Source organism: Budorcas taxicolor, chromosome 22 (assembly GCF_023091745.1).
Source record: "Budorcas taxicolor isolate Tak-1 chromosome 22, Takin1.1, whole genome shotgun sequence".
Lineage (NCBI taxonomy): Eukaryota > Metazoa > Chordata > Mammalia > Artiodactyla > Bovidae > Budorcas > Budorcas taxicolor.
The window spans coordinates 1,085,601-1,212,904 of record NC_068931.1 but is presented as its reverse complement, the minus strand read 5'-3'; the positions used below and the strand labels follow the sequence as shown (position 1 = coordinate 1,212,904).

General features: G+C 58.3%; 1 protein-coding gene across 3 annotated transcripts; it reads left to right on the top strand.

The window, feature by feature from the left end:
• Nucleotides 1-6,624: 6,624 nt before the first annotated feature.
• Nucleotides 6,625-96,433, top strand: NFATC1 (nuclear factor of activated T cells 1). 3 transcript variants are annotated; one of them, XM_052660248.1, is made up of 10 exons: nucleotides 6,625-7,078; nucleotides 19,886-20,957; nucleotides 31,566-31,725; nucleotides 42,026-42,228; nucleotides 44,133-44,305; nucleotides 45,201-45,341; nucleotides 51,565-51,620; nucleotides 58,544-58,676; nucleotides 68,929-69,594; nucleotides 94,623-96,433. In XM_052660248.1, the coding sequence occupies exons 1-10, from the start codon at nucleotides 6,952-6,954 to the stop codon at nucleotides 94,670-94,672; spliced, it is 2,781 nt and encodes a 926-aa protein (XP_052516208.1). In that variant the 5' UTR covers nucleotides 6,625-6,951; the 3' UTR covers nucleotides 94,673-96,433. The 3 variants fall into 3 exon arrangements, with proteins under 3 accessions (XP_052516208.1, XP_052516210.1, XP_052516209.1); XM_052660250.1 differs by having other exon boundaries at nucleotides 6,627-7,078; nucleotides 68,929-69,287; XM_052660249.1 differs by lacking the exon at nucleotides 6,625-7,078 and adding an exon at nucleotides 11,270-11,620.
• The last annotated feature ends 30,871 nt before the right edge of the window (nucleotides 96,434-127,304 follow it).

The following is a 127,304-nucleotide window of genomic DNA, read 5'->3' as shown; positions in this document are numbered from 1 at the left end:
TGTGCTTCGTGTGTTGACAGTGCCCTGTGTTGTGTGTGTTGTGTGTGTTGCGTGTGTCCACACGAGTTGTAAGCAGACAAGTACAGCACAGGGTCTCTTGCTGTCTGGGCACCAGAGGCCCAAGTGCAGGGGAGCCTGGGGGTGTGCGGAGGCGTCAGGCCCATGGCCTCTGCCTGGAACACCCTCCTCCCGCCCCCCTCCGCCCCGCAGCCAGCTCCTGGGATCCCACAGCCTAGCCCTGCCACAGCCCCAGGCTCTAGGGTGTGGGCTTGAAACAGCATCTTCCCTTAGGGTTCCCATCCATTTACACATTGGCAAGATGCCACTTCCTGTTTCCAAGAAGGAAAAAAGGCCAAGCGGGCTTGTAAAAAGCCGCCTTCTGCTTCAACATCAAACAGTTCAACGCAGCATCTCCATGAGTTAAGTGTAAATGAATCAGAAGCACATGGATTAAATTTCCCTTGAAATTCACTCTATTTTAAAAATTAATGGAAAAAGTGCCTGGCAAAACTTGTTTAGAGCTTTATTGAACCAAAAACACTTTAAAAATAGTTTGGGAAGCTCGGCAGACCCAAGCCATGGGCGGATTCCATCTCCTCCCACGCTGGGCTGGAGCCCTGGGCCAGGGAGGGGGCGCTGGCCTGTGCCCAGGGTCCTGTGCCCACCCCTCCTGAAAACTCACTGTGTGCAAAAGCGAAGCAAATTAGAGCAAGAAAGGGACCCAACCACCCCCCACCCTGCCAACCTCGGCCCAAGACTGGGATGGAAAACTGCTCACCTTGGGCTGCTGCTGAATTTAAGAGTTACGATCAGAAGACTGTTCCTGTTACCATTCTGCAAAACGAAGGCATAGTGAGCTCACAGGTGCAAACCCTGAAGCTCTCCAGAAACCAGAGGAGGACCCTAGTTCCCTCCGGCCAGGTCAGTGGCCAGAGCAGATGCCCAGACAGCCAGACATGGGGGGTGTGGAGTGCCCGCCGCCTCTGCACGCCCTCAGCTCTCAGAAACACAGGCCTGGCCTGAGGCTGCCAGGAGGGGCCCAGGGCAGCAGGAGCCTGCGCGGGATCCCTCAAGAGGATGGAGGGGAACCGCAAGAACTCTGCTCCACGAGGCATCCTCAACACTCCTGCGTCCACCTCGGAGGCCGCCAGGCCCTTGTGGGCCTCACACAGCAGGACAGACCCCGGGGCCAGCTGGGGTTCTGGTGCGGCCTGGGGTCCCGGCTGAGGCTGAGTCCACAGCAAAGGGACGAGCGGCAGAGGGAAGGCAGCTCCTCCCAGGGGAAGAGCCCACAGGCGGGGTCTCAGGGGGGCCCAGAAATCTGCCTCTGGCCTCCCCTTCAACAGAGAGGACTTCGGCCTGCATCACTGTGAAAACGCTGAGGATCGCAGACACGGCAAAAACCCCAGGGTCACTTCCCCTGCCCCAGGGGACTGAGCCCAAAGGAGACTTCCGCAGGCTGGAAGGCAGTGGGCAACATACCAGCGTGCTCAGAGGAAAACACTGCAAACCAAGAATCCGACACTCAGCAAAACTACCTTTCAAAAGCGAGGGTGAAATGAAGGCTTTCCCAGATAAACGAACACTGAGAACTTGCTGCCAGCAGACCCACCTTACAAGAAATAAAGGAAGTTCTTCAGGTGGAAAGCGCGTGACCCCAGGCAGACACTGAAGCCACATGAATAAACAGTGCTGTTAAAGGTAAGTACGTCATTTTATGAAGCAGTACAAATGTATATTTTCCTCCTTTATTCCAATAACTGGTTTAAAAAGCAATTGTATAAAATAATACAGATATAATGTAATGTGAGGCCTATAATTAGTGGAAATGTAAGACAAGTGTAATATTTTCACCAGAACCGAGGAAGTGGGTGAAACAAAGCTGAGGGGGGGGACGCAGGCAGGTGGTGAAGGAGCACCAGAGCCCCGCCGGGCCTGCAGCGTCACCATTTGTTACCACGTTACCGTGAAAAGAGGAGAAAGGAATGAGCCCACATAGGATGCATGGTTATGTCTGTCATTGAAATCAAGCTCCTAGGCATCTGAAGCTGACTGTGATGTTAATATGTCTCTGGTAAATCCACTAAAGAAATAACTTTCAAAGGGGTAAAAAGCACTAAAGAATTCATTTTGCTACTTTAGAAAACATTCACTTCACGTAAAGCAATAAAGGAGGAACCGAAGAACAAACCAACGGGAGGAAAACAGAAAACAAGAAAAATGAAACGGCACATATAAATCCAATGGTATCAACACTAACATCGAATGTGGATGGATTTAACAAGCTGATCGGAAGAAAGCGTGATCCAACCTGAACCCAGCTACAGCAGGTGCGCTTTAGACTCACGAATGGACTAAAGTGGAAAAACATATATTACGCAAAGAACAAGTTCGGGAAGCTGGAACGGCTGTATGAATGTCAGATAAAATAGATTTTAACACACAGAAAAATGTCATTAAACAAAGAGGCATGTTTCATAACGATTACAGGGCCCATCCATCAGGAAAACGTAAAATTTATAAATATATGCCCATCTAGACACGGAGGCCCAGGACGTGCGCCGCAGAAGCTGACGGGAGAGAAAGGCAGCGCGGCGGCCATAGTGGGAGGTGTCAGGAAGGGCCCCGCCTTCAACCATGGGTGTGGCAACCAGGCAGAAGGCCAATCAGGAAACAGAAGACCTGAGCCCAGGGCGGCACACCCGCGAGGCCCACCGGACGTGCGTAGGACACGCCCCCCAGGCGCGGCGGAACACACATTCCCCTCAGAGTCACCGGCGACACTGCCCAGGGAGAATGTTCTCCACTGTCCCAGAGGGGCCGCTGCTGAGGCTCGGGGCGGACCACGTGGAGGGCGAAGGGCGGGAGGCGCCGTGCAGAGTCTTCGCCGGGGTGCTGACCAGCCTTGGCCGTGCTGACACGGACTGGCTGAGGACTGCAGTTTTAGCCCAGTGGTGGGACACCTGGAGTGGGTGGTCCGGGGATGAAGAAGCCCCTGCACTGTCTCAGGGACGAGGGGAGGATTAAAGAGCGACTTCACAGGGAAAATCTCAGAGCAGAACCTCCAAACCGGAAATGCACGGACCTCTAAGGACACCCCTAAGAGAAAAGGGAACTCACAGGTGTGCAGACCCATCTTTTTCAACTTCAGGCACAACTGGCAGGTTTAATGTCAATGGCTTTTTAAAAGAACCTCAGCTAAGTTTACTTAGAAGCAAACAAACTCTTCCTAATTCTGATTTTTGGGCTTCCCAGGTGGCGCTACTGGTAAAGAACCTGCCTGCCAATGTAGGTAGACATAGGAGATGTGGGTTTGATTCCTGGCTCGGAAAGATCCCCTAGAGGAGGGCACAGCAACTCTCTCCAGCATTCTTGCCTGGAGAATCCTCATGGACAGAGGAGCCTGACGGGTGGCAGTCCACAGGGTTGCAGAGTTGGACACAACTAAGGCATCTCAACATGCACGCAATTCTGATTTTTACCTTAATGCCTTTCCCTACCCTCTGCCTCAATGCCCATGTAGCCAGGCATGTGTGCTGACACTTGGTTCAGTCTATGAGCCTCTTGCAGTCTGTTCAGAGGTGCTGCAAGAGGAATGCACACCTGCCCTTTAGAGAAGCCGCACGCTCAGAGTGGTTCCAAACGGGAGAACTTTGAAATGGCGCTGCCAGGGCTCGGATGTGGACCTGGCGAGAACAAAAGCATTTACATCAACTCACAGATGTATGAGGTGAACAAAAGCATTTACATCAACTCACAGATGTCTGAGGTGATTTTCATGAGCAAGAAGTGGCACCTGGGTGTGTGAGAAGGGAACAGGAAGAAAGGGTGGACGGCAACGCACCTGCCCAGGAGGCCCTGCCAGCTGGGGGTGCAGAAGCTGGAAAGTGGGACCAAGGGGTCCCCAGCCGGGCTCCCAGGGCAGGGACACAGCAGCCCCTTCAGGGCAGCTCCGGCCAGACCAGCGCCTCCCAGGTCCTCCGGAGCTGTCCCCAGGCCGAGGGCACTGAGGGTGGCATCTCCATAGCACTTGTGCTTGAACGCAAAACCGGGAGCAACAGCGACTGCAAAGTCTCTAGAAAATATTGAGCGGGGAGGATGAATACCCAAGTGCGCACCAGGAGAAAGGATTTGGCACTAAAGGGACTTTGAAAATGGTAAGCTTCTTTGGGTGTATTTGCCCCAATAATCCACAGAAACAACAGTAATCTAAAAATAGTCTTGTTTTCTGTCCTAAGCTCCTTTTAACTTCGTTAGTCATCACCAATTCTTAAAATAAAACCCGTGTAACGTCTCTCCTAGTAGCAGCTATAAACACACCTCGAGAGGGGCCGGAGGACGCAGAAAGGCGGAAGGGGCGCCGGGGGGCCTCGGGCGCGGGGACGAGGCCGGTGGCCCCGCGGTGGCCGCAGGGCCGGCCCGAGGTGGACACGGGGGCGCGCTGGCCGCGGAGCTGCGCCGCCGCCTCCGGGACTCCCTGCGCCCTGGCGCGCGGCCACCGTGGTCTGGGCAACGGCATTAAACAGAGGGAAACAGACGGGACACCGTCACCCGGGCGGGGGAATGAGGGGCGCGTTGAGAGCAGACAGGAAAAGAGCTTTTCTGGATGGAGTGAAAATTATTTATTGGAGGAAGAGGAGGAGGCGGCGGCCAACGGCCCCCAGCTCGGCCCTCCGCACCGAGTGGCACTCCCGGCCCGAGGGGTCCCGCGGGCTCCGGGGCCGCAGGACAGCCCCACGCCCCTGAAAGCCCGAGAGGGGCGGGCGGAGGGGGCGAGAGTCAGCCTTCCTTTTGACACAACTCTCCAAACCTCCCTTCTCTCTGCGCCACGACTCGGCCTCTCCTCCCGGCCCGTTCCTCTAGTGGGGCGGGCACTCGCGCCGACAAACTCTCCAGGCAAAACCCATAGCCTGGGGGGCCGGGGACTCACCAGCTCGTCTTTGCTGAGGGGGGCGGGGGCGGGGACGGGGGCGGGGGCAGGGGAAAGGGGGAGGGGGGAGGGGAAAGGGGGAGGGGGGAGGGGAAAGGGGGAGGGGGGAAGGGGGAGGGGCGGGGCGCCCCCTGGTGGCTGCCAGCTCCGGACGCACGTCCCGCCCCCCAGTCCCCGCCCCTCCAGTCTCCGCTTCCCTCCCCGCTTTCTCCCCCCCGCCCCGCCCCGCCTCCCTCCGTCCCGCGTCCTCGAAACCCTCCCCCCTCGGCAAGCTCGAGGGGTTCCCCCTTTTGGGCCTCCAGCGTCCTCGCGGGGTCTCCCAGCCCCAGCCACTGCGTCCCCGCGGGGTCCCCCCCGCCCTTTGCCTGGGGCTCGAGGCGCCTGGCGGGTCGGCTCCCAGGACGGGCGCTGACCCACAGGTCGTGGCACCAGGAGTCGGCCTGACCCCCTCCAGACCCCCAAGGGAGACACCCAGGGGAGACCCCCAGGGGAGGCCTGCGCCCAGTCGGGCCGACTCCACTGGGATGAACCGACAACCGCGGTGGTGACGTGGGCATGCCTCTGCCGGGCGCCTTCCTGTTGTTTAATGTCGCACCGAGGGCAGGGCAACCCCCCCCCCCGTTGGGTCAAGCGTGGAACCCCCCCTTTCCCCGACTGCCGGGCGTGGAGTCCTTTGGGAGCACCCCCCCCCCCCCCCCCCCGCGAGCCGCAGGCCTCCTGGTCCCCGCGGCAGACACGTCTTCTGCTTTGGGTTTATTTTAACCCACATAGGGTGTCGTGCAATAGATTTATAATTCTTATACACCAGACATTTTAACTGCCCCAACACTCCGTCCCTTCCATCCAAGGCCAACACGAAAATACTGTCCCGTTTTGGCCGCCAAGCTGCACCGAGAAGCAGGAGGGCTTGAAAGAGGAAAGAGTGAAGTGAAGCAGCCGCTTGGAGAGGCCTCCCCCGCGAGGCGAGCGGACCAGCCCCCGTCGGCTGGAAACCCCAGTCGCGCCGGTAAACCGCCCTGGCCCTCGGGGCCGGCCGGGGGCGACGGCTGGGAGCCCGGGGAGGGGCTCGCGGTTCTCCACGGCCCCCCCGCCGCCCCGCGCCAGCCAGCCGTGCAACAGGCAATCTGGGTCGCTCAGATATTTACAGGAGAAAAATGACAGTGACTCCACGTCCCGGGACTGCCGTGCAATCTGTTAGTAATTTAGCGGGATGGGAATTTCCTTTCTCGGGCCTGCCAGTGGAAGCGCTTTTCCAAATTTCCACAGCGGGGGAAGCCTGCGATTTTACATAATGACTTCAGCATGCAGGGCTCTCTCGGCACCCCCGTCGGCCCCCTCCCCGCCCCGCCCCGCCCCCCTCATTAAAGCTCAGTGCGGTTCTCTCAGGACACCCGCGTGGACCCAGGCGTCCGGGCCGGGCCGCGCGCCGGGTGCGCCCCGGCCTCTCCGCGTGCGCCCCTGTCCGCCCCACTTGCGCCCCACGGGACGGGCGAGCGGCGGCCCGGCGCGGGGAGGGGCGGCCTCTCGGCGGCTGGTCCCCCGGGCCCAGCGCCGGCTCGGGCGGGCGGGCGGGGGCGTGATGTCACGGCAGGGAGGGGGCGCGGGAGCGGCCGGGCCGGCGGGGAGGCGGGGGAGGTATTTTCCAGCTTTAAAAAGGCAGGAGGCAGAGCGCGGCCCTGCGTCAGAGCGAGACTCAGAGACTCCGAACTCGCCGGCACAGTCACCGCGCCGGGGAGGGCGGCCGGGCGCGGGGACCGGGGCACGGGCGCACACCTCCGAGCCCCGGCCACCGCCACCCTGCGGGGCTCCCGGGGCCGCAGCCCGGCTCCGCCACGCGCGAACACACCCTCCCACCACATTTCTCTGGGGCGCGCGGGCTGAGCTGAGACCGGGCCGGAGCGCGTCGGCCGGGGTAGAGGGGGCCTTTCGCGGGAGACCCGACCCCGGGCGGCAGCGCGAGGCGCCCACTTCTCCCGCTCCTCCTCCTGCTTGCCGCCGCCGCCGCCGCCGCCGCCGCGTGGATGCCAAGTACCAGTTTTCCAGTCCCTTCCAAGTTTCCACTCGGCCCTCCGGTTGCAGTCGGCGGGAGCGGAGAAACTTTGGGGCCCTCGGCGCCCGCCGGCGGCACCATGAAGTCGGCAGAGGAAGGTAAGCGGGCGCAGCCGCAGTCCCCCACCGCGGCCCCCGAGGCGTGGGGGCGGCCCAGCACCCTGAGCCCCGCGCCGATCCCGCCTGCGCCCGGCGGGGTCCCGGCCTGGGGAGGGGCGAGCAGGCCGCTCTGGTGTCCGCGCGCGGGGAGGGGCGTGGGCAGCCAGGCGCGCAGCGGGCGCGCTGCAAAGATTGGGAAGCGGTGTCCCCCTGGTGTTTCCCCAGAGCGGCCCTGATTTCGAACGCGCCTTCTTGCCAATAGGTGTCTCCTCTTCTCTAGCGCTGAGTTCGCGCACTTGGCCTTCGCTGGTGCAGCCGCTCGGCAGATCCCGCTGTAGAAACTCGGTTCATATGCAGGCGGCTTGGGGACCAGCGAGGTTAGGGCCGACAGAGCCACAAAAGAAGGACATTTTGGAGAGAAGCGAGGCTTCTTTAGGAAAGAGGGATGGCCCGGTTTCTTCCCCAGTGGGGCAGGGCCACCCTGTAGCCTCGAAGACCAGCCGTACAGTGAGGTGGGGATCTCTGCTCCCCTCTCCGAACTTAGCCGGGGCCGGATTCTCTCCAGGCACCGGGCCACGGGAACCGCTCCGTGAGGCGCCGCCACGCCGATGGCTCGACCCGCAGAACTAAAAGCGATGAAAGGCGCGGTGGGGCGCAGCCCCTAATTCAAAACCAGTTTGCAATCTTGTGGATTTGAGAGTTCCAACCGTAGATGTTTCAGGACAGTTTGGGAAGGGCCTGCCGAGTTTCAGGCTACTTTTTCATAGTTACAAGGATGGCATAAGCATCTGCCCTGAAGCCCGGGATGGCGAGGCCGCGACTGAGTCTGCTGGCGACCCTCCTGCGTGCAGCTTCGGGTCCACAGCCCCTCACACTCAGCTCTTAGAAACAGCCGCCACCACCGGGAACTCCCCCACCACCCTCATTAGCCGGGAGCTAAGGGGTGACCAGGGCCAGGGCTCTGGTGGAAGCTGGAGACACCTTTCCAAACGCCTTATCAGCGCTGAAGTACTTTGTCTAAATTATTTTAAGAAAACTGCCAAGGCTGCCAATGTGTAATGAGTACTCATATTTTATAAGGGCAGACATCCTTCTGGGACGTGCTAGAAACTAAATGCTATTGCCTGCTGCACGATTCTGATAAATATGAGGGCCCCGCTTGCATCCCAGCTGCAGTTTTCAAAAACTGCCTGCTCTGGAGAACTTCCTTATCGTCAGCAAACATGCGCTCAGGACCCTAAACTCAATGTAAGAACGTCATATGAGGGTCAGGGCCTCAATGTCTTATGTTATTTCTATGTAGTTTTAATCAAGGGAAGATATATATTAACATACACCTTATGTTTCTTACCATTTCATGCCAATTTAGAAAATGTTTAAATGTAAGCAGTAGATAATGCTTACAGGATGAGCTGTTACTGTCAGAAAAGTTTTAAAAGTTGTCGAGATTTTGATTTTACATCTTTGGACACTTTACATCAAAGTTTCCCCCACATTATTTCTTACCACTGCTTTTTAAATATGTGGGCCTTTCAAAGTTTAGATTTCTTTACTTGAGCAGTCGGTGGTCTGTCGTCAATAAAGGGTCTTTTTTTTTTCTCTTACAAGAAGAAAAGACATCTATGAGGGGGTGATTATTTGTCCTGTTTCCTACTTAAGAATACATTCTAAGGCGCCAGGGCTGAGACAGCTAGCCGGGCGCGGTGATGCCCTTCGACTAAACGAATATCGGTGCATGTATCAGGACTGCAGAATTAGGCCAACCAGAAAGCATGATCTAATCCTTCATACAGACAGGAGCGGGGTGTGAGAGGCAGAGCCCGTTTGCAGGTCCACGCCTGCCTTGCTCAGGGCTGGCGGAAGGATCTGGCCTTCCCCGCAGGCCGGACTGGGCTTTGGTTGCCCATCTGAGAATCTGAGGGAATCCCCAGCCTTCCCCTCCAGTTTAATGAGCATCTGGTCAAAGCTCATTAGGCCTGTTGTTCGGGAAGGCCCTGTGCTTGTTTTTCCGCGTGGGGAAGGCAGAGAAATGCGGGCCTTGTAGGTACGCCCACCACCCATTCAGAAGTTGCACCATACGGAATGCCTGGGGCGCTCCAGGACGGAACAAAGCCCGCCCTGTTCTCCCGCCGCCTCGCTCCGCGTCGTCTCCTAATCCAGATTAGAAAGGCCCCGTGGCCGCATCGCTCGAAAGGCTGGAGGCCTGGGCCCCGAGCACACCCGCCGCCGCTGGGAGGAAGCGCCAAGCTAAACATTTCCATCAAGACAGGAGTGTCTGCTGAATTGGCAAATAGCTCCAAACCATTTACAAGACGCAAGGCACTGGGGGTGCTGGTGAGGGGACCAGTTAGAAAAGCTGGTGAGGGGTCAGCTCCTCCTTGGGACAAAGCAGACCTAAATCCTGACCCTGGGGGACTCGGCCCACCGGGAAGGATAAACCCACTTTCTCCAGAACAGAACAGTCGAGAGAGACGTTTTGGTATAAACAGTGGGTAGAGGCTGTTAGTTTGTGTGTAAGTTTTTGGCGAGGGTGAGAAAGTGGCTGAACTTAAAAAAAAAAAAAAACAAAAAAACAAAAAAAAAAACAACGAAAAGAGAGAAAAATGAAATGCTGTGGCTTCTGAACGGAAAACAGAACTTCCATTTGCCTGAAGGTCAGCAAAAAAAGCAAACTAAAACAAAACAGCCCTCCAACATACATCTCAAAGTTAGGACTATTATTAGAAACTAAATCAGGCCAAAGTGAGCTATAGTTTATCACGGGAGAAAACCAGCCGTTTGAAAAGGTCCTGAGAGAGAGAAGAGGTTTGGGGGGTGTCGGGTGACTCCCAGGTTCTCTGCTTCCGGAAAAAATTGGTCCCCAGAGGCCGAGGGCCTGCAGGGCAGAGGGGAGGACGCGACAGGCAGGATTAGCAGCCGAATCGCAGAAACGGACCATTGAGCACCGCCTCCTTCCCCCGTGGGCGATCCTCTGCCTCTCCGCGCCACCCCCCTCACCCCGCCCCGCCGTCCTGATCACCTTTCTCGGGCTTTTCCAGATGTTGCTTTCACGGGGCGCCAAGACCCTGGGGAAGTCAGAACGGCTGGGAGAAAGTCCAGTTGGGCCGGGGGCGGGCTGGTCTCAGGCGGGCCTAGCTCTACACGGACTTTGTGCGCACACGCTGCTCTGCGCCCCGGCCTTGGGTGTCACCCCCCGCGGGCTCCCCCTCTTCTCGCTCGGCCTGGGGGAGCCCTGGGGTCATTCAGGGATGGTTGGCAGTCTACTCGTGGGCCCACAGGCGTTTGCACGCGTGTTTCAGGAATTTGAGGGACTAAAGTGAGCGGGGTTACAAAAAGGAAAGGTAGCCAGTTGGGCATCAACCTGCCGGTAGCAGGCCGCGCGGGAAGGCGGCAGCGCGGCCCGGGCGTCCCCACGACCTCCCACCTCCTGACTCTCGGGGAAGGGGTGGGGGGGGGTGGATCTGAGCTGCACGGGCCGAAGCGCAGTGTCGTGCGTGTGGGTTGGGAAGAAGCTGCTCCTCTGAAAGCCGGCCCTGCCATCCAGGGTGTTCTGAGCCGGCCGGGCCTGCGGGGCTTCGTCAGGACGAAGTGGGGGCTCCCTGTCCTAGGGGCGGGTGGCCGCCCGGAGGTCCCTTCGGCCGCTCAGCGGAGCCGCTGTGGTCAGGCCCGCGCGTCCCGGGCTCTGCGCCCCTCCCTTCAGCCCCCTCCCCGGTAGAGCCGCCGATGCCGCTCGCTGCGCCCGCCTCCCCGAGCGAGGCTGCGGGCGGGCGGGGGTCGACCGCCAGGTCCTGTCCGCACCCCCAGCTTCTGCCCACCCGGCTCCCGCCGCAGGGGTTCTCGGGCCGCCGGGCGGACGGAGGTGGCCGGAGACCCCGTGTGCCCCTCTCCGGCACCAGTGCACCCCCCGAGCGCAGACCCGGGAGGCACTCGGGGATCTCCCTCGCGCTGGGGGGCCGACCCCGAGAGCTTCCTGGGGGGCCCCGGGCGCGGGGAGCCGGGACGCCAGTGAAAGGCGTGCGCCCCGGATCGCGGGCAGAGTTTATTTAAAACTCGGAAGCCGGCGGCCGGCGAGCCGCTTGTTTATGTAAACCCGGAAACAGCGGGGGGAGGGGCGCGGCGGGGGAGGGCCGGGGGGAGGGGCGCGGGAGTCACGTTACCGAGGACGCGCGACCGAGCCCGGGCGCAGCCGAGTCCCGGCGGCGCGACCACAGGTGCGCGCGGCCCGCGCCCGGTCGCGGAACCCGGTCCGGGACCCCGACCCTAGGCCCCGACCCCGGAGCCCCTGAGACCCCGGAGCCCCTGAGACCCCGGAGCCCCTGAGACCCCGGACCCTGAATCTGATCCCGACCCTGACCTCGGACTCGGAACCCGAGCCCCGGCCCCCACCCTGGACCCCTGACCTCGAACCCCGACTCCGGCCCTGGCCCTCTGACCCCCGACCCCGACCCAACATGACGGGGCTGGAGGAAGACCAGGAGTTCGACTTTGACTTCCTCTTCGAGTTTAACCAGAGCGACGAGGGCGCCGTCGCGGCCCCCGCAGGTGGGTGCGCGGCCGGGCGCGGGGCGGGCGGCGGATCCGCGTCGGGAGGGGCCGGTCTGGAGGCGCGCCCGGCTCCCGCCCCTCTGCCCGGGGCGCCCCCCGGCCTCCGTCCCACCCTCCGCGGCGCCCGGGCAAAAAACAGGTCAAGCTGAGGGGCGAGCAGGTCGGCGGGGGAGGCCCTCTGGGGTCGTAGGGTCGCCTTGCCAAATGGGCTAGGCTCCGGGCACCGTCCCGCTGGAGGGGCCTCCTCTTTAGGGCGCGGTGGGTGCTGCTCCTGTCAGGGGACAGGGCGCCAGGCCTCCGCGGGGAGGGGGCCAGGGGCCCCTACGTCTGCCCTCCAGGCTCCTTGTGCCCTCAGCGCTAAAACCTCCCGCCCCACCAAGAAAAGTCCCAGCGGAAGCAGCCTTCAGGCCCAGCGACCACCGAGTTCGCCGGCCTTTTCTTTCTTTCATTTTCTCTTCTCTGTCAAAAATAAAGGTTCTACTTAAACAGGCAGCTGATGCAGGAACCCTCCAGCCCAGGGACGGGGTGTGTGCTCTCCAACAGGAATGAGACGTTGAGCAGTCACCCAGTTTTGCAGGAAGACTGGGCCTGAGCTGGAGGCCGCCCCAAGTGGATGGAGCCCGGAGCCCCTCCCTGCAGCCTGGCCCCCCACCTGTCTCTTGTGTCCCCTGTCAGCCTCCTTTTTTGTTTGTCTTCAGGACACTCTCTCTGGCCCTGCCCACGTGGCGGGGAAGTGGTGAAGCTGAGCCCAGCAGCTTGGCACCGTTGGGTGCCCAGCTCTGCAATGACTGTATAATATTTTCCGTATCATTCACCACCCCTCTTTTAAAACTGCAGCGTCCTGCTCGTTTTTTAAAAAAACAAATGTTCCAACCAGGCCAATGTGGCCTGAATCAGTGCTCCCTGGATGGCCTCCCTTTTCCTCTTCCTGGGCTGTGGGTCCCCAGGCCTTTGGGTGGGTGGCAGCCAAGGCAGGCGAGGGTGGGAGAGCGTGGCAGTTTTCTGAGCAGATGTGGGGCTCGAGGTGGAGCAGCGGGCCCCGCAGGCCTTCTGGACGAGCTTGGGTTTGGCTGTCTGGACGCAGGTCTTGGCTAGGCTGTCTGGGCTGTTTCCACCAGCATGCGTGCATTCTCCCTGGGTATCCAGCCCCCTTTCCAGTCTCCTTAGCAGATGTATCTGATGAGAGGCCTGATGTGTGAACCGCTCCCCTGGCCGCTCCAGGGGGTGAAAGCCGGGTGGGGACAGAGTGCCACGCGCATCCTGTGCCCTCAGGCTGTGCCGCCCCAGAAGGCTAACCTGGTCAGCGCAGAGGCCTGTGCTTGGGAGTCCCCTGGAGTCGGGGGAAGGCCTCGCAGCCCCCTCGCTCTCTGCGCATGTCTGCTCCCCTGACAGCAAGCTGAGCAACATTCTCAAGGTGCTCCTTCAGCATCGTTGCCAAGTGGATACCCCCACCCACCCCAGCCTCCAGGGACCACTGTCCCAGGAAAGCCTCCTGCAGGAATGCCTCCGGGATACCGGCACCTGGGGCCCAGCATTCACCGGGCCTTGGTGGAGGGGCATCAGGCAGCTGGAGAGAGCTCTGGGCAGAGGTGAGGTGGTGCCTTCACCTTGTCATGGCATTAGAAGAAAGCATCCCTTTTTATCTATCTATGTGAGAGACACTCATACTTTTTGTTACGACTATTTTAGAGCAGGTTTAGGTTTACAGCAGAATTGAGAGGAAGGTATGGAGATTTCCTGTGAACCCCCTGCACCCACAGGCACAGCCCCCCAACTATTGACATCTCCCCTAGATGGGACGTTTGTTACAGTCGATGAACCTACATGGACACATCATCACCCAAAGTCTGTAGTTTACATAATGTTCCCTCTGGGTGTTTAATCCTGTGGGTTTGGATGAATGTGTAACGACACGTGTCCACCATAGTGGGGTCATTCAGAGCGCTTTTGCTGCCCCGCCCCTGTTCATCCCGCCTCCCCGGCCCCCGACCACTGACCTGGTCACTGTGTCCCTAGTTTTCCCAGAGTGTCCTACAGTTGGGACGCTGGACGCAGAGGGTGCGGCCTTTTCAGATTGGCTCCTTTCACTCAGTGACACTCAACTTGCGTCTCCTCCAGGCCTCTTCCTGACTTGATGGCTCTAGTGCTGAATAATATCTCGTCTGGATTGGATCACAGTTTATCCATTCACTTACCCAAGGACATCTTGGTTGCTTCTAAGTTTCAGAAGCTATGAATAAAGTACAGTCTTCTTGTTCTTATTAAATACTAACATTAAACTGTAATTATTAAGTTAATGGTTACATTGTTATATTAAATTCTTCAGCTCTGAATGGGTGACAGAAATGACTTCACATTATTTCTGGGATGAACTTGGACAGAAATAAGTGAATGACTGACCAACTCTGAGGTTGATTGTGAAGTGAGGTGACAGAGCTTGGGAGGGGATTTATACTCAGCCCAAAATGGGCACTTTCTCAAAAGGACTCAGCCTTCCCTGACCACAGGGCCCCTCACGCTCACCATTCTGAGTGAGAGTGGCATCTTCTCACCTGTCACCTGTCGCTTATGCCACCTCTTGCTCCAGAGTGAGTGACACCCCCGCGTTCGAGGAGGCCTGGGTGCTGGGGTTCCTTATATGCAGCGAGCTTGGCAGGTGCCGATAGTCACCATTTGTTGGAAGAAAGCAAGCAGAGTTTTAAAAATAACCCGCCCTGGTCTGGGCAGGGTGTTGTTTGCCCAACAGGGGCTGCCCTGGCCCCACTGGGGAGGAGGCTGGCGGGGGGCTTCCCTCCCGGGGAGGCTTCCTGCTGCTGCTTCCCTCTGGGTCTCAGGAAATAGCTGCTCTGCTGCGGGCCGGGCGGGCGTGGCCCGGCTTCCCGCCCCGGGCTCCTGTTTTCTAAGTTATTTTGGCCGCCCAGCTGGGGCTGTCACCGTGGCAACGCAGGAGGAAATGGGCGGGGCCTCCTGGCCGCCGGGGGGCGGGTCCCTCGCCCGTGCCGGGTGGGGGCTCACGGTTGTTGCGAGAGCGGGGACCTTTCCTGAGGAAAGGAAGACTTGGGAGTTTTTATTCTCAGTGCCCTCTCAGTGCTGGTGGTGGCCTCGAGACCCCAGGGGCCCACGTGTCCTGCTCGCTCGCAGCCCTCCGGGCCTCGGGCCCGGAACCCAGCGTGCCGGCCAACCCGGGGCCACGCAGGCCGAGCGCCGCACCTGCGCCTCCGGCCGGCGGGCCCGCGCCCTCGGCTTGCTCAGACCTCCGGAGACACTCCGCCGGCGTCTCCGTCCAGAGGACGCGTCAGTCCTCCGTGGAGTTTGTCGGGGGAAGCGGCTGGGGCGAGTCGGCCTGGGGATGTCTTGGACCCTTAGACGAGGGGCCTGGACGGGGAGGACCTGAGGCGCGAGGCTGGGCTTCGGAGCCGCGGGCCTCGGGAGGCTGAGACGGCCGGCTGCTCTGCCTCTGGAGCGTCTGCCTTGCAGGTGGCTGACTGGCCCTGAGACGTGTCTGTCCGTCACCCGCGGGCCAGGCCGCCCCTGCTCAGTCAGCGGCTCTGCACAGAAAGGTCCTGGCGAGGAGTGGCTTTGTTGTGCTTTGTCTTGTCTCCACTGCCTTATAGCGAAGCTATAATCTAGCCCTGTGGGGCCGCGCCTGCCACGGGGAGAGGAGGCCTGGCGAGGCGTCGGGAGGCCTGGCCTGGCTGCCAGGCTGCTTCCAGTTCTATTTCTAGCTTCGTGTCCTGCGGTTCAACCCCAGCAAATGCTGAAGGGGATGTTCCTTAAAATGAAAAACAAAAGTCGCGTGTCGCGTTCCCTCTCAGGGTCTGTGACCGACGGGGAGCGAGGTGCTGTGACGATGCAGCCACGGTGGGTGTGGGGGAGCGCGTCCGGCAGTGCATCCGCGTCCCTGCCGCTCCCCGGGAAGGGCGAGGGGTCCTGACCTCACTGGCAGGGAGGGCCTGAGCAGTCAGGAGCCTGCCAGGACGCAGTTGGCCGTAGTGGAGGTACACCAGGCAACTTTTTTGTTGATCGTACAGTGAAGTGTTAGTTGCTCAAACGTGTCTGTTCTTTGCGACCGGGAGGATAGTAGCTGGCCAGGCTCCTCCGTCCATGGGATTCTCCGGGCAAGAATACTGGCGTGGGTTGCCGTTCTCTCTCCATGGGATGTTTCTGACCCAGGGATCGAACCAGGGTCTCCTGCACTGCAGGCAGGGTACCGGTTGTTCAGATCTAGCACAACTGAGTGATTCTGGAATCAGTGGTTTTTCAGAATGAGAGGAAACACTCCTGCCCATGCTGGCCTGTTGGACGTGCTAAGGGTGGAGCTCACCGTGGGCACTGGACGGGCCGGGAGCTACGCTTTGTCCCCTGGCTCCACGCTGGCATCCATCTGTGTCCACCAAGAGGTCGGGGTCGGCCCTGGAGGCAAGGCTGTGTCTGTCTTCAGAGATGAGGCACGGTTTTATGAACGTCCATTACATTAAGGCTTCTTGAATAGACTCTTCCTGGTATTTGCCTAGACTTCTGCGCTGTGAGTTAATGACCCTCCTTGGTGGGCAGCCAGGCTCCGGAGGCAGTGGCAGAGTCGTGGGTGCCGAGCCCTTTGGTGCTGCCTGACGTGACGTGAATCAGCCTGGGCATCTCAGGATTTTAAGAAAGTCGCTGAAAATATTTCCATCCCATGTAAATATAATCCCTTTGAATAGTTAAAGAACTCAGATTTGAATACGGTTCAGGTGGGAAATAAGCCCAAATTGGGTGGGAATGGGGCGGGGGGAGCAGGGAGATGCCCCCCAGGGCGGGCAGGCCCGGGCAGCTGGCAGCAACCTGTGGGCGTTTGGTCCTGCAAGGGAGGTCTTCGTCTCAGGCTCCGGCTGAGCTCAGAACAAAGTTCAGGCACTTAGGAGTTTCGCCTCATAGTTTATTAAAGGAAAACTCGTGCATAGGGGGTCCTGTTTGTGTTCTAATAAAGGCTCATGCCTTTCTTTTCCTCACTGAGCCGTCGTTCTCTACAGACCTGGGTTAAACAGTGGCCCTCCTGGGAGGCTCTGGGGGTCTGACCCTTGCGCCGGTTTCCCCATCGGGCCACAGGCCGTGGCGAGTCCTGTGGGCAGGCGGTGGTGGGGCCGAGGCTCGCTCTGCTAACTGCAGGATTGTTCTTCGAATTCTTGGAATTGCCTTCCTGCCAACAAATGGCAGTTCAGGGGTCGGATCAGCCGTAAGTCCTGAAATAAATGGCAGATTTGCATCATACTGTTTGGTGGAGCGGGCAGCATGGAATCTGTTTCCTAGACCCCGTCAAGGCCCCGCAGGCTCTGGGAGCTGGAAGTGGCCTGCCAGCCCTCTGCGCCTGGTTTGCGTGCTGTGTGCGCTTCCTGCTAGGGCTCCCCTCCTGGAGTTGGCAACTTGTCTTTAAAATGAAGTCCCTTCTTCGCTGAGTGCTGCAGTCTGTGAGCCACGGTGGCCCCAGAGCAAGGCATCCGGTTTGGGGCACGGTCACTCCTCCCGGGGCAGCCAGGCCTGGGGGCTGCGCCCCCCGGGGGGCCTGCATGGTGTCCTGGCCACCCGGGTGGGGCCACCTCCAGGACGGACGTCATGGAGGCGCTGGAGTGCGCTCGCCTAGCAGCTGCTGCCCCTGGGAAGGGGCCCCCGAGGTGCTGGGCCAGGCTGGCCTGTCCCTCTGCTTCAGGGCAACGTGTGACCAGCACGCTGGCAGAGGGGCCCGTGTGTGGGCGGGGGGCAGGGGCCAGGGTGGGTGACCCCACTCCCCGAGATGGAGCCAGGTGCTGCGCCAGTGGTCGAGAGGACCCGCCTGAGAGGAGGCCGGTCCTCACTGACCCCCGCGACGCCTTCATGGCTCACCCATGGTCTGGGGACACACTGAACACGGCACAGCCACGTGTTGAGAAATCCCTGCCATGTTCACGGGTAACACGATTTGTTGATATTCCGCTCTTCGATCGCAGTCCTCATCGCATCTCACTGTCCAGGTGGTACTGCTGGACACTCCAGCCTGGCTGGCCGGCCTGCTTTTAGTTGGACTGGTTGACAACTGACTTCTTGCCTGAAGCCTCACCAGCACTGGGAACAGCTGTTTGTTTTCTGAACGAGCAGCTCTGGTCCGAATGGTCTGGAGAGTTGGGCCATGGTGAAGGGCACCCTCCGAGTCGGAGGTCTGTGTACAAGGCTGGGACGTCCACGTGGTGTGCACCGCTCTGTGGCCAGAAGGGGCCCTTAGTCCTGCTGGGTGCGCCTGCCTTTGGGAAGAAGCACAGAGCCGTGCTTAGGCTCCCGTAGTAACGAGGATTCCAGCTGACGCCACTGTCCAGTTGGTCCTGCCCTGAGGGTCAGACCCTCAAAGGGGCCCCGGGGCCTCCTGTGGGAGGTGCCCCTACCTGCTGCCCCGGCCCCTCTGTGTCCAGGACCTCCGCCGGCCCAGGTTGAGGTGGGTGTGTCCACACCTGTCCTGAGGGCTCCCTGCAGGGTGGGTGGGTCTTCCAGGGCCTCAGCGGCCTGACCTGTAGCCCCCGGGCCACCTGCTTCTCAGAAGTCTTGACCACCTCTTCTGGACATGCCTTTGCAGGGTTAACTTCCTGGACTTTTTTACAAAGATGGTAATCTGATTCTCACCATGGTTTTTGTGTTGAAGTGTCGGTGAGACTGCGGGTGTTGGTGTGAGGAGGTTGAGGGCAGCTTTGCCTGGCAGCCCCAGGAGGGTCCCTCCATCCCCCTCGGGAGCGTGGGGGTGGGTGGGGGTGGGGACGGCGGGGCTGGTGGAGTGGAGGGGGTGTCTGCATATCCGCTTACCCCCCCCCCCGCCCCCGCCTCCTCCCCGCACCCTGGAGCTTCGATTCCCTCAGCTGCAGTTTCCCGCTCTAGTCCCGCTCAGCCTCGCTCCGGGGCCGTTTAGATTCCAGCAGCGACTCTGAGCATCTGGACGCCTTCTCCCCGAAAGATAGGCTGCCTGCGAGACCTGGGGGAAGGGCGGGCCTGCGTGCTCTCCCGGCCTGCCCTGTTAGGGGGCAGCTGAGAACAGTGTTTTATGGGACGGTACTTCAGAGTGTAAAAGCCAGAGCTCCTCACTAGCAAGGGTGGTAAGGGCCTGGGTTACCAGAGGGTGGTCGCAGGCTCCTTCTGAAATAAGCGAGAATGGAAATAGATCTCCCCTGATGTGGGAAGCTGGACCCGTTGTCGTTGGTAAATCCGTGGTGTTTGAGCCTGCGGTTCGAGGCCCCTGAGCTCTAGGGTCTGTCCAGGCAGGTTCAGAAGCCTGGAGGCTGGATGAAGCGTCTCCGGGCTGGTGCGCTGGGCCGGGGAGGTGGTGTAGGGTTTCCTCAAGTGGCTCCATTATTCAGAGACTTTGGGAGACTCGGCTCCAGGCTGCGGTCACGAGGAACCAGCAGTTTTGAACCGTCTGTTCAAATCGGAAATCCAGGCGTGTGGTTTGCTGCTAAAAATGACTAATTACGCTAGTAATGATTTCTTACACATATTTTACTGAGGGTATAATTAACATGTAAAGAGCTAAATTATGGCTGTACATCAATACCCTCGGCTTCGCTTTTCTGCTGAAAGGATTCCTGGGCCCCAAGTCACTGTCAGAGGTTGGGTGAGAGGCCCGGAAGACTGTGTGCTCACCTCAGCGCTTTCTTTGTCTCTGGTGATCAGTCTGTTACAACATCCTTAAACGTCCCGGTCCCAGGATCTGACACCCTGGGTCTAAACCCTGTCCATCTGTTCATTGAACAAATCAGCACCGTTTGGACTGGAAACAGGAGTGGACCACAGGGCGCACTGGGGTGGCTCTGACACCCCCACCCTGAAACCCGTGGTTTCCTCTGGTGGAAGACATGATGGATGATCAACGTTACGGGGGGAAAATAAAGTGGGAGAGGGTGACATGCGTGCCGGGCTGGGGGGTTGGGATTGGGATAGGGTGGTTGGGGGAGGCAGTGTTCGAGTGGAAGCAGAAAAATGGGGCCCCGCATGCGGCTCTTCAGGAAGGACGTGTGGGCAGACGGAAGCCCCAGTGGGCGCGTGACTGAGCGTGAGGCCACAGCTGGAGTGGAGAGAGGAGGGCCAGAGGGGCAGGGGCCCTGAGGGTGAGGCCAGGGCGGGCGAGCAGTGGGGTCATCTCAGTGGCCTGCGGGGTCGGGAGGTCGGGGTTGCGGGTGGGGGGCCCGTCTCAGTGGCCTGAGGGGTCGGGGTCAGAGGTGGGGGGCCCCACACCCCTGGTCCAGGCCCTCATCATCTCCCTCTTCCCTCCAGAGCACTACGGCTACGCCGCCCCCGGCCTGGGTGCAGGCCTGCCCCTCTCTGCGGCGCACCCCTCACTGCCTGCTCCATGCCACGACCTGCAGAGCTCGGCCACGGGCGTCTCCACTGTGGGGTACGGCGGGGCAGTGGACAGCGGGCCCTCTGGCTACTTCCTGTCATCGGGCGGCATCCGGCCCAACGGGGCACCGGCCTTGGAGAGCCCGCGCATCGAGATCACCTCCTACCTGGGGCTGCACCACAGCAGCAGCCAGTTCCTGCACGAGGTGGACGTGGAGGACGTCCTCCCCAAGCGGTCCCCGTCCACGGCCACGCTGAACCTGCCCAGCCTGGAGGCCTACCGTGACCCCTCCTGCCTGAGCCCCGCCAGCAGCCTGTCCTCCCGAAGCTGCAACTCTGAGGCCTCTTCCTACGAGTCCAGCTTCTCGTACCCGTATGCGTCCCCGCAGACATCCCCCTGGCAGTCCCCCTGCGTGTCTCCCAAGACCACAGACCCCGAGGAGGGCTTCCCCCGCGGCCTGGGGGCCTGCGGCCTGCTCGGGTCCCCGCGGCACTCGCCCTCCACCTCCCCCCGCACCAGCGTCACCGAGGAGAGCTGGCTGGGGGCCCGCACGTCCAGGCCCTCATCCCCCTGCAACAAGCGCAAATACGGGCTCAACGGCCGGCAGCTGTCCTGCTCCCCGCACCCCTCGCCCACGCCGTCCCCGCAGGGCTCGCCGCGGGTCAGCGTCACCGACGACACCTGGCTGGGCAACACCACACAGTACACCAGCTCGGCCATCGTGGCCGCCATCAACGCCCTGAGCACCGACAGCAGCCTGGACCTGGGCGACGGCGTCCCGGTCAAGGCCCGCAAGACCACGCTGGACCACTCGCCCGCGGTGGCGCTCAAGGTGGAGCCGGCGGGCGAGGACCTGGGGACCACGCCGCCCACGCCCGACTTCCAGCCGGAGGAGTTCGCGGCCTTCCAGCACATCCGCAAGGGCGCCTTCTGCGACCAGTACCTGTCGGTGCCGCAGCACCCGTACCCGTGGGCCCGGCCACGGTCCCCCACGTCCTACACCAGGTGAGTGATGGGCGGGCGGGGCCGCAGCCTCCTGGCATCCCTCTGCCTTCTCTAGCCTGTGTCTGTGTCTGAATCTCCCTTCCTCCGGACTTGGTCACGTTGGCTGAGGGCCAGAGATCTCGTCTTCACACGTTCTGTCCTTCCTAAAGGCCGGTGCCCAGACGAGGCTGTGTTCTCCGGTGCTGGAGGGACTTTCGGGCACATTCTCTGCTGTCTTGGGGCTTACGAACACGTGGGCTGGGTTTTTGTCTTGCTCCCTATAAAGCCAGGCGCGGCTCCTGTCTGTGTTTTCGCCTCCCCTGCTCACACCTAATTGCTGTCACTGCACAGTCGGCGCAGATGGGGCCCTGCTCACAATTCCCCGGAGCAGCCCGCCCGCCTGCACCAGCCCTGCCAGCTTGGGAGTGACTCGGTGCCCCTCCCTGGAGACCGCCGCCTGGCGGGAGCCCCAGCTCCTCCGAGCTGCAAGCTGCCTCTTGGGCTGTTGATTTTTCTTTTTAACGGTGTTGGGGCTGCTGCTGCTGCTCCATTGGGTCCCCTCACCCAGCCTGGGGTTTTTATTTTTAACTAAACAGCTTTCCCAGCAGGTGGACCACTAATGACCCCTAGCAGAGTGCTTTCTGCCCCAGGACTCCAGTCAGGTGTCGGCCATGCGCACAGGCCCTCCCTGGAGGCCCATGCTCTACCACGGGCTGTGGCTGCCTCCCAGGAAGAGGCTCCTGCCTGTGGTTTCAGTGTTCGAGGCTTGTTGCTGCTCCTGTTTGCTTCTGGAGGCAGGACTGCGCGTCGGCCTCGTGGCTTCCAGCCGTCCTGTCCAGACCTTGAGGAGAGCGAATCAGGGTGTCATTTGTCACAGAGCTTGCTGTGTTCTCTTCAGAAGCCCCCTTCTTTCTGAACTAAAGCTGTACTTAGAGCTGTAAGTGGACAGCTTAGTTCTCGGTGCCAAACCTGTGCAGAAGCCTGTGGCAAAAAGCAGTGTGAGGGGTGAGTTTCTAAAGCTGAACGCTTCCTTTCCGCCAGCATGGGGAGCAGTCGAGAGCCAGGGGGCAAGGGGCCACGACGGGTCTTGACCGGCTTCAGAGTGCATCCACGTAAAGTTCAAAAACCTGGCGTTTCCAAAGTTACTGTCAGAACATGTATCTTGGAAAGTTCATTCACGAATGTGGGGGTTTAAAAAAATCCATTTGGAGGCATTTTAGAATGTAAGAATTTTTATTCACGCTCTCTTTGTAATTATTATTTAAATAAAAAAAGAATACGTCAAAGCACTCTTCTCCAGTTTAGAACAAGGCTTCTAGAACAAGGCTTCAGTGAACTCGCATGGTGACGGTGTGAAGGTCCTAAGGGCTTGCAAGGAGACCCTGAGCCCGTATCTCCAGGAGCCGCTGGGACCCAGCCCCACTGACAGGGCGACTTAAACAGCAGATGTTCCTCGAAGTCTGGGGCTTGGAGCCCGTGGTCCAGGCGTTTGGCTCCTCCTGCGGTCATTGGGCGGGACCGCTTCAGGGACTCGCCCCAACTTAACGGCCCCTGTAAAGACTGAGCCTGCAGGCACGGGGGTCTGCTGCCGCCCTGGGGTTAGGATTCCACCCTGGAGCCTCTGGAGGAGCGGCTCAGCCGGTGACCGCAGGCGGATGGGGCGGCTTTCTCGAGCCCCGGTGGTGGAGTGCCCGTGGGAACGCGCGTGGTTCTGGGGGTTGTCAGTGATGGAAAGCACCAGTGCTGGCCCATCTCTGCTCAGGGGTCTTGGTGACAGCTCCGTGGGCTGAGTGCCCCACTCTGTCATCCAGTCCAGGCCCCCTTGGGTGGGGTCCCCCAGCGCTCCTGTGAGCTCACGCCAACAAGCCCCACACTTCCTCCCGGGCTTGAAGTCAGCTTTTCCCACTGTTTTGGTTCCACATCAAAATATGTTTCCTGGTCCCTGGCAGTGTTTTCCGTGTGATCCTGTCCACGGGTGCCAGGGGCCAGCTGGAGAAGGGAGAGGTCAGGCCATTGCCCTGAGGGGCGGTGACCACACTTCCTGCCCTCGGACACTGCCGCGCGTGCCCGGGGACCGGTGCAGGGAGGGGGCCGGCACCAGGTGTCAGCAGGTCTTGGGCTGCACGGCCGGGCGCCCAGTGCTGACAGGCTCCGAGGTCTGGGATGGACAGTTTATCAGGACAGATCCATCGCCACCCCCGTGGGAGCGGGCAGCCCCTCTGGGCACGTCCACATCTATCCTGCCAGCGAGGGGAACTTTTTAACGAGATGTGTGCGGTGTGGGCCTCTTCCCGAGGAACGTGGGGTCCATGGGATCACTGCCCCCAGCACGCGCGGCCCTCTGTTCTGTGTGGAACCTCCCGACAGTCTCATGGGGTCAAAGATATTCCCGGTTCCTGCCACAGAAGGGGTTGTGTTTGTGAAATCAACAGCGTTGTTGGACAGAAGTTTGTAGCTTTTAAAGAAGAGTTTTGATGTAGAGCCTCGGAGAATCGTGCTCTTCTCCTGAAGCTTGAGAGACGCAGAGGGGTCACAGGTGACCCGTCTGAAGGCTGTCTGCCTGATGGCTTTAGCCAGGCCACAGGGCCCTCTCCAGGGAAGACTCCCCACTCCTGGCGTTGGATGAGAATAAGCAGGTCCGCCCACAGCACTGACAGCGACGCTGCCCCTGGCCGTGGCGGAGAGGGCAGAGGTGGCCGTGGATTGACTCCTGCTGGTGGCTTCCAGGGGCTGTTGTTGTCCTGGAGGTGCTCAAGCGTAAGCTGGTGTTGGTTAAAGCAAATGCACTGGAGCTCCTGCCCCGGCAAGGGTGTCCTCCTTACCCAGGGCCCGCTGCGTGCGTTCAGGGAGCTCGTCCTCCCTTTGGAATGGGCTCGCGGAGAGTCCTGACTTCTGACGTCTCCGTGCTGTCTCTGTGCCCGGCAGAATCTCTCGATGTGCCTTCAAGGGGCAGGGTTACATGAGGCAAGGACTGGAAGGAGCTGGTCTGGGGAGGCAGAGCGTTTTGAGACACGCCGTTTCTGACAGCAGCAGCGTCAAATTAAATCACTGCAGACGAAACTTTGCTTTGTGATCTGAGCATTACTGACTTATTTCTTTGTTAGCAACGTCCTGAGGCTTGGGGCCTCTTAGTTCCCGGACCAGCCCCGCACCCCTGGCTGTGGAAGTGCAGTCATAACCACTGGGTCCAGGAGAGCCCCCACTCCGGGGTCAACTTCCTGAGTGGCGCAGGCATGTGATAACCCCACTGCTTGTTGTGGGTTCAGCGACCCAAGGGGCTGCGCCTCCCAGTCAGTGTGTTTCAGACACGGTTTCTTCTAGGTTTTGGGTACAGTTGATGACTTTAATGATATCCGTGACCTTCGTGCTGTGCCTAGGTCTTAGCTCCCAACCTGATGAAGCTACAGCTGATTGACTGCATCTTTAAGTTAAATGAATATTTCAGAGTTTACCCTAATTTGGAATAAGATTAAATAAAGCTGTATGCTGGTAACAAATCTAATCACACATCATTCCGCTGGAATGACTGCTCTGGCCCCAGCCGTCTGCACTCAGGCAGTTTGCATTGGGTCAGCCCACTCGAGGTCTTGGACACATCGCTTCTGGGTTATTTTCCCTTTTCTGACCTGGCTGAGGAGCTCGTCATCTGGAGGTCACAAAACGAAGCTCAGTGGGGACACCCCTGGCGGTCCTGTGGTTAAGACTTGGTACGTCCACTGCAGGGGCCACAGGTTCAGTCCCTGGTCCAGGAACTAAGATCCCACATGAGGCAGGGACAAAAAAAAATTTACACCCTTCCAATAAAAGGAAGCCGCTGACAGTAAGCTTTAGAAAGAAACCAGTGAGTGGAGTGGTCTCCATACGTCCCCCCAGCGCTTACAGGACTGGGGGCCCAGTGCCCGCGCCATTGTTCAGGCCCTGCTGGTAGCGGGTAGGGCTGGACTCAGGCCATGATTGGCAGCCCTCTGGCTGGACCCCCTGGGAGCCCCTGCTCCCAGGAGTCGTGATGCGTTTGCTTGCTAGGTGGGGGGCTGTGGCAGTGTCGAGGGCTGGGATCTCTCTACAAAGCCCATGTCCTGCTCCCAGGGTGTTGGTGGCTGCTCTGGGAGGTGGGAGGCCGGCAGACCGAGGCCTCAGGAGGCAAGAGGCTGACCATGGCCTCAGCTGTGCAAAGGCGTCTGCAGGTGAACTCGGTGGCCAGAGTCGGGCCTGAGCTGCGAGTTTCTGCAGGTCACGCTTGCTCGCTGCAGGAGAGATGGTCTCAGAGGCCCAGCCCCTGGCGCCCCATGGAGCAGGCTCTCCTGGCTCCTCAGAGTCCACCGTGGACCCTGGACACAGCGCCCTAAGCGCTGACTTCCGGTGGGAAGGCGTAGCCTGGAGGGTTCAGCCGAAATCTGCAGGTTTGCGGCAGAGGCTTCTCTCTGTCTTTTGGTCTTTCCTCGAGATGCAGGTGGAGGATGCAGGCCTGATTGGTCTCTTTTTTCAAAGATTCATTTATTTGTGTTGGGCCGTGGGGGCCTTTGCTCGTGTGCCCGGGCTTTCCTCGAGATGCGGGTGGAGGATGCGGGCCTGATTGGTCTCTTTTTTTAAAGACTCATTTATTCTGTGTTGGGCCGTGGGGGCCTTTGCTCATGTGCGCGGGCCTTCTCTAGCTGTGGCGAGCGGCGTCTCCTGTCTCTGGGCTCTTGGGCTTCTCGTTGCAGCGGCTTCTCGTTGCAGAGTAAGGCTCCAGGCGCAGTAGTTGCAGTGCGCGGGCTTAGCTGCTCCGTGGCACGTGGGATCTTCTTGGACCAGGGATCGAACCTATGTCTCCTGCGTTTCACAGTGGATTCTGTATCACTGGACCACCAGGGAAGCCGATTGCTTTATGTGATGTTATCCTGTGAATGTCTGGTAGTATTAGCTGTGAAAAGGAGAACAGGGATCTCAAGGACTTTTGCATTCCTGGAGAGGATCAGTTTGAGTCTTTGTGGCTTTATACACTGATTTTCGGGAGAAGGCAATGGCACCCCACTCCAGTCCTCTTGCCTGGAAAATCCCATGGATGGAGGAGCCTAGTGGGCTGTAGTCCATGGGGTCACTAGGAGACGGACATGACTGAGCAACTTCACTTTCACTTTTCGCTTTCATGCACTGGAGAAGGAAATGGCAACCCACTCCAGTGTTCTTGCCTGGAGAATCCCAGGGGCAGGGGAGCCTGGTGGGCTGCCGTCTCTGGGGTCGCACAGAGTCGGACACGACTGAAGCGACTTAGCAGCAGCAGCACACTGATTTTCAAGTCGAGCCTTAAGATCCGTGCTGGTTGATTTTGTGGATAATCCAAGTGCTCAAAGAGTTTTGCTTTTGAGACTGGACAGCTCCTGGCCTGTTCTTGTTCTGACCCAGCTGGCCGTGGCATGCGTGTGGGGCTGGGCTGCACTCGGGGGTCTCCAGTCTTGAGTTTCCCAAACTGGTAGGAGCCTGACCAGGAGGAAGTGTCCAGTGACAGCATGCACCAGTGACCACAGACAAAACAGAACTCTTTCTGTCCAGACGTTTTCCTCTGAAGAGAGTGCGGGGCACTCGTTGGGGCCCTAGGCACCTGCAGTGCACCTGGGTTAGGCGGCCAGGGAGACATGGGGCTCATCCCACGGAGGGTGAAACTTAGTCACGTTTAAGACGAGGCCTTCTGTGGACATTAATGGGCCTTCATTGACAACTGTTTCTTGGGTTCATGAGCAAAAATGTATGTGTCGTGATAGGGTTTGCTTTTTGAATAAATGCTTCTAAAATAACCTTCTGGAAGCTGGGGCTTCACGCCCAGCCTTGAGCTGGTTTTTGGTGAAGAAAGTAACTGCCCAGAGGCTTTGCGTCCAGGTCAGTTAGCGGGCTGGGGTGCCCAGGAGGCACCCCACCCCGCCGCGGGCACACGAAACGCTGGATAGTGCCGCGCCTTGCCCCAGTGCACTCAGCCACGGTGCGCTTGTCATTCCGGCCACACCACTTCCATGGCCTGTCCAGGCAGACGGCCCTGCTCGGGCTGTGTGAAGGTTTAAGCAGCCGTTGCCGGGGCGGCCAGAAGCATCGGGATGCGAGCCTCTGGGGTGCGCCTGTCACTCCGGCCACACCACTTCCATGGCCTGTCCAGGTGGATGGCCCTGCTCAGGCTGTGCGAAAGTTTAAGCAGCCGTTCCCGGGGCGGCCAGAAGCATTGGGATGCGAGCCTGTGGGGCAGGGCCTGAGAGGCCTACGTGAGCTAGGCCTGGGTTTTTTGGGGGTGGGCGAGGGTGCGATGCAAAATAAGGATGACAGGGTTTTCCAGAAAGCTGGAAGAAAGTCCCTGCAACTCGGAATTGTCCACACCCTGGTTGGTGGAGCCCCTGAAAGCAACAGAGTTTTGTGAAATTCCTGAATCCGAGGTGGTGGCCTCACTGTTCTTGCTCTGAAAGTTCCAGGTCTGTGACTGGACTCAGGTTTCTGAGCAGGCCTGGGCCTTGCAGACGGAGCCCCTGAGGGTGTGAGAGGACGAGCAGGTGGCCTCCGCCCGCCAGCACCCCCCAGAGGCTCGACCCCATCTGAGCCCCCCTCCCAAGGGCACGGGGACACGTCGGGGACTCTGGGGACTGAGCTGGCACTCAGAAGGGGTCCAGGCAGTGTGACCTGGGCAGAGCCTCCTGGGGGAGCCTGGCCAGTCTCAGGGTTGGGGTGCTCTGTGTGTGGCACCCTGAGGACAGGCAGGGGATACGTGGGTCACTGGCCCCCTTGTACGTTGCTGCCCAGCTCTGCCTCTCGCCTCCCATCCACCCACCGATACCCTGGTAAAAGCCCTTCTCCAGCCTCCTCCAGGCCGCCAGCCCCCTCGGCTGGTCCTGTCCCTAAGTCCTCTCAGTGCAGAGAGGGCTGTCCCGAGTCGGGGGTGACAGCCCACAGTGTCCTGAGACCTGGGTGAGAGCTCCTGTCTGAACAGCCCCCGTTGCATCCCTTCCAGGCCCATCAGAAGAGCCCGGCCAGCTTTAGATTCGGGCCTTCCCGTGGTTGACCCCCAGCCCCTCCCTGAGGGCAGTTCCCTGGGCCCCGAGAACCAGCGAGGGTCACCACGGAGAGATCAGCCTTGCCCGGCAGCCCTCCAGGAAGGTGACCTCTCAGTGGGAGCAGCTTTCTTGCCTGGACTCTGCCTGTGGGCGGAGGGTGGGTTGGGCCTCCGGCGAGGTGTGTGGTCCCGGCCCAGCCTCGGCTCAGAGCGCTCTGGGAGCCCAAAGACTCTGCTTCATTAAATAGCTGGGAACTGAGCCCGTGACCTTTTTTAAAATTAAAGGAAAAAAGTCAAATCAAAGTGAGTAAGTCAAGCAGCCCTTCCCTTGGCTGCGACCCTGGGAAAGCGCATTTCTTTCAAGCTTGGGGTGATGGCCTTCCCCTCTAGGTCTGGTCCCCTTCGGGTAGATTTGAGCCCTGCCCAAGTTCAGAGTTTGTATCTTCAGGTCTTTTAGAAACAGCTGAATTCTAAAACCTTTGCAGTTTTCTTCTAAGTGATAGGGCCATATGGGCTTTGGCTCGCAAAAATTCAACGTTGAAAGGACTCTACCTAAACCGTCTGCTTGGAAGAGCAGCACCCCGCCTCCCCCGACCCCAGGTGTCTACACGGAAGGAGAACTTCACGGCACAGGGCTCCCTGAGGCTCATCTGTGGCCCCTGGCCTGGGGCATGTGGGCAGCCGTTCAGTGGGAGCTGTTCTTAGTCGTGAGTGGACATGGCCTTCCTGTGGGAGGAGGTTCTGGGGGCCCAGGCTCAGGTGAAGCCAGACGAGGGAATAGTCGCCGAGCTCACAGGCTGAGAGCAGGAAGGTGGAAAAGCGGGTGGCTTGGGGGGGGGTTACAGCTACTAGTGTTCCCTGTGGCATATTTTTTAATGTCAGTAAACCAAAAGGAACTTGAGTGCCTGCCGGGTCCGGCCTGGAAGATCACCGTGGAAACTCAAGTGTGTGTTTCTCAGATATGCTCTTTCAGTTTGTGTCACAGAAAAACAGCCTTGTGCAGCATCGGAGACTAGTCACGGTGCCCACACCCACCCCTAACAGACGGAGGAACTCGTGGCCCACCTGCCTGCCCCCCACCCACGCCTGTTACCAGACCTTGTGTGACCTTTCCAGTGACACTCAGTGTGCATCTGCCAGAGACCGGGGCTCAGGTTTAGACGCGAGTTGTGGCACCAGGAGACATCACACTAGACACTAACGTGGGATTTAAATAATCCCTTGGTGTCACCCAGCGAGTGTTCAGACCCCCTGACCCGTGGTTTCCCCGAGACTGTCGGAGTCCGGCTCCACGCCTCCCGGTCTGCTCAGGTGTATGAACCATTGTTTCCCCCGAGCTCAGCTGGAGGGGCTTGGCAGGTCCCAGTCCTGGGCCTGGAGTCCCTCGTTGCCTGTAGGCAGACGCATATGAGATGTCAGGGGACACTTGGAAGCCTGGACACTGTGGTGGATGTTGCCACTGGGGGTTCAGGTGTTTATGTGTATGTCACCACCTCTGGAGTGCCCGTTAGTGTTGCAAGAAGGTGCTACCTCGAGTGCCCTTCCCTATGAGGCTTGGCCCAGGTTACAGCCAGCAGGCCCCACGCAGGGGGCCAGACCCCCAGGAGGCATCAGGAGCCCCAAGGGTTCGTGCCCTGTGATGGAGGCTGTGGTTCTGTGCCAGGGACATGACCAGCAAGGCCGCCAGGGTCTCACACTGGATGCTCACCTCTCTGGTATCGATAGTGGTGGTGGTTTGGTCACTCAATCCTGTCTGACTCTTGGTGACCCCATGGACTGTAGCCCGCCAGGCTCCTCTGCCCATGGGATTCTCCAGGCAAGAGTACCGGAGTGGGCTGCCATGCCCTCCTCCAGGGGATCTTCCTGACCCAGGGATGGAACCTGGGTCTCCTGCAACACAGGTGGAATCTTTACCATCTGAGCCACCTGGGAAGCCCTTTTATATTTGTATTAAAAGGCAAAAAGGTATAAAAGGGATATATCAACAAAATAAAACAGATGTGATACCCTGGCTTTTCTTGAAGAGGATGAGGTGGTTGGATGGCATCACTGATTCAGTGGACATGAACTTGGGCAGAATCTGGGAGACAGTGAGGGACAGGGAGGCCTGGCGTGCTGCAGTCCATGGGGTCTCAGAGTCAGACACAACTTGGCAACTGAACAAAACATCATCTCTTTTATACGGAAATACTTAAGAGACGCACACCCAGTTGTGGAGGTAGTCTCTCTGGTTGATTGTAAGACACATGCGTCTGTGTGTGTGGAGAATGTGAGACAGCTCCTGTTTGCACGGGTCAGCTGGGCGTCAGATGTGGGTTTAACCGTTTCTTCGTTGCATCGAGTGTAATCTTTTAAGAAATCAGATCAGGCTGGAGGTGAGTTTGACGTCATCCGTTGTGCTCAGCAGGTGGGGCTGAGGCACGAGACAACCTCCAGGCGTTCGGGGTCCCGTGGGGGCTCCACTCCAGGTCGGGGGTACCCGAGGAAGGTGCTCCGGCGGCAGGGCCGCGAGGCGTTAGGATGGTGCAGCGGGCGCGTCTCGGAATGTTTCTTTCAGGCTGAGGCCTTTTCCCTGAATCAGAGGTACATTTACATTTTTGTGGAGCTGCAAGATTCATGCTGAAAATTTCCAACCTCAAACAATAATTTTAATTGTCTGTGTGTGACAGTATTTACTTTGTGAGCCATTCTGACTTTAAACTGCGTGCAGCCGTGTTGCTGGCCCTGTCAGTGACTCAGGAGCAAGTCACTCCCCAAGTCTGTCTTCGGCCGTACTCGAGCGCCGAGCAGCTCTGAGGCCTTGCCCTCTATGGACGGTGAGGAGTGGACCCTTCAGTCCTCCACGTCTCTGTCTGTCTCTCAGTCTCTTTCTGTTTCTGTTTCCTGGGAGTCACATGAACCTACCTTCTACTTGTTTTCCTCTGTTTCTCTTCTGTTTACAGCAGAGGACAGCCTTTTCACCTAGATGGACAGTATGTATAAGGGAACAGATCAGTACGCTGGATGTTCTGAACCGAGACATGGCCGCCTCCCGTGGGCCTGGTACCACTGCCCCGGGGGACCGGAGGTTCTGTGGCCCGATCTCTCCCCACTCCTTTCGCAAACCTGCCTGCTGCTCCCTTGGATCTCGGGTCTTGCTTGTTGTGGATCGTGGACGCGGGGCTGGGCGAGGTTGCTGCAAACCCATCGCCTTATCAGGAGCACCCCCCATGTGTCAGGTCTGCTCACAGCTGGTTTGTGGGCAGAGGAAATGGGAACCAGCCTGCCCACTTCTCAGGTCAGGCTGATAGAGCTGTGATTTTTAAAAGATCTATCTTATTGGGGAGGTTAAATAATTTTTAGGCCTTTCATGAAGGAAGGAAAATATTTAGGGTCAAGTGTGGAAGAGGTTTCCATTGTATTCAGGAACCTCGTTGTGAAGAGCTGAGAGGATCTAGGTGTCCGTCACAATTAGCTGGCTATCAGCTCTGCAGTTTTAACTGCTGCTCGTGTGAGGACAGTGACCTCACCGACGGGAGTTTCAGACCCAGCCGGAAGGACACGCCGCCCGTCCGTCTCAGGCCGGGTCTGTGGGCGCGGGAAGCCGTCCATGCCTCTAACACTCCGTGTGTCCGTTTCAGCCCGTCCCTGCCGGCTCTCGACTGGCAGCTGCCGTCACACTCAGGACCCTACGAGCTGAGGATCGAGGTGCAGCCCAAGTCCCACCACCGTGCCCACTACGAGACGGAGGGCAGCCGCGGGGCTGTGAAGGCGTCAGCCGGGGGCCATCCCAGCGTGCAGGTACCGCTCCGCTCCGACCAAGCCCGGCCCTGCTCAGGGAGGCGCCACTTCAGCCCAGAGGCTGCTCTGTGGCGACAGCCAACAGCTCTTTCTGTGTTCTTAAAAAACTCTTCACCTCCCAGCCAGTTTAGCTGAATATTCTATACCCAGTCTGCTCGGTACAGGTAGGCGGATCGAGGGTGCGCAGCCTGCAGCCCCTGTATGGCTGTAATGCTGGGGAGGAGGCTTCCCTTCAGCGAGGGGCAGGGCGATACCCCGGAGACCGTGGGGTGACCACTGTAGTCCTGGGGGCATTGGGAGGGCTTCCTGGATAGTGGTGTTGGGGTGACCAGCCTGGACCTGGGGGAGCTAGGAGGACCCGCTGGATGGTGTTGCTGGCAAGTGTTTTTTCACCAAGGAGGGCAAATGGCTCTAGCTTTTGCTTGTGACTCCTGGTGGGGGCTACAGTGACCCGGGCACAGCCAGGCAGCTGCTTTGTCCAGAGGGATGCTGCCCCATACCCCCGTGGGTCCCTGAGCGTGCCTGACTCAGAAAGGATGGGCGGGAGAAGCCAAGGAGAGACAGCGTGCCCAAGGAGGTGCCCTGTGGCCAGTGGGCAGCGTGGGCTGGGGCTGCCACCTAGACTAGGCTCTTAACAGACTTGACCCTGGTGCTCTGTTACTTCAAGGTGTCCTGGAGTAGGAAAATCTTAAAGAGAATAAAAATGGCTTTGAAATAAGAGTGCTCCACTTCCCAGGACCTTTCTATAACAATCTGTAAGAATGAATGTCCGGGGCTGGTTGAGCCACGGAGAAGCTTCTGCTCAGAATCCCCCTCACTCTTTCGTCCAGCTAGGTGGCCCTTCGTCCCTGATTCCTGCCTTGGGCACTGCACAGCCAGACCACATGCCGGGCACCTTGCACCCTGCGTGAGGACAGGCGGAGGCCTTCCGCCCTGGGGAGAGTCAGAGCCCAGTCTGAGGGCCCTCCGCCTGCCCCCAGCCCCACGAGAACAGAGCCCCTCTGCCCGACCCCTGCTCGGCACCGTCCCCCAGCCCCCAGGTGTCCCTTCCCTGCCCACGTTCCCACCTCCCAGGGCTGTTCCCCGGACGTGGCCATGGTCCCTGTTCCCGAGCAGCCGTCAGGAGAGCCTTGGCCGAGGTCACCTCGGGCCACGTTCAGATTCGTCCCAAGCTAGGTCTGTCTGGACAGGTTCCGCTCTGGTTTGGAGTTTTCAGAGGCTGATTCTAAAGACTCTGCTTTCCTCTCTGAAGCCTGGGACCCTTGGAGGCAGTGGCTCCCAAAGTGTGGTCCCCGACCTGCAGGGTCGTCCTCACCGTGCCCCTTCAAGGTGCGAGTTCTCTGGCCTGCCCACCCCCCTGGGCCCAGAGCTGGGCCCTGGGGCTGGCGTTGGGGCGCTGGCTGGGACCCACCACCTGTCAGCTGGGAAGGAAGGAGCAGGCACCTGCCACAGGATGTCAGGGCCAGGGCAGCGTGGGGGAGGGGGCTGGGAGTGGGGTGGGCTCCGGGCACTGCTCCCCTGCACACACCCTGGGGGGCCAGCTTGCATGGCTGCAGGCCAGCGTGCTGAGCTGGTGCTCAGGCCTCACCCGCCTTGCCACCGTTCTCCAGCCCCGGAGATAAACCTGAGCTCCCAGGTGAGCTGTCCTTGTGGACGGCAGCATTCAGTCACACGTGTGACACCACCCGCCGGGCCCTGTGCTGTGACCTGTGACAGTCCTACCGGACACACATTTGCCATCTTGTCCCCAAGAGCGGCAGGCCTCGAAGTCCCCCACTCCTGTCTACGCCCCCACCGTGACCTGAGCTCCCAGCCCTGTCATTTAGGGAATGGTGCAGGCCGGGAGGGGAGGCAGCAGGCACTCCTTGTTTGTATTCTACTCCATTTAGATAAATAAAAATGAAGCTGGTGAGGGCAGGAGGGTGCAGGGACAAGTGGCCGTCCACCAACGCAGCAATCAGGGCCTGGAGTCTGCGGGATGACGTTGGGGCGATGTTCGCAGCCACGCGCTCGTTGCCAATCAATACCCACTTGGTTGGTGGCTTGACTTAGAAGCACAGCAGGGGCCCCATCAGTGCCCAGGCTGTGGCCTTTCAGGTCCTCCCAGGTGGAGGCAGGTCGGCAATGCCTGCACTTAGCCCAGTGGCATAAACATAGTGTTTACGGCCCCTCCCGCTATGGCTTCCACTGGAAGAAAGTGTGTTGCTGAATGGAAAAGACGTTACATTACAGAGGCGAGGAAATAGCTGTTAAGTACAGAGAAATGAAAATAAAGCAGCAGAGAAATAACAGCCGAATGCCCCCTCCCTCGTATGTTCTGTCGGCCAGGGGTGCTGTCCTGTAGGGCAGGGAGCCTTGTGCGGACTGGGCGCTGCGGAGATGCTAGGTGCTTGGCCGTGGCCCCGAGCGAGGGTGTCCGCGTCCTCGGTCTGCTGGCCACGGTCCTGGGGATGTGCCCCCCACCCCCGGCCAGGGCCCCAGGCTCCCATCCCCACCGGGCAAGTGTCTGAGGCACGAGATGCTATTACCCTCTCAGTGTAGAACAGAGAGCGAGCTGAGATGTTCTGGAGGAATTCTGGAACTTGAAACAGTGTTTGAAGTATCTTAAGCATGAAAGTGTTAGTCACTCAGTCATGCCTGACTCTTTGTGACCCCATGGACTGTAGCCCACCAGCCTCCTCCGTCCATGGGATTTCTCCAGGCAAGAGTACTGGAGTGGGTAACCATTTCCTTCTCCAGGGGATCTTCCCGACCCAGGGATCCAACCCGGGTCTCCTGCATTTAAGGTGAATTCTTTACCGTCTGAGCCACCAGGGAAGCCCCACCCAAGCGTGAATACCCCAAAATGACTCGAGTTCAGTGTGGGTGGAATGGGGGTGGCTGATTCTGGGTGTAAGCGGTGAGGCCCCCCCGCACCGTGCAGCCGAGAGAGAGAGGAAAGCTGGCCCCCAGAAATGTCAACCTCAGCCGGTGTCTCCCAGGAGGGCGAGTCCTCTGATCTCGAGGCAAAGAGGAGCTACGTGCAGGGCTGAGGCAGCAGGTAGGAAGAGGGGCTTTTAGGGTTTGTTTTCTTTTTCAGTTAGTGGACCACAAATTGGGTAAAAATAGAATTTGCAGATAATTATAAAACAAATGAAAATAGAAAACTCTCTCCGTTGCTGTGAAAGCCGGGTAACCACAAAGTCTTATTCTGCGCTGAGTTATTTTAGCACATCCTCCGACACAGCGGCTCCTCCCACCAGGGCGTCGCAGCCTTGGCCAGGCCGATCCACACGTTGGGGAACCGGCTGCCTCCCTGGGCCCTTCTGCGGTCAGCTGGTCAGAGGGAAGCCAGGCTTTTTTCCCAGAGCATCCAGGCTGTCAGTCAGAGCTGCTGTCATGCGGAGCGGGGAGGAGGCCAGCGCATGTATGGGCTGGACAGGGGCTTTCCTGCCCGCCTAGGACACCTAGCTCATCGGGTCTGAGTCTGCGTCCCCATGCTTGTTGTGAAGTCAGAGGCCGGGACCATGTGCATGACGCAGGCCCCTCTGTGCCCAGACGTGGGGCGATCTGCCCCCCGGGGACCCTCCCCTGAATCTAGGCGACAGCAAAACACAGAACCTTCTTTCTAGGCAGAATCAGACTGTAATCTTAGATTAGGAAAGGACTTCGTGTTTAGGGGCCCTTGCCCCCCATTTTCATTTGGGGACACAGATGCATGTGGGGCTTGGCCAGCATCGCTTGGAGACTGGCGGGAGTGTTTCAGACCGTCCACCGCCCCAACTCTCCAGAGGACCCCGCAGCCCTGGTGGGCGTGTCCGGCTGCTCTGGCAGCCCCTTTGGGTGCTGGCTCCTCAGGCAGGACACCTGGCCACCAGCTGGGAGGCCCCTTTGGGTGCTGGCTCCTCTTCCCCGGGGTCTGGAGCTGGGTGGGCTCCAGCCAGCCTCAGCGAGGCCCACCGGCAGGCTCGGTATGACGACGCAGCCAGGGCGACAGGGCCCCGGGTCTGGGCGGCCTTTGTTGTGATGGGAACAGCGAGGAAGGGGCTGTGGACTTCCCTGAACTTTACAGTCTTGCCTTTTCTTCTGTCAACAGTTTAGACACACGCACGCACAGAGTGCTCCCCACTTCCGGCCTCTCGGCCGACGTCCAGGCCAGGGCGTCCGTCTTGCCCGCCCTCTGCACTGCCTCCCTGACACCCCGGCCCAGTCCTGAGAGCAGATGGCCCTGCTGGAAAGGTCCCCAGTTCCAGCTGCCCCACGGGGCAGAGGACCTGGGGAGAGACCTGGGGGGTCACCACTGACCTCTGACCCAGGGGTCAGAGGATGACGCTTCATTTACCCAGTTACCAAAATAGCCCAAGGGATAGCATCTAGCCCCACAGATGGCCAGGCCTCAGTGAATAATTAATACGTCATGGAAACGTGAGACTCGGTGGGGCCTGTCTATTCCTGAACAGCACTTTAGTTGTAACTTGTGTCCTTGTCCCTATGAATGACCCGTGTAGCCCCTGTGTGGCCAGGTGAGCAGACGGGAGGCGCAGGCCCAGACAGCGGGGGCTGGGAGGCTGGGCTGCCCGGGGGGAGGGTCCTGGCCCCGCCTCATGCCCCGAGCGGCCCTCATGCTCCTTAGAGTGGCCGGCTCCTGGGCCCAAGTTTGCCCCTGAAGACCGTGACAGCTGACACCAAGGAAGGAGCACGCCAGGAACAGTCATTTTTTCCCAGATCATTAAAGTCAGCATGTCATGTGATCATCACTGTTCATCTCACATGGCATCCCTCCCCGCCGCCACCCCCTGCCCCAGGTACTAAAGCATCAGTATTTCAAGAAATGAGCTTCCTGGGAGTGTCTCAGTACTGTAGCTAGACAGCAATGCTTCCTTCATCTGATGTTCTGGCGTGTTTTGCTTTACTCTGAGCTTCACGTCGTTGTTTCCTTACTTGATTGGTTCTAAGTGGGCGTCTCTTTCTGCTCTGGAGATAGGGTCGTTTAACCTGAAACCAGAGTTTTCACAAAAGCCAGAGGCATAGACACTAGCGGAAGAAATCCCGTTTGACAGCAAACCTCCTCGGGCCCAGCGGGGAACGGAGGGTCGGACCACCCGGTGCAGCAGCCCGGCTCCCTTCCGCCCTGGGGGCCCAGACGCCACTCAGACACGGGTCTGACCCAGCCTCCCCGCAGCGAAACCCACCGAGCTGCCCTTGCAGTGAATCAGTCTTTCACGGGGCCGCGGGGCAGGGGCACCTCCCTCCACTCTTCTGCAGCTCCCAGGCAGGTGGCGTTTCCCTCCTGGCCTCCTTTCTCGGCCACATGCACAGACCTGAACGGGCTCCCTCTTAGCAGATAACAGTGACGCCCCAGGGCCCCTAGGCCGGCCCCCACACCAGGTCCTCCCAGCACTACCCCTCCTCCTGCTGTGCTGTGCGCACGGTCCTGTCTTTCTGGGGGGCTTCGAGTAGGAGGGCGCTCGCCCCTGAGTGCTGCCCCCACCCCGCGTGCAGCCGGGAAGTCGGGAGCACCCCGTCCACACACTCCGGGCGGGGCAGCACAGTCTTCGGTGAGCTGGGCCCTCCGTCTCCATTCCTTCGAGAGCCACTGGACTCTGGGCTGCGGGACAGCCGTCTATTCTGTGTCGACTCAGGTGGCCAGCCCTGCCCTGTGTAGGCCAGGCCTCACCCAGCAGGACCCGCAGTCTTGCCCTGGCTGCTGTGCGGTAGCCACCCCTCCACGGCACCCGGTGCCAGGACTGGGGCTGGCCCGGCGGCAGGCCGATGACAGGCATGCGGGCGTCTGGCGGGCTGTGCCCTTGGCCTCTAGGCGCCTCCGTCGGCCCTCTTGCCTGGCCCAACCCACGGCGCCTCTGGGTCACTGGTGGCAGACGCACAGTCCAGGCTCGGCCTCCAGAGTCACACCTCTGCTCACCCGAACCCCTGGGGAGTGGCCACTGCCCCCATCCATCGTGTGATATTTACAGTGAGTTCAGAGAAGTTGTCCTGAGGATCGAGGGCTCGGGTCACAGCGTCAGCCCTGCCTGCCCAAGCTCTGGTCTGCAGGGAGCTAACCTCCTGCTGGAGGCCCTTCTTCCTCCCAGGCCGTGGAGGACACGAGACGCCCTGGGGGGAAGCCCTCTTGCGGGTTTGGAGGCCGAAAGCTCACACGGCAGTCTCTCAACTTAATCCAGTACTGGGAAGATTTCGGTTAAAAAAAGTAGAGCCAGCTTGTGAACTGGAGTTTTTCTTCCTGCAGAGCTCCTTTGGGTATTGCGTGAAGATGCAAATTTTACATCTGGGTTAAACGCATAATTTCCCTTTAAATTGCCTGCTTGACTGTGTACAAGGATCCCTGCTCGGTATATGTTCGTACTAACTGGAAACTTGGTTGAAAGTAATTTCACTCAATTAACTAGTCCTTTGTTTGACGACGCTGCTGCCACTGTGTGTGCTGTGGGAATTTCAGCGTCCGGTAAATTTGGCCTCAATCATTCCTCACCTGTCATCCTGCCGTGTAAGTGCTGAGCTGAGCGCAGTAGCTAAAAACAAACATCTCTGTGTGTAGAAAACTCATTAGCTCCCGTACCTTGAAAATGGAATAATACATCCAGTTTAGTTTAGGTTGAAGCAAAGAGAGGTCATTGCTATGACAGGTAATTTTATAAATATTATTTTGACAGATACTATAAGGTGGCCAGGGGCAGAAAACCCATGCAGTGGAACATGTGAAGTATTTAAATGACTTCTCTTAAAATGAACTTCATGTTTTAAATAATAGATATTTACCTCCCAGGTTAAGCCTTAAATATTCCGATTTTCACTGAAATGGCATGTTTTTAAAAAGGCAGCGTTGTACCCACAATACACTGCCTGCTGGCAGAGCCAGGCCCCAGAGTGAGTCCTGTGGGATTCGAAGTTGTCATTGTCAGACCATCTGACCCCGGCCAGACCCCGTGTCGCCCTGGGGGCCCCTCCTGATGCAAGGAACAGGCCGTGGCCACGCGTGAGCAAGTCTTGGTCAAGTATATTCTTGTATTAAATGTCACAGAATATAATACTGAGAGGCAGGATTCATCTCTTCCTCAGTCTCAGATTTTATTTTCACGTTTCCTGTTGTGAAAACCTAGGTCGAGTCCAGCACAGGTGCCTCAGGAAGCTTGTTAGTTTGGCAGAAGACTGGACTTGGGCTCCCCAGCAAGGAAGAGAGCAGCTGGGCCGGCCGGGGGGTCGGTGCTGGTTCCCAGAACCCTCCCCGACTCCGCACTGTGCTCAGACGCTCATGGATCCACCTAGGAGAGTGCGTGTCCGCCCTGGTGGGCAGAGCATGCGGTTCCTGCAGAATTAACCTTGTCAGCAGGACCCACCGTCAGGAGTTGGCAGCCCCAGCAGGTTCTCTGTGTTGATGGCCTCAGAGGTGAGAGAGGCCCCATGTCAGCCTCCGTCCACACAGCAGGCGGGAGGACAGCGAGTGGGCATTAGGTCTCTCTCAGTAAACTTAGGCTCTTGCCAGCTCTCTGCTTGCTGTGGGCACTCGGAAGTCAGCCACAGGCCTGAGACCAGCTCACTGCCTCTGCTCACTGCCCATCGGGCACGTGTGTGGTCTGTACGGGTCAGACCCTGTGGGTCGGGATGAACACAAGATTGTTCTAATAGGAAAGACCCACTTTGAAGACGAGCACACCCATGGGTGCCTGGGGCCGCGTCACAGACAAAGACGATAAAAACAGGGAGCCTGATGCCTGAAACTGCTGCTACTGCCAGGAAATAAGATCTTTAAGCAACTCCAGGGTCCCGGAGAGAGTCTGGAGAGCACGTGTGCACATGTCAGCCTGTGAGCATTCACGTGCGGCATGTGCATCTGTGCACGCCCGACCTGTGTGCACACCCGACCTGTGTGCACGCCTGACCTGCATCCTCCTTGTCTCCGCAAGATCTCACAGTGATGCTCGGATGCCCTGGGAGCCATTCTGCAGCCCGTGACATTTAACAAACATGGGCTGTTAAATGTTACTTGGGTGCTACAGACCGTTCCCCAGAGACGTCCGCAGACGCCAGTGCCCGGCGCTGGGAGTCTCAGCTGCCGGACACTCACCTGAAGCTGTAAACTCACTCACTGGGGCTGCAGTCCAGCCGCAGTCAGAGCTGGGCTCAGTGGCCTGTGGTCTCGTGTTGTCTGTTGTAACGCCGTGCAGACCGTGTCTGCTGGGAGACAGGGCTGGATGGACGGAGTCATGAGGCTGCGCGAGCCGCGCCCTGATGAGGTACCGTGCGGATCCCTCTCTCGCCCGGCTCTTGGCCTGATGCCCAGCTCATCCTCCCACGTTGGGGGTGGGCAGCCCCGGCGCCCTGCTTGATGAGTGTGCGTGACTCTCACGAGCGGCCTGTCATTGTTTGGATTCTCTTCTGAGGCCTCAGAATTTACAAGTGACTTCATCTCTTAATTAAGTGAAGTCAGTGCAGTAGCTGGGTCTTTGTCAGCGCGTCTTGATGGACGGTTTGCTGCTGGTTTTAACCACGCTGGAAGCAGCGCGCGCTCGCTTCCCTGGGCTAAAGAGAGACTCGTTTCTCACTGTGAGGTCAGAGGAGAGCTGGGGAGGCCGCAGCTGAGGGCGGGATCGAGGTGGACGCTGCTAACTAGGTGTCGTGGAAAGAAGTGGAAACCAGCCAGGGAAGCGAGCAGTGGGATCTCTGCAAGGAGGAGCGAGACACGGGGCAGACAAAGTGCCGGAGCCCGACACCAGACCTGCCAGTGAAGTTCCGGCTCGTTTGTCTCTGGACCTTCAGCTTCCATTCTGACATCCCAGCTTGGAAACAGTGAGCCCTAGAAACAGCAAGCAGGGTCTTGGACATGGAGGTCAGCTGCTGCTGAACCTGGAGGTGTCCCGTTTCTGTGGGTCTCTGATCCCGTCCCCCTTGTGTGTCTGAGAACTGTCTGCATTTAGTCTGCCTCAAAGCAGTCCCAAGTCCCAAGCCGGCACTGCCTGAAAGTTCTTGGTCGTCCAGCCTGGCCTCCTGCTCTGTGGCTGTGAAGTGACTGTCCAGACTTCCCACAGGACAGAGGCGGAGTCTGGATGGCGGGGTGGGGACTGATCCCCCTGAAGCCTCATCTAAGCAAGGGCTTTGGGGCTCATGTATCGGCCGGACCTGAGAACAACCGCACTGCAGGGCCAATTCTCCCGTGTTTCCACCTGGGGAGCAGGGTCGGGCAGAGGGTGGGTGGCTGTGCCCTCACCCACATGGAAGCAGTGACTGACAGCCTTCTCGGCTGCACTGGTCTGGCTCATTGAGCTGCCTGTTGTCCAAACTGCTAACATGAGTCTAAGGAGCAGTGATGACAACCCGCAAAGGGGAGAGCAGCCCACTGTGCCCCCTGAGCCTGTCTGTGTCGGCAGCTGCCCTCCTGGGGTCCTGTGTCAGGACCCTGGCAGGTCCCAGCTTCTGCGGGAGGGGGATCAGCACGGGGGCTGGCCCTGCGCTGCCTGCTTGCTTTGGGTTTGCCTCTTGAGGACGGCCTGCCATAAACAGGATGGAAGGCAAATCCAGTGCCGTTCCGAGAGGGACTCTCACTGAGGGGTACAGGGGGAAGCGAGGCAGGAACTCCACCCAAGGTCCGCCAGGGGCAGCCGGTGAAGGTCCTGGGAGCGGCACTTACCCCCACAGTGCAGAGTCAGCCCGTCTTGTGTCTGGGGCCCGAGGCTGACGGGTTTTGTGCCCATACAAGACCATGTGCCCAGCACACAATTGAAATGGCCATGTACAGCACCCCCACACACACCTCCCATGTGGGGTGTGAAGCTGGCAGAAGACGGGCCACGGCCTGGGGCACATGGGACAGGCCCCAGGGCCCCACGCACCCACGGCCTGCCGGGCGGATGTCAGTTGTGTCTGGTTTGGAGCATCCTGTTTCTGGTTAGAACAGGACTGAGTAGGAGAAAGTGGGTCGAGTCCTGTTGGGTGCATGTCTGAATTGATCAGGGGTGGGCTTATGTGGAGGGGCTTGGCCTCATGAGATGCTTATGTCCACACGCGTGGGCAGAGGAGTGTCTGTGGACAAGGCCATGGCCTGGAGACCCCGGCTCTCCTCCCCACCTGCCCCTCCTGGGGCCCCTGTTGCCATCCTGAGACGCAAGCAGACGCATGCAGGTGTGTGTGGCCCTCGTGTGCGCTCGTGTTCCGGCACGGGCAGCCGGCTGTTCCACGCTGACTCCCGAGGTGTCCAGCCCAGCGGGGGGTGGGGGCCGGCCCCAGGCCACGAGCTTCCCCTGCGCCCGCGTCTGGGGAGCGAGGCGGGTGCGGCGTGGGCACTCACGGCCCCCTCTTCTGCCCGCAGCTGCATGGCTACGTGGAGAACGAGCCACTGACCCTGCAGCTCTTCATCGGCACGGCGGACGACCGGCTGCTGAGGCCACACGCCTTCTACCAGGTGCATCGGATCACGGGCAAGACCGTGTCCACCGCCAGCCACGAGGCCGTCGTCTGCAGCACCAAGGTCCTAGAGATCCCGCTGCTGCCGGAGAACAGCATGCGCGCCACGTAAGCTGGGGACTGGGCCAGCCCTCGGAGGGGGAGTCCTCACGCCTCCACTTTGCTTAACACTTCAGGAAACTTTACAAATATTTACGACGGCAGACTTGTTTCCTTCTAGGGTTTTCAGGTTGCCACTCAGTTCACAGCTGTGCGTGCCCCCTCCGTGTGCAAATGTGGCACATACTTTTTTCTTTTTCTTTTTTTTAAACTTCATTTTGTATAGGGGTATAGCCGATTAACAATGTTGTGATAGTCTCAGGTGAACAGCAAAGGGACTCAGCCATATACATATGTGAAGTCATTCTCGCCTAACTCCCCCCACCCCCGCATGGCACCCTTTTCTTTCTGAAAGCTCTGTGAAAGCCAGAGGGGTGGTCAAAATGCTGCTAATGTTGAAGCATTATGGAGACCAGCGCGTCTGGGCTGTGTTTTCAGTAAGGGTTTCTGCTGATGTGACCAGCTGGAATGTGCAGGTCAGGCCTGGCTCTTTGGCGTAGAGGTGACTCGATTAGCAAGCTACAGAGTCATCTTCTCGGGTCCAAGTGGGGTCCCTGTTTGTGGCCTCATTAACCGAGTGACCACAGTGTGCCCTCCCCTTCACTCCCGAGCTGCAAATGCGGCAGAGAAAGGGGACAGTGTTGTCCCTCTGGACTCACCTTCTCCCGGGGGCCTCCGTGGGGGCAGGATGGAGCCTCAACACCCTGTGTGTCTAGATAAACACGTCAGGCAGCAGTTCATTAACATGGGGTTCTCGGGGGTGTCTGTGGGGGCAGCCCCAAAGCTGACTTTGCAGGGAGACAGCAGGTGGGAAGGCCCTGCACCCAAGTGGGTTTGGGGCGTCCTCAGGGGAGAAGGAGCCCAGGGCCATGGTTGGGGAGGGAGGGTATGGGAAGCCACAGTGTGGGCTTGTGTGGGGTGTTGATCAGTTATTTGTAAGTAGCTCCTAAACCCTCTACGTTGTAAACAAAGGGAAAGCCTTCTCTCTGTGTTGGCTTTTCAGGGATTTGAGGGGATTCATTCTAAGTTTCCCAAAGACCAGGAGCGGGGCTGACAGCTGGGAGACCCTGCTGGTCCCTCCAGCAGCTGCAGCTCTGACTCCAGTGGCTGCGTTTACTCCATGAAATACCCTTCAGCCCGGGGCAGCACAGTCACCATGGGCCAGTCTTCCCACCTCTCTGGGCCAGGCTGTGGTCCCGACCTTCAGGCCTCATGCCGCCTTGTCTGTGAGCTTCTGACAGAGGAAAGGGCTGGTTTCCATCTGACAAGTTGCCTGTGGATTGTTGTGCTGGAGGCTGGTGTTGGATGGAATCATAAAGTTAAATGAAACTAGAGGAAATCACATGCTGCTGCTGCTGCTGCTGCTGCTAAGTCACTTCAGTGATGTCCGACCCTGTGCAACCCCATAGACGGGCAGCCCACCAGGCTTCCCTGTTCCTGGGATTCTCCAGACAAGAACACTGGAGTGGGTGCATGAAAGTGAAAAGCGAAAGTGAAGTCGCTCAGTCGTGTCCGACTCTAGCGACCCCATGGACTACAGCCTACCAGGCTCCTCCGTCCACGGGATTTTCCAGGCAAAAGTACTGGAATGGGGCGCCATTGCCTTCTCCGGAAATCACATGAGGCCCTAGCAAATCCAGGATCCTGAGCTGAGGGGAGACACTCCCAGAATCTTGGGGAAGGAGGTTTTCAGAGCCCGCCCCGGGTGCCTTCCTCTGGGGCATCCACACCTGCCCACTGCGGTGGGCCCTGAGCAAGTGGGGCTCTGCCTGCTTGAGACCCGGGTGCGTGAGGGGCTGGCTTGTCCTGCTCCTTCGCCGTCCCCCACTTGATGGGTGGACGTGGGGCCATCCTGACAGGTGAGTGGATGTCGGGCAGGGCTGGGGACTGAGGCAGGCACCCTTGTCTCACAGCATCGACTGTGCTGGGATCCTGAAGCTCAGGAACTCCGACATCGAGCTGCGCAAGGGGGAGACGGACATCGGGAGAAAGAACACGCGGGTGCGGCTGGTCTTCCGCGTCCACATCCCGCAGCCCAACGGCCGGACGCTGTCGCTGCAGGTGGCCTCCAACCCCATCGAGTGCTGTGAGTGCCCCGCCCCCGGCCGCCCCGTGTCCAGGCCGAGGGCCAGTCCCGCCGGACCCTTCCCTTCCCACAGCCCACAGCATTCCACCCCGCCCCAGGCGATGTGCTGTGTGGCGACCCCCATCCTCACAGCTTGCCTGCCCGCCGCCTCAGGGAGCATCCTGGCTTGTTCCCTTGTCTCTGACCTGAACATCAGTCAGATATCTTTGACAGCCCCTCCCTCACGGCCCCGCTCTGCCGCGTGGTCCACTCTCGCTGGACCCTCCTGTCCAGTCTCCAGATGGCCATCCCCAGGCCGTGGGCTCTGCTGCAGGTGGCTCCAGCTTTCTGACCTATGGTCTCTCTCCGTGAGAAGGAGCAGGCCCCTCATCTCAGGTCTTCTGGTCACTGGGGAGGGCCGTGTGAGGATCCCGGTCACTGGGGACCGCAGAGTGTATCTTCACTGTTGCTGCTACACAGACCTCTGCCCCATTTCCCAAACTTGGCCACCTGTGCCCTCAGCCCTTGAGAGCCCACCACATTCAACTTTAGCCTGGGGTGCCTTGCTTTGTGGGCCCCCCGCCTGGTTAGACCTGGGGATCGCCCTGTTGCTGCTGGTGGGCAGGCTGTGTCCCCCCTAACCTATAGGACTCCCCACAGCTTCCCCAGGCCCTTCAGGGGTGATCACTCTAGCAGAACGCATTCACTTCCACAGAGTCACACACACACACGCACGTGTGTACACACACATATGTATGCACACACATCTCCACGTGGACCAGTCAGAGGCGTGCTGCCTTCCCTTTGACAACGGGTCGTGGGTGGACCGGCTGCCCAGGAGGGGCTGGGGGGCTGTGGGTGGACCAGCCCTCCCAGGAGGGGTCTCACTGGCTCACTTCTCGCCCCACCCCAACAGCCCAGCGCTCGGCCCAGGAGCTGCCCCTCGTGGAGAAGCAGAGTGCGGCCAGCGGCCCCGTCCTCGGAGGGAAGAGGATGGTTCTCTCCGGCCACAACTTTCTTCAGGACTCCAAGGTCATTTTTGTGGAGAAAGCACCAGGTATTTCCTCTTAAAACCAGCATCGAGTGCTTGCTGTTTGGGTGCCGGCAGAGGTTGGCTGGCGGGAGAGGGTGCCATGCACGGTCCCAGGGCCTCCCCACATGGCTTCGAGGGGCTGCGGGTGTGGGGTCTGCTTCTGCCCGGCTAGCAGGTGCCTCTTCAGGGGCTCCAACCAGCTCTTGCTGGTCTTTGCCTTTTTTAGAACCGCAGACCATCCTAGGCAGGTATCCAGTTGTGCAGTGGGCGCGGAAGCCACAGGGGACCCCACTGGGCCCAGAGACCTTTCTATACTGTTCGCTCTGGTGGCACAGCGCCCCGCAGTGCAGAAGGAGACACTGGTTGCTTTCAATGATGGTGGCCCCTGGGGCCACAGCCACCCATGTGTATGTGTGTGTGTGTGTGTGTGTGTGCATGTGTGCACACATGCGCATGGACCTGTGTCTGTGCATACAGGTGTGTGCTTGCACGTGGACCTGTGCGTGTGTGCACATGGACCTGTGTCTGTATGCTCCTCTGCAGGTCTGAAGGGAAAGGGTCTCTACTCTCTGGTGTCTGGGGAACCAGGTGACCAGCCTGTCATTGAGCTGTAGGATGGATGCAGGGGGTTAGGGGCAGGGGTGGGAGTAGGGCTGGGGGAAGCACGGCTCCTGCCCCGGGGCTGCCCAGCCCTGCCCAGCCCACATGGTCATAAGGGTGAGCATGTGGCCTCACCTCTCTCACACCCTGGGGTGTGTTTGTAGAGCACGTTCCTTGTGGGGAGCTGGCCCAAGGGGATGCCGCTGCCCATAGGCTGGAAGGGAGTGCCCGCAGGCCGGGTTCTGGGGCCAGTTGCCCAGCTGCTCCTCTGAGCCCCAGTCCAGCTCGTGAGCCCAGGGCAGGGCCCCTGCTGCTCACCGCAAACCACGGAGGCTCTCAGCCTCCGTAATGGGGCTGATTTTGTACAGTCTGCAGGAAACTTAAGTGCTTCAGTCAAAACGGACTTGAGAGTCTTTCACGTTGACCTCATTCTGCCTGCACTATTGTGCCTGTGATTGGAAATTGTTTTACAGGAGGGAGAAGACCCGCCTGAGTACAGTGGTGGGGGAAGAATTCACACTACCAGAATGCCCCTCTTTGGAGGAGGTGAATTTTGAAATAATTTCAGCATTTGTGTTCTAAATGTGGGCGTGGGCACCCCCTCCCAGCCTGTGGGCGGCAGGGTCCTCACCGCACTCGGAGATGTATGTGGTGGGAGCCGGCCGGCGCCCCAGGCTGTTTCCTCCAGGGCTGTTTCCAAGCAGCCCTGACCTCAACCTGGGTGCCACGATGGGACCGTGAGGCGTCTCCCAATCTCCTCAGCTTGTTGTGGACGGGGGCGGGCTCCTCGGTCACGGTGGCCTGGTCACGGGTCTGCACGGTGGCCGTCGCCTGCGGGTGGAAGCCGAGTTGCCGGGCGTCTGGCTGTTCGCTGGGCTCCCCGGCTCCCCGGCCCCCGGCGGGCTCAGTGCTGCTGCCGCTCACTGCCACGCTGGCCTGCCCCCAGCCCGCTGTCTCCTGCAGCATTCCATGTCTGGTGGGCAGAGGGCAAGAAACCAGTAAGTGGGTGGAGACCAGACGTCCCGCAAACACATGGTGCGTCATGACAAGGGCGGTGTAAACACGCAGCACAGCTGTGTGTCGTGTCACAGTGTCTGCGTCTAAACAAAGTTGCCGGCACATTTGCACACATGTCCACGCCAGTCCTGTGTGTCCAGCATGCATTCCTGGCCTAGCACACATGCTTCCTGATGGGCCTCAACAGTTACTAGGCTTTTCCTGGTTGATTTTGGGGCGAGAAACCACTAAAGTCAATTTAGAGTGAAAGCCTGGTCATCCTCTAGGCTCCTGAGGAGGTGCCGTGTGCTGGAAAATTCTGTCTTTAGTCCCTACGTGGAGGCAGCAAGGCTGGCATGCGAGCGGTGAGGCTGGTCCAGGAGCTGCTGGCCGTGGGCAGGAGGAGGACTGTGGCTGGCCTGTCGCACGTCAGACGCTGGGTGAGGTGGGTGTCTAGTCACCATGTCGCCTCAGCTGCTCTGAGCAGTGCTTGGGGTTTCTTAAGTGTTTCAAGATTCCTCCTGGCCAGGGCTGGCTGTCACCTGTGCCCACCTTGTGTGACCAAGCAGGGTCCCGGAGGAGGATGGCCCTCAGGACATGGGAGCGAGGCTTCTCCCGTGGTCAGAGGACCCCTCAAAAAGAGCCATGAAGCAGCTGCGCTCACCTGTGAGATGTTCGTGTTCTCAGCTGCGTTCGTGGCGGGACTCTCCAGGACCACCCTGTAATTCTGCTCAGGGTTCAGTGTCCAGTAAGAAGCCACAGGGCCTTCCCTTCAAGGACAGCTGTGGCCTCTGAGCCAGATGCCACCTCCTGCAGTGGACGTCCCTGAGCGTGGGGCCTGGGACAGACTCACTGGGAGGCCTGGCAGGAGCAGGACGCTGAGATGCACCCCCCCCCACCCCGCTCTCTCCTGCTGGAGGTCAGGGGGCTCTGTTACGGCTTGTGCATGAGGGATATACTTGCACACACATGTGCAGATATTAAAAACATAAAATCATTTAAATATGAGAACACAGAGAAAGTGCCCACGTGGAGGGGGATCAGGAGAGACTAGGGATTTGGAGCTTGCACTGCGTGTCACCAGGTTCTCGATTGTGATGCTTAAAGTCAGCGATGTGCAGCCCAGCCTTTCCACATGGCTCCTAGAAACTGTGTGAAGCTCAGCAGAACTCACCAGAGCTGGCGGCTTCGGCAGGCTACATGGTTTGCTGCAGCTTATGTGTGGCTGGACACAGGTGTGGCCCCCAGGGCATCCTTAGTGGACACTGTACCTCCTCGACGCCCAGACTGGAGGGGGACCCCTTGGCACTGAGGCTCAGACAGGCCCCATCTGCCCAGACTCAGGGCTAAACCACCCAGGGTGTAGACTTGGAAGATCATCGGGTTCAGTGTGACTGCAGACCACCTCCCTGTCAGACCTGTTCACACCTATTACTGAGGTCCCAAACCCCACGTGGTCACAGACCCAGAAGAGAACATCATGCCCTCAGTCCTAAGTCTTTGCAACAGAAGCAGGACTTGTTTCCTGCAGGGAAGGCCTGCCACTGCCCGGGATTGACCATTGGGAAACAGCGCTGACCCTCAGTGGGTGGAAAAGAGCAGCAGCCAGGCCCCTCTGGTCCTTAGGAGGCTTTTTCTCACTTTGGGCCTCGGAGCCAAGTGGTCCTCCCTCCCACGACCCTGAACTGAATGTTTTCAGCCGTCTTGAGGGGTTGTGTTTCCCCAGTGCCTTCAATGCAGATGACAGGCGGGTGGGGCCCTGCTGGGGTTGGGGGCCATGGCATCCTATTCCCGGTTCTGCCACCTAGCCAGGTCCTCCAGGAATGTCCCGTGAGGGCATCAGAACATCACCCTCTGAAGGCCAGAGGGTGCCCATCCTACTTGTCACTTGCTGTGGTCGGCTGTTGGTGTCACGCACGATGCGCAGTGGGTCTGTGTGGGCTCACAGGAGCGCACGCGTGTTCCTCCCCTGGGCGAGGGAGTGACCTTGCTTCACTCTGGAGGCACATCTGCTTGTCCCTGCGGGCATTAGAGGCAGCACCCCCACCCTGGCCCTGCGGAGTGCTGGAAACCAGCGAGTTTGAGGCAGGGTCAGCTGTTGGGGACCCTCGGGGCTGCGTCCAGCAGGCCTGCTCTGTCCCCACCCTGTGGAGCAGGGAGCAGGCCGTGTGGCGGGGCTGCCCCTCCCAGGCCCGGCTCCTCCGCCGGGTGTGGTGGGGAAGCCTTTCCGATGACTCAGGCTGCAGGGAATTCCCTAATGACTTGGAATAGTTTTACTCCTGGGCTTGCACACAATTTCCTACTGAGGAGGCCAGCGAGCTCCTGATAAGGCTGGAGCACAAAGGCCCGTTCAGGCCTGTGGCCTCCCTTCCCGTAGGGGCTGCGGCTGCGTTCCACACCCGGTGGCCTCCCAGCAGCTTTGCAGAAACAAGGACGCCAGAGGCTGGGGGCACGAGCCCCAGGCCGGGGCAGTGGAAGGAGTCCGCAGTCAGCGGGGTTGGGGCGCTGGAGAGTGTCCCGCATGGGGGTCCCACAGGGCAGGCACCGGCCACCCTGGCTGCTGCTCCGGCCTCCTCCTGGAGCAGGATTGCGTGTGCACTTCTGACCACAGAACAGACTGGGCCAGAGCCCCCGGGCCAAGGTGAGGGGCGTGGGAGCCCTGGGCCTGTGAGCCGGACCTCAGTGGCACTTCTACTCCGTGCTCATTCTCTCTGTGCGCCAGGGATCTGAGCTTTCAGACGCGGTGACAGGGCTGTGAGCCTGTGTGGGTGGCCAGGCTGGTCAGCTTGTGGATCTGCTTGCACGGTGGGACCGCTGGACCCCAGGCCAGCACTGGACGGGATGGTGTCGCACAGCCCACGAGGGCCTGGAGGGGAAGGCCCCTCCCGCCGTGCTTGTCCTCGGTGCGCACGCCCACCGCCCACTCCACACGCGTGTTTCCCGTGATGGCTGTTCCACCGGTGGACCTACCTAGAGCCCATTCCCAGGAGGCTGGTCTGGCCTGTGGACCCTCCTGGAGGGTGGGCGGTGGACACTGGGTGAAGGGCTCTGTCAACCTCTATGGACCAGAAGTAAAGCAGTTGCAAGGCTTTGCCACAGCTGTTCAGGTTTTAACACTTAATGGCTGTTTTGGGGCAACAGTGGGTTTTGTCATAAGAAAAATTGTTGTTTTTAAAAGGCACCAAGGACGTGGGAGGCTTGGTTACAGGAAGAGTCATTTTGGTTTCCTCAAACCGGTGGGGGTGGGTGGGGCCCAGTGGCGCATCCACAGCAGGTGTGGGCCATATCGAGGGAGCTGTGTCCACGGTGCTTTCCACACGTCCCGGGGACCCTCTGCCGTTTATCGCCCAAGTTGGGGGTCACTCCTTCCCTGAGCCCTGCCCTCACGGGAGCTGTCTGCTGCTTGCGGAATGCCGGCGCTTTTAAGGGTGGGGGTGTTCTTTCCGTCTCCTGTTGGTTTTTCCTAGAGGAGAGACGGATGCGGGTCCCCAGGCTCCAGCAGTGTTTGATGCCCTAGTGGGTCATCTGCTGAATGCTCCGCGGGGGCACTCGGTGTCCCGAGGGGCTGGTGTGGCCTGGCACGTCCAGGCCTCTTTGTGACTCACATTTCCTCTCTGCTCCGCCCTCCGCCCCTGCCCAGCCAGCACTGTGAGGGACAAAAAGGCGATGCTGTCTAACTTACTTATAATTTAGTATTTGTAACACATACATTTCTTCTTGGAAAACAGTGAGAAAGCAAAAATTAGGCCCAGAACCATTACTAGATGTAACGTTTCATTTGGCGAGCAACTTTATAAAAAAGTGCAAAGAGGTCCGTGTAGGAGATTGGCATCTGTTACTTCCAAATAACGACTAGGCCTTGTAGGCAAAGCATGCCTGCCAGAGGGGCTTCCTAGCACCGGGAACGCGGCTCTGTCACCCCAGCCAGCAGGTCCTGGGCCTCACCTCTCTCCAGGGCCTGGCCCAGGGACAATAAGCCCTTTCTTTCACAGGTACTAGAGCCTTTTCATTTTTTCAAACATGCAAACGGCCATGGGGTAAGGTTAAAAATACCTTGTGTTTTGCATTTCTGTGTCCTGATGCGGCAAGGAGTAGTCTTAGAGAGGATTTTCTTATTCAGCCCCCAGTTCCCCTGAGCAGGGCAGGACCCGTGGCTCTAGGGCCACACTTATTAGAATAATCCTCTTCCCAAGACCCATGAGGGCTCTTCATGCCCAGGTAATGAGGCCCCAGCTCCCACTGTGTGCACTGCACTCAGGCTCACATCCCAGACGATGGCCTTCCTACCTGGGTTGCCTGCCTTCCTCCTGGGTTATTCCCCCTTGGAGCGTAGACCCTTTCTATGGCTGGCGCTAGGGATGCTCAAGGCCCTAGCTAGGGACGCTCAAGAGCTCCCTCCTGCAGAGTGGGGGTCTCCAGCCCCCCGCTCCAGACCTGCAGTCAGGTCTGTTTGAGCTCCTCCCCTGGGGGCCTGGCATCCACTCTCTGGTTGATCAGTCACGCAGGGACTCACTCCCGTCAGCTGCTGCTGAGCCGGCCAGGCAAGGGTGGGTCCTCTCATTGCAGGACTCCCATCTGCCTGCGTCCAGTTGTGATTTGGAGGCCGCCCCTTTGAGACAGAATAACAGACTTCCCGAATCCTTTCTTGCAGATGGCCACCACATCTGGGAGATGGAGGCAAAAACTGAAGGAGACCTGTGCAAGCCGGTGAGTATGGGCCAGACGGGTGGTGGTGGGGGCAGGGGGAGTGGACGGACGGCCTAGGGGGGCCACGTGCTCTCTGGAGAGGCTCTTGACTACAGAGGGGCTCCTGGCCCAAGGCTCATCACTTCTGATTTGTTGCAATGAACCACGGATGAGCACACACAGAGAGAGAGCAAGGAGTAGAAATGCGCAGCGCAGGGAGCCCACAACGCGGACGCGGGGTGACCACAGAGAGCCAGGCAGCTCCTGGGCTGCAGGCCCCCACCAGGTAGACCAGGTGCACACACATGCCTAGAGCCTGTGGTCTCCACTGGCCACTGTCACGAGGGAGCCCAGACTCGCTGCCCTCCGAGAGGAGCCCCCCTCTCCAGAACCTGATCCCCACCCCTCACTGCCTGGCCATGTGGGCCCAGGGTTTCCGCCAGCGTCCTTGGCTCCTCACGCGCAGTCCTCCCACCAGGACACAAGCTCAAGGTCAGATCTGAGTGCTGCCCCACCTGCTTGTGCTGGCCAGCAGCCGGGGGATCTGCAGACCCGCGGTCCACCGAGCACACTCATCGTCTGCAGGGCCCAGGGCCTGCCGGTGCCCATCTGTACACTTGGCTTCCGTGGTGTTTGTGGCTGCTCACACTCAAGGAAGAACCAGGAGGGGGGCCCTGAGGAAGAACCAGGGGAGCCTGAGGGAGAACCAGGAGGGGCCCTGATAGAGAACCAGGAGGGGGCCTGAGGGAGAACCAGGAGTGAGGCCTGAGGGAGAACCAGGAGTGAGGCCTGAGAGAGAACGAGGAGGGGGGCCTGAGAGAGAACCAGGAGTGAGGCCTGAGAGAGAACCAGGAGGGGCCCTGATAGAGAACCAGGAGGGGGCCTGAGGGAGAACCAGGAGTGAGGCCTGAGGGAGAACCAGGAGGGGGGCCTGAGAGAGAACCAGGAGGGGGGCCTGAGAGAGAACCAGGAGTGAGGCCTGAGAGAGAACCAGGAGGGGCCCTGATAGAGAACCAGGAGGGGGCCTGAGGGAGAACCAGGAGTGAGGCCTGAGGGAGAACCAGGAGGGGGGCCTGAGAGAGAACCAGGAGGGGGGCCTGAGAGAGAACCAGGAGTGAGGCCTGAGGGAGAACCAGGAGTGAGGCCTGAGAGAGAACCAGGAGTGAGGCCTGAGAGAGAACCAGGAGTGGGGCCTGAGAGAAAACCAGGAGTGAGGCCTGAGGGAGAACCAGGAGTGAGGCCTGAGAGAGAACCAGGAGTGGGGCCTGAGAGAAAACCAGGAGTGGGGCCTGAGGGAGAACCAGGAGGGGGGCCTGAGAGAGAACCAGGAGTGAGGCCTGAGAGAGAACCAGGAGGGGCCCTGATAGAGAACCAGGAGGGGGCCTGAGGGAGAACCAGCAGTGAGGCCTGAGGGAGAACCAGGAGGGGGGCCTGAGAGAGAACCAGGAGGGGGGCCTGAGAGAGAACCAGGAGTGAAGCCTGAGAGAGAACCAGGAGTGAGGCCTGAGGGAGAACCAGGAGGGGGGCCTGAGAGAGAACCAGGAGGGGGGCCTGAGAGAGAACCAGGAGTGAGGCCTGAGGGAGAACCAGGAGGGGGGCCTGAGAGAGAACCAGGAGGGGGGCCTGAGAGAGAACCAGCAGTGAGGCCTGAGGGAGAACCAGGAGTGAGGCCTGAGAGAGAACCAGGAGTGAGGCCTGAGAGAGAACCAGGAGTGAGGCCTGAGAGAGAACCAGGAGGGGGGCCTGAGGGAGAACCAGGAGGGGGGCCTGAGGGAGAACCAGGAGTGGGGCCTGAGAGAGAACCAGGAGTGAGGCCTGAGAGAGAACCAGGAGTGAGGCCTGAGAGAGAACCAGGAGTGAGGCCTGAGGGAGAACCAGGAGTGAGGCTTGAGAGAGAACCAGGAGTGAGGCCTGAGAGAGAACCAGGAGTGAGGCCTGAGAGAGAACCAGGAGTGAGGCCTGAGGGAGAACCAGGAGGGGGGCCTGAGGGAGAACCAGGAGGGGGGGCCTGAGAGAACCAGGAGTGAGGCCTGAGGGAGAACCAGGAGGGAGGCCTGAGGGAGAACCAGGTGGTGGGCCTGAGAGAGAACCAGGGGGCCCGAGGGAAAACCAGGGGGGCCTGAGAGAGAACCAGGAGTGAGGCCTGAGGGAGAACCAGGAGTGAGGCCTGAGGGAGAACCAGGAGGGGGGCCTGAGAGAGAACCAGGAGTGAGGCCTGAGGGAGAACCAGGAGTGGGGCCTGAGGGAGAACCAGGAGTGAGGCCTGAGAGAGAACCAGGAGGGGCCCTGAGGGAGAACCAGGAGGGGGCCTGAGGGAGAACCAGGAGTGAGGCCTGAGAGAGAACCAGGAGTGAGGCCTGAGGGAGAACCAGGAGGGGGGCCTGAGAGAGAACCAGGAGTGAGGCCTGAGGGAGAACCAGGAGGGGGTCCTGAGAGAACCAGGAGTGAGGCCTGAGGGAGAACCAGGAGGGGGGCCTGAGAGAGAACCAGGGGGCCCGAGGGAGAACCAGGGGGGCCTGAGGGAGAACCAGGAGTGAGGCCTGAGGGAGAACCAGGAGTGAGGCCTGAGAGAGAACCAGGAATGAGGCCTGAGAGAACCAGGAGTGAGGCCTGAGAGAACCAGGAGTGAGGCCTGAGAGAGAACCAGGAGTGAGGCCTGAGAGAGAAACAGGGGGGCCTGAGGGAGAAACGGGGTCCTGAGGGAGAAACAGGGTGTCCTAAGGGAGAAGCAGGAGGGGGCCTGAGGGAGAAGCAGGAGGGCACCTGAGGGAGAACCAGGAGGCGGCCTGAGGGAGAAGCAGGAGGCGGTCTGAGGGAGAACCAGGGGAGGATCTGAGGAAGACTGGTGCCTTTTTGCTGTGTTTCTGTCTGAAGCCGGCAAAGGCTTCTTCCTCTGCATGAGCACTGACCGGTGCGCCTTTCGGGCTGCGTCTTTATTTTGTAAGAATGTCCAGCAGAGCAGCCCTGTGCCCTCACCCACACTCCCAGCCCCTGCCTTCTGGTTGAGGTGTGGAGACCTTGTGTCTGAAGCATTTATTGACGGGTTGGATTACTGTCCACCTCCTTTGTCTTCTCAGAGCAGGAGGAACCTTCAGGTAACAATGCACAGGCCAGCAGGTGATTTTTTTTCTTTTAAAAATCCTTTACTTTTAAAAATTTAAACTTATTTATATTAAATGAAAAAAAAAGATTTTTTTTAATGATAAAAGGAAAATTTTACAAAGAAAATAGATATTATAAACCGTTAGACACCTAACAGCAAAGAAACAAAGATACATAAAGCAAAAATCAGAAGAAATATAAGGGAAAAGAAAAAATATATAATTGCCATAAGACATATCAACATTTCTCTGAGAATGTTTTATCAAGTGCAGAAGAAATAAGAATATGAACATCTTGAATGAGGTAATAATTTAAATGTAATAAATTTATATTTATTTTATATTACTCTTACATCCTATGGTGATTTTTTGAAGTTCAAAGTTCCTCCACTCTCTCTCCCTCGTCCCACTGGCCCCTCTTGATGGTGGCGTGTGGATGGTCCATTCCTGAGAACACAGGCAGTGGGAGTCATTGTTCAAAGTCTCATTCATGATAAGGACTGAATTTTCTCCGTTGGCCGCGAGATTTGCAGACGTGATCGCGGTACCCTCTGCCCTGTGTCTGGAATCCCCTCCCTCCACACAGCTGGCTTCATCAGGAAGAAGCACGTTGTTGTTCAGCTGCTAAGTTGTGTCCAGCTCTTTGCAACTCTATGGACTGCAGCATACCAGGCTTCCCTGTCCTTCACCAGCTCCCAGAGCTTGCTCAAACTCATATCCATTGAGTCGATGATGCCATCCAGCCATCTCATTCTCTGTCGCCTCCTCCTCTTTCTGCCTTCAGTCTTTCGCAGCATCAGGGTCTTTTCCAGTGAGTCAGCTTTTTGCGTCAGGTGGCCAAAGTACTGGAGCTTCAGCTTCAGCATCAGTCCTTCCAATGAACACCCAGGACTGATCTCCTTTAGGATGGACTTGTTGGATCTCCTTGCTGTCCAAGGGACTCTCAAGAGTCTTCCCCAGCACCGTAATTTGAAAACAGCATTTCTTCGGCACTGAGCCTTCTTTAGGGTCCAGCTCTCACATCCATACGTAACTACCGCAAGCATCTTTACCTGTGACTTTAGCTGCTTCTTCCAAGCACTGATCCATTTACAGAAACCTTCCCAAATGGTTTCAAGGTAAACCTTTCCTCCCAGGCCCAGGGAGGACACTTGTGTCCCACTGGCACCACCCCCGGGGTGTCCAGGCCTCTAACCTCGAACGCTGCCTCACGGCTCCTCCTGGTTCCCTTGGGGAAGTGCTGCTGGCTTAGGAACTCCGCTTCTGGACAAGGACTCCAGCCCCACAGTTACAGAGGTGGGCCTCAGGTTTGCTGTGACCAACACCAGCCGCTGGCTGTCACCCCGAAACAGAGGGCCTTGGCTCCAGGTTCCAGCCCCCCTGTAGGCCCAAGTCCTCTGCCCCCAGGCTACCCACCCCTTCTCCCTGGGCAGGAAGGAGAGGCCAGCAGAAACTGTGCATTTTTGGCATTGAAATAATTCCGCCAAGTTTGCATGTTCAGATTTTCCGTTGTTGGGTTTCCTTTTCCACTGTGAACAGTGCATATTTTAAAGAAAACTTAACCATTATCAGTCGTGTGTTCTGAGAGAAAAGCATGTGAACAGCAATGTGCTTCAGGTTTATGGTTTCACCTTTCTTATCTCTTAAATGAAGTTTACTTTCATATATTTCTTCTAATTATGAAAGAGTGCCATATTCATTGTGGAAACTTGGAAGATATTAACAAAGTTTAAAAAGGAAAACGCCTAGTGAAATTTCAGTGGGATGTGGCCACCATTAACATGTGGGCGTATTTCCTTCCACCCTTTTCCTGTCATGGGCGTGTATCTACACGCACACACACATACATACACATTATACATTTCAACAAGGCTGGGTGGCACTGCGTGTGTGGTTTATGTGTGACCTTAAGCAGTGTGTACAGTTGGTATGTATCTACACACACACACACACACACTATACATTTCAACAAGGTCGGGTGGCACTGTGTGTGTGGTTTATGTACAACCATGAGAAGTGTAGACGGTGGGTGTGTATCTACACACACACACACACGTACATACACATTATCCATTTCAACAAGGTCGGGTGGCACTGCGTGTGTGATTTATATATGACCATGAGAAGTGTAGACGGTGGGTTTTCTCAAAGTAAGTGGCATGAATGTGCCGAGTGCCGTTTGGACCTCTCGCCCTGGTGCTGGAGAGACAGGTTTCCCTTCTGACCTCTACCCTCACTGCACATTTAGTGGTCCATCCTGATTTAATAACCTGTCCAGCATATCAGTCTGTGCCCACATCTAAACAGTCCTCCAGTCACCTGGCCCCCCGACGTGGAACCTGCTCAGGGTTCCTTGCCCCACCGGGCATGTCCCGGTGCGTCCCTGCAGCCACTCCTGCGTCCCAGCTCTGGTTCTGGTCTCAACTCGAGCAAGCCCTCTGCCTTTCTGCCTCTTGTCCTCGTTTCTGCTGTTGACTCCGGTGTCTGCCGTTACTGAGCACCGGCTGTGTGCCCGGTGCCAGCATCACCTGCAGTCCCCTCCTCAGACCACTGCCCCGAGGTGTGTCTTCCTCATCCTCTCCCCTGTGCCAGGGATGGAGCGGAGACTTGGAGATGTCAGAGCCCGGGCTGAAGTGCAGGCCTGTCCAGCCCGGGCCAGCCTCCCGGACACGGGCTGCGGGGCTGGGGCACAGACGTGGCAGAGGTGCGGCCCCAGCAGGGCTCTGAGCACACGTGCCCTTGCCGGGTCACCCACCCTTGACTCCACTGACTCCAATAGAAATGCACTACATGTGCTCCCAGGAGACGGAGCCCAGAGCAGGCTGCAGGCCTGGCCCTGCCCGCCCCCTCCACCAGATGCCCTTAGCAGCAGACTGTGCCTCATGTTTTCACCTGTAAAGGGAAGAGTTGCCTGAAGTTCTCCTCACTTTTCTGTTTAAACATTCTTAAGATTTCATTATTAACCGGATTCAATCAATTTTGCTGTTAATTGGCTACAACTCTTAAAAGTGATGCCACGGATTTTTCTTACACATTTTCCTCTTGTTAACTGAAATCGTATGATAAAAATCATTGAAGAAACCTTTTAGGATGTGAAATCTTTTCCTACCCCACTCCCAAAATCAGGGCCTCTCTTTGGTGCTGAGGCTGGGCCCTCATGTGGAAGGCCGGGCACCTGAGCACGCAGACCCTCCCTGCTTCCTTCCCCCACAACACACGCTGGCCCTGCCCCAGTGACTCCTCTGTGTATCTGTACTTGAAAGGGGGCAGTTTGGTGCAGATGTTGCTGATGTTTCATTTAAAACCTGGAAGAGCAGCAACAGCCTCCGTAAAGCCCTGGTCCATTGTGCCTGCCTGCCTACCTTCCCGTCCCCATCCATCTCGGGGTCGTGACTTGGGCTTTGGGCCGTTGGCGTAGAGCATCTCCAGGGGGCACTTGCCCTGGGTCTCTGCTGCCAGTTACCTGGACAGGTGCTCTTGGCTCCACTGCAAGGCGGTGCCTGGGGGCTTATTAGTTTCCTGCAGGTCATGCTTGGGTTTGGGGACAGAGAGGCGTGGGGTCCTGCCCAGTGGCTGGTCCCCTCTTGGTACCTGTGCTCACAACTTCTCTCCTGACTCAGTCGGCAGCATCTTAGATGAAGCCCATGCCTCCTCCCCGCACGCCCCCCTCAGCCCCCTCTGGGCTCTGGCCACGCAGGAGCCATGGGCCTCAGGCGCTCGGCCGGCCTCTCCAGGGAGAAACCTGCGCATCTCACTCTCGGTGGGGTGACGGGGTGTGGTGTGGGTGGGTGTGTCCCTGGCTTGTGAGTCGCTCACCGCCCTCGCCCACCTCTTTCTCTCTAGAACTCGCTGGTGGTGGAGATCCCGCCTTTCCGCAACCAGAGGATAACCAGCCCTGTGCAGGTCAACTTCTATGTCTGCAACGGGAAGAGGAAGCGGAGCCAGTACCAGCACTTCACCTACCTGCCCGCCAACGGTAACGCTCTCTTTCTAACCGTAAATGCCGCCAACGAACCCACGGGGTGCTTTTCCTAAAAGAAAATCAGGGACCCTGACGTTTCAGTCGCTTCAAACCGTGTGGTCGCACTGTGGGCCCGGCCGTCATGTCCTGTTAGCAAGATCTCATCGTCGGTTCCTTCCAAACAGAAGTGGAGCTTTTGGTGTGCTTTCCTTCATACTGTGGGGTGGGGCTGCATTTGGGAGTGACTGCTGATCCTTTGGAGGCTGCTTGCCGATGTGAAACCGCCAAGGGGGCGAGAAGGTGCAGCTGTTTTGTTCTCAGAAGCTGATGAGGTGGCCTCGGCATGAGTTTAAATTCTCGAGATGCTTAAGGTGGAAATGCAAATAGTTGTCATGATTTTGCAGGTGCTTGAGAAATAAACCTGAGGCCTGAGGCTGGTGACTGGTGTGGTCATTCACTAACATGATGGTTCTGTCCCCAAGCTGACGTCCCACATAAAACTCTCAGCTGGAAAACTGCCTCTCCCCTCGACCGGGAGGCTCTCGCCCCCAAACACCCTTCGTTGTTGTTGTTCAGCCGCTCAGTCATGTCTGACTCTTTGCGACCGCATGGACTGCAGCATGCCAGGCCTCCCTGGTTCTCCACTGTCACCCGCAGTTTGCTCAAGTTTATGTCCATTGAGTCGGTGATGCTATTTCACCAAACACCCTTTGCTTGAGCAAAAACAGCTTGTTCACATGGTCCATTCACACACTTTAAGGGTGGTTTCTCGTTCTAAAAAGGCCTGTTTGCACCTGTTCCACGTTCCAGGCTATTTTCTTAAGGAGAGCAGCACTGTTGTTGCTTCTCCTCTGAACTCGTAGGCAGTTGTTTCCCAGCAGAGCTCAGCCCTGCAGCCTGGTGCCCCGGCCCCCACTGCCTCCTCCAGGCAGGCAGGTCTGTGTCCAGAGAGGACCAAGTCCTGATTCCATTGTGTGATGTAAGTGCAGCTGTTATACTGTGGCTTTTGTTCTGAAGACTTCAGAGATCCCTATTATCTAAGAGGTAAATCACATACTTAGAACTAATTGCAAAAGCAGCTATGTCCTTATGAAGATGTTTTTGGAGGCTTCAGTTTTCTCTAAATGTGAAACCCTCTGTGTCACAATAGACTAGGTGACAGAAAGCCCTGGAAAACCTGTGGCCATCAGACAGTAGAATTAACTGTTTTCCAGGAAAACAGTAGCCAAGGCTCTCCAGGTCTGAATAACGTGGTTTTGCTGTAAAGTCACCGCGTCACGAGCGTGCACGTGGACAGAGCCGCAGGAACGCGTGCTGCTGTGGGCCCGTGCACGAGGAGAATGTCTGCCCTCCTGCCCTGGGCCCATCTGCACATCTGTGGTCAGTACTGGGTGCACCTCTCAAGTCCTGCCTGCTATTGGACACAGTACTGCGGCCCTGGTGGCAGAAATATTCAGTGTTGACTTGAAAATGTAACAATCATGTACTAATTAAAATTCAAGTGCGGTTGACTAAAAATCAAATGTTATAAAGAAAAAATCACTTTCTGAAGCAGTGTAGAAACTAGTTTGAACGTCGTTTCCAACATTTCACTCCAGATTCACCTCCCACTAACACAGATGCCCCGTTGTTCAGGGGGCCTTTCAGATGGGGCTACTGGGGCCCCCAGAGAGATGTTGCTGAGGTCGTGGGCGGGGCTGTCTCGGGGCCCTCATCTCCCCTTCCTGCAGCTGTCGTTCAGTCCTGCAGGCCCCTCCACCAGCAGTGACCTGCCCCAGCTCCACACCCTGTCGCCCCTATGTCTGCCCAGAATGCCCCTTCCAGCTGGTGACCCTGCTCTACCCGCACATCCTCTGTCCATCTGTCTGTTTGTCCAGAGCATGGCTATGTGGCCTGGTCTCCCTTCACATCTCTCCTGGACATCTGCTTCATCCCCAGAGGCGAAGGGGGCCATGCCACCTGCCCCTGGAGCCCAGCCCTGCCCACCTTCCTGAGTGGTCTCCATGCCCCAAGGGGCTGAGATCACAGACACTCCACTGGACTACAGGTTCCCTGTGAGCAGCCCCTAGGCAGCCCTGACTCCTTACCAAATCACAGGGGCCATCCCTGTATGTGTGGGTGTTTCTCTTTTGAAAAAAATAAATGCGTGAATGAAAACAGAACTCAAGCTTCCAGTTTTGGGCCTCGTGTTCTCGCCACTGTCACCGCCTCCTTCAGCTTCAGGCTGAGTCTTCGCAGCAGTGGTGGTGCTGGGGCGGTGGGCGGGCAGAGCCCCACATCCCCAACCCCTCCCCACACCTTGTCTCAACCCTGCCCTCACCCCCGGAAGCCTCGACCGCAGGGAAACCCACCGCAGCCCCCCTGTCCCCTGCCGTCCACCACAGCACGTTAGCATCAGCCGTTCAGCCTGGAAGGGAGTCCTGGCTGCTGGCCTACATGGGGCCCAGGCAGTTTGGGTCCCGTCCCTGGTGGCTCAGACGGTAAAGAGTCCACCTGCAATGCTGGAGACCTGGGTTCAATCCCTGGGTCAGAAAGATCCCTGGAGGAGGGCATGGCAACCACTCCAGTATTCTGGCCTGGAGGGCTACAGTCCATGGGGTCGCAGAGTCAGGCACGCTTGAGTGACTTTCACTTTCATTTTCTTTCCCTCGTGGGGAGAAGTCTCCAGCTGCAGTGGGACACCCAGGGCGAGCCGAGCGGGCAGGGTCAGGCTCCTCGCAGTGTCTCTGGGCGAAGGTCGAGGGCAGAGCAGAGGAGAGCAGACATCCAGGCGCTTGTGCTGCAGACACACCGCATGTGGCCGGGGCATTTCCCTCGGTGTCTGGTTGGTCACCGTCCGGGTTTAACTCACAGTCTTCTGAAAGGAAGCGTGCAGTCTCTGGGGTAGCTGAGCTGAGGGCCCTGGTCCTGTCGTGGGACTGAGACCCTCCGGGGAGCAGTGACGGTCCTTAAGTTCCCACATACCAGCTGTGTTAAAGATGCAAAGCAGCCTGCCTGTGGGGAGCGGCCCCCGAGTCTGGGGGACGGCGGTCTCCACTTTAGCTGTGTCCCTGGAGCTCGCGTTCTTGGCAGTGCCCGGTGCCCCTGGGACAGGCAGCCTGCACGCAGGAAGAAGCCCAGCTGACGACCGCAGGGTCACAGAGGGAAGTCTGCGTGCTGCTGAGTTGAGAGTCCAGCAGAGCCTGGGGTCTGGAGAGCCGGGGTCTGGAGAGCCTGTCTCTGGTCTGAGATGCTTCTAGCTGTTCCCCAGACTGCCAGCTGTGGCGCCTGGCCCCCTGCCTACCTGTTGCTCAGGCCTCAAGGGTCCCAGAGCTTTGCCGGGATCATGAGAAAGCCCTCGGGACACTCAGGCGCCCACGTGGCCTCCGCCGACGGAGAAGCCGTCTCCAAGGGCCTGAGGCCGAGGGTCGCACACTTGCTGGGTCCAGGTCAGCCGGGTGGCCGGGGCTGGTGGCCGGAGTCACAGGCAGGCAGCTGTCCCGCCCGGGCCGTCAGCCCTGTGACCTTGCCTCACAGCCAGCTCTGGGCTGACCTTTCTGCTGGGCGCCTGGCTCTTCTTTCCCTGAGTTCGTGGCGCTCACATTCCATCCCGAGTCTTGACCTCCCAGAAGCCAGTGTGCATACCCGGCAGTGACTGAGGAAGGCGACCCGCCCCCGAGCTTCAGGGGCCGCCCCCAGGCCGCCCTCTGACCACTCCTCTGAGCCAGGCCTCACGGGTGCCCACTCTTTAGCGTCCCCTCACATCGCAGATCCGAATGGGCCCCCACGCCCCCTCCCCACCCCATGTCACAGCTGCATCTTTGTGGCCTTGACCGCAGGGAGCCGTGCCTCTGATCCTGAGATACACGTGTGTGTGTGTGTGCTCGCGTGTGTGTGCGCACAGCCTGTGTCGCTTGCTTGGAGGAGCCGTGTCCAGAGCCCACTGAAGCTGGGGCTTCAGTCTGTCCCCACCCTTCACCCTGAGGGCCCCGGGCTGAGCTTTCTCACCTCGTCTTCCTGGTGGGAACGGGGGGCCGAGGAGAGGGTTGCAGACAGACTTCTGTCCACACCAGGGTCCGGCTGGCCTCGCCTCATCTCAGAGGACCCGTTGGCTCCCTGACTGGGCAGGTGCTACAGTGTTCCCCCAACATGGGCGGAGGGCTAGGGGTGTCCTTCCTGGGCCTAGAGCCCCTAAACTTCTCCCCAAAGGCTGAGTGGGGCCGGGTGCAGGCAGTAGGGCGGTGCGGGGAGAGCCGCTGTGGTTGGTGGCCTGGCCAGTGTCCCTGGGTGTTCTGGAACCTTGCAAGTCAGCTCAGCCGTGTGGCCAGGGGGCTGGGCAGGGTGGGGGCTCATGCGGGCACCTGGCTAGGCTTCTCCTGCTGTTATGAAACCCCAGGTTTGTGGGCTCCCTCACAGCTCTAGCCGGGCACGAGGGATCTGTGTTTCCAGCTCTTTCCACGTTAAACCTGCCACACAGGGGAGCTGGGAGCTGGTCGCCCGTGTCCAGGGCCCTGCTGCTGGCCCCGGAGGGACAAGTTGGGGGAGGGGGCTTGGACACTCTTTGCTGTGGGTCTCAGCTCCTTGCTGTGGGTCTGGCCTGCATGCCGCTGGCTTTGGTGTCTGAACCTGGTGGTGGAGAGCCCAGGCGTTGGAGGGGACTGGAGACTGTTTACCTCTGAAGGCCTCCATGGGGTCAGCCCCATCAGCTGTCTTGACCAGCGACTGCTTCAGGCTGCTGCCCAGCCTCGACTCTGCAGGGAGTGGTCTGAGCCTGGAAGAGAACAATGATGGGGGCGGGTGAATTGGGGGCCTGAACTGGTGGGAAAGAGCGTGGGCGCCCTTTCCGTGGGGGTCTGAGCCAGGAGCCCAGCACACCAGGCCTCCCCTGCAGAGACCATCACACACAGCGGAATGAGGAGGGTGGAGGGTGGACACCGAGGGCCACCGAAACCCAGGGCGGTCTGAGTCAGGCGTGAGGCCAGGCCCCCAGGCACAACCTCGCAGAGCGACTTGGTGACTCCTGGTCCCCACGAGGCACTCACACAGAGGTCACCCCAGGCCGGCTCCTGAGCCCCCAACGAGTCACAGCCCTGGACGTGCAGCTGCCTGGACCAAACGCAGGAGGGTGAGCCACGGTCCTTCTGATGCAGCTTTCGCGGCACCTGGTGAAACCCGAAAGCACCCCACTTGTTGGTTCATTTGGTCTGTTCTGCCTGCCATCCATCATCAGCCTAACCAGGGGAGTCGGATTCCCAGGCGGGGCCGACCCAGCAGTGCCATCGCCACGGACGGCCAGGCCGCCTCGCCAGCTCACACCCCACGTCTGCCTTAGAGCCATGAAGCCAGTCCATCTCAGTGTGCCCGAGCCTGCAGTCGCGCCATCTCTCGGGGTCCCCTTGACGCTCCTGCAGAGCTGCTGGGCGGCACCCCCAGGATGCCTGGGGGGTCCCGGAGAGGATGGGCCTCCCGCCCCATCGGGCTTGGCCGGAGCTCCCACCAGCACAGACCTGAGGTCTCAGTGCCTGCCGCAGTCATGAGGTTCCCGCCCCGAGCCGGGAGCTTGTCCTCTGGGACCCAGGACCTGATGCAAGTGTGTAGAGAGGCTGGAGCTTGTCCGCAGAGGAGACGTCACTCTTGCTGGCGTGCGCTTGAGACCCCTCGTCCTCTGGTCCGGCTGCCCGCCCCCAGGACTTGCATAGGGGTGCCCGCTCACTGGGGCTGGCAGCTCAGGCAGCTCCCGTGCCCACGATTCCTGCCTCAGAAACCATGCCCTGAAGTTATGTTGTGGGTGTCTGTGTTCATGGCTCGAATGTCACGTAACAAACAGAAGACAGTTTGGGCTTTGCTGTCTGAGGACAGCCTCTCTTATGCCGGCGGGGCCGGGCGGGCTCACGGAGTCCTCGTGGGGCGCTGTCCTCAGGTGGCTCTGCAGGCGCCGGGCGGCATCTCCACAGAGGTCCCAGCCCGCCTGGGAGGCTGAGGTCAGCTCAGGTGCTGGGGGTGCCAGGGAGGGGGCCTGGCCCATCTGGCTCGCAGATGCCCCCCCATTGTGTCCGCTTCACTGTGTCCTCCCGTGTGTCCCCTCCATGTCCCCCTGTGTCCCCCCATGTCCGGTGTCCCTGTGCCCCCGTGTCCCCCCATGTATTCCCTGTGTCCCCTCACTGTGTCCATGTCCCCCTCCCTGTGCCCCCCTCGTCCCCATGTCCCATGTGTCCCCCTCCCTGTGTCCCCTGTGCCCTGTGTCCATGTCCCCCTCCCTGTGTCCCCCCGTGTCCCATGTTCCCCCGTGTGTCCCCCTCCATGTCCCCCCATGTCCTGTGTCCCCCTCACTGTGCCCCTCCATGTCCCCCACATCCCCCATGTCAATGGACAGTGAGAGCCTCTCTCAGTACCACGGCCCGCGGTGTCGGCCCTCTCCCCTCCCTGACCCGCCTCCTCCCTGCTGTCTGCCTCCAGATGCCAGCACCCGTGTGGGGCAGGTCCGTTGGCCGCAGCCCCTTGGGTTGTGGGCTCAGCCCAACCCTGGCTCCTCCTGCGGCAGCGGAAACCGTGCTCGTCGGGCCCTCAGTCCCCTCCTAACTGGACGTCACCTGACCAGGGGCCGTGGGGCAGCCCCGAGGCCACGCAGCCGGCAGGTGCTTCCGGGGCCCGAGTCCCCCCACCCACGTGCGGTGTGGACGCAGGCCCTCGTCCCGGGTGTGGCCATGTCCGTCCATCCGTCAGGAGAGTGCCTCTTCTCGGCGTCTGTCACTGTTTCTTGTCCAGTCGTCTCCGTCTGTATGCCATGCCAGGTGTCGTGAGGAGAGCGGGCAGGTGTGCCAGGACCCCGTGTCTGCTGCACGCTGCCTGGAAGTGCCCCCGGCCGGGCTGACTCGCTGGGGTCTCCCTCAGTCACCGTCCTGGCACTGTGTGGAGCCCTCAGGGTGGGCGGGCGGTCGTCTCCTTAAGAGCACGAGTTTCTTCCCAAAGGGAGCCATCGAGATGGCCTCGTGCTGGGGCTTAAGGGTGGGGGCGAGCGCCGGATGCAGACACGGGAAGACGTCTGAGTGAGGAGGCCCCGCTCGGCCGGGTCACCGAGGAGCCGGAGCTGTGCGCCCGCGAGGACCCGGGGGCTGCAGGTGGGGGGAAGCAACCTGGGTCACGTCCACCCTCTGTGGTGGGGACTCGGGGTCCGCACGGACTCACGACCTGACGCCAGTGCCCGCGGCCGCACAGACGCCCTCCTGCTCCCGCCCTCTGCCAGCCCCGGGGGTGCGGGTGCTGCGAGGCAGGCAGACCAGCCCCGGCGTTTCCCCACAGCACCTCCAGAGCAGGCGAGGCGGGCGGGGGGCTGGTTAAAGCGCTGGAGGGGCACCTGAGGAAGGAGGTGAAGCCTGCCTTGGCACCAAGCTGAGGACCTGGCGTGGGAGAGGAGCCCCGAGGGCGATGGCTTAACTTGCAGGACGTGGAGAGGAGCCCCGAGGGCGATGGCTTAACTTGCAGGACGTGCCGCTCCGAGGCCCCGGGCCCTGCACGTGGGCTCCGACGCAGAGCGTAACTGGCGCCAGCGGCCGCGGGCTTGTCGGGCGACTTCAGCGCCAGGGCTGCCCGGTCGGAAGGCCCCGCCCCAGCGCGCCCCCTGCCGCTTCCTATGGTCCTGGCTGGAAGCCGTTCCCCGGTCGGCAGCGCGGTCCGTGGAGTCGCGGCCTGGAGCTCGGACCACCCCAGGCGGGCGGCCGGCTCCTGGGGAGGCCACCTCGCCCGCGCGGGAGCCGCCTCACACCGGGCTTCTCAGCGGGCAGCAGGTGAGCGCACCGCTGGGTCTGTGACCCGTGGGACTGGCGTCTCTGTCAAGGCCCCCGGGCCGCTCTCCCCGCCGCCTCGCTGGGATGTGGGGCTCAAGGCTGGAGCCCCAGTCAGGAGGCATGCAGGGCTCAGACCCAGTTGAGGGGTCTCCTGAAGTGGCTTCCACGTGGGGCCCCAGGCTAGGGGGACGGTGCTTACTGCAGAAGCCCCAGGCTGTGGCCGCCGCTGACCACGGGTGTGCAGATTGGAGGGGAGGGGTCGCATCTGAAAGTGGTTCTGCACACACCCTCAGACGTGGGGCCCACAGGCACACGGAACCTTGGGGACCCAGCCTGGACTCAGAACAGCCTTGGGCCCAGCCCGCGCCCTCCCCTGCAGGGCGACGTCCATGTGGGGAAGTAGCACACCCACGGGGCCGCCGGAGACCCGCAGGAAGGGAGACACGGAGTCAAGGAGACCCGCCCCCACGGGCCGCGGGAGACCCTCAAGAAGAGGGACATGGAGTCTCGGGAGACCCACACCCACGGGCCGCGGGAGACCCACACGAAGGGGGACTTAGAGTCACGGAAAACCCGCACCCATGGAACCGCAGGAGACACATACGCATGGGAGACCCACAGGGCTACTGCAGGAACCAGGACCTGCGGGTGTTTCCCGACATGCAATCCACCCGGGACAGCTGGCCCTTCTTCGCGTCCGCCGGCAGCCTGTGAGGCGTCCCTGAATCCTGCCCCGTGGCATCTGGAGCCCCTCACACAAAGCCCTGACCAGCTATGCACTCGAGAGAGAAGTCTCTCGCCCAGTAAAGGACTGCCAGTGCCGCTTGGGCACCGGGCAGGCCAGGGCTGCGGGAGTTGGCCTGGCTGATGGAGACTGACCAGCACCGGGAGTGAGGATGCCTGCTGTGCCCACACCTGCCATGCTGGACACATCCTGTCCAAGGATGCCAGGGACACCCCAGCTTTCCACCCGACATGACTTTGGGGACGTGAGTGATGACCCTGGCTCTGCCTGCAGGAGGCCGCACGGTGGCCATCACCCACTCTGCTCCTCCCCAGCCTTCCAGCTGCAGCACTGCCTGGGGACCTGGTGCCTCCCTGCCCACAGAGGCAGGAAGAGCAGGAACAGGGCTGGGGAGGGGGCACAGGGAGGGCAAGACCGAAGGGAACGACTCCGCTGGGCATCCCGGGTACAAGCCGGGACCTGGCGACGCTGAGCAGGGCCACGTGCTCTCAGGCCAGTGTCCCCAGGTCCCAGCTATGCAGCCACGGTGCTGCCCAGGCTTCCTGTGGACGGGCTTTGGGAAAGCCAGTCCTAGTCCTCCAGGCTGCTGTGGGTTGCAAGCACCAGCCATAACAGAGAACAGATGTGCACCCACACTGGCTCGAGACCGTGTTACAGCGAAGCTGCATCTGAGAGAGGAGCTTTATTTACTTAAGGCGGAGGTTGGGTGTGCGGAGGCCCGCGGGCCGGGAGGAAGAGGGGCGTTCCCTCCGCGCCGCCCACCCCAACGCCAGGAGGCCAGCGTCACACACACGAAGAGGCGAAGACATGATCAGGAGGGTCTGGTGACACGCGTTGTCCTTCCTCCATCTGCACATGGCAGCGCCGGGCGTCTGTTGTGAAATCAACGGTGCTCTCGCCAGTCGCTCTCCAGGGAACGCTACCATCAGGGTGTCCCTTGTGAGCATGTGCATAAGAGGCAGCAACCAAGGAGAAATGAGACACAGGAAGTAAGCCGGCAGGCGGAGTGGGCACGGTGGAGCCCGGCCCACCGCAGACCCCAGGGCACGGGGCTCAGCGCCCTCAGGGCCTGGTCAGGCCCACAGCCTGGAGGGAAGGAAGGGACCGTCCAGCGCCTGTGGTGCCACTTCCAGCCCGGCTTTCTGCACCCTGGGGGTACCCAGAGGCACTGCGCAGGACCCTGTGACCGCAGTCGTGCGTTTTCCCCTGGGAACGAACCCGTGCGCGGGAAGGAGGACTGGCATTCTTGGTGGTGTAAAAGGGTTTGCTTGTCTAACGGCTGAAGTCTTCTCTCCTGCAGCAAATGGACACTCGCCTTTTCTGTTGGATTTTTACTGATCTCTGAGCGCCATCTTACTCTCTGCTCAAGTTCACCCCATGTCAGACACTTATCAGATAGTATGTCGGTAGCAGCAGAAACGCAGTAGTACATCCAAGTTAAAATTTTCACTTTGATTGCTACAAATCCACAGGCCCTTGGGTCCAGGCTTCTGCTACAGCTCGCAGATGGGTTTTTATAGCACATTAGTGCTGCAGGAGAGTCCAAGGAAAACAGTGCTCTCGGCCTGAGAACCAGCTGCAGCTCTCCCGAGCCGATGACTCACGCTCTCGTTCTAATTGGGTGGGAGAACCAGGCAGGAGACACACAGGGACTCAGTCAAAGCGCTGTTTGTTTTCGGAGGGTATCCTAGCCACAAGCCCGCCCCGGTGCTCCCATCTGCAGCTCATGTTTATTTAATTTTTTTTTTCCTCCTCGCAGTTCCAATCATAAAAACGGAGCCCAGCGATGATTACGAGCCTGCCCTCACCTGTGGACCAATGAGCCAGGGCTTGAGCCCGCTCCCCAAGCCTTGCTACGGCCAGCCGCTCGCCCTGCCGCCCGACCCGGGTGCCTGCCTCATGCCCGGCTTCCCATCCCGTCCGCAGGGCAGTGCCAGCCCCGAGCTCCACGACCTCTCCTGTGCCCCTTATGGCTCGGCCACGGCAGGCCCGGGCCACAGCCCCCTCGGACTTCCGCGGCCAGTCGGCGGGGTCCTCGCCAGCCAGGAGGTGCCGAGACCCTCGGGCGTGCCTCCTGGGCCCCCCCAGCCACCGCCCCCGACTCTGCTGCAGCCACAGGTGAGTCCGACGTCGAGCGGTAGCTGCTCCCCGGGGCGCCGGCCAGCGCTCTGTCCCCACAGCCCCTCCTCTCCGCTGCCGCCCGGGACCCGAGAGCCGACCCACCTGCAGCCCTGTGGCCCAGCGCACCCCTGCGGGACGGGCCACCAGCAGCACCAGCCACTCGAGGTTCCGAGCAGCGAGCCTGCCGCCGCCCGGCCCCCGCCGCCGCCCGAGGTGCGTGAGGACAGTAATCGTAGTCTGGCCCCCATTTCCGTAACGGTCAAGCGAGAGCCTCAGGAGCTGGACCCGCTCGACCTGGATGACGGTAAGTGCCCGCCGCAGCAGGAGCACGCCCAGCCCTGGGCCGAGGGGCCCCGGCCCGGAGCGTGCCCACTGCCCCAGGAGTGTGCCCGGCCTGTCACTCCAGAAAGTCCCAGCGGTCAGCAGTGCCACCGTCAGCCAGTGGGGGACGCCATCCCCGCCCAGTGGGTGCCTATGCTGTGCATCCTGGGGGCACGTGGTCCCTGTGGCAGTGCCAGGTGTGGTGACCACGGTCCCTGGAACACGGCCCCCACCAGCTGAGATGTCCCGTGAGGACAAGAGGCCTCCTTGGACTCGGCTGTGGGCCCAGCTTGTTGCTTAGCATCTGAAGTGCCTCTCTAGTTGCGTGAACCGTCATTAAGTGGTCAAATAGCTAAAAGTGAGTGGCTTTCACCCTGTTCAGCTTGTGAAACCATGTGTTCTGTGCGTGTTTGCCGTTGCATCCAGCCCTTTGCAACTCTCGACTGTAACCATCCTGGCTCCTCTGTCCGTGGGATTCTCCAGCAAGAACACTGGAGTGGGTTGCCCAGATCCGAGGGTTCTTCCTGATGCAGGGATCAGGCCCGTGTGTCTCCTGCACGGGCCGGCGGGCTCTTCACCACTGTGCCGCCTGGGAGCCCAGTGATCAGATCGGGGGGCGGCGCAGCACTCCAGCGCACCCACCCAGCACAGCGCCTGCTCCGCTGGGATGAGTTTGGGTGGATGTAGGGCGTGCTTTTGGGATGCCTGCAGTTAGGTTGATGATGCAGACTTTCTGATGTGAGGTCTTCCTATGAAATGATGGCAGATGCCACCTGATTGAGAGATTTCTTTTCTTGCTTTGGGACAAAAGGCCAGGGCCCCAGGTGTTGTCACAGGTGACTCGGTGCTCGTGTGGGCCCCGCATGGCGCATCTGTGTGGGCGTCTGGCCTCTGTCAGCCAGAAGCCCATCTCCCTGGTGTGCGTCACTCCCTGAACAGGGTATGACCCAGTGCCTACCTGCTGCCCAGCTCCCCAGCTACAGGACTCAGGGAGCCCAGGAACTGCAGGACAGTCCTGGGCACAGCCCCACACCCCCACCCCGTCAGCCACCTTGGCCTTTCTGCCTCCACTGTTGCGGCTCCTGGCCTTCTCCCTGAAATCGGAGCCAGACACGTGGGCGTCTTCCTTCCATGACTGCCGTCTCCCCCATGCCTGTGTTCTGCGCCAGGGACCCTCCAGGGAGAGTCGCTGGGCGTGCGGTCCCAGGCGTGGGCACAGGGCCCCCAGCACCCACCCTCACCTTCGGTGCCCATTCCCACCTGAAGTGTGGGTACAGCCGGACTCGGGACACATGGGCCTTCCTGTGGGGACACCTGGTCACAGCCCCCAGCCCAGTGACCAGGAGGGCCCTGGGCGTGGCAGGTCCCCGTTCGCTCTGGTGGACCCAGGGCCTAGGAGGTCTCCCTCCGATCGGGCGGCCTGGGGCCCTTCCAGTGCCCCTCCTGGTCCTTCCTCACGCGAGCTCACCAGCTCATGAGTGTTCTTGTTCCTAAATGCTCGCTTCACAGGAGGCGCCCCCTTCGCAGGCTGTGCTTGTGGGTTCCTAGAGAGGCCATCTCTGCTCACCATGGTCCCAGCCCAGGACCTACTCGCTCACCGGAGCTACCATGTAAATGCGAGTCAGCCCCTTGTCAGTGACCGTCTGGTGCAGAATAAAGGCATCGTGAGCCTGGGGACCTGAGTCCCCAGCCTGGATACCAAGGGGGTTGGGGCGGATCTCACTGGTCCTTTCTGACTGGGTGGGGAGGGTACACAGGTGTCATGGGGCGACTGGGGGCCTCGAGGGGTTTCTGTAATGCTTGGATGACTTAAGAGGGCACCAGTAATCTAATCCCTTACCGGCCTCGCCTTTACACGTCATATGTGGTCGAGGTGTCTGAAAATTAATTTGTGAAGAGAGTTGGTGCCCAGGGGTATGCGCACCGCGGCCCCAAGGCCTGATCCAGGGGTGTGTGGTGCAGTCCTGAGCCCTGCGGGGAGAGAGCATCCATCGGCTGGGGCCGATCCCTGATTTAGAAACAGGCCCCTGTGAAAGGTCTGGAGGAGATGGGGGGATCGTTGGAATTCACTCCAGGCCATGTGAGTCTCTACTTGTGTCTGGGTTTGAATTTGCAGCCCAGCTCAGGAAGGTGTAGACAGAGAAGATGGAAACAAGAGTGAAAAACTAAATCAGAAAATTAGAAACCACTGGTTTCAAGTAGCCTTGACATTAACAAGCAGACACTCCATCCTTGCCGTTTGAGCCCAGGAAGAGACGAGATACAGACCAGGGAACCAGGACTGGGCGGAGGGTGCAGGGGAGTCTCCTCCCCACAGGACAGGGGGCTAGCTCTGGTGGCACTGGGGGGCCTGCCCTGCCCTCTCCTGGGCTTTGTCCTGCAAGCCCTGGCTCCACCCCCAGGGCAGGAGGGCCCGGCGTTTGCTGCGGCTCCCGTGGGGAACTCAGCCTCACACAGGCTCAGGAACAGAGCGACTGCGCGTCTGACCCCATGGTGACAGTTCAGGGCACTTCTGCCAGGCTGGCCCCATGGTGATGGTTAGGGTGACTCCTGCCAGGCTGTGTGCCCTCCCCACTGGGCTCTCAGAGGCGCTGTGTTGGCCAATAGGAGTCAGGGGCCTATGGGGGCTCCTCGGGCTTGCTTGTGATGCTCGTGGTGCCAGGCCTGTGAACAATAAGAGCTCATTTCATGTGTGTTCTGGTGTTTTCTTTGAAGTTTTTGTTTTCTAGAAATGTAGAGTGAAAAGGGCAATAGTAGGATAGTATGTCCAGTTCCAGGGAGCCAGGGCGTTTGGAGCGCATAAGTGAATCTTTCAGAGACAGGAAAGGTGCTGTACCTTAGGCAGGACGCCCATGCTCCCTGCACAGTGAAGCCCTACGCACAGCAGGCCAGTGCTTGTGCCAAATCTCCATTTGCTTCAAGGACATGCCTCAAGTGGACCCCATTTCTTTGTTTTTCAGACGTTTCTGCTGTTGTATCAGTAGTATCTGGCCCATAAGTAACTTTGGTTATAAGTTATTCTTTGGTTCAACAACATTCATGGAATTTAAACTTTCATTTTGGATTTCTCAATCATGGCGGTATCACTAGATACCTTTTTTAAAAAAAATTAGCTTTGTGGTCTTCTCTTATTTTAAATGTGGATTGAATGTGTCCTAAAAGCTACAGTGTTTCCTTGGTGATTTCCATGACCTGTGCCTTGCTGGGCTGAGCCACACAACCGCCCAGCAGCTCCTCCTCTGGGTGTATACATGGCAGTTCACACACACGTGCACAGCGGTCTGTGTGTCCTGTACTCATTCCCCGGGTGTGCACATTGTGGTTCACACTCACACGCACAGCGGTCTCTGTCTTGGCTCCACACGTGGGCAGTTCCACACGTGCAAGTGGTCTCTGTGCCTTGGCCTCGCTCCCTGGGTGTACGTGGTGGTCCCCACACGTGTGCACAGCAGTCTGTGCCTGAGCTCCCTCCTCAGGTGTGCGTGTGGGTGTCCTGGACTTGCTCCCGTTGATGCGGATCTGCTGGCAGTATTGTGAGCGTCCCTGAAGCTCCAGGGCCTGCCCCGTCTTTTCATGGGGGCCCCTGTGTTGCTGACTTGAGGATCCGCTTTGTGAGCCAGCAACTGTCTCGGGGTGTCGCTTGTTTGCTGCTGCCGACCCCGCCCATGTGTCTCCCCAGCCCACTCCACGGCCTCAGCCACAATCGGCCCTTTCAGCCCCCTCCAGGGGTCTCGGGTTTCCAGAAGTCTCATGTCATTAAAACAACAAGCAGGTGGAGCAGGCGGCCAGGCTGTGTCTGCCTGAGTCTGCCTGCGCCCCCACCCCCCCACACCCCCCTTCCTTCCTGAGCTGGGGCTGCTCTGGGACCGAACGCAGACTTTCCTCATGGAAAGTTTTACTAACCTGGCCCGGGGCCCAGCTCTGAGGCCTCCCCGTTCCTAGTGATGATTGAAAGAGTCTGGATCAAACACGCTGGGTCGTTAGACGGTGGGCTCTACCCGCTGGGCGGAGGTTGCACTCGGCCATGCATGGGTCCTGAGGGTCAGTCCTGATGGCACGGCATCCGGAGGTGGCTGGGGTGGAGACTACCGTCAGTCTGGTGACCCGCAGGCCTCATCTCTCAAGACAGGAGTCCCGGGAGCAGAGCCCCCGCCCGCACCTCCCAGAGCCGAGAGTCTGGAAGGGCACAGAGCCCTTTCCACACTCGGCCCTGGGAGCCTCATGGGGACGTGAGTCTGTCTGCACAGGGACCCCACGCCAGGCTGCCAGGGACGCCATGCCTCCAAGAGTCAGACGGTGTGAGACTTTGGAATAAATACTCTCCTCCCTGTCTAGATGGACCTGAGTGACAGGCAGTGACGGCCGGAGCCCTGGACGCTGCCACCCCACCCTGGGCGGCAGTCAGGCCTTGTGCGTCTGTGGTCCTGGCCGGTGTGTGCGTTCCTGCTGCGCCCGCACTGCTGGGATCTGCCGCTCGAGAAAGGGGGGAGGCAGGGGCCGCTCTGAGTGTCCGCTGAGTAAGGGCCTTTATAAATAGGCGCTGTGCCTGGCCCCTGGGACACAGCCCGCTGAGCCGTGACGGCGAGCATCTCCTGGCCTCCTGCAGCTCGGGTGACCCCACAGCTTCAGCATCCGCCGCTTGGGGCACCCCTCGGATGCTGGATGCCGACATGAGCAGCACGCAGGCCGCCCGACTCTCATCCAGGGTTCTTCAGCCCAGTTGCTTTCTGGGCACTTGAGGGGCATCTGGTGGTTTGCTTTCAGCTAATGTTAACCTTCTGCCTTAATCCTAGGTTTTAGCTTACTTCCTTCTCTAAGTGGAGAATTGTTTGACGTTACTAATTTGAGGGAAAGAAAGAGGAATCTGACGTGGGGGGAGGAAGCGGAGGGAAGAGCTTGGAAGATTTCATGGAGCCAGAGCCACTTAGCTCTGCTTGGGCCAGAGGCTGGTGCTGGCCTGCCGTGCTGGGGCCCCGTGGGCGTGTCGCGGTTCGCGGTCCCTGTAGGCTGGCCCCGAGGGGCAGAGTGTTGGCGAGTGAGTGCGTCAGGACCAGAACACGGTCTTCCTGGTGGATGTGCCTGTGCGGAGAGGTGGGCGCCTTCCCAGGGGGCTTAGTCAGTGCCGCCCCCGTTCCAGGCCTGCTCTCCACGGCTTTGCTCTCCGATGCCACACGTTTCAAAGCTCTTCCTCACTGAGGAACAAGCAGGCCTGGCAGCTCCTCTCAGACACTTGAGCCCACGCCTGGCACATGGCTGTGCTCTGTCCCCAGAGCGTGACACCAGGGGAAAGGTACTCAGAAGCCCCGCTGCCGACGGGCCGTCAGGCCTGGGGTCTCTGAGCAGTGCTGACTGGGGCGGAGGGCCCTGTCTAAATCTGCTGGATGCCTGTCTTTTCGAGAGCAGTGGGCGTGTGGCTGCCCTGCCCTAGAGGGCCAGGCAGAGGGCCAGCAGTGTGTGGCACTTCTGAGCGACCTTTCTGATACAGGAGTGTCCCTTCCATGTGGATTCCTGAAGGACAGTGACTGCCTGGCATAGCCGTCCACCGGGTCCAGGCGAGAAGAACCCGGGTGGTTGGTGTTCGAGAAACTGTGTTCCCATCAAAGCTGTGTGTGTCCTACCTGACACACTATCACCAGCACACAGAAAACCCGGACAACAAGAATAGTGCCAGCACACGGGCTGGGCTCCTTCCAGAGCGACTGTACGTGGGGTCTCTGTTGACGAGTTCAGCCTCACAGCAGCCCTGAGCGGGCCGAACCGCCGATTCAGCCCGTGCTGTCAGAGAGGGAGGCTGAAGCTCGGAGAGAGGTGTCACTGGAGCTGCTCGGAGCGCGGCGGGGACAAAGCCGGGGCTCGCCGTGACCCGCCCGCCAGCCCCGATGTCAGCGCTGGCTCTGGGCCCCCGAGGTCGAGCTGTGTCATTGAGATGCAGTGAGCAAAGACTCCTGCTCAGGAGTTTAGCTTTCATGTGTGGACTCGCCTCGAAAGCCAAAGAGAAGTGTGGAGTGCGCTATGTGTTTCCTTCAGCAGAGAATCCCTTTTACTAGTGGAGGCACTTTTTGATGGCCCAGGGAGAGCTAGGGGACAGGCAGGGCTTCCAGAGTGATGCAGAGAGGCCCTTGGTGAGGTATCAGTCCCCAAAAGCAGTGAAAACACCGACACAAATTTCAGGTCAATTATTCCAGAACCTGACACCTACCCAGAGGCAGAGCAAACTGGGAAGCATTTATTCAGGGCAAAGTGGACCCTGGGAGACGATCTGTGGTGCCGTAACTCTGGGCTGTTCCCCTCCCCCCGCCCCGCGGCGTGTAGCCACATAACCTGGTTCAGTCCGTGATCGGGGGCCCATGATCGTGCAAGCCGTGTGGCATGGCCAAGAAAATAGACGAGCAGCGTGCAAGATGGGTGTATTCACAAAACAAGAGTCTGACAAAGGACTTAGACTTAGCGCATGTGAAAGCTGCGTGTCTCAGTAATAAGACAGCCTGGCCAGAAACTGGGTAGGAGATTTACGTAGACATTTCTCCAAAGAAGATACATGAATGGCTAATAAATACATGAAAAGATGCTCAACACTGTTAGTCTTGGGGAATGCCAGGAAGACGCCTTTTCACACCCATGAGAGATGCTGTGAAAAATCAGAGACAGTAGCAACTTATGGGGAGCATGTGGAGAAACAGAACTCTGGCAGGTTACCAGTGGGATATAAGGAGTGCAGTCGCTTGGGCCGTGCCTTTGCCAGAAGACCCGACAGTCCCACGCTCAGACATCAGCCCAGAGAAATGAACACGTATGTACACATAAAGACTTGCACACAAATGTACTTAGCGGCATTGTGTGTAATATCCAAACATGTGAAACAACCTAAACGTCCATGGAACAGATTTTAAACAGTGTGCTATATCCATACCCACAAGGAGGAATGCAGTACCAATTCGCGGTAGGACATGGTTGAACCTTGAAAACATGTGGAGTGAAAAAGCCAGACACAAAGGACCACAATTTATGTGGGCCCGTTTATATGAAGGTGTCCAGAGAGGCAGCCTGGCCTGGGGATGTTTCTAGTCTGGCCTCTTGTGCGGTTTCATTGGTCTTACATATGGTTTTGTGAAAACACTCGATGCCAAAGGAGAGAAGTGCTTTGGAAGCGAAGGCATGTGTGTATCGTGTGTGTTTGCTCCTGTATGTGGAACATACACAGCCCTTTTTCAGGTGCGATGGGAGAAAACTCACAAATTCTATATTTATATGACACAAAATAATGCTGATAGCAGAGTTTCTCTTGGGGAATAAAAATACGTGTGCTTCTCCATCACTTACTGTTTAGCTAAATAAAGGATTCTCTTTAAAGCGTGAGCCATGTGGGTCCTCACGTTGGCTGGGCACAAAGCCTTAAACCCCTTTACCCTTTTCAGTCTGAATTTTGACACCAGGTTCTTCCTTCCTTACAGATTACAAAGTGGACACTTCCACACAGTTAAGAATAAAGACGATCCATCCCCCCACTCAAACATCCGCCCTTATCAGGCCCAGGGGACCCCGACTAATCACAGCCTGGTCCTGAGACAATGGGCCGTGCTGGCCTCCGGAGGACGTGGACAGTTATCGCCCAGAACCTGGGGCTGGCTCTCTTCTGCTCTGAAGCAGAGCGCACAGTGCTGGATGTGTCCTCAGTGGGGCAGGGGGCCTTATCAGCCCCAGCCCACCCTCCCTTCCCCGGGAAGGCTTCCCCACTCGCCATATCAGGCCGCACAGCTGCCGCTCTCCAGATACGGCCCGGGAGCGCCCTGGGCGGCATGGGGAGACCGCCGTGATGCCCCGGCTCCGGCTGCCGGGTCTGGCAGGAGGAAGCAGGGAGGTGTGGCCGGGTAGGCCTGGAGTCCAGACGTGAACCAGGCCCCGCCGGCTCCCTCTGCTGCCCCCGGGGCTCCGGGGACAGCCCGTCTCAGGCCTCCCCGTCCTCTCTCCATGTGCCGAGCTGGGTTGGTTTGCAGACCGCTCCGTGTCTCTGCGGACGTTTCAGCTGAGACTGGGCAGGGCCCCAGCACTGGCCTTGGGAGATAACTTCTCACCTGTGAGTGGGAGTGAGGTCGGAGCATTCTGTACAGCCAGGAAACTCACAGACCAAAATCGGTGAATGAGAAGGTCACTGGGGTGGGGACACCCGGGGGAGCACCCAAGAGGTGGGGGCACTGGGGGAACACGCAGGGGGGACCCCCTGGGGGGTTGACACCCGGTAGGGTGGGGTCACCTGGGGGCGGGGACACTGGGGGACACCCAGGATGGACCCCCTGGGGGGGTGACACCAGCATGGTGGGGACACCCAGAGGGGGATACCCAGAATGGGGGTACCTGGGGGGACACCCGAGGAGGACACCCAGGGTGTGGGGACAGCCGGTGGGGAGACACCTGGAAGGGGGAGGTACATGGGGGGACACCGGGGGCGGGGGGGGCGACACTCCTTCCTCTCAAGGGTTTTCTCTGGGATCGTCTTTAGGATGGTGCCCAGACAAGACAGCAGCACCAAGGTGACCTGCCTGCATTTGATGAGAGAAACCACACTTTGGGCATTTCCTCATAACTGCTGTCCCCAGACTGAGACTGGCCGGGAGGGGGCAGACCGTGTCATGTGTCGGGGCCCCGTCCTGGCTGCGGGAGAGCCTGCTGTCTGCTGCTCTTGGCCGGGCTCCTGGCTTTCACAGCGTCAGACTCAGAATCGCCTTTCTGTGCACTTTCCTTTTTTTTTGTCCACAGTAGCTATTGCCAGCAAGCTGTAAACTACCATATATCACTCAGGTTTAAGATCCTAAACTTTAAAACAAATTAAACTCTTGTTGACATTGTAATAAAAATCAGAATGGAACGGGCGGCTCAGTAGAAGTGAAGTTCAATTATTTTTGTGGATTTAAGATTGTTTTCTGGGATTCGCAGGCTTACAGGGCAGCAAGCGATTTCCTCTTGGCAGACAGTCGGTCAGAGGAAAAGCAGTGGTGGCTGCAGAGGTGGCCGCCGCGGGCCATCACCTGAGTGTTTGCTCTGGCGGCGCAGGGCCGTCTGCAGCCATGCTGGAAACGCAGCGTCCCGGCCGTGTTGGAGGGGAGATGTGCAGGCAGCTTTAAGGCATTTTAGTTTAAGAAAGGAGCTGAAATCATGTCTGTCGGAGACTGCCTGTCACCTCGGTGTTCTGCTGGATGGAAGACGGCCCTGGAAGCACAGGCCATTGTCCTCCAGCTCCCGTCCACTGTCCAGGCAGCAAAGCGCAGCACCCTCTGCCCCTCCTGGCAACCCCCAGGCCTGTCACCCCCACACACACCCGTCACCCACCACCAGACCCCTCACCCCACACACACCCGTCACCCCACACACACCCATCACCCACCACACACCCGTCACCCACCACCACACCCGTCACCCCCCACACACACCCGTCACCCCCCCACACACCCGTCACCCTCACACACACCCGTCACCCCCCCACACACCCATCACCCACCACCACACCTGTCACCCCACACACACCCCTCACCCCACACACACCCCCTCACCCCACACACTCCCGTCACGCCCACACACACCCGTCACCCCACACACACCCGTCACCCACACACACACCGGTCACCCTACACACTCCCGTTACCCACCACCACACCCGTCACCCCACACACACCCGTCACCCCCTACACACCCGTCACCCACCACCACACCCATCACCCCCCACACACACCCATCACCCCCACACACACCCGTCACCCCCCACACACACCCGTCACCCACACACACACCCGTCACCCTACACACACCCGTCACCCACCACCACTCCCGTGACCCCACACACACCCATCACCCCACACACACCCGTCACCCACCACCACATCCGTTACCCCACACACACACCCGTCACCCCCACACACACCCGTCACCCACCACCACACCCGTCACCCCACACACACCCGTCACCCCCACACACACCCATCACCCACCACCACACCCGTCACCCCACACACACCCCTCACCCCACACACTCCCATCACCCACACACACACCCGTCACCCCCACACACACCCGTCACCCCCACACACACCCGTCACCCACACACACACCGGTCACCCTACACATTCCCGTTACCCACTACCACACCCGTCACCCCACACACACCCGTCACCCCCTACACACCCGTCACCCACCACCACACCCGTCACCCCCCACACACACCCGTCACCCTCACACACACCCGTCACCCCCACACACACCCGTCACCCCCCACACACACCCATCACCCACACACACACCCATCACCCCACACACACCCGTCACCCACCACCACATCTGTCACCCCCCACACACACCCGTCACCCCCACACACACCCGTCACCCACCACCACACCCGTCACCCCACACCACACCCGTCACCCCACACACACCCATCACCCTACACACTCCCGTTACCCACCACCACACCCGTCACCCTACACACACCCATCACCCCCTACACACCCATCACCCGCCACCACACCCGTCACCCCCCCCACACCCGTCACCCACCACCACACCCGTCACCCCCCACACACCCGTCACCCCCACACACCCGTCACCCTCACACACACCCGTCACCCCCCCACACACCCATCACCCACCACCACACCTGTCACCCCACACACACCCCTCACCCCACATACTCCCGTCACCCCCACACACACCCGTCACCCCCCCACACACCTGTCACCCCCACACACACCCATCACCCACACACACACCGGTCACCCTACACACTCCCGTTACCCACCACCACACCCGTCACCCCACACACACCCGTCACCCCCTACACACCCGTCACCCCCCACCACACCCGTCACCCCCCACACACACCCGTCACCCCCCACACACCCGTCACCCTCACACACACCCGGCACCCCCCCACACACCCATCACCCACCACCACACCTGTCACCCCACACACACCCCTCACCCCACACACTCCCGTCACCCCCAAACACACCCATCACCCTACACACACCCATCACCCACACCCACACCCCTCACCCTCACACACACCCGTCACACCCACACACACCCGTCAGCCCCCACACACCCGTCACCCTACACACACCCGTCACCCACCACCACACCCGTCACCCCCCACACACCCATCACCCCCCACACACCCGTCACCCCCACACACCCATCACCCACACCCACACCCCTCACCCTCACACACACCTGTCACACCCACACACACCCGTCAGCCCCCACACACCCGTCACCCACCACCACACCCGTCACCCCTCACACACCCGTCACCCACCACACACCTGTCACCCCCCACACACCCGTCACCCCCACACACCCATCACCCACACCCACACCCCTCACCCTCACACACACCTGTCACACCCACACACACGTCACCCACCCACACACCCATCACACCCACACAACCCGTCACTTCCACATACCTGTCACACACCCGTCACCCCCACACATACCTGTCACTTCCACACACACCCGTCACTTCCACATACCTGTCACCAACACACACACCCATCACTTCCACACACACCCGTCACTTCCACATATCTGTCACCCACACACACACCCGTCACCCCCACACACACCCGTCACCCACACCCCTCACCCTCACACACACCTGTCACACACACACCCATCACACCCACACACACCCATCACTTCCACATACCTGTCACCAACACACACACCCATCACTTCCACACACACCCGTCACTTCCACATACCTGTCACCCCCATACACCCATCACCCACCACCACACCCATCACCCACCCATACACCCGTCACCCCACACACACACCCATCACCCCACACACACACTGGTCAACCTCACACAAACCCATCAACCCCCCCACACCCGTCACATCCCACATACCTGTCACCCCTACACATACCCGTCACACCCCACCACGCCCATCATCCCCCACACCTGCACCTGTAACCCCCAAGCTATGACACCTCCTTCGCTCACCAAGATGGAGACAGTCATTCCCATCAGATCCACAGCAGCTCTCTGTCCTGTACGTGGCTTCTTGCCACGATGCTGCAGAATCGCGAGCTGCAGAGAAGTGTGCAGATGGAAACTCGGTGACAGGTTAACCCGACGAGCCAGGTGCGCTCCTGCAAATGGGCTGTGACCTGGGCTCTCCAGCAGCCTCTCACAGCATCACGCCCCTGCCCTTGCCTGCCTTGCTCTCTTCTGCACCACGTCCTGTTTCTCTCTGCACAAGCCCAGGTTGGCTGTGAAGTCGTGATTTGTGAGCCATAAACATGCTGATGTCCTCTGGCCACCATTGGTCGGCTCAAGGTGTCCAATCACCACCATCACTGTCTTCAGAGCCGGTGCTGGGGTCACCTAGGCTGCCTGGGGTGGTGAGGTCCTCAGTGGGTTCCTGCCTGCCCCCCACCCCAGACCCGGCAACACAGAGGGCAGGAAGGGGGCCGTGGGCTGCGAGCCTCACTCTGCAGATGGCGTCCAGCACTTCCTAACTGGTAGAGTAAGGAGGAGACTTAGAAACTCAGGACCCTTGGAGGAGGTTCCCTCACGGAGCCCTCCCTGTCCCTGGCTGCTTAGAGGACCCGTGGATTCAGAAACATGCCCTTGGATCCCAGCAGTTTGTAGCCCTGCTCACCACAAGGCTTTGCAGAAACTTGTGGGATTCCTGACCCAGGGCTTGCTGAATCTATAGAGTATTTGGATAAGACCACGCTCTTGGGCAGTGAGCTTGTCTGACGATTTGTGGACCAGGAACCGTAACCAGCGGGAAGGTGCTGAGCTCGGAGCCCCACTCCTGGCTCAAGAACTCCTGTCACTTCATCTCAGGTCTCTTCACGCCTTGTGATGGAAATAGGCCCCTGATTTATCCTGAAGCTCAGTCTGAATCCCACATGAAGGGCCAGCACAGCTCGGGTATAGAGACGACCCATCCAGAAGCCACTGGAAGGCCTCAGTGATCGTCAGTCTGAGCTGACACTAACTGTGAGCAAATATCCTACCTAGCTTGTTCTCCACATGCTGGTTCTTTGGTTTTGTTTTTTTGTTTTTGAAGAGCTGTATCAAGGCTTCTTCAGAAATTAGATTTAGATAGAACATCTCTGTGGTGGGAGAGTGGATTAAGAGTCTGCCTGCCAGTGCAGGGGCACAGGTTGGACGCCTGAGCCAGGAAGGTTTCACAGGTCTCCGGCAGCTGCAGCACGCGCGCCGCGACTGCGGGAGCCCATGCGCCTAGGGCTCGCGCTCCGGGACGAGAAGCACTGCCGTTGGAGTGCACCACAGCCCAGGCACCGCAGTGAAGAGCAGCCCCCGTCTCTGCGACTAGAGAAAGCCTGCCTGCAGCAACAAAGACCCAGCGTGGCCAAAAATTAATTAATTAATGTTTAAAAGTGTTCTTCTGAAAGAAAAAAGAAATCTTATTTAGATAAACAGAGAAGGAATTAATGCTGAGTTTCCAAGCTCTGCCCCAGAAGAAAGATCCTGTGAAGTTACTGTGGCCATGACTTCGCAGCTGGAGAACAAGAGCTCTGAGGCCTGAGGGGCCCAGACTCAGCCTTGGTGAGGCTCCTGAAAGAGAGTAATCCAACTTTCAAAGAGGACAGAAATCAACCGGTGTCTGCAGACTGCTGGCTCTGCTTGGGCATCGCAGGGTAGTCAAGGCACCTGAGCGGATCAGACACCTCACCCCAGGGAAGTTAGAGTGCAGTCAGGGAGAGCAGGTTAAACAGTGTTTAAAATATAAGTAGCAATTCTGGGAGACAGAGCCGCGCTCTAGACGGCCACCTAGCAGCTGCCCGTGAGTCACAGAGGCCGGTAAATCCGGGTTTAGGTTTGGGACACTTAGAGGCCATTTCAGTAGAAGCAGAGATGGAGCAAAGCCTCAAGGGCTGTTGCTTCTCTGCCTCAAGTGGCATCTCTGGGTCACACAGGAAGTGGAGTGTCGTCAGCGTGGGGGACACATTTGCAGCCTTGGTTCCACGTCTGTCAAATGCAGGCAAGGTCAGCTGATGGAACCTCCTCCAGAAACCAGCCTGTGAGGCTCTCCGCGGGGAGGGTCCCTGGCCCCCCATGCTGCCAGTCCTCAGTCTGGGCGACCTTTCCAGGTGCCGGCAGGAAACGCAGGGGATCCCCTGCCTGCTTCCCCAAGGGGTGTGGGACCTGGCCACGCCCCTCCGCGGGCTGCGACCTGAGACCTGAGACGGGGTCCGCGGGGCCGGGGTCGTGCGGTGAGGCCGCTCGTTTTTGTGGCCACCAGGGGCATGGCATCATTACAGAGTCAATTAGAGTGCGTGTGTGCCGGTCCTGTTGATTTGATTTAGAGCGAGGAAAGCTCCAGTAATGAGCAATTACAAGAAACTTAATGGCCCTTTATACTGAAGGCAACTTCCATGGCACCTAATATACTTTGATGAATTACTCATTATGTGCGGTGTTGGAATAGCTTCTATAAAGATTAATAATTGGATAATCAATAGAAAAATGCAATCTTGGTTTTTGCTTTTTTCCTACTCCAGGGTCAATATGTCCTGAAGATTATGGGCCCTGTCTCATTTGCCCGAATTTTCTGCCTCCCTGCCTCACTCTCTTTCCGATGTTTTCCAAATTAGGAGTTTAAGCATCGATTACCAAGTTGGTGTTGCACTTTTTTCTTCATGCCTTCTGTGGTTTTTTTGTTTTTTCTTTGGTCCAAATCTTTATGGATCTGATTTTTTTGGAATGAGCAGACAGGTTCTGCTGTCGGTGGGTTTTGTCAGCACTCATGTACAGTTGACCCTCCAGGTGGGCTCAGTGCCTTGAGGAGGTCGGGGGTTAGTGGGTGAGGCTGGCTGCGGGACTGAGTGTCCGGGTCACCCTGTGCAAGCTGGGCCTGAGCCAGGGTGGGGACGCAGGCAAACGTGATGGCTGTGGTATTCAGGACCTGCCTGGGGCTGATGAGATTCTGGAGGGACTCTGGAGCCAGGAGGTTGGGCCTGCTGCCATGTAGCGGCTGTGCCTACGCCCTCGGAGACAAGGACATCCACCTCTCCATGCCCAGCGTCGGGGGCTCAGGGCTCCAAGACCGTTAGTTGACACTGAACTAGGGGCACTGCCCACTGAGCAGGTGAGAGGTCCATCCCGGGACCCTGCCGCCAGCCTCGCCCCGCAGTGAGCAGCTGGAAGTTCTTAGCTAACTGTCCACAGACTGCCCAGGGCCTGCGGCACAAAAACCTCTTCTCAGAGATTTGAACGATAGTTCAGAATATTCTGAAGGTGAGGAAAGCGTGCTTTTCTGTCCGCAGGGATGTGGGCGTGGACTTCAGCACAGCAGCTCTAGAGACTTCTCTTCAGTGGCACCCAAAAGGTTTCCTGTCTGCCCCTCTTCCTGCCCCCTGGCCAGCCCAGGGCTCCCCGGACGTTCGTGGGTGCGAACTGAGTCCCTGGGGTCTGCTTAGCATGTCCGGTCCCTGGGATCTTGTTAGAGTGTTCGGTGGGCCTGGGTGGGGCTCAGGGGTCAGCCCCTCTGAGCTCAGGTGGCACAGCGTCCCCGGGTGGCAGGAGCACCGGGCCTGGGCCGGGTGGGGCAGGCGGCCTGTCCGAGCAGGGTGGTGGGGTGATGGCCCAGCAGGGTGCAGGCCCTCATGTCACTGGTTGTCGTGGGGTGGTGGATGCTGGGTCTGCCTGTCCCCGGCTTCCCTCTGATCCTGGTGCTTGATCATGATATGGGACAGAAGGAGCAGGAGGCGGGTCCCTGGCCCCTCAGCAGGCTCCCCGCCGTGGGGGAGCAGAGAGCAGCAGCCACGCCCCTGCCCTGTGTTGCCATTGGACGCGGTCGTCCTCTCCTCGGCCGTGTGCGGACGCAGTCACACCTGACAGGCCTACTGCTGATTCTCGGGGGACTGACGGCTTAGTTCAAGGTCATGGTTAGCTTTGAGGTGGGGTTTCTCTTCCTGCGAACCCAGGTCCCCCGAGCTTCCTTCATGGGCAGCGTCTTCTGACCAAACCTGGCGCCAGCTGGGAGGTTATGGATCCTCCCGGACTCAGTGTGAACCCGGGCGGTCCCAAGAGCCCCAGACTCGGAGCGGGCACCTCTGACCTCACTGATCACCGCCCCCTTGCCCCACAGAGAAGGACCGGCCCCATGCTGGTTGTCGTGGGTCCAGGGGTGCCTGCAGCCGGGCCGGGGGCCCGAGCTCCTGAAGCCAGGGACGGGGCACGCCTGCCAAACCCACAGCGGCTCCTTGTCCAGGCCCATTTATTCAATTTTACTTTTTAATTAAACGAGTCTCTTAATTTTTTTTTATTTTTCCAACTCTGTTAATTGTTGGAATAGGAACTTCATCACTGGGGGAATGTGTCCCCTGGCGGCACAGAGCAGGCCCTGGAAAAGTGCTTGTCGGTGGTTTAATGACCCCAGTGAGCAACGCGGAGCGAGCTTGGCACGGGTGGAATAATGGCCTGGGTCACATGGAAGGCGTCCACCGCACACACCAGCAGGAGGCCGGGGCGAGCAGGGACCCCCCTGTCACGTGGCCCCCACTCCCCACGGACACTGCAGTTTCCACACGGGCCGTTTGCATTATTTGGAATAGTCAGGCTAAATGAGGAAGCGGCCATGGAGGCAGGACAATTATTCTGTTTTAATGGCTGGCAGCCCCGCATAACAGAGGTGCCTGTCAGGGCCAACCCACATCCAGCTGGGAGGGTCATGTTTTATTAAAACCGTGACTGTTGTCATCCAGCCCCTCCGCTGTCCCATTCTCTCCTTCCAAAAATAGCAGGCCCCGTGGCAGTGGCTTATTATGATTAAAAAGATAAAAATAAGTGAAGGCTGAAATAGGTCCAGGACACCCGAGGTAACACGAGAACTTACTTTTTAATGAAACTTGAGAAACTGTTTTATTTTCCACTGCCTCACAAAGCATCTCTGGAAAAAAAGAAAAAGTGAAGAATGATTTCAGTGCTGTTGCAAGTCTGCATTTTCAGAATTACGACAGTTGTGATGCGCACGTGGCAAAATCACCATTTTCAGCCCGGAGTCTTGCAGAGCGGCACCTCCTCAGGGAGGGACAGGGTCTACGGGTAGACCAGACACGGTCATGCTGGACACAGAGGCCGCCGGACCTGGGAGACTGACCAGTGCCCACCTGTGAGGGAGGTGGACTTGCCACGAGGTCGCCTCTTCTCAGGAAACTGAACACCCACACGCAGCCACACCTCACGCTTCCTGCACGGGGCACGCACTCCCCTGGTGCCTCTGCTCTCTAAACTGTGGCCTTAACCATGTTGAATCACGGCTTAGCTCAAGTCCACAGAGATGCCCTTAATGACAGCCGAGTGTGCCTGCCTGTGTCCAGTACAAACGGGGACACATCCATCCCATCGGTGACAGAATCACAGCAGTGAACGTCCTTACGTCTGCGAGGACGCACAGCCACCAGCAAGGGCTTCCTTACCCAAGAATCACTAGGTTTGCAGGCAAGCACAGCAAACATGATCTGGAGACTTCCTAGAAGTTAGTTCCTTAAGAATAGATTTGGCTGAGACATTTCTGCTTCCGTCCACCTAAATTATCATCCTCTTAGGTTACATACTAACTTTAGCCAAAGGTGCATTTTCTGGGAAAGTTAGCAAATACTTTTTTAAATTATCTTTTAGTTATAGGAATGGGAAAGAATATCCTTCCTGTTTTGTTTTGCTCTTCAGAAAGCTATTTTGGTTTTCTCTTAAAAATAAAAATGATTTTTGATGACTTGTCCTCTAGAAGGATGTGCGTTTTCCTGCCCCTTGGAGGAAGATAGAGTGAAGAAGTAACAGTTGCTCTTGTGCCATATATTTATTTATGTGCCATATTTAATTTGATCATGAGCTTTGATGGAAAGTCATGACCTTCTTTGTTTTGTATATTGCTCTTGTCTAAAGGACAGTGATGCTCTAAAGAACTAGTTCTCTTCATTAAAAAAGCAACATCACAGCATGTTGTAAAACCAGAAACGGAAAAAATGACAGTGTCCCTGCTGGGCTGACTAGTTTGCTAAGTAGCAGTAGATAAATATTGTTAGTTTTAAAAAATCCGTTTGATTCCTTATTGGAACTAACGTAACTATCAAAAAAGAGACGTTTTAAAGTGTATTGTATGTAGTTAGGTATGTAATTTGGAGAAGGAAATAGCAATCCACTCCAGTATTCTTGCCTGGAGAATCCCATGGACAGAGGGGTCTGGCAGGCTATAGTCCATGGGGTCACAAAAGGTCGGACAGGACTAAGTGACTAACACACACACAGGTATGTAATTAGGCATTATATCAACAAATATGTTTTTTTTTAATTGACACAAAAGTATAATTTGTAAGGTATGGTCCTTCTCTGAGTAAGTTAACTTGATTTGAAGGCAAGGAGTAAACTGTGTGGTGAGGTTAACGTTGCTAAGCTAGATTCTTACTCTCTAAGCCTAAACCCAGGCCTGAGAAACCAGGGTGACAGCTGTGTGAAGACAACCGGAAGCTTCTGACACCTGCTTCTCCTGGCCCTTCCCACCCCGTGCCCGCCGGGGCCCCTGCAGCAGGAGGGCAGAGCCCGCCGCCCGCGTGAACAGGCCGCTGTCCCGCATGTCACTGCGGCCGCGTCCAGCGAGAGGCCAGCGACAGTGCTGGTGTCTGTGACCCACTCAGGGACGTGGCGATGTCCTCGTTAACCTGAGACCTCCACGGGCACTGTTCTGACAGGACAGGGATCCACGTGGGACGTCAGGAATGTGGAAACTGAGCAGAGGGGGCCGGTCCCGCAGCCCGTTTTGTGTCTCGTGGTTGAACCCAGACTTCGCAGTGGTTTTAGAGCAGGGCGGCCGCCCCTCACACAGCCGGTCGGGTTCTCTCTTACCGGCTGGCAGTCGGTAACTAAGTTCCCTGGAAGGCGCTAGCGCAGCTCTGCTCCCTCTGTGGAGGCCGGAGTTGAGGCTGATGGGGCCTCCCGAGCCACCGGCCCGCTGCGTGGACACAGACCAGACCCCAGGGCTGGCCTGCCGCCGGCCTCCCGGCGCAGGCTGCGGTGGGCTGGCCTGCGCGGTGAGGCGACCAGTGCGTCCCCTGCACCCCTGGTCCCGTCCACGGTGATCCGAACAGTAACCACCCCAGGGGCTGGGAGACACTGCGTCCCGCCTCGCCTGTCCCCCGCACGCAGAACTCGAGTCCAGGAGGGGTGTGTTTCTCCATCTGACCAGACTGAGGAGTCGGCGATTCCCGGGGCGGAAAGAGCCTCAGGCACGCCCGCGTCTTCACCGCGGGACCTTCAGGCCCCAGCGGCAGGCCGCTCCCTCGGGAAGCTGGGGGCCGGGTGCGGACGCCCAGCAGCCTGTGCAGCCCTGGCCCCACCGCACTGTGTGTTCTGACTCTGACCACGTGTCGTCCTGTATCTCCCGGGGTCTCGGGGACCTGCTGGTGTCAGGACCCTGGGTTTTCCATCGTACTCATTCTTTCCTCTCTCAGAGCAAAGTGATACTACTATCACCGCGTTCAAAGTCCCGATATTTAGAGTCAAACCCAGAAGCACACATATCGCGTCTTCACTTAGGGTAGGAAGTGGGGCACTTGGTGATAAAGTCTCGGACAGATAAGGTGCGGATGCTGGCGATGAGGAGCCACCTCGGGGCGGTGGGAGTGCAGGAGGGACGTGTGATGGTGGGCAGCTGCCACTTGGATGTCAGACCTTAAAACCGGGTAGAGCCTGCTGGAGCTGCGAGAGCCTGTCAGGCCTGGAGCAGCTCTCAGAGCCCCCTGCCTGTCGGCGCCGTTGCAGGCACTGCTGCAGGGGTGTGGTGCTGTTTCTGAGGCCACGCTGGCGGGCCCCTCCTGGCATTGGACCCGCACCCACAGCGCCCCTTTGAAGGTACCAGGGTCAGCTGCCCGCAATGTGGGACCTGGGGCTGACTGCCCACGTGCGGCTCCTCCAGGTCAGAGGAAATGGTCACCACAGAGACCCTGTGGATTCCTTGGTCGCCTGCAACGTCTTTCTGTTAAAAAAAAAAAGTTTCTAAAGCACAGAAAAGCAATACAGGAAAAACGAAAGACAAAGTCTTTCTGGCTCAAACAGTGCACTGTGTGTGTATGTGTGGTGATGGGTGGGTGTGGATTTTTTGTTTTGAAAACATGCCGCGGAAAAGGAGACAAGAGACTGTGGCCTCAGCCTCTCTGGCCTCTGTGTTCTGAGCACCTCGCGGGTGAGGACGGTGAGGGTCAGGGGCAGAGAGGGCCTGGCGGGGGCCGACCCTGCAGGGGGGCGGCAAGCAGGAATCCGCTGGTCTGGCTGCCAGGGTCCCTGCCCCTGTGTGCATCTCCCCGGCCTTTCCTACTTTCATAGTCAGTACTGAGAAAGAGCAGGTCACACGGCCCGTGGAGCCCGAGGGAGCAGTCTCGAAGCTTCCAGACCCATAGTGAGTGCAGGTGGCGAGGGGCGGCCCCAGGCTGAGGTCACCAGGTCAGGGTCTCAGCTTCTCGCCTTCTCTCAAGGGCCGGAATGGCTGAGCCTCCCACCTTTACCTGAGTAGGATTGCTGCAGGATCAAGAATAATACACATGCAAGGGCTGAGCAATTAACCGTAGGAGTTGGGTAAATAGTTTGTTCACTCCTGATGATCTGTCTTGAGATCTGTAGTTGCATTCAGAAACCAAGAATCCAGAAACGTGGGAACATTTACTTAAAGGTCAGACGTTGAAAGGAGAGAAATATACAGAAACTACTCAGACTCACGATTCCTTTTGGGTTTGCTCTGTTCTCAAGATAGTCACCCAGAGCCCACGGGGGAAACCGCAGGGATGAGCCACGGTGTTTCAGCACAACAGGAGGCTCTGATGCCAGCTACTCTCAAAGTGGTGTCAAAAGAAAGCCAAATAGTTTACTTTAAAAGGACTTTTCACCTTATTAGTGAATTTGCACACTCACTTAGGAATAGCAGAGACATCTTTCTATGGTTTCAGGAAGGATATAGTTAACATTTACCAATGTCAGTCAAGTACAGGTGAAAACTACACCTGTGCTTTGTACATGTTAGTTTTGGTATTTTAAAGAAAATGCTAACTTCCTTTTCACTCAATCCCATATTTTACAGAGAGGTGGATTTGTGTGTGGGCATCAGATATACACATCCTGCGTCTATATCCCAGATTAAAACAACAATTCAAACGGCCACATTAAGTTTTAGAAAAAAAACAATTGTTTCCACCTCAGGAGCATTTTAGAGAAAAATTAAATATAAGGGAAAAAACCCTTCTTATTAAATTGTGGTATAACAGCTCACCACATCCTGTTGCAGGGACAATCTGACGTGAAGCACAGCAAAGGTTCCTCTTTCAGTCCCCTCACGATCCGGGAGGGTCACATGTTACCTGCAGTTCAAAATACTTCTGTAAAGAAGAAAAAAACCTCTGTGTCGGTGGAAAAGCTGAATAAGAAGATGGAAATTATCAGTAGAGAGAAGACATTGTGGGAAACCGTAGGTGTCTTCGGCACAACCATATCAAAGAGAGAAAGCCACCCCCAAAATAACCCACACAGAGCCCCGGGGCCCGGCCTGATGCGGGCTCGGACCCATGACCTCACGGAGGGAAGATAGGAAGTCGTGGCTGGGAGGACCGGGGCCGGGACCCTATGCCCCGCTTCCCACCCTCCGTCAGGGCCTCTCTACCTCAGCCTTACCCTGACCTGGTCTTTCTTTATCCATCTGTGAAATGGGGCCATCGTGGCTTCCCTGCAGGGCTCCTACCCAGACTGTGTCTGTGGAAGGGAGTGAGGTCTGAGCGCCCACCCTCAGCCCCGGGGACCCTTGTGGGAAGCGTCATCCACCGTGGATTGCTAGTCTTCCACCTTTACTTTGGGCAGCTTCCTGGCTCAGGCCGCAGTGCTCAGGGAAGGTGCAGGGGGGTGTGTGGGGGTGGGGGGTGGTTCTTGAGTCTGTTCCTAAGAGGAGTGACCCACTGTGACCCCAGCCTGCCCTTGCCAGTCATGGGCAGCGCCGGGTCCAGCCAATGACTTGACAGGAAGCTCATCAGAGGCCCCAGCCAATGGCAATGGACAGGAGCTCTGCTCCCCTGCTGGCCCCTGAGCCTCTCCTGGGGGCTCCCCATGGGACCATTCCTCGCTCATAGCAGAGCCCTGCACTGGCGTCCTCTCTGGGCCCAGAATGTCTGGGCTATGCCTCTTCACTACACCCCCACCCCCACCACGGGTGCCCCCTTAAAGGTTCAGGTGCCCCAGTAGGCAAAAGGGGAAGCCCACCGCTTAGGTTTCTTCCCCTTTTATCTTGTCAAACAGATGTTATTTTTCCTGTGGTCTCTCTAACCCTGAGTAAAGATTCTCAGCTACTCCGCTGGCTGCCTTACTAACCCTCAGAGCTCTCTCCCAACCCCTTCACTTTTACCCTCAGATGGGGAAAAAATGGAAACAGTGACAGGTTTTCTTGGGCTCCAAAATCACTGTGGACAGTGACTGAAGTCATGAAAGTAATAGATGCTTACTCCTTGGAAGAAAAGCTTTGATAAACCTAGACAGCATTAGAAAGCAGAGACATCACTTTTCAGACAAAAGTCCATATAGTCAAAGCTATGGTTTTTCCAATAATCATGTACTAATGTGAGAACTTAATCATAAAGACAGCTGAGTACCAAAGAATTGATGCTTTTGAATTGTGGTGTTAGAGAAGACTCTTAAGAGTCTTTGGACAGCAAGGAAATCAAACCAGGCAATCCTAAAAGAAATCAACCCTGAATATTCGTTGGAAGGACTAATGCTGAAGCTGAAGCTCCAATACTTTGGCCACCTGATGCAAAGAGCCAACTCATTGGAGAAAACCTTGATGCTGGGAAAGATTGAAGGCAGGAGGAGAAGGGGACGTGGAGGATGAGAGGGTTGGATGGCATCAGCGACTGGATGGGCATGAGTTTGAGCAAGCTCCAGGAGTTGGTGAAGGACAGGGAAGCCTGGCGAGCTGCAGTCCATGGGTTGCAAAGAGTCGGACACGACTTAGCGACTCAACAACAACAATATTACCTCTCAGCTCTCCCTCCCAGTTCCAGTCAGTATTTTTCAGCGATCTGTTCCTGATCTTACTAGACTGCTCTGAGATTTCCATTTTCCTAAAACTGGGAAGGCAGAGCCGGACTCTGGGTAGCGTGACTGACCTCCACCCCCACCCCTCTTTAGGTGGGGTCGACCACTGTTCCCACTGTGAAATCTTCGCCTTGAGGCATGACAGCTGATTTCTGTTCTGGGATGGAGCTGGCCCCACTGCCTCCGTTACCCTTTTCAGTAGTAGCTGTCACCCAGTGGGAGAGACTCTGACCTGCATGGCCCCAAACCTGCTTCTTTTCTCAGAAAAGTTTAGGCAGCCCCACCAGGCCCCTGGCCTTGGGTTGCTTTAGGACAAAATGAGGTGACGGTCAGGAAAGCGCCCCGTAAGCCTTCTGGTGACCAGTGAGGACGGTGTGAACGGCTCTTCCGTGCCCGTGCTGCCACAGGGCCCCCGCTGGCCCCCGCACGGACGCGCTGCACCGCGTCCGTGCCCCCCCATCCCCGCCCCGCCCCGCACGTACGCGCTGCACCGCATCCGCGCCGCCTCCACTCCCCATGTAAGCTCTCTCCATGCTCTCTCGCGCTCTCTCATATGTTCCGCGTTGCCCTGGGGCAGAGACACCCTGTGTGCAGTTGAGGCCCATCCTGACCCTGACCAAACCTCAGAGAGACTCGGGTCCTGTGGCTGTCTTTTGCCAGAAGGACCTTGCAGGGCAGCGCTCGGGAGAGGTGGATTAGACTTAGTCGACTTAGGAGCACAGAGGCCGAACCTGGAGGAAGCGGAGGAGCTGCTGGCCTGGGGGACCGTGTCCCCCACGCCCTCCCTGCCCCGGGCCCTCGGGGACCCGTGAGCCAAGGCAGGGGCATGTGGCCTCGCCCACCAAGGGTTCACTGGCTGAGGGTCGTGGAGGCAGCTGCCGCCTGTCCAGCGTTTCCCGCACGAGGCCAGGGCCATCGGCAGAGGACATGTGACCGCCTGTCGGACAGCCGTGTCAGTCCGGGCGTGTCCCTATGGGCCACTGCCGGGCACCCCCAACCCTCACGTGCCCCTCCTCGGGAGGAGCCCGGCTCCGGGGTCCACAGGGCCAGCAGGTTCTGTTGTCGGTTCCCGTGACACAATTCCTGGTTCCCCACTGTGCTTTATTATTGTTATTCTTAAAAATACTTGGCGGGTAGGGGGGTGTTGAAAAGCAGTTTAGGGAAGGGAGTGGGCTCGGAAACGCGCCCCACTGATTACTCCGGGAAGCCGCCCTCGGCCTGCCGGGGCCTCGGCAGAAACACACGGTTTATCTGGCGGCAGAGGGGAGCCCAGGCAGTTCCGTGACGCGAGCACGTCCCCACCTCTGAGCCCTGTGAGCGGTGCCGACAGCCTCCTGGTGACATTTCCCATCTGTGCCGTCGGCGGTGGGGGCGGACGGAGGGAGGTTGCCGGTCCCTCCCGAGGCCTCTGCCAGCTCCACTCACTTCCTCCCTGGCTGCCAAAAATCACAGGCAATGGTGGACCCGGACAAGGGAACAGAGGTGAAGGAAGAGCCCCGAACAAAGGGAGGCTCAAGCCGGGCAGTTAGCCCTCCTTCCCGAACTGCCCTGAGCCGACTGACCACGAGGCCGCTGCGAGGGGCCCGTGGGGCGTGGACTTCAAGTGGTGCTTCCACGGCCGTGGTTTATCTGTTGGTTTTGCAAACCTGCGTGAGCACAGACGGCTCCCTGCCCCGGGTCAGCCATCAGACCCTGACGCAGGCCCCTGGTCTCGGCCCAAGTACTGGCCCTGCGGTCACAGCCCCGGGTCTGGGGCAGCTGTGTCCTGCCGGCTCAGGACTCATTCTCAGGGGACAACTTTTCACAGGCTGAACGTAACTGACTGATGAGATTTCAGTCAGTTTCACGAGTTTATGTGGACTTGTGTGTGGAGTCCTGTCTCTCTGACGCTGTCTCTACTTTTGTTTTCTTACAGTAAATGAGATAATCCGGAATGACCTCTCCAGCACCAACATCCACTCGTAGTTGGCAGCGTGGACTCTCAGAGGCTGCGTGGTGTCTGTCTGTTCCACGGTGATGACTCTGAGTCAACAAACTAAATCCATACCTGGTACCACTGGGAGCTTCCACCGCAGTGAAGGCTCAGGTCACTTGTGCAAAGAAGTAGCCCAAGGAAGGAAGGACCGATCCCTCATCTGAAGGAAAGTCACCTCAAGAAGGAAACGAAAGTGGGTGGGTGGGGGGAGCACGGAAGACAGACCTCGTGACATTGCCCTCGTGGCCTCAACCCGACATGGCGGCCTGACCCCGAGCCGCGCCCTTCAGGAACCCGGGATGTTTCAGTGGAAGTGCCTCGTTTCGGCCGACCGCAGCGGCTGGGCACTGTGGGATCAAGCGCTGACCCGGCCACCAGGAGTGCGTTTGTAGGAGCAGAGGCTATAGGGCGTTCCGTCACGAGGCTTCGTCCTTTGTATCAATTACAAGAATACTGGAGGACTGGGCACTGTGAGGAGGCCCTGCCATGTCCCTGCCTTCTCACCTCCTCCTGGGCTGTAACATGCAATTCTGTTGCCTTACTCAGCGTGTTTCTGAACTGCTCCAGAGTGTCATCTCAGATCTGACTGCCTTCCCTCCCCTGTGTTACTCAGACCACAGGGTTGTTCATTGTAGCATGTTAGGATTTTGGTTTTAATCTGGCTTCAGACATAGCACAGGTAAGTTGAATAGCACAAGATAGGTTACTGGGCAAAAAGAGAAATCTCTCTGTCTTGGGATAGGTCTCGCATTTGCATGTGTGTACATATATAGGCGTATATTTATGGTGAACATAACCGACGTGGCGACATTCAGTCTCCACCCGGCAAGGGCGTCCGCGTCAGCAATAACCAGTATCCGTTTTGGAAAATACACCCGAGCCTCAAAATCCAGCTCCTCACAGCCACGTCCGTGGGGGTGCCCCCGGCCCCGGGAGGTCTGCGTCTCGGGCCTCCTGCAGTTAGCCAAGCACTTTAGAACCAGGAGAGGTGCATCCATGACATCGGCTGTTACCAAATGGCAGAATTGGAAAGGAACTGTAAATAGTGTTACAGAAGGCGTGTAATATATTTGTTCTGCTGTAAGATCGTTCTTTCACAAAAGCCTTGTAACTGCTTCATCTGAGGAAACCATTACCAAAAACAGCGTTTTCCTATGTGGTGACTGTAGTATTTCCAGACTAGTTGCTGTTAACATAGGTTAGTGTGAGCTTTACTACTGCATTTTGTACCCATAACAGCTTATTGCGCTTTATTGCTAGCTGTGACCTGTTGTTTCACATAACCAAAAAGCATGGTTTAATCAAAACACCTTTAACCTGATAACTGTGCCTTAGGAACTCGCGCCCCCTGCTGGAACGTGCCCGAATCGCACCCTCGGGGGAGGTGGCGCATCCTGTCCCCAAACTCAAGCGTTTCCGTGGGGAAGGCGTTCTCCCACGGAATTATTTTTAAAATGTTGTTCTGTACAACTATGTCTTACTTGTTTTTTAAGTCACAGAAACGAAATCCTGAAAGCCATATTTGTAACATTTGCACATTACTGTGAAGAGCTGACGGTATATGGCTTCCTGTACATAGCACCCCGCCACCGCCCCGCACCCCTCATCCCGCCTGGAGCCCCTTCCTGCATTTAGCCTCCTAGGAATTGCATGAGACGTTTCTCGGGAGACCGTCCTACAGAAAGGAGATGTTTGAATCTGTGTTAGCTCTCTTTGTGGGTAGAAAATAGATCCAATAAAGCAATATTTTTCTTTTTCTTTTTTTTGCTGGGCCATCTTAGTCAGACTGTGATTCATTCCACGCATAGAAAAATCCTCTTTGTCCTTAAGCGTGTTTTCTGCTGTAGGTCCGTGTTTGTAGAAGGGCTTCCCGTCGTCCAGCTGCGCGTGTGAGGTGTTTTCTCACCTTACACATCAGGAAGGCCACCCTGGGAGGCATGGATGTGAGCGGCCTCCCCAGCGCTTAGATGGCATGTCAGAAATGCTTCTCCAGGCCCAGTGGAGAGGACCTCCACTTCTGGCAACGTTTCTGTCCGGAGGCAGAGCCGGGTGAGGCCTCCCACACTCACCCATGACCTGCCATCACCTTCACGACGAGGCCCGTGGCTGCCTGACTTGGCTGTCTCCTCCCCTCCCCCACACACATCCCCTACTTCGGGCTTGGGTGGGGACTGTCAGCAAGTTGTTCTAAGACAGGGGTGACACCGGGAGCTTCCAGGGGGCACTCCAGGGCTCAGTGCACTGAACTGCGGAAATACTGTTTTGCGTTCAGGTCTTTCAAACTCAAGAATTCCTGTTTCTTTGGCCAGAAGGTTTACAGTTCGCAGTGTGCGTGTGTTAGTCGCTCAGTCGTGTCCAGCTCTGCAACCCCACGGACTGCAGCCCCCAGGCTCCTCTGTCCATGGGATTCTCCAGGCAAGAATACTGCAGTGGGTAGCCATTCCCTTCTCCAGGGGATCTTCTAAAATCCTAGAAAAATCTCATGAACGCAGTTAGCAAGAGTCCGTCCCACCCAGTTGCTGTGCTGTCTGAAGGGAGCCCAACGGTAATGTCCACAGGAGCTCAGGGAATCGAAGATGCATGGGTAGGCTGAGGTGGGGGAGGATCGTGGGAGGTGGCAGTCCACTGGCGGTCAGCAAGTGGTGGCCTTGAGCCCGGGACTCAGCTGGAGAGCTGGGTCCCAAAGCACATCCCAGAGGCCACAGGGCACACAGGAGGACACAGCTCACGTCCACGTCTCTGAAGGATGCACTGGAGACCGTTAGTTTCGAAGTGAGTCTCCGTAAGCCCACCCCAGCTCCCAACAATGGCATACTATATTCCAGAAATGAAAACCTTCAGAACACTGGTTTCTGCAAAAGAGGCTGAAAAAGTGAAAGTGAAGTTGCTCGGTCGTGTCAGACTCTGCAACCCCATGGACTGTAGCCTGCCAGGCTCCTCTGTCCATGGGATTCTCCAGGCAAGAATACTTGAGTGGGTAGTCATTTCCTTCTCCAGAGGATCTTCCCAATCCAGGGATCGAACCCGGGTCTCCCACAGTGCAGGTGGATTCTTTACCATCTGAGCCACCAGGGAATCCCTCAAAGGAGGCTGGGCCTCTGCAAATACCCGTGTACTTAGTTTTCACCCCTTTCATGTTGCTTTTGAATAAGAGGGAAAGATCCCACCACTTGTTTCCGGCAGCCAGCTACCGTGCTTTGCTCAGGCGTGTAGACCCGGGGGCCAGGTTACCTCCCAGACGCTCCCTCACTGTCCTGGGTGACCTTGGCCCTTCAGGAACCTGGGCAGGTGCAGCCCGGGAGCCACTGATGGGACACAGGGGGCAGCCTAATGGGGGCGTCTGCTGACTTCCCCCTCCTCCCCTCGGGCTTCCCACAGCTCCAGCCTTGCCCCAGCCTGAGCTGATGTGAAAAAACCTGATAGACATCCAATTTCTCCTTGTAGCCAGTGCAACCCGGGCAGAAGTCACCGTGGGAGACCCCTCTCTGTCCGAACGTGTCCCCTGATCCCTGGAGCCTCCACCCTGTCACACAGACCGCCCACCCCACCCCAGGACAGGTGGGCTCCACCCCAGTTTCAAGGAGGGGCCATGGGGTAGCCGCTTCTGCCAATCGCCAGGGTGCAGGGCCCTGGCTGACTACACTACAAGGAGGGGCCTCCGCACCCCTCTCATGACATATTCCTTCAGAAACAGGTTCCACATTGCTATAAGTAAATTGCATTTGGGTTGTTTGGAAAGAAGAGAGAAAACAGGAGTGGATGAAGCTGAGGAAAACAGGGCCAGATGTAGGGAATCCACAGAAGATGAGATGAGCTGCTTTCAAACGTACAGCCGGGATTTAGTGCATTCGCAGCACTGAGTTACCTCAACTTCCTTCACCCCAAAGGAAACCCTGTGCCCGTGAGCAGTCACTCCCCACCCCCTCCTCCAGCCCCTGGGAACCACGATAATTCTGCTGTGTGAATCTGTGTTCTGGACACTTCTTGTAAACCAACTTGAACAACATGGCCTCTTTCACGGGGCACAGTGATTTCAAGTTCATCCACATAACAGCCTTTATCAGAGCTTCATTCCTTATGGCCTAATACTGTCCACTCTGTGAATAGACCACACCATGTGTCCATCAGGCAACAGACATCTGGGCTGCTCCCACCTTTTGGTGACTGTGAGTAACACTGTTGTGAACACTCGCATATGAATTTTTGCTCCAATCCCTGTTTTCAGTTCTCCAGGGGAACGCCTAGGAATGGAATTCCTGGTAAATTGGCAATTGTGTGTTTTACTTTTTGAAGAACTGCTTTCCCTTGCTCGATTTTTAGATTATCCATCCCTGAGACAGACTGTGGATCACTAACCTAATTTGGGATCACATATGTGAAGCACATCGTATTTATACTTCTTTATGCCAAAAGAATTAAGTTAGCGCTAAGATGACTAAGTGCTCGTTTATGCCCCAGCAGAAGGCAGCTCCTGCATGTCTGCCTCCAGCCTCCTGGGTGGAGTCAACCCGCTCTGGTCCTGCCAACGAACTGGGGCCTCGCTGTGCGTCTGAGTCATTGAGGTGGTGCCAGCCAGGCCCCAGATCACACGTGTCTGTACTTCACACGTACAGACGACAAGAGCGAGAAGAGAGCCTTGTGAAAGCCACGCCGCCGCACCCTGTTTCTGAAAGAACTGAGCTGCTGCAGGCATCTCGCACGACGGACCTCCCTGCTGAGGTGCACCAGCCTGCCAGCAGAGCTGCGCACGCACGTTCTCACACACACTCACACGTACACATACACTCACACACATACATATACTCCCACAGAGACATGCACACACACCCAGACACACTCATTCACTCACACACACTCCCAGAGACACACGCACACATATACTCATACCCAGACACACATACACCCAGACACACACATACACACTCATATATACACACACTCATATATACATACCCACACACTCGCACACATACACACCACACAGACCTACTCAAACACACTCATATCCACACACACATACCACACTCACATTCACACACACCCCACAGAGTCTGCCGTCTCTAGCAGCTGCTGTCTATTGGAGGCTGTGACCACGGGTTTTAAAGCGTCACGGCCTCCACGCTGCTGCAGGGCTGCAACTCATGGTCAAGACTTGATAACCAGGGCGTTTGTCCTCAGCAGCCATTCCTCCTTTTTTTTCCAGGGGAAAAGCACTGATGAGCATCCGTTTAGGGGAAGATTAAGCCCCACGTGGGAGGCAGGAGCTGGAGCCTCCACACCCCTGCCCTCACACGCGTGTTGGGTCTCCTATGCCTGGGGTCAGCTGGGCTTCAGGATCTGTGGATTCACAGTTCTCACCCAAGTGGGGCAGTTCAGCCACAGCCTCTTCCAGTATCTCTGCCCCTCCAGCCACAGCTCTGCTCACACACCCGAGGCTGCGCAGAGTCATCCACAGTTCGCACCACTCACTTCTGCAGACTTTTCCCGTTTCATGGTCCGTAGTTTTTTGTGCTTCGTCCTCTTCCGCAGCATCTAATTGCTGTGACTCAGGGTGTCTTCTGCCCCGATACTAGAGCTTTCAATGCAAGTTTTCTTTGGGTAAGTCACTCTGCCCTCTGACTCCTTGCGTGTGTGGGAGACAGTTATTAAAACTGCTTTTATATCCTTGTCTGATAACTCCATGATGGGTGTAATTTTTAGTTGATTTTCATTGATCAGTTTTGATCTCACCTGGGTTACATCTTCTACCGGCTCTCTCCAGGGTCAGAGATCAAACATGAATTTTTGCGTCACTGAGCATGGATCATGTTCTGTTTCTTATGAATGCTTGCTCTGGGGAGCAGTTAAGTCCCTTGGAAAGATTTGATCCTTTTGGGTCTTCCCAGCTTATAAATGTTTGATGGAACCAGAGCAACACATGGTCTGTGGCTAATTTTTCCCACTCTCAGAGCAAAGCCCTCTGAGGATACTCCCTAGCGTCCTGCAGAGTATGGGGGTGTATACACACCGTGCATCAGCCTGGCGTGGGTGCCGAGTGTTTCTCCCTGTAATCCATCAGGGCTCTGCTCTTCACCAGACCCGAGGGGACTCCCTCCTGTGCTTGTGTGCATGAGGCCGCAGCCGTGCGGGTCTCTGAGCCCCACCTCTGGACAGCTCACTCCTCGGGGTAATGCCTCGACTCTTCCAGCAGCTGTGGTGGTCCCTCCAGCCCCAGCTCCTCACCCCGCGAGGCTCTGCTGGGGTCGCCTCCCCACACGCAGCCTGGAAGCCCCCTGCAGGCCACAGGCTGGGCCATCACAGGGTCCCCCATCAGGGTCACTGTTCTTCGCTGCCTGATGGCTAACGTTTAATACATTTCATATATTTTTTCCATTTTTCACTCTTGTCAGTGGAGGGTAAATTTGGTCCCTGTTAGCCCATCTTGGCTGAAAGTAGATGTTCTGATGCTTGATTTTTCAAAGCCTCTTTGGTAGGCCAAATTTTAGTCAGAGAAGTAGTCAGTCTTCCATTTTCCCTGTGTTTTATATCATATAACAATAATGCTATTCACGTAAAAGCTGCATGTCTAGCCAAGAGTGACTTGCGATCACCAGATATGCCTTGGGGCCCCATATAATTTTAATCGGAAGGGAAAGCGTCAAACAGAGGCTGAAAAACGGCTTTCGCTGCCAAATATGCTTTTTACCTGGAAGAAGAACAAAGGAATCCCAGGGAAGAGACAGAGGTTTTCATGGAACAGAGGTTCTCAAGCAACAGAGAGAACGAGCATGTCTGTGTTCAGGTGGTGACGTGGGCCCCGGGACAGAAAGACAGGAGCTCGCAGCCACGGCCTCACCCAGGTCAGAGCCGCTGTCGGGCTCGTCCCAAACAACACACACCCAAGACTGACGGGGCTGTCAGAGTACCCATCCAGCGTCACTCCCGGAAGCCAAGGTTGCTGAACTTCACGGACACAGCCACCTTCTGTGTTTTCATGTTCTGTACCTGGACACATATCAGCTGAGGCTACCTTAATGTGGGATCTGGAGCAATTAGACATTAATGATATCTGAGTGGTTCAAGTTCACTTCTAGACTTTCTAGTGGGAAAGAGGTTTGTGAGCAATTTAATCTCTGAAAATAAGAATGAATGCAAGCAATGTTAAGGTCTTTGGGAACATTTGTTGTTTGCATGCAAATAAGGCTGCTAATTATGAGATTGTTTTCCTGTTCATTGTAGTAGGCCCAGCAGGACTTAGACTTGAAAATATACTATTAGCAATCAGCCCTGTAACTACATATACTTCAAAAGAATAAGGTAAAAAAAATTTGAAGTATACCCTCTAATCCAAATTTCTCACTAACTTCTATGCACTCTATTTAATCTTGGTAATAAGCGTACATGGAAATTCCCTGGCTGCCCAGTGGCTAAGGCCCTGCAATTCCACCTCAGGGGGCGTGGGTTCAATCCCTGAGCAGGGAACTAGGGCCCCACAAGCCTCACAGTGTGGCCAAGATAAAGGAAAAAACAATAAAAAGAAACAGTGCATGGACTCTGTATGCAATTCAGACACTTTCCCAAGTGGTTTTTAAATGTGCTCTGTCATTTGCTCCTCAAAGCCATCCTGTGAGGGAGGGGGCAAGACAAATCAAACCCCCAGTCAACAAGTGAAGTTCCTGAGGCCCCAGGGGAAAGTGCTTCTGTTACTGTGGGGCAACAGGGCTTTCTCCTTGTGCTCCTGCTTTAGGGGTAAAGAACCTGGCATCCGTCCACCACCCCACCCGCCCATTCATCTACTGCCATCCACCCACCCGTCTATCCGCTGACCCACCCATCTATCCGCTGGCCCTCCCTCCGACCCACCCAGCCACTGACCCATCTACCCACCCAGCTATCCACTGACCCACCCATCTATCCACACACCCACCCACCCACCCACCCACCCACTGACCCATCTGCCCACCCAGCTAACCACACACCCACCCACCCACCCACTGACCCATCTGCCCACCCAGCTATACACACCCCCACCCACCCACACACCCGCCCACTGACCCATCTGCCCACCCAGCTATCCACACACCCACCCACCCACCCACTGACCCATCTGCCTACCCAGCTATACACACCCCCACCCACCCACACACCTGCCCACTGACCCATCTGCCCACCCAGCTATCCACACACCCACCCACCCACCCACCCACCCACCCACTGACCCATCTGCCCACCCAGCTATCCACACACCCACCCACCCACCCACTGACCCATCTGCCCACCCAGCTATACACACACCCACCCACCCACCCACCCACCCACCCACCCACTGACCCATCTGCCCACCCAGCTATCCACACACCCACCCACCCACTGACCCACCTCCCCACCCGTCTATCCACTGACCCACCCATCTATCCACACACCCACCCACCCACCCAACCACTGACCCATCTACCCACCCATCTATCCACTGACCCACCCATTGATCCATGCACCCACCCATCCACCCACTGACCCATCTACCTGTCCATCTGTCCACTGACCCATCCACCCATCCATCTATGCACTGACCCACCCATATACCCACTGACCCACCCATCTATCCACACACCCACCCATCCACCCACTGACCTATCCACCCACCCACCCACCCACTGACCCATCCACCCATCCACCCACCCACCCATCCATCTATCCACAGACCCACCGATCCTCTCACACGCCCATCCATCCATCCATCCACTGAGCAATGCCCTGTTCGCCACCCACCCTGTGTTTGGTGACCCTCCTCTGCCGGGGTCAGGAACCATGCCTGCTGCCCCCCTCACTGTGCCTAGATTCAGGTTCCTTTGCATCTGTTGATTGCAGTTTCCCAGCAGACCTGCATCCGGCTGGGACGGTGGCCCAGCCGTCGGTTTCCTCCAGCCATGCTCCTGTCACCAGCCCCCTGCTCACCCCATCCTGGATGCCACTGACAGATGGCCTGGTATTCCCCTCACGTGGGTTTCCTGGTTATTCTTGGAGTCAGAGCAAAGCAGGAGATGAAGGCCAGGCCTGTGGGTCCCGCTGACCTCTCCGCCCCTGCCTGGACCTTCTGGATGGTGCGACCCTCTGGGGAGAGGCCCCGGGGGAGGGGTGTGCTGGTATCCAGTGACTCCATCAACTGCACACATAGGATGCACACACGCAGGATGCGTGCGCATAGAACACGTGTGCGGTTGTGATGGGGACGCAGGTACCAGGCTGAGGGGACAATGTTGCTGGGGCTTGAGAAGGGAGGGACCAAGTCAGAGCCCGGTATTTGTAGCCCCAGGGCTTTGAGTTGCCCAGCTGAGCGACTAACACACACACACACACACAGCAGCGATGGTACTTTAACTGCCTTCTAGGTGGTTGTGTTGTAGCACTGGACAGCCACAGTGACCCGGAAGCTGTTTGCAGGCGTCCGAAGCCTGCTCTGCGAAGGTGAGGCGTGTGCAGAGCTGGCTCTGGAGAGGCCCGTGGGGGCCCTGCGTGGGCCCGGGGACAGGCCCACGTGTGCCAGCCGCTCTGCCGGCCTCTGCCGTGTTCCGGTGTCTTCCCAGGCCCGAGCCCTGCCTGGAGGCTTCCCATCTGCTCTGGGGCCCCCATCCCCAGGACGGGAGTCAGGGCAGGCAGGCAGATCCAGCTTCCCCTTGCCCGGCTGGCCAGGCCCGCAGGAGGCAGTGTCCAGTAGCTGCGGCACCCACATGGGTTCTGAGTCGAGCAGATCCAACCCGAGCCTCGTCCCGCAGCATCGGCCGATGCAACCCAGCTCCCGGTGAGTGCTGGCTGTGTGGACCCTGGGTGGGCACCCGGGGGCACCGCTTCCGCCCACAGAACACCCCCAGCGGCCGAGTGGAGCCACCAGCCCCAGCCCACAGGGTGGGAGCGAGGCTGCAAGCAGCAGGCTGCTCCAGAAAATGATAACACTGTCTGGTGGCAGAGCAGTGAGAGTCAGGCCTTTGTCCGCGGGTTTGATTGGAGCTGGGGGTTGAAGAAAATCCTGTGGTGGCAGGCACTGGGGGTGGTGTCTACAGAGACATCTGAGGAAAACCTCCAACAGAAGAGTTTTAAACCCCATTAACCGGGAAACCCATTAACCAGATCATTTATTTCCTGATTATTCCATTAAGCAAAAATTTCTGGATTATGTTTTGATGGGCTGTGATGAAATTCCAGGCGGTGTTTCTTTAATGAGGGGGGGGGCTCTCCCTGAAGAATGGGGGAGCCACCTGCCTCGGGATTGGACTGGGAGGGTCAGGGAGGCCCCCGCCAGGGTGGTGGGGGTGAAGCCGGATGGTGAACACAGAGCCAACTAGGCCCCGGCGGGAGTTTGGCCTCGGAGTGTGAGCAGCGGTGGGCGTGCTGAGCTGGGAGGCCATTCGGCTCCAGGGTGGGCGGGAGGTACCCCAGCTGCAGGCGGCGTCGGCACAGGTCTGGTGTCTCTTGGGTCCAAGGGCGTCTCATCCCGGCTGCATCGTGAGACGCGTTCACGTTTGTGCCCGGGACCCTCTGGGCTCCAAGGAAGAGTCTGGTCTTGTTCAGCCCGTGGGACTCCCCCTCCCGGCAGGTGAAGGGTCCCCTGGCCGGCCCTTCCTTGGCGACTGCACGCGGGGCTGGGAGGGGTCCCGGGGGCCTAGGCTCCGTGGACAGTCATCCTACCTGTCGTTGCCGCACAGACAGCAGATCTGAGTGGCCGACGGGGGCCTGGGTAGGGAGGCGCTATCACAGAAGAAAATGTACCCGGCTCACTGAGCAGGGGAGGCGAGCGGGGCGCCCAAGGGAACAGGGGACCCTCGCTCCTGGCACAACCTGACAGCTGAGGGGGTGGGAGGGTGGGAACACCAGCCTCGCCCCCCAAGGCTCAGTGACTGGCCATCACCCACTGGGCGATGCCGGTGTCTCCACAATGGGGCTCCCGCTCTGCTCTGGAAGCTTCTGTGCCAAGGCCCCAGTCCCCACCATGCATGCAACTATGATGTGGAAGATGGGGGCACGTGGCCTGACTGAGTTCACTGCCCTGGAATGAGGTGTCAGGAGCCTCAAGCTCCACATACCATCAGTCAAGGCAGCTAGAGGTGGAGGACAATGGCCCCCAGGCAGCCAGCTTGACCCCACGCTCTTGAGGCTGACGAAACATACGTCTGTGCTGACCCATCTAGGCATCTACACCTTCTCCTCTGTACTTGAGAAGACAGGCACAAGCCTCAAGGTCACGCAGACCATGCTCTGGCTTACAGGGACCTGGGGTGCTGTGGTCTGGCCTGCCGCTCCGGGCCCCCTCTCACATGGCTAAGGGCAGAGCTGATGCCATGCTCTCTGGGCTCTGTCCTCTGCATGGAAAGAGCAGCCCCGCAGGCAGGTGGCCCTGGGCCAGGAAGTGTCCAAGGCCACCGTGTCCTGTCTTCCTCTTCTGGAGAAGAAGCTGCAGTCCTGGGGCTGCGCTCACACCCTGCGCCCCCCGAGGCGGCCAGCTGCCTGTCCTCAGTCAGCAGGGCCCGCTCTGCAGCCCCAGCACTGCCATAGGGGCCCCACACCCTGCTGAGGCTGCTGCCTAGAGGCCCCGGGGGTAAGAAAGGGGTGTTACTGATGACCAGGGGAAAGGGGAGGTCAGGCACCAGGGAGGGTGAGACAGGACAGAGGCCACCAGCAGGGATGGTTCTGGAGGCTGAGTCGGGTGAGGAGCCATGGGTGCCGGGGTGGGAGGGAAACGAAGGAGAAACCAGGGTCCCTACACAAGCTCAGCCCCAGGACCCCAGCACATCTACCAGGGCTGAGTTCCCAGGGCCCCTCGGTCCTAATGGAGCAGCTCCGGCCTCCTGTTCCTCCAGCCTTGGCCTCAAAACCGCCTGCGGGCCCCTCATGGGCAGGCACCTGTCTCCACCTGAGTCCTCTGCCTGCCTCGGCCCGGCCTGTCCTTCCAGCTGCTGACCGGAGTGCCCGAGCCAGCCAGCCACCCACCTGGGTGTTTTTCCCCTCGAGAGGCATTGTTTATTTTATCTACTTTTGGTTCTGCTTTGCCTGTTCCTTGTCACCCGAATATCCTGCCAACCCTTTCAGTATCTCCTGTTGGGACCTGCCCAGTAACTCTGGCAAATTGGTCCCAATTAGTACGATTGTAAACCCGTGGGCACCAGGCCCCAGCCCAGGTGCCGGGCCAGGGAGAGGGGAAGTAGGAACACGGCTCAAAGCACTGGCACAGGCTGTTAGCTCCCTGGGCTGCCCTCACCCATCCCTGTGCCGGGCAGCTTTAGCCGCGCAGATCCCACCTCACGGGTCGGCGCCGGGTGGCCTGGGCCCCGCCAAGCTGGGAGGGGGCATCTCGTCCTGGCCTCTCCCCCAGCTCCTGGTGGCCACCTGAAACCCAGGGCATCCCTGCTCTCTGTCTCCGTGGTCATACGGCCTCTTCCTGGGTGTGTCCATGTCCAAATGTGCCCTTTCCTCAAGGGCAGCCCTCATGCTGGATTTAGGCCACCCTGCTCCAGCACGAGCTCATCTCAGTCACGTGTGCAGAAGGGCCCGTTTGGGGACCGCAGGGCTGGACTTGAGTGTGTGTCTGGGAGACACCCTCACCCCTGGGGGTGCCTAACGCTGCTGCCGGGCCTGCCCACATGCTGCCCAGTAAGTCAGCCTGGCCACGGGCCTCCATGCTTCTCCTTGCCCCCACCCCACCCCACCCCACCCCTCCACCTGGGCCAGGCCTCCACCCCTCCTGCCCACGGGCCTCCATGCTGTCCCCTGCCCCCACCCCACCCCACCGCTCCACCTGGGCCAGGCCTCCACCCCTCCTCTGAAACTGAATATATTTGCGCCTTTCTTGGTAACAGGACAGTTCACCACCGCTGGAACCACTCCGGTTACAGAGGAGAACGGAGCATGTGTGTGCTCTGCCATCTTTCTTTCAAGCCTTCATTTAACCTCCCGAGAAAGTGAACGGCCAGACAGCACCTCTCTAGGAAATTACAGAAATGAAGGCCAGCCTCGCTGACGGGCTCAGGCACATCCCCAAGCTGGGCCTGGGCCCCAGCCTCCCGCACCCCTCGCGGATGGAGCCATGCGGAATGACGGCGCGCCGGGAGGAACAGGGACTTTCTCCGACGTTCTCATCGCCCAGCTCTGCGCTCTCCACAGCTGGCAGCCAGTCGTCCCCAGTCACCTGAGGCCGGACCCTGCCCTGTTGCTCTTGTGCTAAATCCCTCTCGTGTGTCGTTCCCTGGAAGACGCAGGCTGCGTGTCCACCAGGTCCCGAGCAGGTCTGCCTGCCCTCGCCCAGAGACGGGCAGCTCCAGGGGGCCCACAAGTCCCAGGGGAGGGGAGCCGGTCCCCATGGCTCACTGAGCACGTAGAGAAGCTCGAGTGCCCGCGTCTGAGACCCCAAGGACCGCACACCGGCATCCGGGGAAGTGCTGGGCCACGGCTGCCCTGAGGGCCCCTGCATCTCCCCGTCACGCCCACTGTGGGGCCACTGCCCCAGAGCTCGCTGAGCCCCTGCTGCCGTGCGTGGGGCTCGACCAGCCATGACTCAGCCCAGCAGGAATGTATTCTTTGGCACTGGCCCCGAGGAGCCTGCGCTGGCATCGCCTCTGCACACGTGTGAGTCCGGACCGGGCGGCTCTGCTCTGCCACCTCCCGGGTGTGGGGCGGGGGCCTCGGGCGCCGTGGGGGCCCAGGTGGGCCTGGCCGGGACGGTCCTCCAGGGCCGGAGGAGCCGCTTTTATAGGATTAACAGCGACACCTGCGAAGTGGAGTGAGCAGAGAAACTCACGTCGACTTTGCCAAAGGCCGTCCAGGCTTTTGTCTGGTGACTTCAAAGTTGGGCAAACGAAGTGCTAGATGAACCTGCAGTGTTTGGTGGGGCCAGTTTCAACGGTCACACCCAGGCGGACACCTGCAGCGCCCGGCTGGGCGGCGGCTCTGTGACTCATGTGACCGGGAGCCACCCACTGAGTCACCGTGTCTGAGCCCCGCGCCGGCTGGGCCGTGGGAACCAGCTTCTCCCAGGTGGACCGGCCCGGCCCGCCTCCCCATGGACACAGACGCCACGGCCGCTGCCTGCGCTGCCCCGGCCGAACCAGGTAAGAGCTTGACGTCTGCTTAAACAGCCGATCCCACGTTACTGACCTCTGACCGAATGTGTGGATGAGTAAACCCACAGGGGCGTGAACGAACACGAGGAGCCGTGTCAGGAGCGGCCCAAGACGAGGCGCGTCAGGAGGCCCTGCTCCCACCCCTCCCGCTCTGCAGGGCCGCATCCTCCGTGCTAACTGGGGGGAAGGCTCGCTCCTGTAACTCCCCACTGTGAGGTGAGGCCCTGGACGGTGGCAGATCGAGGCCCTGCACCAGGACGTGAGTCCGGCTCACTCCCCAAGCCACCTTGGGTCCCTTCTGCCCCTCGGTGCCCCAGCCCTGGGCACTGTCCCCGTCCCACCTGTCAACCCTCCCAGCAGCTGACGACTCCACAGCTGGGTCTCCAGGGCCTGTGTGCTCCCACCCCCTCCTCCCTCCATGGGGGACACCACTGCCTGATCCCGGTGGCCTTCTCCACTGAGCCCCGTGCCCCAGGAACCACTGACCACCCACTGCATTCGCATGCTGAGATGGGGCCTCTGTCTTCCCAACTGGAGCTAATGGCTGGAAGGTGCTGGTGGGGTTTCGAGCCTTGCTGGAGGATTGTCCATGCCAGCCTCCTTGAAACCACGCCATCCAAGAGCTGGCTTCGCCTCTGAGGAAACTTACAAATTCCAGCATCATCTAATGTGCCGATTCTTACAGAGGACTCTCCTGGTGACAATCAATCTTGTTCGACAGCTGCCCCTGGCTTCCAAGGAAGGTGGCCCTGTGCGTGCGGCAGCCGCCCACTGTCGGCAGAGGCCGCTCCTGCCCCAGGGTCCCTCATCAGTTTCGTCTGCTCGTGCAGAAGCTTCTCTCCGCTCGAGAAACCAAGTGAGAAATGAGCCCCAGTCCAGTGCGGCCACGGCCACGTCTAACTGCAGATCCCAGGCTGGCCAGGAAGATGCTCACCTTCGTGGTCCTTCAGTGGATGATGCTAACCTCAGAAGGCTGGCCAGCGGTCCCAGGGCTAAGACCCACCCCTGAACGTCCCTGTCCAGTGGCCTGACCCCAGCCCTTGGTGAGACTCTGTGCAACGTCCCGAATATGAACTAATGCTTAAACTGCACCCTGCTTATCTCCCTAAATGCTAGCGGCAGATGGAAAGCACATCTCAGGACGCTGGGAGTCCTGCAGACATTGAGATGAGACCTTTCTTGATTTATTCCCAGCTCTTGAGTCAACAGCTGTTTGAAGCTTCCATGAGGTGGGGTCATGGGGGCTTCCACGGGGAGCCTGCTCTGTGAGAGGGTGACTTCTTCCCCTCCTCCTTCCTCCCTCCCCCTCCCTCCTTCCGTTCTTCTCTATCCCTTCTTTTTTGCTGCAAAAAGACAGCGCGTCTCTGGGAGATGTTCTGTGACCAGGACGTGGGGAGACTGGCCACTCCCTGCAGGGCCTGGAAAGAGGGGGCCAGGAGGATCCTTCTTGGGGGTCTGGGGGCCCGTGGTAGTGACAGCCAGCAGCTGACCATGATAAGGGTGTCACGCAGCCCTAGAAGGACAGCCCAGAGCTGCATCTGCAGGGGAGCTGAGCATGGCCTCCAGAGACAGGTGAGACCGCTGGGCACAGGCCACTGACTCCAGGAACCACCACTGTTCCCTGGGCACAGGGCAGATCCCACACCCGGCTAACGCTCAGAAGGTGGGGTCGGCCCATGCTGGCTGACGCTGCTGGGAAATGAGACCCGGCTTGAGAAGAGTGGGGCAGGGGCCTAGAGAGGTGGGTTCGGTTCCTGCCACCACAACACGGGCTCTGTTGGGCCACTGTCCCCGGGGCCCAGAGGGCAGCCCAGTGCACCCCACCAGGGACCAGGCACCTGCCATTTGAGATGAGGCCAGGAGAGGACTGAAGAGCAGCCTGCAGCTCAGGGGCGAGGCCCCAAAAGGCTTAATGGTCTCAACAGGACATTCCTAATTGTCTGTGAAATTGAGGATCTATTTTCAGATACGACTTCAAGAAGTGATTCCTCCAGGAGCTGAAGGGGCCTCTGCTCCTCTGTCCTCGGGCGGGGCGGGTCTGCTCATACCGACCCTTGCCCCAGCCGGGGCACCCGCCCGCCCGCTAAGGCCAACACAGCAGAGTGCAGGGAGGGGAGCCAGGCCTCAGGAAGAGCCGCGCCCAGACCGGAGGCTCCTCCGCAGGAGGGGGTCTGGCCGCGCCCGGGTCCAGCATGGCCCCAAGGCCCCAGCGTCGGCTCTTCTCCACGGTGGCCTGCACCTTCTCCTGCGCCAGCCAGGGACCTTGGGCTGGTGTCAGCACACAGGCCCCTGGGTGGGGGACTTCCCGGGGCTGAGAGCGAGGAAGGGGCAGCACAGAACAAGGCACATCATACAGCTGCTCGGGAGGCAAACTTGGCTTCACAGAAAAGTGAAGCAGAGGCACTGCCGCCCTCCTCTCCCTCCCGAGGGCTGAGCACGCGGCTCCCGGTGGTCAGATCCTGCTCCCGGTCCTCAGGTTCCAGCCTCTGACTTCCATGTGGGCGGTGGCCATTCAGCCTCAAACGGTTCGGTGATGTTCCTTGGAGGGCATGCTGCTCTGGTGGGGGTGGGGGGCGGTGAGGACGCAGCACGTGCGGTCCCCATTGGACCCCACAGGTTGGCACCAAGGAGAAGGGGATGCACGCTGGGCTGCATGGACAGGACGATGACCATTAGGACAAGACGTGGGGAACGAAGCGGCCACCGTAAACCTCCTCAAAGAATCCCGCACTGCAGACCACAGCCTCCCGGAGCCCCCGGGGAAGCCCCGAGGGTTCTCTCGTGAGTCCTGGATGGGCCGGGAACCCCTGCAGGCCGTGCTGCTCTGGGGTGGAGCCAGGCCTGCCAGGAGCCTGCAGGGAGGTGACAGCCCCTCGAGGGCAGCAGACAGATGACCAGGCTCTTCCCACCGGGGCACCCCCAACTTCACCCAGATCCAAAGCAAGAGGGCAGTTTCGGGGCCGACCGCACATAGACAAAGCACAGCAGAGCCTCTGCCGGCTGTTATGGACAACTCTGAAAATTGTTTCTTAAACTACATTTTCCAAGTTGTCTCCAACAGATCATGTTCCGTTGAAAACCAGAGAGAAAATGAAGGTTAGGGTGAAAGCAGAATAAAGTGGGGCCACTGTGGAGCCCACCCACATCTGCTGAGCACGCAGAGCTCTGCGCCCTTGAACTGGGCCCCCGACGCACACCCCACGGGACGGGCACAGGTCCACAGGGACGCAGGCACCTGTGTTTGTAGAGTCTTCGTATCACCTGGGCAGTGGGGCTGCAGCAGCGTCCAGCCCTGATGCTGTTGCGGGGATAACACAGGCCAAACTTGGAGGCCTGGGTGCCCCGGGACCTCAGGAAGCACTGCTGCTTCAACTGCCCAATTTTTCATTCTCTGCAGGGCGTCAGACTTGTTGCCATGGGTTGGCATTTCACGTTCTTCCCTGTCATATGGCCTCATGACCTCCTGTTTCAGTTGCATGCCCAAAACCAGGTCTTAAGAAATAACCCATCTGAGAGCTTTCTTTTCTGTGCAGACTCCAGTGGCTGCCATGTATGGAGCATAAACATTGCTTAAAACCTAGTACCAGATACAGCTGTGCTTCCACAGGCTAACAGATCAAGTTGATCAAAGGGTCCCAGTAAATATTAGAAAGTGTACACACAGCCGAGTTAAAGGATGAGATTTTAATTTACAGTTTATTGTTATGCTAATAACTTTCTTCAGTACAGCCCTGAGAAGTGTTCTAAATCTGCAAAATCAAATTGTGCCCTTCTCCAAATAACCCCAAATGAATACTTCTTCAGTAATTAACCAAGATTCAAGCCAACACATCTCCAAGGTTCAGTCCAACTCCAAAGTTAATCAAGCCAAACAAAATGACAGAAACCACGTGATTAGGGACCTAGAAGCCCTGCAGAGTCGAGGCTCCTAACTGGGTTTCCTCACGTCCCCTGACTGCCCCATGCCTGCATGGGGGTGCATCCAGCTCACGGGGCCACACCATCCCCGCATGGTGTGTTTGTGGAATCTGCTGAGAACCTTGTGGTGTATCTTCAGGTGTGTTTCGACCAAATGGCACCAATAGGCTGGATAAGAAGCTCACCGTATTTCTGCCCCAGGAATCCCTGCAACTCTGAATTCCTTGGGGAAGGAGGTAATTACTCCGAGTCTGCTGAGGCAAACAATATTTGTGTCTTCTGTGTAGGCGCACACATGTTGTAGGGGAGCATCTACAATGTCCTTGTGTTGGAGGCCAGGGGTAAACAGATGTGAACAAGCAGTAGGCATCTTTGAGCCCCATTCGGCATCTTGATGATGTGACTTCCAGCTTCTCATCTCATGGCTCCTGGGTGGCTGTCCAGGAACCACTGCCGACTCTCTTAGTGGGACACCTGGGAGGGCTCTGGGCCGGGCCACTGAGACAAGGGGACTGGGCTCGACCAGACCAGAACCAGACTCACCGAAGACATAGCAGCCCCAGCCCTCGGCAGGGACCCCGGAGGAGGGTTAGGGTTAGGGTGGCGAGCGCCAGGCAAGATCTTCACACCAGATGCTGGAGGTTAGAAAGAGCACCTGCCATCCACCAGTCTTTACAACAGCTTCTGGAAGCCACAGCTCGTGTGAACATCACACGTTCTATGCAGATTATGGAGGGGAGCAGTCAGAGTTGTTGCAGAATGACACTGCAGCCCTAAATAGCAACACGGAACCCAGGAGATGGTGAGCAATGCTTGACTGTTTCTCTAGGAAAATCATCTCCTACCTTTTTAGGAACTGCTTTATCAACAGAGCACAAAGGACAAGCTACTTTCAGATGTGTGTGGAAGCATGAACCTGAGAGCATGGACCATGGAAGAGGAAGCCTGGGGCCAGGAACCGGGCACCCAGCACAGGAGGCCGAGGGCTCCGTGGTCCATGGGAGAGGGTGTCCTGGGTAATGGATTTCCAGTGGCCATGTTCATGTGTGAGAGCAGAGTGCTCAGCTGGACATCCCCCAGGAAAACCTGGAACCAGCAAAGAGTGTGGTGCGTCTCACTGTCTGGGGACCCAGGCCCATTCCCTGTGGTTTCACTGTCCTAAGCACTTGGGCCTCCTTTGTGGTCTGAAATGGTTGCTTCAGCCCCTGCTGCCAAGCCCACTGCCCTCCCCACCCACTCAGCAGTACACTCGGTGCCAGGGGACCCTGAAGATTTACCCACATGCCCAGTGACTGCTGCAAAAAGTGTCTTGAGAAAAATGGAGGAAGTGGGCTGTTGAGGGTGACGGTTATCTCAGGCGGGTATGAAAGTGATGTTGGGTGATGTTGCACGAAAGCCCACGTCTCTAAGAGGCAGGAACTCAAGTACTGATGGATGAGACAACGTGATGACTGAGATTTGTTTCAGACTCCAAGTGTGTTTATTTGTATTATGTAAGCTTGTTCAGTTTAAAAGTAAGTCTTAAAAAGTCCAAGAATGTCTCTTGTCTAGAAGAGGAGGATGGCAATGCCAGGGGGTGACAACCATGCTGCCCAGCCAGGGTTCCCCAGCCAGGTGTCCCCGGTGGTATCCACGTGGACGTAACAGGGCCACACCCATGATGAGTCACTGCTCGCAATGTGGGGAACTGAGGGTTCAAAACCCTGAGCCTTCACCTTCGATAGCAGGACATCAACAGATTGCTAAAGTCTTAAAAATTAAATCTTAAAAATCTTAAATTGACAGTGAATCGATAAAAAATTGACGAGTCTTTTTTAAACTGGAGGTAAAATGAAAAGGAAGTTGCAGAAATGAAGCAGGGGTTTTTAGTGAGCAAGAGTGAGGGAGTGGCCGTTGTAGTGTTTTGCTGGGGCTATCGTCGCTCTAAGTATAAACTGCATCCAATTGCAAAAGAATGGGTCACTTTAATTAAAAAGCAAAGAAAACGATGCACTGATTTTTTAAAGAATAGTCTTAAGCAAGGGGACCTTACTGTGTGTATGAGGAAGAGAAATGAACAAAACACAGGGGTGCACATAAACACCCCAACACCAGCACCCAGTCCTTCCCCCTCAGGCACAGGCTCCCCAGAGTGACCCACTCTCCGTGAGCCCTCGCTGACCTTGAGGCCGGGGGAGCAAGGTGCCCTCAAGCAGGGTCCCGGACTTCCAGGCCTGCCCTTTAACACCTGCCCAGCATCCCTGCCTCAAGAGGGGCCTGTGCCTGCTTCTCCACACAGACCCGCCTGCTGGGCAATCTCCAGCCACCCGGACTGAGCAGTCCCCACCACGTGGAAGGAAAAAGAAGGATGAATGTTTTAACCCCTAAATGGTTAGGATCTGAAAAACAGGATCTGGTGAAAGATTAAACTAAATTGCAGACCTAATTGCCTTCACTTAAAATAATATTAAAGCAAACGCGATGCTCTGTTTAACTTGGAGGCTCAGCACCTCCGGCAGCATAGTTTTGCTCTGGCTTCTCACGGCGGGAGGAGGTGGGTCTGCCCTACAGACTGCTTGTGCAAAATACGTGAAATGGAGTCTGTCAAGCTAAAGAAGTACTTTTAAATGAAGAAAACAGCCACTGTGGGGAATTCTTCACCCCCAAACAAACAACCCCTGCCAGTGAGAGAAGAGCCTCGGGTTGGGGGGCACAAATGTTACGTGGGCCCCAAAACATGCCCAGCCTGCTGCTGCCACGGGGCCCAGAAACCTGGGTGTGAGGGCGGGAAACATGACTCAAGGCCTCCGGCTCCCGGGCCCCCGTCCAGGGGCACAGGCCCATGGGGGCCGAGGTGGGCTGCGGGGGCCACGGGCACCGTGCTGACCGTGAAGGCAAGAGCCTCCCTCTGGGCATGGGGCTCAGAGGCTGAGACAGGGACGCCTTCTGGAAGAATCCAAAGGGCCACAGAGCAGTTACCACGGCCAAGCAGGCTTTGGAAGGAGCTGTGTGCGAAGGTGCAAAAAGAGTGAGGAGACCGGTCCTCAAGCGCCTTCCCCCGCAGTCTGCAGTGTCTGAGTTCACTCCCAAAGTTGCCTCCCTCAGCGCTGCAGAGACAGCTGTTCACAGGGAGAGGGTGGACCCCCGCCCAGCCCTGCCCGCCTCCCACAGCAAGGCCGAGGGGTCTCCCGGGGCTGCCTAGAGGGGGGCGGGGGCTGGACAAAGGGGCACCACGCTGGTACCCAGCCCGCCAGGTGGAAGCCGCTCATTTTCAGTCATCCCAAGTCAACTGGAAGAAAGAAAACCGAGAGACAGACAGAGAGGGAGGCCGGGGGAGAAGGTGAAAAAACATGTTCATAAATCTGGGATCTGGTTTTATTGTTTTTATTGGTGCTTCTACTTCAGATTTTCAGTTTGGAAAAATACTCTCTTACGCATTCCAGGCACCTCAGTGCTGGCTGAGAGATGATGATAAATGCAAAAAGCTTTTAAAAAAGGAAAGTCCTGCTCAGATCCTGGAGAACAAATCCCAGTCAACTTGCCTCGGGCACTTCGTCACATTGACACTGAAAGGTTTCCTTGAGCGTCTCCACTGTCTCATCCTGCTCCTCTTCGGCGGGTAAGACCCGCCAAGGGAAGCCGCCCTGCGCTTCTGGTCTCCCCGGCGTGTCCGGGGCGGGTCTGTGGGGAGCTCTTGGCTGAGGCTCCAGTGGGGAGCTTCCTCCACGTGGAACAATTCAGAGGAAAGGTTTCAAATGAGCGGGAGTGAAACAGCACATGCCTACGGCAGACTGGGGCTGGCCCCGGCAGGTGGGGGGAGCAGGGAGGGAGGGAGGTCCCAGGAACACAGAGCTCCTTGTTCGGGGCTGATCTGAGGATCGGGCCTGAACTGGGAGGCCTTTCACACGCGGCTGTGGTTTGCCATGAAAAGACTCTTCTGGCTGCGCTGTGTGAGTCTGTGTGTATGGTGGGTGTGCGTGGCTCACGGATGCCAAGCCTGAATAGGTGGGTTTTAATTTGCTCCAGCTGTGCTGGCCGGCCTGCTCCCCCACCAGCACGGACGGTGAATAAAGTGATGGGGGGTGGAATCCCTTTGAAGCAGCTGCAAGTCATTCACTCACATAAACTGAAATGAGAAGAGGGTGAAAAACCCAAGCTTGCAGTTCTGCCTTCTCCCCAATCTGTGCTCAACGACTCAGGGAGACAGCCGCCCAAACAGAGCTGCTCCAGGGGCCGGCCGCTGCCGGGAGGGAAGAAAGGCGATCGATCGCTCTAAGCCCAGGTATTTGGTGAGCCGGAGCCGGCCTGGGGGACGTGGGCGCCAGCGACACCTCCAGCTGGCGGCCGCTCTTGGCAGCCATGTCCCCACGAGCACATCCTGGTGCGTCGTCAGGCCTGGACGCCAGGGAGGGGGTTGGGTCACCGAGGGGCCCAGCCCCCAAGGCCAGCAGGAGGGGAATCCCCACAAGGACTACCGGGCACCCTGCCCACCCACGTGATTGCCCAGGGAAGGTCCTCCCAGGACTGCCAGGCGGCCAACAGAGAGCGGGGGCAGGCGGGGCCCAGAACGTCCAGAGAAAGTGACCGCCAAGGGCTCTCAGGCCAGCCTGTGGCAAAGGGGTTGGCACCTCTGCACCCAGCCTGGGTGGAACCCCTCCTGCCCACCCCATCCACATCCCAAGTCTGGCCAACTCCAGCATCTGCAGGACCGCCAGAAGGCCCAGGGCTGAGGGCACTGGTCTACACATCTGGCCACATGATCTCCCACTGGCCTGAGTGCTCACTCCGGGGGCAGTGAGGCCCATTCTTGCAGGACAGGGCTTTGAAGGATGTTGAGGGGTTTTCCATGGGAGAAGCATTCCCCAACATGACGTGAGCACCAGGTCAAGCATCTGACTTCTAAAAATCACGAGACTCTCCATGGCTGAAGAGCAGGTGTGTGAAGACAGGCAAGAGTGGGGTGGGAACACAGCCTGCGTCCAGCCTCTTCCCCGGCCCGTGCACACCTGGGCCACGTTGCGGTCGGTCTCTGGAGGCTGGGAGAGCAGTCTGAGGGCAGGAGTGTGGGGCACTTCCTGGGTCTGGCAAGGCTGCCGACATCTGCTCATAGGGTCTCGAGGTTTACAGCTCTGGGTGAGGGTCCTGGCTGCTCAGTGCCTGGGGGGCAGCCCTGGAACTTGGCGTAGAGTCGCCCTCGAGACTGTCTGGTGACTGTCTTTAATCTCTTCCTGCTGAAAACTGCTGAAGTGATTTAGCTTCCAAGTCTTAGCCATGGGCCACTGGGGAGGAGCTCGCCAGGGGAGGAGCAGGATGGGCGCAGGGGCTACAGTCACTCCGCTCACGGACGTGGACTGAGGACGCTGCCGGCACGGCAGGTGCTCAAGGCACGCTGGCCGAAAGGGAAAGACGGGCGCGCGCACGTTGCCACAGCTGGGGGTGGACTGGAGCTGAGGGCCAGGGACGGGAGGACCAGGGAGAAAACTGAGGAACCAGCAGAAAGGGGCGGAGGGCCCCTCTAGCTTGGGATGGACGTGTGCTGACTGGTGGGCTGGGACACGAGAGGGGTCGGTGTGTGGAGGTAGGGCAGTCACACGTCTGCAGCAGAGGGCACAGGACAGACCCCGCACCCGGGGGACACGATTTCAGGTGGGGGTTCCTGGGAGGGAGGCCTGGAGGTGGGGGGGCGTCGGGATGAGCGAGGCCCTGGCTCCAAGGCCCCGGCTCCCTAGATGGCTGCTCCCTGAGCTGCTTAGCGCTAAACTCCCTGCTCCAACAGCCCTCAAGAGCCCTCTACAGTTCCTGCCACCTTCTCTCGGGTGTGCAGGGGGCAGGTGAGGGTCAGAGCTAGGCTACCGCAAGGGCAGAGGGAGGCTGACTCCATCCCTCTTCCAGGGCCTGCCCCCTCAAGTTTCCATGTAAGGCCCCAGGAATGCAGCCAGAGACCTATTTGGGTAAATACTATTCTATTCTAAAAATGCAAATTGTGCGGAGTATTAAAAAGCCATCAGTCATTCACACATTAGTGTGAATAAGGCCAGGGAGTTACAATGCTGGTCTGAGCTCTTGGAGTGGGCTCTGCTGAAGAGGTCAGGCATGGGGTTGAGAGCTGGACCCCCTCCCACCCCCTGCCTCCTGCTTCAGGGGGGCACCTAAGTGGCCGTGGGTGCAGCCCGAGAAGGGGCAACAAGGGAAGTTTGGAACCAAGAAGCTTTAGTTGGAGAACTTCCTGTCCACTTTTACAAAGTATTCCCCGGCCACAGTCCTAGCTCCTCCGCAGAAACAGCTTTGTACACAAATCAGACGGATGGAGTCGAAAGCCTAGGAGTCCCAGCTCTGGGGGCTCCCACAGCCCCAGCTCCAGCCCCCTACTAGCCCAGCTCTCCTGGTCAGAGCAAGGACCAGCGCAAAAAAGATGATCCCTTTGCAGTCCAAGTCCTGCCTCAAAGTTTCCAAAAAGTGAAAGTGAAGTCGCTCAGTCGTGTCCGATTCTTTGCGACCCCGTGGACTGTAGCGGACAATGTCAGTTTCTCTCAAATAACTCATAATACACATAATGATATTGCTGGAAAAGGCAAGCAGAACTATGAAATTTCAACACGTGCGAAAACTTGCAAAACACTTATGTCTTCTCAAGACTGAAAATATGTCAACAACAACAATAAAGTCAAGAGCAACTGCTTTTTTCACACAGGTTATTTCCCCTCATCTAAAAATTTGTTTTAAAAGACACATAAAATCTACCACCACCTCCATTTTTGGAGCACAGTTCAGTGGAATTAAGTACTTTCACGCTCTGTGCAGCCAGCACTGCCTTTTGTCCCCACGACTCTTCTCATCTCATAAACCTGAAACTCTGCCCCCGCCACGCACTCGCTCCCACCCCAGCCCTGTGTCTACTTTCCGTCTACAGACTGGGCGATTCTAGTCACAGCACCTGGGATCTAGTTTCCTGACCAGGGATTGAACCCAGGCTCTGCATTGGGAACATGGAGTCTCAGCACCTGGTCCACCAAGAAAGTCCCTTTCCTCCTTTCAGGCTGAGTAATATTCCACTGTGTCTGTTACCATATCTTGTTTATCCGTTCATCTGTTGATGGACACTTGGTTTGCTTCCACAAGTGAGTAATGCTGTTGTGAGTAATGCTGCTCTGAACACAGGTATACAATATGTGCGCAAGACCCTGCTTTCAATTCTTCTGAGCATAACCCAGAAGTGGGATTTCTGGGTCATATGGAAATTCTACGTTTAATTTTTTGAGGAACTGCTGTTCTGTCTGCACAGCAGCCACACCATTTCACACTTCCGCCAACAGCACACAGGTTCCATCTCTCCACGCCCGGGCCAGCACTGGTTTCTGGCTCTAGGATAACAGCCATTTTAACGGGTGTGAAGTAGTGTCTCACCCTGATGAGAGATGTTGAGCATTTTTCATGTGCTTATTGCCAGCTGTATGACTTCTTTGGAGAAGAATCTATCAGGTCCTTTTCCCCCTTTTGAATCCAGTTGCTTGTTTTTGTTGGTGAGTTTTAAGAGTTGTCTCTATGTCCTGGATACTAATCCTTTTTCAGATGTATGATTTTCAAATGTTTTCTCCCATTCAGTGGATTGTCTTTTTATTCTGTTAATATTCTTTTGATGCACTTGAAAAAAATTTTTCTTGTTCAATTTGTCCATTTTGCTCCGTTGCCTATGCCTTTGGTGTCATATCCAAGAATTACAGCCAAACCCAATGTCATGAAGTTTTTGTATTGTTTTCTTCCAAGATTTTTGTGATTTTTAGGTCTGATTGTTTTGTGTTAATTTCTGCATATGGTGTGAGGTAGGGGTTCAACTTTGTTCTTTTCCATATGGATGTCGTTTTCCCAGCACCATTTGTTGAAAAGACTGTCCTCCCCATGGAATGGCCTCAGCTTCCTTGTTGAGAATCATATGACCTCACACATGAGGGTTTATTTCTGGGCTCTCAGTTCTGTCCTCAGGTCGTCATGGCTGGCTTTGTGCCAGGACTACTCTGTTTTGACGACTGTAGCTTCAGGATGCATTTGGGAAACAGGAAGGTACATAGTCATTTGTAAAGCCACGGTGGGACTACTGTCTCAGAAACTGAGATGTGACCTTGGCGTGCCGGTTGAGTCCATTTCCTGAGGGCACAGAGCTGGGGAGCATATTGAGCACAGTGTCCAGGGTTGCGCAGTCCTCCGGGTAGGCTGGGAAAGGCACGTGGAGAAGCTGACTCAAGGGCAGTGTGGTGATGGGGCTGCAGGGGTCGCTGGGCCTCTGGTCTGCTGTTGACAGGAGGCCCCCAGCAGCTCTGACCAGAGCCCCTCAGCCAGGCTCCAGGGGCCAGCACTGCCCCCCGCGGCTCTGATTTTCCTGAGCCGTGGGACAGCAGGCAGGCAGGTGGGCCCCTGCCAAGGTCTTCGACCACCCCTACGGGTGACCCATCACCAGGCTCCCGTTCCCCTCCCGCAGGGCCTCCGGGCCTCACCCCAGCAGCCTGTGAGAAGGTCAGGGTGGTTCCCACTCCTCTGTTGTCAGGGTCAGACGTCTTAACAGGCTCCCACCATGGCGCTCATGAAGGTTACTTTGCTCCGAGATGCCATGAAATTTCCCTTTCCTGCATCTGTAGAAAATCAATGTAAAGATCACATGTGTTCAGGACACGCTCTGGCCACAAAACACCCGCAGCTGAGATCGCACCGCCCTGGAGCTGAGGCGTAGGGCAGGAAGGCTCCGGAGTACTGCCTCCGCCCTCTGCATGCATGCCGCCGTCTGTGCCAGTGTCTCTTCCCTTCTGGATGGTCCACAGAGTCTGGCCAGTCAGTGCCACTGCCAGGATGAGGCTGCCCCACGCACGCTTCATGCACTAGCTTTGTTCTAGTGAAGCGGCACCTTTTCCAGCAAAACAAGGCCAGTCTTTCTTCAGTTCCCACTTCTAAAGGCAGAGGCCCGTCCCAGTGGAAACACCAGAGTGTCTGCAGGGCACGTGCGTCCACCTGAATGGCCAGATCGTCCGAGGGGTGGCCAGACTACGTGTCCATGGGAGGCTTGCGGCTGTCTTCCCGAAGCTTCGTCCTCTGCCGTCCACGTTGCCGGCCACAGGGAATCCTGGGGTGAATGCCCACCAGCCCCAGTCCGAAAAGCCCTGACCCTTGAGCCTCAGGTTCAGGAAGCATCAGTCAGGCTCCAGTTCCGCCAAGGCGAGTGTTTGCCTGTGGAGCTGATTCTCCTCTGGCCTCGGAGCTCAGGAAGCAGCTGCTCTCGAAGGCCTGGGAGGGAAAGAGCATTCCAGGCTGGTGTGCAGAGGCCCGGATCCCGCGCCCCAGCAGCCCCTCCCCAACCCAGGACAGGCCTGGCGGCCACCCGACCTTCTCTCCATCTCCCTGGCCTGCCTGCCTCCCTCTTCCCGTCTCAGGTACACTCAGGGGTCCTGCTGGCGGGAGGCGAGCTCTGGCTTTCGGCCGCCCTGTGGCTTTCGGATGCAGAGGGCTTGAAATTAGTTCATGACGATCCAGACACACATGGCAGCTCGGAAACCGCACAGCAGCCCCGCCGGTGGGGGAGCCCCGTCGCCAGGCAGCCAGACTGAAATTTACGACAGTGACCTGGGCCTCGTCAGGCCGGTGACAGGGCGTCCGCGGAACCGCTGCTTAGTCACCCATTCGCTTGGCAAGACGGGCAGATGAGGAAACACGGGAAAGGTCAGACAGTAGGAGTTTGTCTAGACGCTCTATTTTGGATTCTCCGCGCCGTGTGTCCGGTAGCAACCTCTGCAAACACCGTCTTTCAGCGACATCTTGAACGCATTGTTCTCCTGCGACAGGGCCCCTCTGTCTGTGCGCCAAGCTGCCCGCCCCGCGCTCGACCGCAGGCTGCCTGGGCTTCAGTTTAGAAGCTGGAGGGAGACCCTTGGGAGGCCCGGCTCCCGCCCGGAAAGGACGCACCACTTGGGAGGAGGCCAGGCCCTCCAGAAGCGCGTCCAAGGCTCCGAGGCAAACACGCCAAGAAGCAGGAGCGGCTGTTCTCCCTCCAGGCCTAATGGGAAGGCTGTTTCTGGCCCCTCCTTAGTCATCTCTCAGATTCGGAGCTGAACTTCTGAGAGCTGAGGACAAGAAACCTCACATGGGACCCGGCGTCTAACTGCCCGAGTCCCGTCCTGAGCTGAGGACAGTGGGAGAATGAAGAGGAGTCCAGGAAAATGGGCAGGCGTGGGCTGCACTGCCCGCCCCGTCCCCAGCCCACATTCTGGGAGGCCTGACCACACCCTGCCCCGTGGCCCTCAACCCCTCGGACCCAGCACCTCTGCAGGCCAGTGTCTAGAGGGTGCCGGCCAGCACGCTTGAGGGCACAGATGCACACTGCAGAGTCATCAGCCCGAGGGCCGTGGGGCGAGGGTCAGAGGCGCTGCTCTGGAGCGTCAGGCCAGGCGATAAGAGCAAACCGTCCCGCAGGCTGCCGCTCTCTCTCTGCCCCTGGAAGCCCTCCTCAGGGCAGCAAGGAGGCCTCTCCTCTGCCCCTGGAAGCCTTCCTCAGGGCAGCAAGGAGGCCTGGCACGGCCACACCCGCCCGCTGACAGCTGAGGGTAGGGTGGCGGGCACTGGACTGTGGTCAAGGCGCGAGCAAGCCAGGCGCCAGCGCCTGTGCCCCACGCCTCCCTGGGCTTCCTCTCCAGGCTCCTCCCGCGGGCCCCGCGGGGCTGGTACAAGCCAGTTGCTTTCGCTCCTCAGAGTCCGGCTTTCTGACTGCATGGACCAGGCTGCTCTCTGGAGGTTCCCCAAGTGGCCGGGCCGCACTCTTTCTTCCAGACAGCTCCCCAGACGTCTCCAGGTGGGGCTGCACGCATCCTTCTTACTTTGGAGACCTCAGAGCAGGGCCCCAATCCACCTGGCCGCTGACTCTCGTGGCCACCATGTCCTCCTTCTCACCGCCTGTGGGTCCAACGTCACGGGGCTACGGGGCCTGGAATTCGGGTTCTGAACAACTTCTCATATCACTTGAGGCCGCCAAACAGGTCAACACCGAGCTCATCCCCTGTACCTGGCGGGGATCTGTCCACCTCAGAAGGAACAAACCCACAAAAGGCCTGTGATCTGGACCCCGCAGACTGGACCGTGAGACCAAGTTCGAACCGAAGTGGATTTGGGAGACCACCCCGCAGAGCATGGGAAGGGTGAGGAACTGAGCAGAGAGTGCACGTTTGTTGAGTCAGTCACCACCACGGGAAGCAGAACTTGACCCAAACGGCAGCTCAGGGAGACGATGCAGAAATACCACAAACTCAGAGTCCCTGACGGAGGCACTGGGCACATCAGAGTCCCCCAGTGTCCACTCTTCTGCCCAAACAGGTTTCTCTCATTTGAGCATTTTGTACAGACCATGCAGATTCTGTTGACAACCATGGATTTCATGTCATAGACTGAATTAGACATAAATTGGTAACTGCTGAACAAAGTTAGGTACTGACTTTCAGCTTAAAACAGAGAGTAGAAGGTCTCAGTTGTTTGTCCTCACTGAAATAACCTGGAAACAAGGACAACAAGGACAAAATACAAACGCTGTGTTTGACCAAACTGCAGGCACTGGGAATCTTAAACCTTTCGCATGGGAGGCACCACCATAGAGACTGTACCAGGATTGCAAACAGGCTCAGAAGAGACCTGGGTTGCTCAGGCAGAGAATTCAGGACACGGAATTCCACACGTAGGCAGATACCCTGACACCAAAGCTCATGATCTTGGGATGGCAAATGGAACCAGGGCCATGGGCTGGCTAAGGGACCATCCCGGACCATATTTAATGCCAGGGGACGGGGATGTGGGGCTGACAAGCAAACCCGTGCAGGGGCCTGTCGGTGAGGTGAGCAGGAAAGAGCTCGCACAGTGATTCCCTTGCAGGACTAAGCTCTGCTGCCGGTGGGCAGAAGTCCAGGTAAAGCCAGACGAGTGGTCCTGCCAGGTGCACAGACATGAGGCTCTGCTGAGAATCAGGTCATGCCCATCAGTCCTAGGACACTGCTTTGACCACCTCCCGCCTCAACCTCTTGCAAATTGACAGTCTGCAGAGAACTCACCATGCTCAGTGAGGACTAATGATCCAAATGGATCCATTCAAAGATACTGCAGAAAGCAAGGAAAAAGGGATTTAAAAAAAAAAAAAAAAAACGGCAAGGAACACATACTATCAAAGAATACCCAGGGTGGGTGAAATCATGTTGACTTAGTGACATAAATGCAGAGAAATGAGGGCTACACTCAACTTTAAAAAGAGCTCAAGCAGAGATACAAGAGCTCGTGGAGAACTGCTGAGACACTGAAGGAAAGGAAAAATTAAGTAGCAGAATTTAGGAAAGACATGCAAAAGGAAAATAAAACTGTCACAGGGTTAGAACCCAGAGAAGCTGAAAATAGGAAACTAGGCTGATGAAAACATGGAAAAGTCAGCAAAACAAACCCGCCATGAAAAGAGGAGATGAAAAGATCAGAGAGAAAATATGAAAATAGAGGACAAACCCTAAAGAACAGTGAACAGAACCTGTCTTGTCTGTGATGTCCCAGTCTCTCTGAGGCGCCCATGACCCCTGACCCCCCCCACCAAGGGCTCCTCTGGCTGCTTCCCGGGTTTGTGGCCTGGCTCAGGAAGGAGCTGGAAGGGGGCTCAGCCACCTGCTCAGGGTGGAAATGAGACGCACTTCCAACCGTGTTTGCAGTGAGGCAGAGCACCTGTGAACCAGCCACAGAGGGACAGAGAAGCACCATGGGGACGCCCCAGATACCTCACTGACCCCCACTGTGCCCCAGTACCCCAGTACCCACTACACCGTGCACTCCAATGCACCTCACTGGACCCAACTATACCCACTGCACCCCACAGCACCCTGTCCCCCACTGCACTCCCACTGAACCCGACTGGACCCCCTCTTCGGGAGGGCACAGCCAGGACCCCATGGCACTCTGGCATCCTCCTGCCTTTGAGGGACAAGCACCCCCGGAACCGGCTTCACCGCGCCCGCCTCCCCTGTGATGCCCGTGTCCATCCCATCCTGGTGAATCGGAGACTAAAGCCTGTCTCCACACTCAGTTGTTGAAGGCCCTGGACTAAAGCAGCTCTGAAATTTGTTTGCTGAAGGTCAGGTCGGAGGGAGACGGTCCGACTTTATGACGCCACAGCCCGGGGTTGGGGGTGGGGGTGGGTCACAGCCTGGGGGCGGGGCCGCAGCTTGGGGGCGGGGCCACAGTCTGGAGGCAGGCTTGCTGCCCAAGGCAGTTGGGGTGCTGTCCTGAGCAGACCCGTGCTGACAGGTCCAAGGGCCACTCCGGGCGGCCAGGCTCCGAGGCAGGTCCTCGTTCAGCCACCATCTTCCTGGGCCCGGGGGTGGGAGCCCTGCGACACCTCCCCCGGCGGGTCCCCATGCCCCACGTCCACAGGGCCCCACCTGCCAGTCCTCATCCTTGGCCGAACTAAGGGCTCAGGCCCCACGACAGAGCTGGGCGTCTGTTGAGCGACCCGGGTTCTCATCTCAAACCATTTCGTGAGAAACCGGCCTGGGTCGGGGAGGATGTACAGCAAGAGAAGCCAGGGCGGCTGACCACCCCACCCCCCAGGGCCCTCCCTCATCCCTGTGCCCCCCGGGCGGGCACGAGGTCAGCTCCAGGCAAGCCGCCAGCAGCTCCCGAGGGCAGCTCTGTGGGCCCCATTGGCATGGGGGGGTCAGCCTGGCAGCTGGGCTCCAGGAGGCTGCCCCCTGCCCCCCAGACACCCTCTGAGAGGTCTGGGGCGGAGCAGGCCTGGGTGGGGCCTGCCTCACCTTGGAGCCCTCACCTCTGCAGGGCCCTGCTGGGTGGCTTCCCTCGAGTCGATGGTGCTGGCGGGCCTGGCCACCCCCAGAGCATGAGACCCTGCATGCTTGCCTGCATTCATGCCCCCTCAGGTACCTCTGCCAGGAGAAGCGAGGAGCCCCCACCCTGTCGCCTCTGAAAGGGAGCACTGAGGGGCTGGGGCCCCTCGAGACCAGGGTGGGCGGGTGGTAACCAGCCCGGGACGGGACACAGCCCTCAGACATGTAACCAGGGCCCAGAAATGCCGGGGAGCCCGCACCTGGCGGGGAACAAGGGAGGTGGGAGGCACATCTGAGCGGTGCCGGCGGGGCCTCGGGCGACCTGTCCAATTACTGTCCGTGTGGGAGGCAGGTGTCGTAATGGAACCGGCAGACGCGCTCAGCCGCTAATTAGCTGTGACCTTGGGCAACTTCCCCAGGCCTCAGTTCCCCACTAAGGGGGTGGGTGACGGGGTGGCCAGCTTGGAGCAGCCAGGTGTGCGGGTCGGAGGCTAGCCCCCAGGACCCTGGGCCCAGGAGGACGGGGACATGCTGATGGACACACACACGTGGCTGCCGGACACATCTCACAGAGCTGCGCATGCAAATGGTGGCCCCAAGCCAGCCACTGGGGGCCAGTGAGGCCTGCAGACCCCTGGCCAGACTCAGACCTGAGGCCCCAGAAGCTGTGTTCAGACAGGACCCAGTGCTCCCAGCTCCAGACTCACCTCCCTGTCCCACCCACAGACCCCGATATGCCTTCGTGGGGACCTTGACACCCCTTCTTTGCCTCAAGTTTGTCCTCGAAGAAGCGGTGCCTCTGC

Excerpts from the sequence above, each read along its gene's own strand:
- NFATC1 (XM_052660248.1), top strand. The coding sequence starts at position 6,952 with ATGCCAAGTACCAGTTTTCCAGTCCCTTCCAAGTTTCCACTCGGCCCT. Across the intron at positions 31,726-42,025 it reads GGGGCCATCCCAGCGTGCAG|CTGCATGGCTACGTGGAGAA; the intron begins GTACCGCTCCGC and ends TTCTGCCCGCAG. Across the intron at positions 45,342-51,564 it reads TTTTGTGGAGAAAGCACCAG|ATGGCCACCACATCTGGGAG; the intron begins GTATTTCCTCTT and ends CCTTTCTTGCAG.